We start from the raw sequence: 144,179 nt of genomic DNA, 5'->3' as shown, positions 1-144,179 counted from the left end.
TTATACACCAACAATGAACTTTCAGAAAGAGAAACTTAAAAAAAATACCATTTACTGTGGCAACTAAAAAAATAAGATACCTTGTAATAAACTTAACCAAGGACATAAAAGACCTGTACTTGGAAAACTACAGGACACTGAAAAAGGAAATAAAGGAAGATATAAACAAGTGGAAGAATATACCATGCTCATGGATTGGAAGGATTAAAATGTCCATACTACCCAAAGCAATCTATAGATTCAATGCAAATTCCTATTAAAATACCAACAGCATATTTTACAGAGATAGAACAAATATTCCAAAAATTTATATGGAACCAAAAAAGACCCTGAATAGCCTCAGCAGTCTTGAGAAAGAACAGAGTTGGAGGGATCACTTTACCAGATATCAAACTATGCTACAAAGCCATTGTAATCAAAAGAGCCAGGCCATGTAGAAATATGCTCAACTTGACAAAGAATAGCTACAACTTAACATCATACTTAATGGTGAGAAACTCAAAGTTTTCTCACTAAGATCAGGAACAAGGCAGAATATTTCCTTTCATTACACCTCTTCAACATTGTACTGGAAGTTATTAGCTAATGTGGTAAGACTAGAAAAAAGTAAAAGAAATACAGATATGGAAGGAAGAAAAAAAAACTGTCTTATTCACACATGACATGATCATCTTCATAGAAAATTCAAAAGAAAGACCAAAAAACCTCCTGTAACTAATAAGTGACTGATTATTGGGGGGGGGGGGATTGGAAGAGCTCAAAGGGTTTTTAAGGCAGTGAAAATATTCTGAATGATATTATAATGATGGATATATATCATTATGTATTTGTCCAAACACAAAGAATGTAAAAAACCAAGAGTGTGTCCTAAGGTAAGCAAAGGACTTTGTGTGATTGTGATGTGTCATTGTAGATTCATCAGTTGTAATATATGTACCTAACCAGTCTGGTGGGGAATGTTGATAATGGAAGAGGCACATGGGATGGAGGGCAGGGTGTGTGGAGATCTCTGTACTTTACTATTAATTTTCCCGTGAACCAAAAACTGCTCTAAAATAATAAAGTCTTCTAATAATATAGAAGTATAACTTCAGAGACTTAATTCAGACTGGATTGCAGCATCAATGAGACATGAGAAATTGGAGGGATTTGAAGGAGAAGGAGACATTAATCATGGAACAGAGTGGTAAATGACTGAGAAAATATTTGAAAAGGTAAGAGAAATGAGATTTATGTCCAGAATGGAAGGAAAACATTGGTAGAGAAATAAATATATTTGGTTTTGGAACAACAAAGGAATTCCTCTCTGATGTTTATATTACCTCAATAAATCATATAGTAAATTTCTATTTACTTATAAAATATTAATATTGCTAAGAATTCCCATTAATATCTTTAGGGATCTCATGTGGGTTGAAACCTAATAATCTTTCCTTATATTAACCACACACTAGGCAACTTTTAGGGATAATGCATATTGAGGAAGATTTTTTTTTTTTTTCCTGATTTGCATCCTGTGTCCTGAGCAATTTAAAATACTTTAAGTGCTTTACTATTTTACTTCTTGCATACATTAATATATTTGCTTAGGAGAAGAAATAAACCTAAAAGGCATATGTTCCTAGGCCTAAAACATTTATTTGATATTTGTTTCTGGAAGAACTGTTATTTAGGCAGTATATTTTGCTTAAAATGTACTTTGCTGAAATGTCACTGGTCACACACTTACATTTAGGAATAGAAGGTGACTACAGATACAATTTGATAAGGTCAGATTTTTCTGAGTCATGATATCACCTTCATTTCTCTTGACAGTCTGTTGAAATCTTACATTTCTCATTTCTTTATGTTAGCACTTTTAAAAGCATAACTAAATGGAAATATTCAGTGGATGAGCAACAACTTGTTTTATCAATTTTTAATTGGCTATTATTAATTGATTCATTTTAGTATATATCATTTTATCTAGTTAACTCTCCCTAAGAATTCAGAGGAGATGAAATAGGACAGGTCTGATTTGAGGTAGATTGAATGCAGAAACCAGGAGAGGCCTTGGCACATGAGAATTACAGGCTTTTAGGAAAAGGTACCCAGGAATCTTGAGCTTCCAGGGACAATATGAGGCAGGCACAGAGTGTTTAAATGAAAACAGGAAGAGAGAGGAGATTAATTCATGAGTTTACAAATATTTAACTTATTCTAGAAATTAAGTTATATTAAATATTCTATATCAGTGTATGGCATATAAAGTGTTGCCTGACCTCAGCCAACCTACTTCAACAGAATCTCTTCTCTCTCTCTCCTCTACTTTGTCTAGACAAGTATGACTTTGTTCTGTTCCTCTGATGCTCCAAGCTCTTTACATTCTGTCCCTTCATACATGTTGGCATCTCTACCACTCTTCATCTGCATCACTCTTACACATTTCAGCCTCAAAGTGTCTTCCAGAGATAAACTATCACTGACCCACATCTAAATTTGTTACCCCATGATTCTCTCTATTGGCACTTTATTTTTTCACTACTGTCTCAAAGTATTTTAATTTTTAATTATATACCTGTTTGTTTCGGAATATCTAGGACCTCTCTCCTTAACTAAAGTGCAAGTTGTTTTTGTTGAGTTTGCCATTGTATCCTCAGTGCCTAGCTGATTAAAACAGCACTGAATACAGATTGAATGAGTGAATGAATGAGTATATGTAGCATAACATCTTAGGTAAAAAAAAATTAATAAGAGAGACGCATAACCCCAATTATTCTACTCTACCTCTGAGATAAAGTTGAAGAAATTATGAGTTTAAGGAGATATGTGAAAAAGGTGGCCTCACCCTGGTAAGGCCAGATGTTTTCTCTTATTTAGCTGTACTTATGAAATTAATCAAATCTAACATAAAACTTGCAACGGCTTATGTGCATTTACATTCTTTCAGGGTAATTGCTTGACTTACATTTTCATTTCATCACCACAAATGGTGACATGTAATGTTAGATATGCAAAAATATATGCTCCCAAACATACAACTGTAACTTCTAAACAAATACTTGGGCATTCTGACTCCCTATAAATAGCCCACGGCATATACATCTGTGTCAAACGTGAAGAAAAGGACTCTTTACAGGTGACTTGCTCTCGACTTTCTCCAAAGGATCAATTCCTTTGAATTTGCTTCTTGGTTGGGGAACAGAAACCAGGTCAGAATAAAAGATTGGCAATGCAAAATATCTTTGAGCTAAAGACGGCAAGTTTCAAAAATTTTGAAATGATTTCTCTGCTAACCTTAAGTACTCTTCTCTCTCTGAAATTCTATGGCAGCTATTACATTTGATTTATACAATGAAAACGATATACTGTCAGGCTTTATAATTATGTGTATCATAGGCCATTAAACATAGTAAGGAGCAGAATTTTTAAAATGTATACTTTTGTTGTTTCTTTAAATAAAGATGATCCATCTTTGTCAGGTAAGGGGCATAGACAGAAAACGTGGGCATAAGGCAAAGTTCGCCATGGAATGCTTGCAGCTAGTGCACACTTTGTTCCCCCTCAACCCCACTCCCTAGTCCTCTGCTTTGCGTAGAGAGGTGTGCTGATGTCAGTACCACTAGGCCCTGGAAAGTGGTCCAGTAGAGGGATGTGGTCTCATAATTGAATATAAGAGAATTAGGAGGGCGCCATGTAACAGTGAGTTTTTTCTTCTCTGGAAAAATGGCCCCATTTAAAATAGGAAGTAATCAGATGTGGGGAAGAGAAATTTTCATAAAACCATCTATCAGCTCGAGATCAATGCTCTTTTGTTGGGTTTGCTAACTCATGCCAGAGAAAAAAAGCAGTTAAGAAAAAAAAGGCACATAGTGCCATCTAGGAGAGGAAAGTGTTTTATCTCTCCAATCTTCATACAGAAAATATTTTTAAAAACCACCATACACAATAGATTATATAGAAACTCTTGAATGACAAGAGAATGAGGTAGTATAACTAAAATCTGTCATTATTTAACCAAATGATTAAAAATATTAAAAGTAAGCAAAGAATTCACTAGTACTATCACACAACCATTTTTTGAAAAGTGTACAGCCTTAAAATAGAAATATCTAAGAGAGGTTATAACAGACGATTCTGTCATGCACTGAATGCAGGGTTGGGGGAGAAGGGAAAAGCCTGCCTGGCACATCAGCTGACAGAGAAGCCGACTGCAAGTTTGACCAGTGAGTTACTGAAACCTGTCTGATTAGCCACAGTGCCATGTGATCCTGGAAGGTCATGTTACGCTCAGCTCCCGAAGTATGGTCTAGGTGAAGATGACATAAAGGTTTTAGGTGGGAAAGCGACAAGGAGAGTTCCCCAGATTATATCAGAGCACATAGAACAACTAGACAGTCACCCCCATTAAGGGTATAAATAAGAGAGAGATGCAAAGCAAATTTGGAAACACACTGAATGGGAAATATGTGTGTGTATGTATGTGTGAGCACATGTTGTTGGGAAATACAATTAGAAAACGAAATCTCCTACCCAGAAAACTCCACAAAGAGAGCAGAGACAGAAAGCATTTGTGTCATTCAGTAAGCATTACACCAGGATGAAATTCACATCACAGGCCTTCAGTCACGTGGCTGCAAGCACAGGAGCCCCGCCCCCTCATGGAGCCGAGCAAGGCAACTCGTTGCATACATGTCTGCAGGAAAAATACCAGTGCTCAAGTGAGAGGACTTGACAGCACCATTGGTTATACTTAAATCACCTGACTTTACCTAGTTATTGGGGTGACCATCTGTGCTAGCTTCTTGGCTTTATCCAGAAGAGAAACAAACTTTTCATATCTTTATACTTCACAGCATTATAAATATGCCAGGATAACTGTTTGTGTAGTCATAGCCTTATTACCAAAAAGTCCTCTGTCCTTCCTCTGTGTAGAGAGAACTTCTTACATATAGCTAGAGAAATGGTTATCAACCAGCTTAAACATACATGTGCCTTACAGCTTATGGACTAAGAAGGTGGGCTTTTAAAAAATTTTTTTGGATCTCATTACCCTTCTCAACACTAACCTTCATTATGGGTTAGGAGCCAGGCAAGACACCATGCTAGACATGCTATCTGGAAGAGATGGGCCTGGGAAGGGTTGATTTCCAGAGTAAAAAAGTGTTTTATTAGATTAGGGCAAAAGCGTTGGTGGAATAGCCAAACAATTGATGCCTGTTTTAGCCACTCTGACATTTGGTGCTGTGTATAAAAGCCTGAATTTGGGTGACATCTTCATTGAATAGAACAATTTCTTAAAACCAAAAAGAAGTTACAGGAATATTTTTTTACTTAAAATTGGAATGACTAAAGAGTTGCCACTGTGCTAATGAAGCTGAAAGGAAAGCAATTAAAAATCCAAATGTCTGAAAAATGACATCCATTAAACCTGCATTATACTGCTATTAACTAAGGGACGCATGTCATAAAGTAAAAGTTTGAGATGATCAGTTTGGAAAAGATAAAATTGCCTTATTTACATCTATTTTTATCATATTCGTCATAACTATGTTTCTTTAATTTTATAAGACATCTTAGTCAAAAAATGTACTAAGTTGTGTTGTAGAGTGCTAAACACAGTTTGTATGAAGAAATGTAGATGTAAACACCCCAAAATTAGTAGCTTTACACTGATAGCAATATGTAGAGTTATAGCTGTTATATGTGCATTCTTTTCATGCTTAAATTTATTATGGTCACTGCTTCCACTTTCCTTAGCTTAGTTGAGCATGAATTAAAGAGAACGTGGATATTTTAAAAGATTATCAATAGATATCTTCTCAATAAAATAAGTTGCCCTGGCCATTGGCTCAGTTGAGCATTGTCCCATACACCAAAAGGTGGTGGGTTCGAAACCTGGTCAGGGCACTTACCCAAGTTGCAGGTTCGATCCTCGGTCAGGGTGCATAAGGGAGGCAACAGATAGATGCTTCTCTCTCACATTGGTGTTTCTTTCTCTCTCCCTATCCCTCCCACTTTCTCCAAAATAATAATAAATTAGTTAATTTTTATTGCCAAATAACAGCACCTTATGAAAGCTTCAATGAGACTACCTATGATGATACATGGCACCAGATTTCAAACTCTAGGAATGGAGGTATTAAAGGTGTAGTTAATTCTTTAGTATATTGAAAGATATAAACTATTTGGTTATAAAATTGGAAGTTGTAAGGTCATGTTGATATATACCATTGGGATATATCTCTGGTGCATTTACTTTACTTAAAGGAACAGCATGTTCATAGGTCAGCTATCCAGTTTAGTTTTCACTTTCTGGATCATCTTATCTCACCCACACTGTCCTTTCCTGGGTCATCGTATTTCCCTTCAGACTTTTACTAACCATTTTCTATGGTTGGTATCATGTTCCACAGTCAATTAAGGAAAAAAATTTTTTTGGAAAGGAAGATACCTGGCCACTCTTATTCGAGAATTTTTTTTAATCTTGATAATCCCACACTACTGGCCCTTAGAACTACAATACAATTGCTACTGTCTTCTTAGAGGCAGTCAAATGTAGAAATGAAGTCATTAATCTTGGAGTCACACAGTTTGGAGTACTTACCAGTGGTTTAATACTGAGTTAATACTTTATGTTTCTGATACTTTCTTCATGTGTAAATGAATGTAATGTTAGTGCAATTACAACCTCAGAGAGAGGTAATACTCAGTAATTAGTAGCTTCATATTAATAATAATAGCAGTATATCCCTTCTGCAGATCAGGAGTTCCCAAGATTCAGAGGCAGGGATAGGAGATAATAATAGTAGGATCTTCAGCCCCATTGCTTAATGTTCTCATAATTAAGATGCTTTGTTAACAAAACTAGTATCTAATGTGCCAAGGAATAAGTTAAAGGTATGCCCTATCCCAAGTTTTTTTGGTATGGTACCAAACATGTATAAGACATGAAATAAATACTCCTTCTATTTCCTCAATTTTCTATTATAATTTATTTTATAGTACTAAATTTTTGCATTACTCATTGTGTCCTGTTCTTTCAAGGAATCTAGTGTGATTTCAGCCTGACACCTAACATCATATCCCTGTTGAGTACTAACAATAGACATAAACATTAGAGCTATCTCATATTCTATATTACTGCTTTCCCACAAGAAAATCTGTAGGTTTTCCATGACCAGCTTTCTCTCCTACCCCGCCCATCCAGGCAAGCTCAAGCATAGGCCATATCTCTACACCGTATTAAGTCATCCATCATCTAGCTAGCCTTACAGAGCCTTGTCTCTGTGACCACATCAGATTCTGTGGGGTAGATCTCCTGGCTGGCTGTGGAATAAAGACATTTGCCTAGGTCACATTATCCCCACACCTGTTCTAAATTCACACCTTGCAACAGGGATAGAAAATGTACAGGGCCTACCTCTAACTGAGTGACTCGACGATAGAGAATGGTATATACCTCAACTTAGCTTTGAGGAAAGAAATGAGTACCTGAGACCAGCAAACTTAGAACCAATACCACAGAGGTGCTATGAGTCTAATGGAAGATGTGCAGAAGAATCTAAGTAACTTCAGCAAAGGTTTACTCCCAGAAGGACGAGGCACCGTCTAGAATGGGCACCGCTGTGTCTCTGAGACAGCGCAGTTCAGAGTCATCACAGTGGGCTAAGGGAAAGGAAACTGTGCGGTGCAGCAGGGTTCCCTTGGGGGAAGCAACTGATATTAAAGGAACAAAAGAAAACAGCTAAGGCTAAGGAACCTTTTAAAATAAAATGGAGAAATCTAACAAAAACCAAAAAAGAGGTTCAGTATATTACTCTGTAGAAATAGAAAAAGAAGTTCTTTAAGGAAACATAGAAAGCCATGTAAAGCTCACCCCAAACCCCCTCTTTCTAAAAGGCACAGAGGAAAAACATATTCAAATATCGAAGAGAAAAATGAAATTATAACACAATCGTACATATGTGTGTATATAAATTGGAGTGAGGTTGAAGGGAAGGTAATCTCACAGAAGTGAATTAGCTTTTTTACTAAGCTTTCACCTTAGGGTTTTTTGCTGAATTTTAAACAGTACAAAGCAACAGACAACCAAGAAATAGCTGCTAAGAAACTAAGAAAGTAATTAGAATTCTGCTTCCAGGAATTTGGGGATAATAAATTCAGAATTACCATTCTACCATAAATAACTTGAAAACTGCCGAAAATGCATAAAACAACTCTTTTCGGGTGTTGGGCATGAGGCTGCACAGGACTGTTATCCTTGAGAAAAGGGAGAAATTAGGTTGGTTCTATAATTTCTCTGGAGTTTTTCCTTTAGGCAACTTCTGGACCATGAAACAGGAGAGGGAACACAAACAGAACCCAATAGATCTGAGTTTGCTAAGCCTAGGGTGACTGGAATGTGTGGTCAGGTTGAAAAAGAAAAGAATCATGCAGAGAAAGACAGCCAAAAACTTGCATAGGAAACCCCTTTACGCTCTGTCTGAACAACAAATATATATATATATATTTCTATGGAGAACTTCAAGAGTCCAAGTAAAGAATAACTCAGAGAAAGAAAAGTTTCCGAGGAACTCTAAGCCAATTAATTACCAGAGGTCTCAGAAAGGTGGCAATTGCTTGAGTTTCCACTAGTCAGAGTAAAGAGAGACTTTGCTGAACATACAGAGTATTCAGTGGAGACTCCAGAAGGGTTACATCCTAGTAATGAGTTTAAGCTCACAAATAAATAAGATTACTCTGGGCTCTCCCTTTAGAGAGCCTGAAAACAAATCTCAAAAGAATCAAGCTAATTTGTAAGTAACTGCCTTCCAGAACAAAGATCATACATACTCTTTAAAGTAAGACAACAAAATCTAGGCCTTGAAAAAGTAACATTTCTGACTCTAGCATCCAACAAAAAATTACTAGACATATTAAGACATAGGAAAATTTAGCCCATAGGAGAAAATCAGTCAACAGAAACAGCAGTAATCACAGAGATGTTGGAATTTGAGGACATGATCTATTGATTAGTTATTATACATAACCTTTATGAGCTCAAATATCAAAATGAAATGTAGATAAGAAAAATTAAATGAAAACCCTAAACATGAAATATGTGATATTAAAAATGAATTATATATGTATATGCATAACCCATGGACACAGACAATAGTGCAGTAGGCCTGGGGAGTGTGGGGTTGAGGGGGTGGAAAAGGGGGACATCCCTAATACTTTCAGCAATAAAGATAATTTTTTAAAAAATTAATAAATCCAATGTATTTTGCTACAAACGTAAATAAATAATATATGAAATTTTGTCCTGGCCAGTGTGCTCAGCGGTTAGAGCATCGGTCCTCACACCAAAGGGTCACAGGTTCAATTCCCAGTCAAAGGCTCATATCTGGGTTGCAGGTTCAATCCCCAACCCCGGTCAGGGTGTGTGCAGGAAGCAATGGATCTATGTGTGTCTCTCACATGAATGTTTCTTCCCCCCCCACCCATCCTTCCCTTCCACTCTTTAAAAATCAATGGGATCAGCAGCTAACTTGGAATATTTGAATAGCTGAGTGTTGTTATATTTTGTATTTGTCATCAAATCTATAAAACCATTCTCATTCTTTTAAATAAGTGGTTGTTCAATATCTTACACATATTTTTCTTAAATATATTCAAACTATTTCATAGACTCATTTTACATTTGACAATACTATCATTTTTCCAAAGAATACTAACCTTCTTTTTCTCTTAATGCTTTTCTCCTTTCTCTTCAACCCCTTTTCTCATTCATTTGGGAAAAGAGAGGAACTTAATGAATAATATCAGTGTAAGCAATCTGATTATGTTCAGCATGGTTAACCTGATTTGAAAAAATACACTGAAGTGCCGGTAGTTTTCATTATATTGAATTAAATGAAAAGTCATGAAAAAAATCCAGAATCCAATTCAAATCTTTGAATTGCCATTTAGTTCACTCCTACAATTTCAAACAGAGTTAAACTCATGAGTTTGAAATTCATGAGATGAAATGAAGTATTCTTTCACAGAGAAGTATTAATAATACAATTAATAATTACTAATAATAGTAATAATAGAAAATGATTACTATTGTTATTAATACTATTATATAGCCCCACCCAGCTATTTAATCTTATAAGGTCTATATTTATATAGATGAAACAGATCATTGATGCAGGGTCAGAGCCCTTGGAATAGTGAATTGTATAAAAGAGAAAAAAAATGTACAATATAACCCACAGCTAAAATCAAAGATCATATGGACTTGAAACTGATTAAAAAGGAAAAATAAAATGATACAACAACCCTAAAAAGGAAAGGATAGAATGATTTATATTATTATAATTGCACTATTATTAGAAGGAAATTAAAAATTATAGCAAGCAACATTGGAACTTATTATTTAAGATAAGTATTAAGAAACTTAACCTTATTCAAGTAAACTGTAGAAACCACAAAGCTGCAGTATGTCATCAAAAGAAACATTATTCATTCAGAATTTCAAATTTTTATAGAAAAGAATACTGTATAAAGTAAAGATGATAATGATATTTTAACTTGAAATTAGCATGCAGCTAATAATATTGGGGTAACCGGGTAGCATTCAGGTATAATACATTTAGATTCAAAACTCTCATAGGAAAACAACTTCCAGATGGAGCAAATGTTTAAATGCCAAAAAAATAAAATAATTTATTACCTTGGAGTAGAGAAACCTTTTTAATTATATCTTGAACCTATACGAAATCTTAAGAATATGGGAAGGAAATGGTTAACAGCTGGCTTGGAATCTTGTCTCACATGTTACCCAAAAGGTTGACCCCAGGAATGAAAGAAAGAAGGTAACCCAGACAATTCTTAAAGATATGCTAATGGAAGACGTCCTGACGCATACACTAACGGCTTTTCTATGGTACAGTCCTAATCTATAACGTGCTGTAGCCATGTGTAATTGGTCTGTCTAGATTATTTATGGCAAACAAACATGGAATCCATATAATTATGGGTCATGAACAATGTCATGCAATTTATGCTATCAGAGTATAAAACAGTTACTTGCTGTGACTAGGACAGCTCCCTCTGTGTAAATGATGTGATCCCATATGTAACTTGGAGACCTCAGGTACTAATGATGACCAGACAGAAAGCACACTGAGGTGGTAAGAAAGGAGCTGGGGACTGTGTTGGTGGATCTCAACTACTCCCTGCTCTGCTTCTTGCCTGTGCCTTCCTATATCCTTGAAATTATTACTAAAAGTTGGTACTGGGTAAATTCTCTAATTTGTGCTGTTCCAGGCAGGCAGGGACACCAAGTGGTGTCTCCTGTCAGAGAGTCTATCCTAAGTGACAGTGAGCCCTCATCACCACCTCTTCTGAATCAGGTCATGCGGACTGTGCAAAAATGACACAAAATGCTTTATTCATTCACCACTCCAGATGTTTCTCTTCCCAGGGACCTCTCTCTCTCTCTCGTTAGCTACATGAAACTTTAAGGAGGATTTATTTTGTATGTAATCTAGCGTTTTTAGATTCTCTCAGCCAAAAAGCCTGTAGCAATTTTCCCATCCCCCACTTCCTGAATCAGAAGTTTAGGTCTGTCTAAGGCCGAAGTCCATGTTGTTTCTTCTCTCCATGTGTTGGAATTGACCCAACAGAAATGCCTATTTCCCCGCCATCCGGTTCAGCGTGCGTGGCGGAGAGCATAATGAACGTCCGTACGTTTGCTACCAGTCCCGCTGTAGGGGACGAGAGGCACATGGTGCTTTAACGCGCTTCCAGGAAGGCCTTTCTGGTCTACAGTCAGTACTCAGGACAAAGAGTAGCTGTCATCCCCATTATACAGTGCTGGCTACCAGCAGCGGCATGGATGCCTAGGGAGACTGAGCACTGGAAACTGAAATAAAATGCTGGAGAAGAAAGCAAGCCTCAGGACATGTCCAGGGATGGAGGAATGTGCTGGGCCAGTGGCAAGGTCACCGTGAAAATTTATAACAGAGTCCAAAGAAATAGGAACACTTTAGTATGGGATGTCCTAGACCTAGTTTTCCTTATGTAAGGGTCAATGTTTATAACACAGCAGCCTTCAATCAAGAGTGCTATTTAAAAAATAACATTCACTGCGCAAAAGTGATCCAGAAGGGCCTGGCTTACGTCTCTGGAGGCACAAATATGGCTGAAAGTGCTTCCTACAGCTCTAACAGGAAGCTTTGCATGTAAACAGCTGTATATTAAAAGACACTTACATCAGTCCACTATTAATAAATGTGTGCCTTGTCAGGTGGCTGTGTATTTCACAGCACTGTCTCCAGCTGAAACATCAGTGCCTGCTAATTTCACCTATATAAGGATCCTGGGTTTTTTGTTCTCTTTGAACTTTTTATAAAGGATATATGCCACAAAAGTCTACTTCAAAGCCTAAATTTAAGAATATAGGAACTATTCCACAAGAAAAGTAGATCCAGCCAGGTAGCAGACAGCGACAATAAGCTCTCATGAGACTCAGCAGGCATGAGCTGTGACTAAAACTATCACTGTTTCTGGAAGAGCAGAAAAGGGAACGGATAAAGTTATTTACTACCTCAAATACTGACCTTTAATAAAATTCCTGTGACATTGTGCTTTTTTTCATTTCCAAGTACTTCAACCTAACAAAACCAAAACCAAAACCAAGAAAACTGTCCTGATTCAAAAGTCCTTCAGCCCTGGCCGGGTGGCTCAGTTGGTTGGAGCGTCATCCCATACACCAGAAGGTGGTGGGCTCAATTCCTGGTCAGGGCACATACTGAGGCTGCGGGTTCGATCCCCAGCAGGGCGAGTATGGGAGGCAACTGATTAATATTTCTCTTTCACGTTGATGCTTTCTTCACACACTCTCTCTCCCTCCCTTTCTCCCTTTCTCTATAAAATCAATAAAAACATATCCTCAGGTGAGGATTAACAACAACAACAATAATAATAAAGTCCACTTCATGGTGAGCCAAATCTTGAAGTGCACAGGGATTCTTTATAATAAAAAATTAAAAATGAACTTGGCCTTATGCATAAAAATTAATGAAGTGGAAATACCCAGTGATCTCTGCTCAAGCCACAGCAGCCTCCTTCTATGCTTTCAGGCATCCATTCTTTGTTCCTACCTTATGGTCTCAGCGACTTCTCTACCACTACGTGGAGGAAGCAGGGTGGTTTAATGATTGACCACTGGGTTTGCCTAGCAACAAGTCACCTTGGAAAGAAGGTACTTCCTCTCTGGAGTGGCTTCATGTGAACCCAGTTTCCCACAGGACGGGGGCCCCCTGGCCCTGGGACAAGAGCATGTCCAGCACTCCCGCTTAGCACCTGTACTTACAGTGCTGGAGCACCACGCGGTGGAACTCTTCTCTTTTACTCAGAAGCCACTCTCATGCTAACGTCATAACAGGCAAGCACAGCAAAGGAGCAGGGTTTTTTGGGTTTTTTTGAAGCACAGCCCACAGCACTCTACACACTGCTGTGCTACTTTGTACGTTTCAGAGAGAATGGGTGACCATGCTTCACCGGCTCCTTCGGACTTGCTCCAGCACTACCAGGTGGTAACAGTGGCGTTTGCCCCAAGGCCTTTGTACAACACGATGCATTTAAAGCTTTTGTCCCACATCTTATTAAATCTACCTTCACTACGCAGATCAAATGCTTTTTTCAGGAAAGTTTTTCTTAATCCTCATAGTTCATAGCCTATGCTATTTACAGACTCTCATAGCTCCCTACACTTTTTGTTGGTATGTTTATATGGCAAGCATCATATTCTGGACATGAATAATCATGTAAATACTTGATTAACATTAGTTTTCCATATGGACTTTAATATCCTTGAGAGCCAGGACATAGTCTGTTTTGCTAACCATTGTATAACCAGTGTTTGGCAAATTTTGAGTGGCAAATTAGTTGTTAAATGAAGGGATGAAGGAAATAGCAATGAAATAAAGAAAGCATAGGTATTATATGAATGTTATTCCTTTACAAAATTTGAATATGAATTTGATAAGCCGTACATTAAGGAGTTCACTGACATTCATGTGTTCATCCTATCAGTACTTAGAAATTGCCTCTTCTATGCCTGACCAAGTCCTGGGTCCTCGGATGCAGGGTTGAGTAACACACATAGTTCTTGATGTAGCTTACAGCTCTGTGGACAAGACAGACAGCAGTTATGCCAACAAATACCTTATATAGTTGATCCTTGAACAACAAGGGTTTGAACTGTGCAGGTTCACTTATATGCTGATTTTTCCCCCCAATGAACACCTGTACTGTTTTCATCCTGTGGTTGGGAGCCTGCAAATGCAGAGGGCCGAGTGCATGCATTTATCTATGCCATGTTATATATGGGACTTCAGTATTCGTGGATTTTGGTGCCCATGGTGGGTCCCTAGAACCAACCCCCACAGGTACTGAGGGACAGAGGGACAACCAAGTTTTTGAGGAGTCAGAAGTTAAGCGTGTATCTTCAACTGCACAGAGGGGGGCGCTTCAACCCTCCTGTTGTTCAAGGGTGAACTGTACTTGGTATTTGCCAGAAATCCATGAAAAGAGGGATATGCAGCGGTCTTAAGTTGCAATATAAGGGAGTGATATCATAGTTTGGAACTGAGACTGGTGAATTTGTGTAAAACTGAGTTTTGAATAGTGAGACTGAGTTATTCTTGTAAAAATGGTAGTGTTAGGGGAAGGTGGAGAACTGTTTTAGGAATATGCATCAGGAACTTGTCAGAATCAGGGTTCCACCAGGGAAAATTCATCATGTGATAGTCTTTGGAATGCATTGTTTTAGTTTGATAATAACTGTATTACAGATAGCAACAAGCAACCTGCGAAAAACATTGGAATTGACTATGTTTAATTACTCATATATCACTAACATCCTCATATACAATACAGAAAACAAGAATTCAGTTGATGTTTTTATCTTTCAGATTCTTTTATTTTAAAAATTTCCACTTTAAAACTTTTTTGTTTACAATATCAGTGAATAAATCATATATAAAGTGACTAGTTGTATTACATTCTGGATATTATGTTTTCTCAGACAACCCAAGGCATGGCTTTGTGGGGGAAAAGCTCAGCTATCTGGTTTATTTTTGGGTAATGACAGCATGAATTTCTAAGACGGCAAAATGAAGTAAGCTCTCCCAGTTCTGCCATTAAGAGTAGCTACTTTAATAGTTCCGATTCAATTAATATATTATGGCAGAATTATCGCATACATTTCCGGAAGGGAAACAGAATAAGCTGTACAAAAGTAAACATGAAGGATGCAGTAACTCGTGCTATGCTAATATTTTGAACAAAAAAAACACCCACACACACATGATGTAGAAACCAGAAAAACGGAAAACATGTATCAGACATTATTTTCTTTTAAAGCATGAAATGATGGCATCTTCCCCATATATTTTTAAATGTTCTACTCCAATATTTGGCATCCGAGATAACACTGAATAAATACATTAAAGGTGTCAGAAGATGGACTTACTGAGAAGGAAAGGAATAGGAAATAGTAGGGCTTGTATAACTGTAGATTGTATCAAAAAGAGAATGTTAAACAGTGAAAATAAAAATTTCTATCAGAGGGTCATTAATGAGTAACTTGGCTACATGTGAAAAAAGTAGTACATCGTAGTTGTGCTAAGAATTTGAACAGAAGAATGTATCCCCCAGATTTGGAAAAGTTTTTGAGTTGCAGCTGTCAGCTTTCAACCCCTTCAGAAAGCTTGACTCAGCTGTAGAGAGCCTTGCCCAAGGGCAACCTGTATCCAATGACTGTGTGTGTGTGTGTGTGTGTGTGTGTGCGCGCGCGCGTGCGTTTATTTTTGTTTAAAATATTCCAGATGACTTTTTGATACAGGGTCCTAAAGGCCCAGGGTCCAAACCCAAATCCTGGCAACTCTGAAAGGTCATCACAGAATCAGAGGTCACTGCGGGGGCTGAGGTCTCGCTGGGACTGCATTGCTGCTGCTCAGCTTCCCTCTCTGAGCAGTCCTGGGTGTTTATTCTCCCTCCCATAGGTGTAGATTCTTAAAGCACCCTTAAGAAACTACCCTAGTTGCAATCTCTGTGTTGTCAGCTTCTCTGGAAACCCAAATCCTGAGGTTCCCCAGCCCCACACTCCTAACAGCCATTGTGAACACATCAGGTGACTCAATTACTGGCTTGTTCTCAGCCTTGCCCATTTTTCATTTGCCAACATATCTGTGCCCTTGGGTTAGCATATAGTATGTTTATTTGATGTAAAAATATTTGTTGGAGACAAAAGTGCTGGAGTTATCCATGACCGGGTAATTTTCGCATGACTGTATCTGTCCGAAAGCTCTAGATAAAATTTCAAATAAGTGAACTTGGTTACTGTCAATTATTTTTTCTGTCCCCTATTTTATTGATCCTCATGTCTAATTACTTTATGAGTATCATCACAGAAATCACATGAGGGTTTGTTAGTTATCTGTCCTGAGTAAAAACTGCAGTAAAAACTGTGAGGAAAATATTATAGGAAAGGAAAGGAACACTAACACTGGAATTTCATGCATCAGAGTGATCTAGTTGAGGAGCAAATTTATTTGTGTGGAAGGGACCTTCCTGCTGCCCTTTGTATTGCTTTAATTTGGGTGACATTTTATTCTATCTTAATGCAAAAGGTCAATCCTGTTAAAATGTATGCTTTTAACCTCTCATGACAGAATCATTTCCAAATATTCCTTGTTATCATTTTTCTTCTACTTATAATTACATAAATCTTATTATCGTAACAAAATACATTTCTCATTCCCATTTGCAGTACTAGAAGACAAGTACAGGAATTTCATAGGAGATAGGACCTGTTACATTCATATGAATAATTTTCTATTGTATTTCTCACACGATCAATTAGATACCTTTAAATAAGGTCCCTCCTTTACCTACTTGAACTCCCATTGTGTAATGTTACACTTTTATTTCAGCCTTGACATACTACAGAAAGAGTAATCATCTAGCTGCTCCTTTCTCACATTTACTAAGGAAGGTATATTTTGTGGCTGTAATAAAATTGGTGATAGCCATGGGCACTCCTGAATATCCAGCCAGCGCTTATCTCATGAGGAGGACCATAACTTTATGATCTTCTCCTGCATGCAAGGTGCATCCCTGATGTTAATATGCAGAGTGCATAATCTGAACTTACTTGCAATATCAGTTGAGTCCTTAGGGATCTTTTCACTTTTGGCATATGATTTCTTAATGTTCTGTGGTGGCCAAGTGACAGCATTAAAATGTGAGAACTGAATACAAAGCTACAATTTCTCATATATCTTTTTCAATTTGGAAGTTGGGTACAGGCCTGCCAAATTCCCACGAGGCAATTCCTGGATTAAGACCTTTGAGCATATTTTGTTTCAGCATGCACGTCTAATCTTTAGGTAATGCATGCATATTAGAGTAAGCGGGTAGTTTGCAAAGCAGTATAGTATAATACATCAGAAGCCAATACTAGGGAGACAAATTACTCAGTTGTGCATCTGTCTTGTACTCTATAGTTTTCAAGGATTTGAAACCTTAGCCAAAACAATTGTGTTTCAATCAATAATCTGGGCATTATTTGTTAGGTACTAGTAATTCTAAGATAAGAATTACAGTGTCCTCGAGGACTGAGTTTAAAAGAACTGAAAATCAGAGCTCAAGAATTAGAGCAGCCCTGACAGCTCTGGTACTAGAGGGAGTTGTTTCTCTTGTCACTGTGGCCTGCTCTTTCTCCAGGTTTGACCTGAGATGGGATGAGCTGAGCTGTAAGACAGAGGTAAATGGAAGAGTGAATGTAATTCTTTGTGAAGAGCATTTAAGTTTGACATTTCCCGCTTCCATTTGAAGGAAAAGGACCATTTGAGATTAATTGCTCTTAATCTCAGCACCCACAATCCATAGTGCTCCTTTTGAGAAATTGTTTTTGTAAGTCTTTCTTTTTGGTTATATGTTGAAGAAAAGATGCTTTGGAGACGCACAGAGAATGAGCATACAAGTTAGAGAATGAAATTGAGATAACCCAAGATGTTTGTCAACGTTTTTTTTCTAAGAAATGTACAGATCTGAGAACTTCCCTCAGCAAACACATACCTGCTTTTCTGGGGATACTGTGGTCATGATGTGATTTACTTTTCTTCTAAAAATAATATCTGAGCAGGTGGTAAAAACTGTCTCTCTTTTACAAAGATATTTTTTTCTATTTAAAAAAAAAAAATGAGATCAAACAAGCAAGGTAACTTCTGCATCAATCAAAACTCTATAGTCTGCCCTCTCCACTTTTTTCTCAGGCAGTGGGAAGAAAATGCTACAAGCTTGATAGATGCTCTCTAAGATTCTACATCTCTTTCAACATCCATTACTTCAGCTTAAAACACATTAACACTGTACATCTGAAATAAAATTATAAAATATAATTACTATAACATAGCTAAAGTAGTGGGCTCTATAAATTCTGTAATTATGTCCAGTTCTAAAATTTCCTTTGCCCCTAACCAATAATGCATAATTTTCACTTTTACATTCACTGTCTGGGGGTACACTGGGTTCTCAAGTTTTCCACTTTTTCATTCATTATCCTAGTGCCACAATATAATTGGATCTGTCATTCCTAACAGATCTCATCATAGGTTCTCCTGTCCTCAGAAACATAGAGGCTGAAAATCTGAGAAATACTTTAATCACACTTTCTTGATGGCTCCCTCATTCAAAGGAAACTTTTACATTGAGGTGCCAGAAGACTCTTTTATCAATATTGGTGCTATACTGATTTTATAAAATAAATTAGTTATGTATTAGGGAGAAGGAATAATAGCCCTGGGTAGTGAATACTATAGACAGATGGAGAAAGAGAACAGTAGGAAAACAGAAAGATTTATCTATGCCCCATAGTCCTGCAACTAAGGAATTGCACTTCACAGAGATAAGATGGAAATAATCCCCAGTAACATTTATGGACATCATTCTGTCACATTTATAACATACAAAAATAAAATCCTTTACATAATGTAAATTATGATGCTGGGAAATGCTTTAATTTTTTATAGCTTTGCAAAGAAAATAATTTCCTGAAATACTCTTTATCAACATGCAATTATTAATTTTCCTCCAAAAATTATCTTCCTCTAAATCTGGAAGTATATATTTTCTCTGCCTTTTCCCCATAGAACCCATATCATATTTGTTATCCTTATAAATATACAACTTTAAAGAATTGTAAGGTCCAGATGTGCGCTGATGATGGTCTGGCATCTGTTTAAGTGGTGCTGTCTCGCTCTCATTTGCAGATGTTAGCCAGTGGAGTGTACAGCCCTCACCCGGATTGCTCACATAATTGCCAAAATATGAAATCATCTCTGATTATTTTTCCAAATTATTACCCCAAATACGATCTCTGATAATGAGGAGCTCATTACTCCCAAAAAGTTCTGTTCCATGGTCAGATGTTTACAGTAATATTTAAATCTTACATTAAATCAAAATTCACTATCATTTAGTTCCTTATTTATTTATCTTAACCAGAACTACTGAATGCTATGCTCTAGTCTCAGGGTTTGTGTCTCCCCCTGAAAGCATATATTGAAACCTTCGGGAAGGGATTAGTTCATGAGGGCACAGTCCTTATGGAGGAGGCCCCGGAGAGAAGCTCCTCCCTTCTGCCATGTGAGAACACGCGGAGAAGTCTGCAGCCCAGACGAGGGCCCTCCCCCAACCATGCTGTCACTGTGAGAAATCAATTTCTGTCGTTAGTAAGTTCAAGGAATTTTGTTGTAGCAGCCTGAAGAGCTTCGACCCGGGGGGAGACTATTTTCATATCCCTAGTCCACAGTCCTTCGCTCCTGCTTTCCGCTAAGCTGCAATCTCCCGTGAGTCCTACCAGAAGCAGAGTTTCTTCCAACTCCATCTGCAGCACCGTGTGCAGTAGCTTACCTCCGGGGACACGGGGCTCACCTCTACACCATTTCATTTCATTGTTTTCCAGCGGTTGCATTGTCTGAATAGATACAGGAACTTCCTGCTCAATAGTTCCTGTGTTTCTGCAGGAAATACTCTCTTCTGCCATTCCATCTTCCAAACTTTCTACATCCTTACGTTTCACAGGTGTCTCTTAGAAGTAATATATTGTTTTATCTTTTATAGCTACAGTATTTAAAGTTCTAATGTAATGGTTATTGTCTTTTCCTCTAGAAATTAATCTACATGCATTCTCTGTGTCATATAATTTCTCTTTCTATATGTTCCATCTGTTCTATTTTCTTCCCCCTCTCATTTCTTATATTCTTTGGCTATACAGAGTTTATTATAATTGTTTTATTTTCCTTTCGTGCACTATTTTTAAAGTGTTTCTTATCTTCACTTCTTGCCTAAGAAATGACAATACAAATATTTAACTTGTCAAACTCAAATTTAATTAATGTTTATCTTTTTCTTCAATCCCTTTGTGACTTAATTTATTACTGCCATATCTTGTAATTCTGTTTCGTGTTTCTTTAAATTTTATTCCTGCGATACATTATTCTATTTTCAAATAGTCAGTGCTTACTTTGCCCCTCGATTTTTATTGCCCCTTAAATCTTTCAGTTGGGATGGAAATACAGTCTTTAAAAACCCTTGAGTACAGTTTATATTTTCTTTCTGAAAAGAATTTTATTTTGGCCATATTTTTGAAGTGTATCTTTGCCAGGAATTAATTTATCATTTGGCAGTTACTGATTTCAGCACTGAAGAACGGATCATTTCTGTCTTTTGGCTCCAACTGTTGCTGCTGGGGACTCAGCTCTAAATTCTGACTGTTGCTTTTTGAAGCTACTCTGTTTTGCTACTTTGGTTACCTCAAAGGTTATCATTTCATCTTTTACAATTTGAAGTTTTATTATAATGTATCTGGGTGAAAATTTCCTTCTATCTAGACTGCTTGAGATTTCCTTCTTGTCTTAGTCCTTTTGGGCTACTATAACAAAAATACCATAACCTGGATGGTTTATAAGCAACACTTATTTTTCAGTTCCTTTCACTGTGACTTCACATGACAAGGAAGGAGAGAACTCTCCCAGATCTTTTTACAAGGGCACTAATCCCATTCATGAACACTCTGCCCTCTTGACCTGATCACCTCCCAATGGCCTCACCTCCTAATATTATCACCTTAGGAGTTAGGTTTCAACGTATAAATTTGAGGGGACACAAACATTGGGACCATAGCATTATTTTTTATCCTGAAATGTGTAGGTTAAGATCTCTCATCAGTTCTGAAAAATTCTCAGCTAAGATATTTTCAAATATGACTTTCCCCATTCACTCTATTACCTCCTCTAGAACTTAGTTGAGATACACATTTGATGCATTTTATGTTCACATCACTTGCACTTCCTCATATTTTGTGTATTTTATCTTTCTGTGTTATATCCCCATTTGTTTCTGTCAATTCTCTGTTCAAATCTAGTATAAAAAGTGGGTAATTGAAGAAGGTTTAATGAAGGGTTGTTTACAAAAGCACAAACAGGATGAAGGAAGACCAATAAGGAATGGTAATACAGCCCTGGCTTAGCAGAAAGTACCTACCACCCCTAGGCTGAGGGAGCAAGTGGAATAAATTATAAAATCCAGCAAACCCCTAGCTATAGGAGGGGGCTGCCATGGACCAGCAGGAAAGCAGCCAGGGGATTAAATGCTCAAATTTGTTCTTCTTCCCAAATCTGATAACCCAGTGGTATTCTAATGATCTCCTGATAACCAAACCCAAGTGGGAGACATATGGGCAATGAAGCCAGGGACATAGGATAGGATGGAGAATACACTTAAGGGGGCAAAAGAAAAGTATCCCACTCAAGTGTATGCGTTCATAAAATAGTACCAATTATACCTAAATCAAACATAGCATCAGAAGGTGAATCATCTCTAACTTTCTACAAGCTACTTTGAGATACTTCTAGAGTTTGTGTAAACCACCACCATCACCATTTCTCATGAGCACTGACTCCTAGTGACTTGTTTTCTCCTGTGGGTCTATAAGTTTGAGTTCTCATAAACGTTTTGGCTATATCATGAGCAGAGAAATAATCTAGGTAGAATATGTAGCAATAAATGTTCACAGATAAAAAACTATAATAATGTATATATCTAACTTGTTTTATTTTTTATTAGAAAGTGTTATATTTCACATCATTAACAGAAATATCCAAATATATTAAATTATATAGTTTTGTTTCTAAGTATAACTAAAGATGATGAAATCAGCTCATTGACACACCTTGTTAAAAAGTGTATGTGAGACAACTGGCAGTTTTCTACCTCAGGGGGCTGAAATTCAGAGTGAGGAAGCCAAGTGAGAGATAACACAGAGATAATAAAATTTGGACTTCTCTTGAGTACAATAGAGTGTTCTGCTTTCTTTTTTCATCAATGAAATAGTGCTAGTTTCCAGGACTTGTCATTAAATTTTTAATTTCTGTGTTTCTCTTTAAAGAGAAAAAAATATTTCTTAAGCACTGCCATGTTAAGCTTGCTTGTATTTAATTCAACATGGTACAACTTGGAACCCCATCCTTCACTCTGAAACAATATACTCTCCCTCTGATTTAATGCGTACAGCTCTGAGCCCCATTCCTCAGATTTTCAGTGCCTTTTGTGATCTGTAGAAATGTTACTAAAATTACATATAATGGCTTAGCATCACACATTGTTTCAGTAAGATTGCAATGTGACTTAGTCACACTTGTGTTAGAAGCTCTCGATTTGTTTTCCATATTTTTCATAGATACACAGGGCTAATATGCTATTACAAATGACCTGGTCACCTGTGGATTGTAATTTAAAGGTACCCTAAGGTCACAGTTCCCTCAGGATTTCTTAGCCAGGTTTTACCACAATGCTTGAAATTCCTGTCACTAATATCATTATGAAGTTGGAAGATACCTCTTAAGATATTAAATAATGTTAATATTAGAGTGTTAGAATAATTAGTGCAATGTATTGTATTGAACTATAGTTTGGAAAGACCTCAAAATAATGGAATATAGTACACAGAAATGAAGATGGGGCTAACTTACAGAGGTATTTCTTGGTTGTGGTCTGCTATTTTGGATTATTGTTCCTAAACTGGACTCCAAAATGAGGGTCCTCAAGTTATTTTTTAATTGATTAAAAGAGATAATAACAAGTTAGATGATTGGTGATTTATATAACATGTTCATTCTCTTATGTAAAAAAAAGTCCCATTTCTTTGTACTAAAAAGTAGATATTAAAACTATGTAAGTTAAACTGTTTGTGTGGGTATCCATTATAATGTGCTATGCTTTAGAATTAGGTGTATCTAAGACACACCACACCTATCTTCATTTCTATAATGGGAATCTACTTTATAATCAATATTATTTCCTTCCTTTTAACTTCGACCTTCTTCATTTGTTTTTTAGTTAAATGAAGTGTAAAGTTAGGTTGTTTATATGCGATATCTCTTGTTTCTTATTGTAGGCATTTATCACTATGAACACCCCTCTTAGAACTGCTTTTGCTGCATTGCGTTAGTTTTGATAGGTTGTAATTTTTATTTTTTTTATTTGTCTCAAGGTATTTTTTTATTTCTCTTTTTATTTTTTATTTTACCCATTGGTTGTTTAGTAACATGTTTAATCTCCAAATATTTGTGCATTTTCCAGTTTTCTTTTTGTAATTGATTTCTATTTCATACCATTGTGGTAAAAGAGATGTTTGATATCATTTTAGTCTTCTTAAGTGTATTAAGACTTGATTTATGGACTAACATATCTATTCAGGAAAATGTTCTATGTGCACCTGAGATGAATGTGCATTCTGTTGCTTTTGTGTGGACTATTACACTCACATGCGTACATAAACACACACACATAAATTATGTTACATCCATGTGGTGTAATCTGTTGTTTAAGGCCAATGTTTTATTGATTATCTGTCTGGATGACCTATTCACTGATGAAAGTGGAATATTAAAGTCCCTAGTATGACTGTATTTCTGTCTATTTCTCCCACTAAGTCTGTTAATACTTGCTTTATATATTTGGATGTCCTTACGTTGGGTGCCTAAATATTTACAAATGTTCTATCCTCTTTTTGGATTGACTCCTTTATTATTATATAATGCCCTTCTTTATATCTGATGATAGTCTTTGTTTTAATCTCTTTTTTCTTATGTAAGTATAGGAACCCCTACTTTCTTTTGGTTTCCATGTGCATGGAATATGTATTTGCATTCCTTCACTTTCAGTCCGTGTCTGTTCCTACATTGAGTCTCCTATAGGCAGCATATAGATCGCTTTAGTTTTTTATTTTTAATCCACTCAGGCTTTTAATTGGATAATTTAACCATTTACATTTAAAATGATTATGATAAGTATGTACTTACTAGCTTTTTAATTGTTTGCTGGCTGTTTCATTGTTCCTCTGTTCCTTTCTTCTTGCTCTCTTCCTTCGTCGTTGGATGACTTCTAGTGGTTTGTCTACATTTCTTTAACTTTTTTGTAACCACTGAGCCAAACCAGCCAGGGCTCAAATCACTTTTTCCTCTCTCATTTCCTTCCTCCTGTCATTCAACAGACATTTATTAATTGCCTTCTATTTGGAAGTACCTAACATGGAATAAAAACCAAAAATGTCTAGATATCATGTCTAAATTTAAGACACAAATTACTTACAATATATGTGTAAGTTGGTTATCATTTACAAACTGAGGCAAATATAAAAAATATTTTTTGGAGTTTCCTAACTTAATACATATATTACTTATATTCTAAAAAATAAGAAAAGTAGAAATTCTAGAAACATTATCTTCAACTATAAAATCCTATCATCACATTTACATTTACATTTTGATTGCTTACTGTTTATCAGGAATTGAATTAAATGGTCAATGTGCACATCTTTGTTTTGTGTCCATGCCAACTCTGTGAGGAATATAATATAATTAATATAATATAATATAATTAATATAATATAATATAATTAATATAATATAATATAATACCCTTTATTTTATCAATGAAGAAATAAACATAAAGAAATTGAGTATCTTGCCTTGTTTTCTACAGCATGGAAACGGCATCGTGCTCTGAATCTAGGGCGTCTGACACCAGAGTCTGTGTTCTTGAGACTGTATAATACTCCTTCATGTTTGGATTAAATAGAAACTTCTACTTTCTCATCATTTATTCAAGTACCCTTCAGTCTGCCTGCATTATTTCTTTGATGCTCTGTTGCATATATTTTGATGGAAATATGTTTCACGTACCTTTAGTAGACACATTTATTTAGCATGATAAGCTGCTGCTTGGTCCTTTTATCATAAAGCTTCCTCAGAAGCCCCTGTCAGATTTATCATTAAAATGAAACATGGAGCGCTTACAAAAATTGGTTATTACAGTACAATTTTTAAAGGTGACATTTTAAAATTATTTTGGTAATCCCAATTTTCGTGATGTACAGAACAATACATCTTGGATATAGGACAGGTTTTTGGTTTTTTTCCAGCCAAGGAAAGCAGATTTCTATTTTTAAAAAATACTCTAAACCGTCAAACAGAGTTTTATTTTTCTAAAGTACGTGTGGTTTGTCTTTGCTTTTCCTTCCTTGATGGCTGATTCTCTTTAGGTTTTATATTTTCTATGGGAAACCCTCTTTCTTATTTACCTTTCTTTTCCCTTTGGTGTTCTCATATGTACACTGTTTTTCTTTACTTTTAGAAAATAGTTCTTGAAGTGAGAATTAGCTAAATGGTTTCCCAGTTTTTGCTGGGAAATAACTAACCGTGGACCGCAGTGAGCGCTGAGCTGGCATCTTGAACTCTTGGTGAAGTTACTCTGATTTATTTCTCTGTACACAGTGTTACATGAACTAGATTCTTTTTTGCAGATATGGCACATTCATAGTCAATGCGTTTTACTCTTCGGCCCTAAAAAATATGGTCTCTTTCACTTTGTGTATATTGTTGCCACTATTACAGATGTGCCCATTTCCCCCCCTCCTTTGCCCACCTCCACCCAGCCCCGGCCCCACCTCCCTCTGGCCGTCACCACACTGCTGTCTGTGTCCATGGGCTCTGTGTATATGTCCTTGGGCTAATCTCTTCACCTTTTCATCCAGCCCCCGCACTCCCCCTTCCCCGACAGCTGTCAGTCTGTTCCACGCACCCACGCCTCTCGTTCTATTTTGTTCGTCAGTTTCCACATAAAAGTGAGATCATACAGCATTTGTCTTTCTCTGCCTGGCTTCTCTTGCTTAGCATAATAATCTCCAGGTCTCAATTCTAACTGTGTTTTAAAGGAAGATTTACTTATTTTGTTTCTCTATAATTATCCTAGACTTTTTAATGTGTAGCAAACACACGTATGAGAAAGTGATGTTGCATTTTAGTCTAGTCTGGTAATTAAGTCTGTTTCTTTAGATTACCCAGGTCCTACTTTGCATGACCCACAGAAGTTCTCTCACAGTTTTCTGATGTCCCTCCCCATCTTCATTTCTCTTCTGGGTGTAGATATGTGAGATGTCTAATAGGGCCTCAACAGTGAAGAGGAGACGGGGTTTTCGTAGTCACTGGGAGGGGTCTGGTCATTTAGCAATTCTGGAGTGGAGGGACAAAGCTGACCTGACGATTGAACTTGTGACTACTGAGCTGTAACTGGTACCGCCTTTCAACAAAGGTTGCAAAACCTGAGATGGAAAGAAACTTTTTTCTTCTTCTTTCAGCTAAGGCCCATCCCAGCCACTTTGTCTTCACAGTATGAATGGCCTCAGGCAAGCCTGCCAGCCTGCAGGCTCCTCGGGGGAGGTGGGGTCTTGAAGCCACTCAGGACAGGGAACACTCGGAATGCTGGGAGCTGGGGGCTAGTTTTTTCCCAAAAGTAAAAGGTGAAGCAGGGCACTACTTAACCTTAATACATTTTTTCAAGTGTATATACAATTTAAAAAACTAATACATTTTTAATGAAAGGGAAAAAAAAAAAAAACACTATATCCTAGTGACCTTAAGATGTCTGAACGTTTCTGAAGAACCATTATTTAGGATAACTAAAGGTTTTAAGTTTTTACAATTAAGTGTAGCTACAAAGGTCGAGCACATTGGGGAGCAATAAAACCACATAGTTTGGACAATGAAGGTTAAAGACTCATTGAGAAAATTTGGGTGTTTTAAAAAAATTTAAGATTGCCTAGTTTTTGTGATTTTTTTTTTCCCCCTGCATTGGAAAGCACTAGAATGTAATGGTTTACAGCACTGCCTCTTCCTGAATTCAAATTCTGTCTCTTTCAGTAGCTGTGTGAGCTTGAGAATGTTACTTAATCTCTCTTATCTCAGCTTCTTTGTCAAATAGGGCATAATAAAATGCATGCTTCATAGAGTGATTTAGAATAAAAAAGATAATTTCTTAGCATAGTACTTAGCATTTAATGATATTCCATAATAATAAATGTGGTTACAGGTATTAGAAGTGATGTTTTGCACTCCCATATTACTGAGACATAGTCTTGAACCTTCTGTTTCTAATTTTCAGATCTCTCACAAAATTTCACCACCACAACCACCAGGTACTGCACTGTCATTTTCTAAGTTGCATTCCTTGTCCACTCCCAGCCTCTCTTCCAAATTGTCCTACACATTTTAGTCTGGCGACTTATTTAAAACGGCAAACTTAGTCTTATTTACTTTCTGCTTTAAACCCTTATAGTGCTTCCTGTTACCTTGAATGAAAACAAACAACCCAATTAAAAATGGTCAAAGGACCTTAATAGACACTTCTCCAAAGAGGTCATACAGATGGCCAAGAGACATATAAGAAAATGCTCAACCTCACTAATCATCAGAGAGATGCAAATTAAAACCACAATGAGATGTCACTTCATACCTGTCAGAATGGCTGCCATCTACAAATCAACAAACAACATGTGCTGGCGAGGGTGTGGAGAAAGGGGAGCCCTGGTACACTGCTGGTGGGAATGCAGACTGGGGCAGCCACTATGGAAAGCAGTATGGAGGTTCCTCAAAAAATTAAAAATAGAACTGCCTTTTGACCCAGTGATTCCACTTCTAGGAATGTATCCTAAGAATCCTGAAACACTAATCAGAAAGGATATATGCACCCCTATGTTCATAGCAGCGCAGTTTACAATAGCTAAGATCTGGAACAGCCCAAGTGCCCATCAGCAGATGAGTGGATAAAAAGCTGTGGGACATTTACACCATGGAATACTACGCAGCTGTAAAGAAGAAGAATCTCGTACCCTTTGGGGCAGTATAGCTGGACCTGGAGAAAATCATGCTAAGTGAAATAAGCCAGGCAGAGAGAGACAAACATCACATGATCTCGCTTATATGTGGAATCTAAAGAACTTAAACTGATGAACAGAATAGATTCAATGATACAGAAGCATAGATCAGACTGACGAATGTCAGAGGGAGGGTGGAGGGCAGTGGGTGGATGGGGAGAGAGTAACCAAAAAATTTATATGCACAACCCAAGGACACAGGCAATGGGGAGAGGAACTGGGGTGGGGGATGGGATGGGGTGGAATGGGTCATTGGGGAGAAAAAGGGACATCTGTAATATTTTAAACAAAAATAAACTAAAAAAAAGTAAAATGTTAAAAAAACAAACAAAAAAATTTCTTACTGTGACTGAATGTTTCCTACGTGGGTTAGGTCTCTCTCTCATCCTTGAGCTTCACATCACACACTCTTGTTTCTACAGCCACACTTCGGTCTGTCCAACCTTTAATATTTCAGTATCCTTTCCTGACACACACATTTTACAATAACTGTTGTTTTTCCCTGCACTCTGCACCTATTTAACTGCTGTTCATCCTTCAGCCAGTAGCCTAATTATCTTTTCAGAAAGGAGTTACCAGTTGACCTGCATACCTGGATCATATTTCCTTTTCTTAGCACTATAGACCCCTTATTTTGGGAAACTTCACACAAATGCAATTTTCTTTTTTTGGAAATCAGTTGATGAATGTCTTTCTATTCCCACTTGATGATCAATCCAATAAAGGCAAAAACTCTGTATCTTTCTGATTCCCCTTTTAAATCACATACCTGGCAAAGAGGCTGACACAGTCAGGTACCTGTCCTCACCTTACTCAATTTCTTAGTTGTATGTGACACCATCTTCTTGAGATCATATCCTTGTCATCCAAGATTCCACATTGTCCTGGATTTCTTCCTACTGACGCAAGAGTTCCTTCTGAAATCTCTAAAATTTAAAATTCAGTATTCATCCAATTTTCCTTCTCTTTACATTTACTGCCTAAGATTTTATTGTTTCTCAAGACTTTAAAAGAATATACAAGGGCGGGGGGGGGGGAAGTAGGTTTATAGTTGTGAGCATGAGAAAAACAAGTTTATTCTTGTATTGTTATTAATTATTGTATTTTCCATATGAACAACTGTGAACCTACTTTTGCCCCACCCCGTATATGGTCATCACACCCGGACAGATAGCCCTGCTCCAGCTTAATGCTGAGCGTGGGTGTCTCACCTTGTCTGGGCACCATCTCCTTTGAACACCTCACAGACAACTCAAACTTCAAAAACCAAACCTGAATCCATTATCTTCCCAAAAATCTGACCCACCCCCAGTTCCCCACAACTCCATGCTTATAATTTTTCAAAAACACACTTGGAAATTACCTTTGACTCTTCCCTTTCTGACAAGCCCACTTTCAGTTTATCCAGCAGCTCAGCGAGTACGCGTGAACTTGGAAGGACACGCCCGTTACAGCCACGTCGCCCACCTCTGGGCCTGCTGCCCTCTCGGCCTCCACATGACCTCCTGCTTAGTATATTGGGATAGCATCCTGAGAAGTCTCCTTGTTTCTTCTTTTGTCTATTTCCATCTATTATCAACAAAACAGCCAAAGAAATACTTTTGAAACAGTAAGCCATGTCATTTTCACCCTCAAATAACTTCTCACATGTTGAATAAAATCCCATGTCACTACTATGATCTGAAAGTCCCTGCATGCTCTGCATCCTAAATCTATCTGGGCTCACATCCTATAGTTATGACCCTTAATAATTTTGCTCCATCATACTGGATGTTTTGCTAATCTAAAGATAAACAAGCAGTCTCTTCGTTTTTTCGTACTTTCTCTTCTCTCTCTATATATATTATCTTTCCCCAACTAGGTTAGTGCCTCACTTCATTCACGGTGCTCCTGTTACCTCCACAAAGAGAAATCCCCTAAAAGGTACACTTATAACTCTCTATTTTCTTATCCTTTACTTTTTGTTACAGAATATTTATGTGACTATAATAAATAATATGTCTAGTATTTAGGGTTTTTGGTTCATGCCTCTATATAAAGAATAGACATTTTATAAGAATAAAGGCATTCTTTATTTCCTGCGGTATACCTACTTCTTTGAAAATACTAGGCATTTAGTATGTGCTCAATAAATATATACTGAATAAATAGCAAGAGCTGAATACATATTTGGTGAATAAATAAATACCTTAAAGAAGGAATGACTTCTACTTCCAACCATGTAGGAATAGTTTGTATCAGAGAAAGCCACATATAATGCATAACCAGAAAATCTAACACTTAATAACTATGACCTGAAAGGGAAGTACCATAGCATTGAAAACATGGGGGAGCCACGATCAAAGAGAGAATCAAAGTACAGAAGTGAGGACAATACTCTGGGTAGATTGTTACCTTGAGGTGAAACAGTTTCTAAGCTGATATATCCAGGTCTAGAAGCCAAGTAGCTGAAGCGAGGGATGAAGAAGCCCAGAGGAAAATACAAGAGACAGAGAACCAAGGGAAAGCTGTGATGGAGACATTGATAAACCGAGACGAGCTGGAGGCAGTTTTATAAATTAGAAATAAAGAGCGTCCAAAGAAGTGTGGGCCAGGAAAACATGGATACAACATATGGATACAAATGTAATCTTTAGGGTAGGCACTAAATGAATTAGCTAAGAAATGTACATCAAAAGAAGTCTACAAGGGCAACAGGTGTACGTGAAAAATATTTCACTAATCGGAAAGAAGGCAAAAAAAAAAAAAAGATTATAGAGAAAGTGGAAAAGTGAAATAATTAGCAGCAGTGGGAAGTGCTCTTAAATAAACAGTACGTATTAAATGAATATTGTCATAGTACTTTAATTCACTTTAGTCACAGCTGGACACATACAACATGCTCTCACTTATGTGAAGTATCTAAAATATTCAAACTCACAGAAGCAGAGAGGAGAATGCTGGTTGCCAGGGCCTGGGGAAGGGGGAGTCGCTCAAAGAGAAGCAAGTTCCTTTGTGAGAGATGAAGACGTCCTAGATCTGTGCTGTGCAACTTAATGCCTCTAGTTAGCAACACTGTATTTTACCATCAAAATTTAAGAGGGAAGATCTCAGGTTAAATGTTCCTATCACAATAAAAACAATTTCTCTAAGAAACTGCTATTCTTTTGAGATCAAAATGATTACTGTGAATTTTTTAAAAGGAGGTTAAGCAGACATTAATTCAGTACTATTTCCCAATGTATGGCTTTTATTTGACTATGCATTATTTTGATGATGTTTACTTTAATTTTATTATAGAGCAAACAGAACTCTAACAATTTTTTCTTGATGTAAACATTTCTTCTTGAGGTTGAGAAAAGGAACACAATAGCGTATTGTATGGGTATTTGCTTTATCAGAACTTAAGTATTTTAGAGAAAAATAATCATCTAAAAACATTCAATATAAAAGGTAGTTTTAGTAAACAATTTTTACTTATATCACTGTTCCAATGACAACAATCGTTGTGTTTATTTACAAAGAAAATGCTATTAAAATAGAGTGTTACAACAGTGTTATAACAGAGTATTATATATAACACTCTATTAAAATAAAATAGAGTGTTATATATAATCTCATTTGGCAAAATATTACTTTGATAGGTCACCAATCCTATAATTTGATTTCATAATAACCAATATTAGTATTTAGTTAGAAATTTGATACTATTTCTTGGATTGAAAGTGAATTTTTATGATGTGACACCAGTATCCATTCATATGCTAAGCTGTTGAGATAAGAGAAGAAAAAAAGAGGAAAAGTGGAAAAAACCTCTTATACTTTAGCTCCATTTATTCTACAAGCATTAAAGTATCAATTCTGCATTTTATTGACCTTTCAAGTTCATTTAGAGGTGCTTGATGTGTCTTTGCTTTTGAAATTATACTAATTACACCTCTGTCTAAATCTGTGAACCTCCTTTTTCAAAGCAAGGATCTATTATAAATCTCAAAAATGAATTAAAGCGCTATGACAATATTCATTTAACGTGTTTATTTAAGAGTACTTCCCTTGATCTGATGATACACAAGCAGACAATCTTCCTTTCTAATACTTCTCATGATCTGTTTTCATTATGTTATTTCAGAAAGCAAGTAGTCAATTATCTTACACTTATCTTTTGTCTAACTACTGGGAGGTAAACTGCAACAAACTGAATTGTAGCCAGAGACTTACTCAGAATTACATAATAAAGGATATGATGTGTCCTCTATTTATATGACAGCAAAAATTTTTTATAAAGAGTCAACCAGGAGAGTAGGGACTTACTCTGTTTCCTGAACTAAGTTTTGAAGTCCTTTGTCTTCTAGAACTATTACCTCTAAAATAATCTGTACCTTCTGGAGTTTTCTTTCTTGAAAGTTTGTACCCACAAATTCAAATTGTTTAGTACGTATAGGAATATCAGATATTTCTATATTAGATAACAACTACTTCTTGCATGTTTCAAGAAACTGAATTTCAGCCTTGCCAGGGGGCTCAGTTGGTTGGAGCATCCTCCTGTACCCCAGTAGTTTGCAGGTTCAATCCTCTGTCGGGCTGCAAACAGGAGGCAACTGATCAATATTTCTCTCTCACATAGATGCCCCCCCTTCCTCTCTCTCTCAAATCAATAAACATACCCTCGGGTGAGGATTAAAAAAAAAAAAAGAAATTGAATTTCATGTAATATATAAAGTTCTCTATAGTATTTCTTAATTATCCTATGATATTTGAAATGCCTGTAGTGATGTCACTCCTCTCATTTCTGTTTTTTGGTCAGAGAACCAGTTTTTGTTAAGTTGATATTCTGTATACATTTTTGTTTTTATTACTTTGGTTTCCAATCTGATGTCGCCCACCCCGCCTCCCGCCGTATATTCTACTTGATTAGGTTGTTTGTGTTATTTTCTGGTTTCTTAAGGTAGAAGCTGCAGTCATTGACTTGAGACTTTTCTAATCCGGGAACTTAGTGTTATACGTGACCTTTTCTAAGCATGTTTTTTAACTGCATTCCACAATTGTGATGTTCAGTTTTCTTTCTCCCTTGCCTAGGTATGTCTTCTACTTTCCCTTGGTACTTCTTGTTTCACCCCAGTCTTCAGCTAGTTTTCTTACAGGCTACTTTAAAAGGGGGATGCCCGGCCGGGCGTGGCTCAGCGGTTGAGCATCAACCTGGGATCCAGGCGATCGGGGTTCGATTCCCAGTCAGGGCAGATGCCCTGGTTGCAGGCTCGATCAATGACTCTCTCATCATTGATGTTTCTCTCTCTCTCCCTCTCCTTTCCTTTCTCTGAAATCAATAAAGATATGTTTTAAAAATAAATAAAAGGGGGGAAAATGAATTTTATTTTATCGACATGTATTCCATTTCCAGTGCTTTTGCTTTTTTTTTTTCAGATCTAAATGTCTGGTATCATATCCTTTCTAACTAAATAACTTCCTCTTATTTTTGAAGTCTGAGTCTGGTTGCGATGAATTTTCTCAGTTGTTGCGATCATGTCTGAGATAGTCTTTAATTCTCCACTTGGTATTTTTGGTATAGAACTGGAAATTGGAAATGTTTGAGCACTGGAGCGATGTCACTTTATTAGTTTGTCTGGAATCCGATAAGTCATCTGTACAAAATTCAACTCAAATGTAATACTTCAGATTCTAATTTAATATACATCTAAATAATGACTTAAAAACCTGTAAATCTAAATAAATGTTAACTAAAAATGTCTAATTCCGTTGATAAAACAATGACACTAAAGTGATGGAAAAATCTAACCAATAAGAATGGAAGGGATTAACATAATGAAGTTTTTAAAATTTATTTTATTGTTGGAAGGGGGAAGAAATAGTGATTTTTAAAGTATTAAGAGTATCGGTCAAAATAAAAAAGTTTTAAGATGTCAATTTTATCTACATTGATCTATAGTTTGAATAATTATTCAACCTCAGAAAATAGGTCCCCAAAATATTTTGAAAGACTCATAAAGCTGGCTTTCAAGACTTACTATAGTGTGGTATTGCCATAACATAAAGAAATTGATTAAAAAAATGGGCCCAGGCTTAATGGAAAATTTACTTTCAACAAAGACACCAAAGAAATTCAATGTAGAAATGAACGTGTTCCCAACAAGTGGTGTTGAAACAATTGTATGTTCATATGGAAAATCAGGAACCTCAACTCCTGCTCCATTCATTCATGTGAATTAATTTGAGATAGATCAAAGGGGAAAGAGAACCTGGAGGTAGGCAAAAATTCCTTCGACAGGGTTCAAAAAGCACTAATAATGAAATAAAAATGAATACATTGGATGGCATTAACCTGAAAAACTTCTAATCATAAGATCCATCTTAAAAAATCAATTAGGACCTGGAAAAAGACAGAGAACTTTCTGGAGTGAGGAATATATTTTGTAACTTAGTGTTGTGCATTACATGGTTGTAAACAGTTTACTAAAACTCATGCTACTGTGCGCATTAGTTCTACGCATTTCATTTTTTATAAATCCTATCCCAACAAAAGAAGTAATGTATACACAGTGCTGTGCATTTTGTGACACCTTCAATATATCTAATTGTTCATCAGAAGACACAAAGAAAATGAAAAACTTGTGGGGAGTAAAAAGACTGCATTCAGATTAAATAAATATGCTAAGAAAAAACAGTAATCATATGGTTTTGAAAAGAGGATAACCAAAAGGTAAAGAAATGTATAAAAGGATATTCAGTTTCATTATTAACTAGCGAAATGGACAATAAAATTAAATGAGATGCCATTACATGCCCAACAGATTGGCAGTGTTTTTTATTTGTGTAAAACTAACAGAGCCATGTGTTGCGAGGATAATAAAGTGACTGACGGTTTTCAGTCTGTTTGTATGAACATAATTTTGTTAAACCCCTTTGGAAAACATTTACACATTGGTGTAGTTAAAAATTCACATTTCCTAATCCCCAGCAGTTTACCGGGGCGGCAAGAATGAACCAGAGCTGCTTGGGGCAAACAGAGATGTATATCTTTCTACTTATATCCAAGTACCTTTTGATATTTTATTTTAATGTCTCACAGGCCCCCCAAATTCACATCATTTGCTGAATTTATCCTCTTGAATTAAAGCCAGCTTTCCCCCCCCCCAGTTCACAGTGATTTGTACTGCAGTTCACTGTCTCCCAAGCCGGAAAGCAGGACTCATTCTCAATTCCTTCTCCCTCTCTCTCCACATTATCTCAGTTGCTGAGCCATTGATATTCTGTTTTTAAAATACCTTTGGAATATTTATATTCCTCTCCAACCCTAGACCTCTATCTAATGTAACCAATTCCAATTTTGTTCCCCCTCACATGACAGCAGACCCATCAGAGTCTTCGCTCCTAATCTTGTCTGCCGAGCCGGCCTGCGCCCTCAGCAAGAGGCAGCCCCTTACCAGGAAAACCTGGCCCCACCATCCCCTTCCCTCGCTGCCCACTGACCTTGAGAGGAGTTTTGAGAAGTCTCCTCACCATCTCTGCCAGTCTCTCTAGGGCACCCTCCCTACCCTGCACTCGGCATTTTAATCAGACTGAATCCTTTCCCAGAAACTCCTTTGTCCTTTGATTTTCCTTCACAACCGCTGTCCCTTCTCCTGGCATTCTTAAGGGCGCCCCCTTCCTCTTTGCTTTCCTAATCCCTAGCCCTCCGTTATACCCAACACAGATGGCGCTTCCTCCCTAATTTCTCCTCTGACTCCCCAAGACATGCGGGTGCCCCTCCTCTGCGCTCTGTGACGTCTCATTAGTTCCCTACGCTGTAGGGGTTGCAAGAACAGGACTTAGCTTGTTCCATTTCACAGGCCCTGGCATATCCTAGGTGCTCAATAGCTATTTGTTGACTCCTTTGATTTCATTTGCTTTTTCCCATATACTTAGGCACCTTGGCGCTTGCTCTCTCATCCTGAATGGCGATTGCATTTCCGGCTGACGACTCATTTACCTTTGTGCTGAATGAACGAATGGTAAATTTTATTCCTAGATATACTAATACTGGCTCTTCTTTTATTCCTAGACTAAGTCCCAAGTGATTATGGACTGCAGTCATCTTGATTCTCTCGAATAAATGTTTTATTCCGTGATAACATATTTTTTAAATTTGATAAATCCTTTGTCAACTTTTAAAATCCTTGCAATGATAGATTGATTTTTTTTTCTTTTCTGAGCACCGTTTGCTTCTCTGGAGAGGGCCTTGGGGTTCTCACAGCACTTGTTGGGCACATAGGCTAATCTGCTTGCAGGAAAATGCCCTTTCCTTTGTGGCTATCAAGTCATGCCCCCTCCCCTTTATCTAGAACATTATGTATCTTTCAGAGTGAGTCTAAATTTTGATAAAACAGGAATAGACACTAATTAAGAAGTTACTATTTTTGAATCAAGGAATTATATGCAGAAAGATAAAGAAATATAGGACAAAGCAATGAATTAACTTGCTTCAATAACTTTAAACATGAAGCCCCTTATCTATGCCTGGTTTTTGAGCTATTATGTGTCCCACCTCAATATTTTCAAGCCTGCCATATTCCTTACTACTACTATAGGTTTGTTTCTATCCTCTCACTTCTCTGAGAAGTATTTATTCACCTTTTAACCACATAATTTCTAAACACTGTAGAAAACATAGCATTAGAGGTACTTCCTAACTGAAACTTTTCACTGAAAAAACAGTTCACATTGATCATTCCCCTTCCTTATAGCTTGGTGCTCCTCTTTATAAACTACCACTTTTGAAATATATAGATATATCTATATGTTTATTGATTTCAGAGAGAGGAAGGGAGAGGGAGAGAGAGAGAGAAACATCAAGGATAAGAGTCCTTGATTGGCTGCCACCTACAACCCTGGCATGTGCCCTGACTGGAAATCAGACCTCAGTCTCCTGGATCCTAGGTTGATGCTCAACAGCTGACCCAGGCTAGCCGGGCTTGAAATATATTTTTAAGCTATTTAAAAAAGTTTTGTTTATCCTGTATCAAGTACTTTAAGAGAACACAGAATGTTTTATACTTTTTGTTTTCCCTCAGCATATAGTATGGCTCACTTAATACAATTGCCTTATCTTTGTATTTTTTTATGATTTTGAAGATTACACATTAAATACCTTATACTTCGTAATGGTTTTATCTGTATAATTTCAGTATTGATGAACTTTATACGTATTTTAATTATACATTATGAGGAAATTTATGTACACGTACTTTTTCATTACACCCCTCTCATCTCATGTTCTGGGCGCTTTCTCCTGGGACATTTCTTCATTTCATTCCTTGTGCCATCCCCTCCATTGGGACATGAGGGTGATCTCTCTGTGGTTCCCTTTACATAACTGGTTTAAGTGTATACTGATTTAGCATTTATTCATACTTGTTCAATCTTCTGTGATTAGCAGCTGTAAAACTGCTCACCAGCTAACTTTGATTAGATCGGTGTGGTTCTTTCTCAGCCTCCTTACAACTTCCCTTCTGCCTACAGAATGTGCCACTAAAAGGTCCTCTTGGGCCAAAGGTCCTCGACCCCTCTCTCCAAGGACAGGAATTTTGGATAAGCTGTTCCATGTACTCAACCTACCATGTGCTCTGTGAATCCCCTACTGATCTATATCTGCTTTCATCCCTTCACTTCATCCCAGTTTCCTTATATTCATCAGTTTTCTAAGTATCTGTGGTTTAGCATGTGATTGTTTCCAAATTAATTCAAGATAAAATTTACATACTGTTTCCATCTGATTTATTATCGTCTCAGATTTCTTTTATGCCTTGAGTGTGAGCTCTTATCTTCAACTTGGATAACTTATGAATGGAAACGTTACTGCCAGATGATGTGAGCTCATTAATCTCTGACTCTAGCATATTGATTTATGTATTCAGTTTTTCATGTGTGACAGATACATTATGGATCACTCTCATTTAGATGTTTAATCTATTACTGTTTTTCATTGAATAATAAATGATGTATAATTACACATATTAATGACCTCCAATTGTTTAATTTCTTTCTTCTGAGCAAGTGAGAGAAAAGTATAAAATGGAAACTCATTACTCAGAATAATAGTGCATATCTGTGAAACTCATTATTTCCAATCTGTCCATCTTTTTTATTTCTTAATGGATACCATTTCAATGGAACAGCCTAAAAATCTGTTAACTTCTTGCAGGCTGTATAGATTTCAATTCTTCTACAGTTTTATCACATTCATATGACTTTTTATAATATCCCTCTCAAGAGATAAAATAGTATATTATTTGCTCTCTTTATGAACAGAATTTAATATGATCTCTAGGCTATAAAACCTTTTGTATGTTTTTATTGTTTTATCCCTGAATATGAGCATTTTTATGCTACTCTAGCCAAGGACCCCATCAACAGTGAGTTCTGGTCAGTTGCAGTAATAGCAACGAGCTCTCTGAAGCAATGGCCAGTGTGCATTGTAATAAGACTCTTAAAAATTATTTTTCATTGTGGTAGGAATCAGTAACAGATCCACATTTTTTAAACAAATTTTAAAGTTTACAATACAGTGTTTTGAACTATAATCACGCTGTTATACCAGAGATGGCTGGAATTCATTTGTCTTGCATAAATGAAATTTTATACCCGTTCAACAGCAGTTCCTCATTTCTCCCCCTCAAATCCTGGCAAACACTATTCTACTTTCTGCTTCTATGAGTATTACTATTATAGATACCTCAAGTAAGTGGAATCGTACAGTATTTGCTCTTCTGTGACTGCCTCATTTCACTTAGCATAATGTTCTCAGAATTCATTTGTGTTACTGCATATAGCAGGATTTTTCTTATTGTGTGGCTGAATAAATATTCCATTTTTTTTATTTTTTATTTTCTTTTATCCCTTTTACCTTCCCTCCCCTTCCTTTTGTTCTTTCCTCCCTCCCTTCCATCCATCCATCATATTTTATTTTCTTTCTTTCATCTCTTCTTTCTTCCTTGCTTCCCTTTTGTCAACACTTAAAAGCTGATTTCTAAGAAAACTTCAAGAACTGCAGTCACATTGCTGTATAGTAAATCTCCAGAATGTACTCATCTTGTGTACCTGAAACTTTGGAGCCTTCAATCAACATCGTTCCATTTCTACTCCCTCCTGGCCCCTGGAAACTAATCTTATACTCCCTGGTTCTGTTGACTGTTTTAGATTTCATATATATGTGAGGCAGGCAGTATTTGTTTCTCTGTGTTTGGCTTATTTTATTTATTAAGCACTGTGTCCTTCAGATTCATCCATTTTGTTGCAAATGGCAAGATTTCCTTTTTCTTGAGGATGAATAACATCTCATTTAGTCTGTGTATCAAATCATGTTTTCTTTATCTGTTCATCCGCTGACAGGCGCTTAGGTTGCTTTGGTACTTGGCTATTGTAAATAATGCTGCAGTGACCATGCAGTGCAGGTCTCTCCAGGATACTGATCTCATTTCCTTTTGATAAATACCCAGAAGTGGGACTGCTAGATCACAAGGTACTTCTATTTTTAATATTTTGAAGAACCTCCATGCCATTTTCCGTAGCGGGTATACCAATTTACATTTCCATCGGAAGTAAACAAGGGTTTCCTTTCGTTCACATCACCAATATTTACCTTGTGTCTTCTTGATAATAGCTTTCCATACAGGTGTGAGGTGATTATCTCATTGTGGTTTCGCATTTCCCTGATGATTTGTGATGTTGAGTACCTTTTCATATACTTGTTGGCCATTTATATGTCTTCTTTGTGTCTTTGTCCATTTTTTAATAGAGTTATTTGGCTTTTGCTATCAAGTCGTAGGAGATCAACCCCTTTATCAGATAGGTGGTAATATTTGCAAATATTTTCTCCCTTTCTGTAGGTTGCCTTTTCACTTGGTGGATTGTTTGCTTTGCTGTGCAGAAGCTCTTTAATTTGATGTAATTTCACTTGTCTATTTTTATTTCTTTTGTCATATATATATATATATATATATATATATCCACTTTTCCCAACTTATGAAATAAAAGGATACATCAAGGTGGTAAGAATAATATGAACAAGGACCCTAGAACATGTGAAATATTTATTAAATTACATATAATTAACTTTCTGTCCTTAATACACATTAAAGCTCCTATCTTTGTATTTCTGGTCTGATGAAACTGAAGATGAGATAGTCATTCAAGTTTGATCATCTTCGATACCACTGTTTCTCTTTTAGACTATTTTCAAGTCCTTTTGTAACTCACAGTCATCCCTCCAGTTCTTGCTCAACTACTATATTCTTTGGAAATTCCTTCCATAACTTAGTCAGTACCCCTTCTCTTTAATTTTTTGCCTCTAAGTTTGGTTTCATCAACCACAAATTAAACATTTGTATATTTTCTACCAGGTCCTTCAGAGACAGACTAGACTTAGTGGAAAGAATACCATTCTCGCCCTGAATTGGTTGTCCTCTACAGCTCTGCAGCCTCCACATGTCATACTCACCAAACTGTGTGTCATCTCCTCAGAGCTTCTTTCGGGGAAGTTAGACTTCATATAGAACAGAGAGTCTATGATTTAATTAAACTTTGCTGGCTGATGCTCCTCTGTGGGGAACTTCAGCACCTACTTTTCTCTTTCATGCTCTGACCCCTGTCCTTTGTGCTGGTAACTGAGGGGACTCTTTCATCTTCTGATACACATGTGGCAACAACATTCCCTAGTGAGAAATCTGTATAGACTTTTGCTCACAGGAGACCATAATGATCCTGTCTTCAGATCTGCACATATGTCTGAAGAATTTCTCTCCTTAGCTGACAGCACTGCCCATGTATGCAGAGGCAAATGTGAACCAGGCCTGGAGACCACAGGAAGGTAATCAGAGGTTAAACCGAGGCTAATACTCCTACGGGCCTGAGGTCAGGCCTATGGGAGCCAAGGCAGTGTGGATGCTGGGCGGATGTTGTAAATGGATGTGTAGAAGCTGCTGGATGGGTTTCATCTCGCTGAAGTTATCCTACCTCAGTCAGATGAACCCAATGAGAGGAAGCAATTAGAAAATTTCTCCGCTAATCAATCTGAATTATGGCTTATTGTACACAAATACTGTTTGCCTAGTATACAGTGCTGTTTTAAGTATGTGAAACAGAATTACTTTCTTCCTCTACTGAAATAGTACTGAGACCCAACTACTTCTGAGTGCTCAGATCAGGTTCAGAAGCATGACGTCAAAAACAGAAAATTACAAGAAAAATTCTATAGGAAACATCATTAATTTTGTTTTGACATCCTGTGAATATATATAAGGACTTGATTGTGAACTCATATATCTAATTATAAGCCAGAATTCTAAATTATCCATTTATTTGTATGTTTTTATAAAAGTCATGAGATTTGTATAAAATGGGTTAAATTATAAATAAATTAACAATTTGTTTGCTACCTATTTTATATTAGACACAGTCATAGTTACCAGAGATACAAAGAATAAAATATTCAAGAATTTCATAAGATAAAGAATAGGACAGCTATGTAAGTTACTGATAGGCAGAAAGAGAAATATGTTTTCCTCCTAGACCTTACTTGTATATTGTATTAACACACAGGAAAAATAAACTGTGAAGCGGAACAAAAAATGTGAAGCATTTTCACTGTAGATATTTTCTCCATATATTTTAATTAGAAAAAAAATCCATGTGGCAAATATTACTTTGAAGTTAAAGGTTTGTAGAATTGAATACTTAACTGTTCAGCTTTTTCTGTGTCGGCAGTGAAATCTGAGGTTGACTTTCCTTAATATTTTGCTGTCAAGTGTAATTATGAAAAGAATTTAGTGAAGTTAACTCTTCCAGTAGTTATTTACAATGTGATATTTTCTATTTTAAAACTTTTTACTTGCCTATCTAGTCAAGTCATATTGCCAGGTCCTAAGGCGCATTATTGTGCTAAAACCATTATTAATTGAACTTCTGAATTATATATAGGGTTAAATATTTCAATATTACAGCACCATTTTTAACTAGGGAAACACATTAGAAAATAATTGGGTTCGGTCCCAGAGCACTTCATAATTAAAATAACACCTATGGCAACTTCGATAATTAAAACTTAGTACCAAAGTTCCATGCAACTACTTATTTTCAGATGTTTTATCAGTTTTAAACATCTACTTTTCTCATGATTGGAAATCTTTCTGTAGTATTACATGGCCTACCTTGCCTACTCTGAAAGACAAAAACAGCACCTTTGGGAGATATAGTCACTTTAACTACATCACAATTGTTGATTGATTATTATGGTTACTGTGTAAAATTGTGGTCTGAGGTATTTCTGAGCAACATGTAATTGTTCCCAGGCATCCCCATTGTAGCGAGTACAAATTAAAGACGTGAAAGTAATCACAGAATAGCAACACTCCCATCTCCTGCCTCCTTGAGTGTTAATTAAATTTTTTTCTTTGTCCTTGTTATATAAAATTTCCCTTCATCCTCTGAGAGATGAATCACTGCCTGGTCGCTTGCCACGCTAGCAGTCAGCTGTAGGAATACAAGCACACTTTCTGTCTCTCCCTCTCCCTAGCCGCAGCCATTTGTTCTAAATTCAGCAGTTCTTAAATGCGTTAATCGTGGCCCTTATAGATTTTTTTAAAAATCTGAAAGAACAGTTAAAAGACCACGTATTTTTTTATTCTAAACATTAAAAAATCTTTGAAAGTAGTTTATTTTTATTTATTTACTTATTCATTTATTTTAGTCAATGCCAAATTTAAGCACATTTTAATAGTCTGGGGTTAAAATCCAGGCTCCAACGCCTGTGTAACCTTGGCCACGTCATTAACCTCTGTGTGTCAGTTTCTCATTTGAGAAACTTGGGCTAATAAAAGTTTCTACTTCACTGAGTTTCTGTAAGGGTTAAATTGACCAATATATGAACAGTTCTTAGAATAGTGCCTGATACAGATGAGTACTATGTGTGTTAACTATTATCAGCATTAAGATAATAAGTTATTGCTAAATACTCCCTTACTGTTGTGTACAGAAATGAGACTTTAAGGATGCATAAAATTTATCTGTAAGTATGAAAAAAAACTTTTATATTGGGCTGTGTACCAGTTTTTGAGAGAATACCTGATCTAGGTTCGTCACTCATGACTCATAGTCTTGAGGTGTTACAGGTAGAGTTCTGGTGCTTATAACACCAAAGATTTTCTGATGAACAGGGGAAGCTGGACTCCCACAGAGGCTGTGGGTATACCAGAGCCACCTGGTCAGGGACTGTATAGCAAAGACCCTGAAAGTCTGCAGGAACATAGCAACTTCTGAGATTCCTGTGTGCATTGTAGGTCTGGGATACATGTCCTCTGGTTCCCCTGGGAAGGTAACCCTGGCAAAATCAAGAAGCATGTCCTTGCGCCTCAGTCACCCACTCAGTGGAAGTGGCTTTGATCTGAAATGTTTCTACTTTTCCATTTTTTTCTCTATGTTGCCACCGTAGTGGCTAAATTGTGATAAGTTTGGAAGATTGTGCTCATATTTGGGGCCTGCATCTATCACTTTATTCCAGTTCTTAGACTTGGAAACTAAATCTAGCGTAGTGACCCATACTCCAGTCTCCCTGGTAGAAGATTTCTTCCTCTGAGATCTGAAGTCCCTTCCTCTACAAGGTATCAGATATATGGTTATATCTTTGAAAAATCAATAGTAATTCCTTACCTGTTTTTTATTTCTTTGGGACCAGTTAAATGCCAGTTCTACATTTTTATCATAAAAATAGTAAGTTGTACTCTGTCATTTTACTTGCTATACTTCAAACATTTGATGTTATTTCATATATAAGGTTTCATGAGTCTAGTATCCTGTTGAAGAAAGAATTAAACAATGTAATGTTCAATAGTAGGATGACTAGAAAAACTTTGGGTGTTCATAAAATGCAATACCATACAGTATAATGAATCTAATTTATTAACATGGAGATGCTATATCAGCTTAAAAGAAGACTGGCCTTGCAAGGCAGATACAGATAATCCCATTTATTGCAACTTAATATTTAAATAGAAACATAGAAACCTTTATTAGCAATAATAACATTTAATAAGCACCCATATGCCAGGCACTCCATGAAGCATTTTATAAGCCCTATGAAGTTACAAATGAAGAAAATAAATCCCAGTGTTTAATCTGAAAGGCTAAATGACATGCACAAAGCCTAGGACATGAAGAGGCCCTCAGATTCGGGCATGTACTCTCATCCTCACGTGGAGACTAAAGCAGTCAGAGATTATCACTGAAGAATGGGGTAATCTATGAATTTACTCTGAGTGTTCTTCCTTAATTGCTTTTCCCATATTTTTTTTCCCAAGGACGTGTCACAACATGACATGCTTTCTTCATGAATCCGAGTCCTAAGAATCTACTTTTTCATTGGTTGCAAGTTACCCAATTATTTTTTTCATTCTAGAATTTGAGCCAAGATTGAAATGAAGCTGATCAAGCTACATTTTCATGTTATCTTGTTTCAGTTCTTCGACATTGGGAAGTGCTTTCCATTTGCATGTACATGCATTCGGGCATACACTTTTACCAGAAAGCATTTATTGTGCACCTACTAGTATCGGGTCCTGGTCTAGGCAATGGGGATAAAGAAGTTTACAAAACAGATGTCTTCTTGTGAAGCTCATATTTTCGAAGCAGAAAACAGATAGTGAACAATCACGGAAATAATACGTAATTTTTTATCATTATATTAAGGAAAACAAGGCAGAATGCTGTGTGGTAATTGGGTGGTTGAGGGGTGCTTTGCTGAGGCGATGTTGAACAAAGAATTGAATGTTTAGAAAGAGCCAGCCGTGTTGAAGACGGGGTAGATGAACATTTCAGAGAGAAGACAGAGCGAGTACAAAACCCCTTAGGAAGACATGGACTTGGCAATTTGAGTGGCAGAATTAATCTGTAGCCTTTAGTTTTTCCTTATGGGGGCTTGGAAGAGATGAAATATTTAAATAAGAGCCTTAAACATGATTAGGAATGCCTCCTTATTAGAGAAGTTTGAGGTTAAAACAAATAAAGTGCTGTAATTATCTGCTTAAAAGAACCACAACTAAGTCGTTCTTTCCCCATTCAAAGGAGAAAGAAATCCAACATGCAGGGCACTTCACAGTAACATAAAAAAATTCTGGCAATGCATCAAGAATGAGATAAAAGTTAAAGCACGTAAAAGCTGCTCTCGTTGTGCATTCATTCTTTTGTTCAATTAAGACACTTTCAAAACCAAGCTGATTAATAATTCTAAAAGTTTAAGCTCCTTTATCTTTAAACTACAGAATCATTGTGTGTTCTGCCTCCATCTGGTCTTCCTCTTACTGCTTTTTATCTCTTTCTCATTATGTATTCAGCGTTCAGTTATTTCAGTGCAGAGCAATTTTCAGGGGGAAAAAATCACTGTTGCCAACAATATAAAGGGACTAACACACTGAAGTTCACTTGAGGCTTTGATGTGTATAAATGTGGGTTTGCAAGGGTGTCTCACCTGCTACTCATATGGTTTGGTTTTTGACCTTCCTCTCAATATGGTCCAGTTTAACCAGCAGAAAGTTTTCCGTTTCTAAGCTTTAGCTTAAGGAGTTCCACATTTATAAAGCTTCATTCACATCATCTCTGCCCATCACTGGCAGAGTATTTGAATTCCGTCATGGTCACTTTACCTCAATCACTGAATTTTGTTTTTCTTACTCCATGGTGTATATGTTTTTTATGTTTGTGTATGTTTGTGTTTTTTAAAAATTAGTGGACCATCTTTTGTGTTATTTTTTCTATTGAGATCACTTGCATCACTATATAATACATACATTATGCATACATAATGATGGTTTGATTTACATATAATGTGAAACGATTACAACAGGCTTAGTTAACACCCGTTACCTCATATACATACAATGAAGAGAAAAGTTTCTCCTTGCACTAAGTCTTAAGATCTGCTGTCTTAACACTGCTGTGTGATATACAGGAAAGCTGTTAACTGTAGTCATCATGTTGTGCATTATATCCTTAGTAATTATTTGTTATAACTGGAAGTTTGTACCTTTTGACCACTTTTCTTCAGTTCCCCTGCCACCAGCCCTGCCTCTGGTCATCTCAAGTCTGAACTCTTTTTATTTTTATGAGTATGTTTGTTTTTTATTCCACATATGAGCTCACAGTATTTGTCTTTCTCTGTGTGGCTTATCTCATTTAGCACAGCGCCTTCTGGGCCCATGCCTGTTGCTGCAAATAGTAGGATGCCCTCATTTTTTGTGGCTGAGTAATTTTCTGTCGCACCTTGCTGCTTTATCCATCGAAGGCCATGTAGGTTGTTTCCATGTCTTGGCTGTCATAACTGTGCCCCCCAGCTGCACTTTTTATCTCCTGAGCAAGTGGTTTTGTTTCCTTTGCTTATATTATATTCTCGGAAGTGGACCCCCCTACTGTTGGCCACAGTGACAGCGCCAGTAACACCAACAGCAGTGCGCAAATGTCTCCTGTCCTGTGTGTGTCACCTCTTCCTTCTGGTGATGGGCATTCTTACATGCCTCGGGTGATATATCTTTTTGGTTCTATTTGCATTTTTCTGATGGTTAGTGATGCTGAGCATCTTTTCGTGAACCCTCTGGCCATTTGTATATTTTCTTTGTAACATTGTCTATTCAGGCATTTTACCTATTTGTTGATTGGACTGTTTTTTTTTCTTTGGCAGAGTTGTATGAGTGCTTTACAAAGTTAATGTACAAAAACCTTATGTTTGTATATGCTCATAATACACTATCAAAAGAAAAATTAAGGATATCCCATTGCACATAAAGAATAAAATATTGAGGAGTGAATTTAACCAAGGAAGTGAAAGATGTGTGCAATGAAGATATAAGACACTGATGAAAGAAACAGATACTAGTACATTTTTAAAAATTATTTTGAGTTGATTTTTGTATATAGTGTAATGTTGTGGTCCAGTTTTCCCACCACTAATTATTTATTTATTTTAAATATGTCTTTATTGATTTCAGAGGGAGGGAGATAGAAATATCAATGACGAGAGTCATTGATCGGCTGCCTCCTGCATGTCCCTGACTGGGGATCGAACCACAATCTCCCGGATCCTAGGTTAATGCTCAACTGCTGAGCCACCCCGGGCTGGGCCCCACCACTAATTATTGAAGCAACTATCTTTTCCCAAGTTTATATTCTTGGCTGCTTTGTCATAGATTAATTGACCATATGTGTGTAGGTTTATTTCTGGGATTGCTACTCTGCTTCATTGTTCTGTTTTTATGCTGATACCAAGCTGTTTTAGTTACTATAGCTTTTTAACAGAGTTTGAAATCAGAGTGTGTGACATCTTTGGATTTTTATTTCTTTTTCTTTTGACAATTGTTTTGGTTTTTTGGGTTCTTTTGTGGTTCCATACAGATTTTAGAATTGTTTGTTCTATTTCTGTGAAAAACATCATGGGAATTTTACTAGGGGTGGCACTAAATATGTAGATTGCTTTGGGTAGTGTGGACATTTCACCATAACAATTCTTTCCAACCATAAGTGTAGATAATCTTTTCACACTTCTGCTTGATAGACTCAGTAGCCATGCATTTCAATAGAGCTTTGTTGGAAGTAGCAATGGGGAAACGTTCCTTATGTTAGTACACTTTTAAAGATCTTTTTAACTTGTTTCCTTCATTTTTGATTTGACATTTGAAGCCTTTCTTTCTTGTTTATGCCTCAGATTAGTGTTTGAAAGCAGTTGTCTTGTTCCCTATTTTATCCTTTGACAGGCTGTACATATTGAACACTTTTCATTTTGCCACATAAATCAATTTTCAAGGTTATTTAATCATCTCTCTCTAAATCTGTACTCAACTTCCTTCAGTTAACTCATGAAATTTTTATTATGCAGTGCTCAAATATAAATGCAGAATTGAAAACATGATCTTCTAGGAGTACTACAATTTCTTGGCATGACTACATGGTATCAGAATTTTTTCACAACTCGAACTTCTCTTTTTTCTGGTAAATGACATTTTCATATCTTGCCCAAATAATTATTGTTTTGACATTTCCCTTGGTACTTTGGATTGCAAAAACACACAAAAATTAATTTATCAGAAACTAGTTCTGATTTTTATCTTCTCTAACTAAATTGATTGTTCGAAAACATATGTCAGTATAATAACTTTTAAATTGCTGGGGTATGATTTTCCTGTTTTCTTTCTCCCTTGCAAGGCAGGCCTACAATGGGCAAACCTCCTGTGTCCTGTAAGTTCCAGCTGGTTTGACCAAATGAGAACTCTGGAAGGATATCAGATAGAGTAAGGACAGTGAGGCAAACGTTAGAATGCATTACAGAGCTTAGGAAATAACAAAATTTTTGGTTGACATTAATTTTTCTGTTGCATTCCCAAGTGATACACAATTAGGTGATTTATGAGGAGGAAAGAAGACAGGATTGTATCCAAAAGAGCAGGACCAATCAGTCAACATCTTTTTGAGAGCTAAGACAGGAAAGGATATTTTCCTAAAAGTCTATTTAAACTACATGAAGTAAATGGATTTCTGAATCAGTTTGTAGATTTAATTGTGCCATACTTCACTATGACTCTATTGTCTCACATCTATTATTTGGAAGAAGTTCTACTTATTTGTTATATAATCAGAACTTCAACCTAAACTTTATTGCTAGTGTAGCCAACTTAAAGAATGATATGAAGATAGGTTACACTCACTTAGCAGTAATGATATATGGTAGAAACAAGTAAATGCAGGTCAAGAGATTTGCGATTTCACAGTAACTGTGTCAACAGCAGCACCCAGAAACAATATGTCCACGAATCCTCTAAAGTTCAACATCACTTGTGCAGCTACTAGATTATTTTCCCTATATGGAAATAAGGGCTGAGATTAACGTTCACTAAGCTATTTATTATTCAAAGTATATAACCCTCAAAAACCTTCAACAGATTTTGTCTTTTTACAAATAGTGTGAAGGGCTAAAACCTTTCCTGGTGGATTAAATGATAGCTCCTGACACGTATTATTCCACAGCTCATAACCTCATGCATAGTAGTTAGGAAACTAACTGGGATAATAATAAAAAATTGTTCCTCATTCGTTAATAATAAATCCTATTTCCTCAAGGTATAGCAAACAAGTTTATATTTCTTTTTATTTTATTTTATTGTTGGGAGTATTACAGAAGTCCTGCCTTCACCTGTCTATTTCTATTTCTTAGCCATTAGAATAGTATTGGATTTCCTTTAGCCCCCCAGCAGCTAGCTATCTGTGCCTTTGCTAACACTTCATGATGTAGCTGGATTAACAACACAGGTATGGTAGAACAATTTATCTAAACTAGAAGAAAATCTAAACTGGCTCAATTCTTGCAGCTTGCATATCACTTAGATTAAGGAAACACCAGTTCAGATCATGGTTCTGGAAAGCCTTCAATATCTTTCTTATAATATTTTGTTATACTTGTTGTCCAGAGACCTAAGTGCTTCTTTGTATTCACTGTCCTGACAGGTAGTTCAACTTATGTTAACCAACATTCTTAAGTAAGACTTTATTGTTGAGGAATACATTGAGTGACAAAGTCTTCACCAATCTTGAAGGGCTCTCCTGCAGCTTTAGCTCTGAAAATAAAAATGAGTGCCCATACTCCCAGGAAATGGCTGATTGTTTTATAGCCATGAGAAAAAGCAGCCATCAGAACCAGTTGCAACCTGATTAAACAATAAATGAAGGCTTTCTATAGACTTGGGAACAAGTACTGCAAGAACTGAATTTTAACAGCTTACCTTATCACAGTTACTACACATGGCAAGTTCTTTACAATAATAGCTCATCAAGAAAGAACTTACCCCACTGCACAGCCAGCTTCGTGAGCAGGTGTCCAAAATAGGAACACAGGACTTTGCTTTAAGAAGAGGTCCAATGCTTAGGATTTAATGCTCTATGCTCATTGCCTTATAATTCTTAATAATTTTATCTCTGAATTTGTGTTTTGTAAATGAAGTCCAATGAGTCAATGAAGCAAGAGTTAATAGCTTGGATTCTTGGCTCATGCATAATCCCACTCAGTTACCATTGCCACCTCTGCCTCTCTAATAGGCCTGGGCACAGATAGGAGGATGGTCTAGGTGCCAAACCTCAGTCCTCTGAGCCCTTTACTGTCCCCAAAGGAATGTGACATTATATAGAAAAATTAAAATAACATGACAGGTTGAGAGAGAGACCATGGAAGACAAGGCAAAGTGTTTTTTTCTTCCCCTGCTTTTTGAAAAAAGGAGCCCACATTCTCCTGGGGCTTTCAAATTATAACAGCTGGCTTAATTCCAATGAACACACTTTTCAATATCAACCAATGAGCCACCTCATGGTTCTATAAATGACACCAACTCACTCATGCCAATCCCTCATTGCCACAGTCCTTAAAATCCCTGTGTAAAATCTGTGCCTAACCCAATATGGTGAATCTTACTTGTGTTCGCCATACATTCAGCTTAGTGAGTTTGGTATTTGTTTCAGATATTGTGTGCTGGTTTCATAATTTGACACCAATCCTTGGCTATATGAGGATGAGAGAAATATGCTAGTTTGTTTTCAGCTTTTTAATCAATGGAAAAAAAAATGGTTAAAGAGGATTGTACTTAGGATTGATAAGAAGTGCTAAGAAATAGCATTAAATTTCCTCCACATGTCTAGGAAAACTTCATCGGTGATTAAGAAGTTGGATTTCAGTAATTCCAGGGTCAGCAGGGAAAGTAAGAAAGTTAGCATTCCTTTATAATTTCTTGAAAACTTTTCCAACCCCATTGCATATTTGTAATTGCCAGAGAGTAAGTACTCAGAAAATGTTGAATTGAGTGAACTTATTTATGTATCCTTGAATTAATAATTGAATGCTCCTCTCAACTGTTTGTGGAAACCTTACTGGGAAAGGGAATGCAAAGTCTTGAGAGGCAACTCTAACACGGCGGTACAAAGAAAATGACATGTATTTGGGATTCTTAACTATGTGGACAGTGAAGACTTCAGACCAGACAGGAGGTATCATAAAAGTGCTTGTATACAAGATAGGTGAGCAACGGGGCTTATTAGAAATCTAAGACAAAGTCAAGAAGCGATATGACTATACCTCAAGTAAAACTTCTACCCTGTTTTATTTTCTGAGCTTGCTGACTTAGGTGATCAAAAAAATATTGGAAATGCTTTATACATACTGGCTTTGGGGGAAGGAAGGAATACGAGAAAGCCAACTGGTATTTACCTATTAATTGTTTATATGCTATGAAGACAAGTTAGTTGGTAATCTATGCTAAAATGTGTGTTTATTCAACCATTAATATTAAAAAGTTGAGATATTTATTATACCCAGAATATGACGAGAATTCACTACCCTTCATTTTCATTATGTTATTATGAACCAAACCCTCACTTTGATGTAAGAGTCTTTCTCTAATAAAGCCAGTCAGAATGGTATTAACAACCCTGTGCTGCTGTTTTATTGCTACTACTCATCCACTGTTTCCAGTAATGAATTTCCTTGACTATAAGACATTACTGCTGTTGTAAATGCGCAGTCTGTTGGTGTAACAGGTTTATAGTCTCTGGTATTTATTTTTCTTAGGACGGGGAGCATTTTAGCATCTCATAAAGAAAGTGCAAATAAATGAAACATTAGAAATAAATTATGGGTTCTTCTATTGCTTTGTACTTTTTTTTTCTCTCTGATTAGACTAGAATTCTTTTATTGTTTGGTGACATAAATAGAAGACAAGATGAAGGGACTTGCCAGACACCGAAAGTAGGAGAACATATGTCTTCCCCTAGTACCGGTGGTAGTCAAGGTGTAAATTGTATGGTTGGTCTATCACTTAGTACTCTGCTCATTGAGCTTGGATTTCTGGTGTGCAGGGCTGTATATCACTGTTTGCACATTAGGATCATTCTATCCTACAGATGCAAATAAGTAGATGTTCTATCTTTAGCATATTTTAATCTACTCTCTGAAAATTAATATAAAAAGAGAAGTTTACAGGCCACTAATAGATGTAAGGCTTTGAAAGGATGTTCATGAATGTTTTTTAGTGAGTTTTTTAAACAATAGAACCTATATATCCCCATAAAATATAAATCTAATAAGTATAAGGTAGAAATGAATGAAGGAAAATGGCTAATAGGTGATAGTGGAAAAGAAACTTATGCAAAAGTAAATATGAATGTAAATCTTTTTGTTAGATAAAATGGAAATATTTCTACTGTGAGTAACATATGTGTATTGCTTAAAACAACTTATAGCTACTACCTATGAAAAGGTATAGGATGAAGTTACAGTTATACTTAAAAGGAAAATACACATATTAGAAAAAGAAGAAAGGCTGAAAAATCAATGAAAATATAGAATGGAAAATATCAGAGTGGCCTAAAATTATGAAAATGATAAACACCAGTGAAACTGAGCCAGAAAGAAAATCAAAAATAGTAATTAAAAATGGGAGAAGACTATAAATTCTACAAGTATTGAAAGATCATACAAAGAAACTATAATTAAATTTTTAAAAGCATTGCCATAAATATAGATAACATGAAAAAAATCCTAGAAAACCACAAACTACCAGCACCCACAAAAGAAGAAATAGGAACTGTGTATAGCACTGTAATCATTAAGGAAATCAAATTCATAATTAAAATACTTTACACAAAACTCCACAAGTGAATGGAGTTCATTGTAAAATTATAGCACAGATTTCAAACCCAATTATCTTTATATTGCTGAACCCCGCTCTGTATCAGCGTACCATACATCTTACTGTTCATATGGGAACAGTAAGATATTTAAGCCAAGAAGAGAGATGTAGGAAGCACAACCTGTCTAATTCAACTCTCTTGGCACCAGATTAGCGGAGCTGATATTTTGTGCTTCTGTCCTAGAACGCTAGAAACCTATGTTGTCATTGTATCCACTCTTTCCAAGATTACTAATATTGTTGCTTTCCAACCCCTTTATCAGTAACCTTCTGACATCGCAAAACCTGTGGCAACAAATAGGAGCTGTGGATGAGATAACAGGTAATTGCTTTCATTGAGCTTTCAAAATTCTAGAGGAAAATGTATTTATGTAATTATTACACTTAAAAATAAATATTTTCTCTTATCAAAGGAAAAAATATGTGCTGTGATTTTTTAACATGTTACTGAAGGCAATACTTTCCATTGAAAATGACATTTTAGTAAAAACCACAAATATCATTGGAGTGCAGGCTGTCTGGACTGTTTTGTTAAAGAAAAAGAAGTTTCTCCTGATTCCATATCAGTGAGTAGCTTTAGGAAATCACCCAGCCACAAAAATCGTAGAGACAGATTCGAAAAATGCCTAGACCTCTCCCTGAGTTTTCCATCCATCCTTAACGCTTGAAAAAATGTTTTAGTTAGGCCATGAATCAACTCCCACAGGATAAATGGACCAGTGTTACAATCGCAGACCTAACAACACTTACTTCGGACCCGCTTGGATGAAATCCGAGAGAGGGTGCGCCAGTCCCCCTGAATGAGTTGCCTGGGCTGTGGATGGCATCCTGGGGAGAGCCTGACCTTTCACCTCTAAGGGTGTAAAGAGAGTAACTTTATGGTTTGCTCCTGTTTCACAGCCCTGTTGCATTTTCTTCTCACCTGTTTCTTGAAGTTATGAGAATCTGTTCAACTCCAGATCCTCCCTTTGTGGGTTCCCGAGCTTCATTTGGCTTCTGTCCAGAGGAAACTGGGAACTTGAACTACCCGAGGCCCCTCAGCAGGGTCCGGAAAGCTTGTATGTTCCTGCAACAGTGAGCCACAGAGGGAGGGTACTTCACCATCCACCGCTTGTGGGACTGGACTTTAGGGACCTCCTCCCCACCAATAACAAGACCTGACATGCCCAGTGACCCACCTCGGGGGACCTGAAAGCCAGACACAGGGAGATCTAAAACAAGGCAAAGCCAGTAAACACTGCGGTCAGTGAAACAGAGTGCTGGAGAAATAATGTAATAGAGCAAGTTATAAGGCTTTCTGGATCTAAAAACAGCTATTATTTTTCATATTCAGAATGTGGATTTACTGGGTGTCCCATTCTTTAGCATGTATAACTCATTCATTGCCTTAAGTTCATCTGAATGTTTCTCTCTGCATTTGTTCTACGTTAGATTGCCCTAGGAAGTGAAGCTATGGCAGTTTTACATACCTGTGACCACAGGGTGAAATGAGTTAAGAACACAGTGCAGTCTATCAAGTGCAACAAAGACCCAGGAAAGAAGGAAGCACACAGGCACGCTAGCTGGCTGGCTGCCCTCGTTGTGGGCATCTTCTGTAGAGTAATAATACGCTGATGAAATAAGTCACATGTAACTGATGATGATCATTACGAAGAGAGTAAGATACAGTAGAGGGAGGAGCTCTGACTGTGAGAGATGGGTGAAATCACAGTGCTTTGGCCTCAGGTGATAATTTTCCAGAAATGTGCTGACGTTTCAGTGTGGAGAATTTTGCATACACTGCAGATCTGTGCCTCACTGACATGAGCACAGTCAGGGCACCGGTGCTGGGTCTGAATATATCAACGTGGCTTCACTTGCTCTACCTAGAGCCATTGCTATGTGGGCAGAAGCCCGCGGCCTGGGTGACAGCATAGCACATTCTTCAGGTCTCTGTACAGGCCTGGGCTACTAACAACTCTAGCTGCTTGTTCCATTGGTTTTCATCCCCTGCCTGCCACCAAAGAAGACTGAACACTCAAAGTCGTTAGGATCCGTAAAGGCCTGATGATGACGATGGTAGTAGTAGTAATTACAACAAGAACTGCCTTTTTGGTAACTGTATTGACCACGTATGAAGTGTTACATGTAGCCCTCAAAACAAGCCTATAATATCCATACATTATCCCCTTTGGGAAATGAATAAACTAAGGCTCAGAAATATTAAGAAGCATGCACCAAGTGACAGAGCTAATAATTAGTGGAGGTTTAAAAGTAACCTTAATTGAAATGTGTAAAAAAATAGACATTTAATTCATAATAACAGAAAGGCTCTATGCTGTAAGAACTAGAGGGACACTTTTCTCTTATCCCTCAAAATACAACTATGTAGTAACTCTTTTCCATCTAAATAGCTTGCCAGGTTTTTCTAAACCTTGAAGCTACTGTAGCATGCAAAGGTAAGTCAGAAAAAACAGGGTTTTTTCTTTCTGTGTGTCTGTGTTTCTTGCAAAGAATCCACTACGTCTGGATGGAAAGCTTGTGATAGTCTCATATATGCTCACGCCAAGCTGTGTGGTGACAGCACAGATACGGCCTCCGGCTTTCAGGGGCTGCCCAGTGTTGAAAAGTCCCTGGTCTGTACCAGAGTGGATCTGTTAATGTTTTTCTGAGTGCACATAAACACTCGCTTGCCCATCTGTTTGGTTTATCATTTACCATCCCCAGTAAAAGAGCAGTTTGGGACTCTGACCAATATAAGCTTAGAATCGTGTTGAGTTACTATGGCCCAGGCTAAGCTCTATCCTCAGTACAAAATCAGTGGGGGGGGGGGGGAATGAGGATTTGGCTTACAAACATCATCATTGGGTGGGGGGGGCTTTTATCTGCATGCTAGAATAATGGATTATCACCACAGGAAAACCCAGCATTTTAAAAAGCATGCTTCTTAGAATTTGCTCAGATTTAATGAGACACATTTATAGTATTGGATAATTTCACAGGTAGAGTTTATCATCTCAGGAATACTTCTGGCAGCATTCTGGGACTTCTACCAAAGGAGCTCAATTATACAGGGATTAAACCAAACCACAGAGCAAAACACTCTGCTTGTTCTTATAATTTCTGGGTTTTGTTGTTGTTTTTCTTCTCTTTAGTTTCCAGCTATAGTGCCTAGAGGATATCCTCAGGTTGGTTCAGTTTAAAGATTGAAACATATAGGAAAAGAGCTAGACCTTATCTCAATATAGGCTTCCCCTAATATAGTACTGATTTCTTTCCTTCAGTACTGATTTCTTTCTTACTCCCTTAAAACAAGAAATGTGAATTCTTGGATGGCTCCACACTCTGGGAGACAGGGACAGTTTTGAGGAAATTACAGTAAAAATGACCATGTCAAGCACAGTAATGGATCCAAATAGGTCATCCACCCTATGCCTGTGAAATCATGATGAGGGGTCTCTTTTGCTCAGCAATATGACAGGGCTCAAGTGTGGAGGTAAGAGAAAAGGCGAACGGCAGCAGGATTTAGAACAGAAAGACAGAGGCAGGAGAATTCTCCATCTTTGTAAATGGAGAGACAGTTAAAAAGTCCTGCTGCTATTAAATGCCTCACACCGTAACCGCAGGATGACACAACCTAAGAAGACCAGGCCTGCGTCAGGAGGAAGGGCTGATTCAACAACGGGGATTGTGAGTGTGTTGGGTACGTTGCAGTCACTTTAGATGTGTTTTAACTCACCAGGGAAGACACACTAAGCCATTACTATAGTTCTTCTCGGATCCTTTGTTTCAAAATTAATTTCATACTAGTGTAAAAACACCAGTCTCAACCATCTCATCATGGTCATGTGATCCAAGTAGGAATACTCTAGTGGGCTATGAATATAAAACTTTCTCAGGAATTGTTTCTATTATAGTGGACATGTGTCCGACATATCATTTCCACATGGCGGTCACAGGATACTTAATAGCACTTTCAGTAGTAAGTGGAAAGGGGGCCGGAAACAGCTTAGCAATAAATTCTAGATTCTTCATTAAATCTTCATATTCAGAATGTCCCCAAAAATGTACACACACTTTGAATAATTATAAAGGCAGTGTTTATTAAAATACATTTCATTTTCAAAATGTAATAGAATCTATAGACATCGTGTGTATATATTTTTGGGGATACCCTGTATGTTTTTAAGAAGTTAAATGTGTTCTATGTTTTAGTTTGATATTGATTATAAATCCTCATTCTACAATGTACTTGAGGAATCTTCCCAAAATAAAATAAAAATAGAAATGTCAGAACTAGGGGCTGTTTAAATTTATTTTTTTTTTGCCACCAGCCAGATTCATCTTATTTACCCCCTCGTACCTGTCATTGAAATATTTATAGAAGATGCAAAATGAGTCCACTGGAAACAATGTGTATTACATTAGGTCTAACCAAAAAAAGCTAAGGACCAGATCCTTAAAATGTGGCCTAATAGGCAGGAAATATTACAAATATTGCACATTCCTAGGGATTTTGAGGTTATCTCAGGCTACTTAAAAAAAAAAAAATCTGTCCCCACTTTTCATGAGCAATGACTTTGTCCCTTCACACCCTCTAGCATGAGTCCTCTTTCTGTATATTTAGAAGCAGCACATTTTAGAAATCTAGCCTTGCCGAGGGGAAAAATTGATGAGCAAGGGTGGGCTTTGGTCTCGAGGTGTGAAGACTGTAAATCAGAATGGAACTAGAATGAACACTGGGAGCAAGGACTCGGGGGGGCTGCACACTTTGTGTGGAAAGTATGACAGGTGCTTGAAACATATACCAAAATTTACTTATGTTTTTAGTCACTATATTAGACAATGAACAGAACATTTCTCAGACCAGCAAGACTTACTAGAACTATCAGCTAGGTACGAGTATTTAGCTTGAGGCTGTGCAAATGAAATTGTCTTGTAAGATAAGAACTGAAAATGAAATCAAAGAATTATTTTTCCACCCTTGTCCCCCACTAAAAAGTTATGGAACTAGAAGCAATTTAAAAAAACAAAAACAAAAACCAAAAAAAAAACACAGAGAAAAAGATCAAACCTTTCCTATGCAATTAATAAGCCTTGAATCATCCCAACACCAATATAACAAAGGTAGCACGAATATGAAAATCACACCCGAGATAGCTCCTTTAAGCAGTGTGTAATTGAAAGGCAAATCTGAAAATACAATGTTTGCCCGAAAAGGAGAGCAGAATCACAGATATTGATAAGAATTAGCACTGTCTGTCACATCTTTTCTTCTAGTTCAGACTTTTCTCACATATAAAAGATTTCTAAATGACTTAAAATTTTAAGTAGCATAATGCTCCTTAATTTTTTTATTGATTGGTTGATTTGAGAGAGAGACATTGATTTGTTGTTCCACATACTTATGTATTCATCGGTTGATTCTTGCATGTGCCCTAACTGGGGCTTGAACCCACAACCTTGGTGTAATGGGATGATGCTCTGACCAACTGAGCTACCCAGCCGAGGCATCATGCTCTTAATTTTATTAAAATTATAGTAATAATTTTAACACAATAATAAATTTAACATAATGTCATTGGCTAAATTTTCCATACGGCTCTCATTTTCAGTGTCATTGTCCTGGAGTTTCTGCCCTGGTCTATTTCAATTCACAGAGAAATTGCTTTAACAAGTTGAGTGAGTGATTGCAAGATATGCGGTATTTCGGGTCTGAATGATGGTGAGTGCGATTCTGTCAACAATATCCAAGAAACAAGATAAGCTTGAGTGAGTGCTTGTAAGCTGACTAGAATCGCCTCGCTTATTGCAGAAATAAACTCAGCATTCAGGAGTTTGCAAGAAGTCATTAGCTCCAGACTCCTCCAGACAGAATTAGGCTTCCATTTTTTCATCTAGGTTTCTATAAAACTTTGTCATTGACCTTTTTAGATTGTTCACCTATTAAATGAGATGTCTCCCTCGCCACCTAGACTACGAGGTACTCAACAGGAACCCTGAATTCTGCAGAACAACCATACCTCTTCAAGGGCCAGTCACTTCCCTTGTGTTGTTAATTCTAAGTGGAATGCTTCCTGCTTTCTTTGACTAGCTTACTGTTAATCACTGTTCAATAATCATCTTTTAAGAATAATGCTTGATATATAGCAAGCATTCAGTATATTTGCTGAATCAATTATTTACATTAAAATATTGCTGGTAATTTCCTGTAGTGGTAGAGTTAGCGTTAAAAAGTCCAGGGAAAAAAGTCAGCATGAAGAATGTCTCTGCTACTGGGTGTTAGATCAGTTATTAAAAATAAAATACATGTAAGAGATTCTGTGGGATTCTTTAAAGCCTCTGTGTAGCATTTATTCTCACCTTGAGTTAAAATAAGGCCCCAGATGTGACCCTGTGACACCAAGTATGCAGAGTCTAAGAGAAAACAGGCAACAGATAAATGAATGCGAGAGAAAGAAATAGGCAGGGACGTTCACTGTCAAGTCCCGCTTAGAGACTAAATTTGAAAGTCCTGAATTCAGTTTCAGTTGTAAGAACTTCATTCACTAAAGGGCTTCCTTAGGCTACATTTGACACTATTTGTGCTTTGTGGACCAAGAGAAAATTCCATAAGTAGGCCAGAAAGAGAACCCACATCCAAAAATGCAAAAGCTAATATGCGTTGGAAAGTTTCAGTCAAACCAGAAAATGGGCCACGCAATCTGTGCAAAACTCACTCAGCTTACACCCATTCCTCTAAAGCCAGTAGTAGCTAAGACCAGAGACTGAACAATGACTTCAACAGCTCCTAATCCTCATATGCAAAAGAATCACCTAATAAGCTTTTTATTAAAAACAACAACAACATAGCCGTCCAGACATTGATTCAGCTGGTCTGGATGGGTCCTGTGCCACTTCTTTTAAAAAAAATTCCTAGGTGATTACATTATGTAGCCGATGCCAAGAGCCTATGCTATTAATTCTAGAGGAAATAGGTTATAGTCAAGATTAAGGTTGTGGTGCCAGCCCACATTTCATTCGATCTTTAATTACACCTGTCACTGTGGCATAATTCTAGAATATGAGACTTATTTTCATGCAATAATGTTTTACCTGCCTCTGTGGTTGAGCAGTGAGTGTTTCTGACCCAGTAGTGAGAAGTCAATTTTCCTGAAGATTGATTAGCGCCACCTAGTGGTAAATGGTGATTATTTCACTTAGTACCCAGGCACATCTTGAAAGGTAGAGATTTGGAACTGAGATAGAGAAACCTGTAAAAGCTTGGTTTCCTCCTGCCTAGAGGTAGAAGGATAAACAGATGACACTAAATGTTCTTCAATAACACAAGTGTTATCTCTACACAAAAAATATACTAAAAATACTATTTTAAAAATAGGTCCTTCCCTACATGTATTCCCTTATTTGTCTGCCAATATTTTCTTTCAGTTCCTAGAAGGCATTAAGATAAAAATAAGAAACTTTGTGTCACTGAAAAGACACAGAGGAAGCACCTGCAGAGAACAAGAGGCCTAATGCATGTCCTTGGAATATGGAAAAGTAACGTGATTCAAAAGAAAATTGCAGAATTTAGTTGCCACAGTGTTTTCTGTGCTCCTGTGCCATCTATCTGCCTTACAGTGAAACCTTGAAGTGTGGGTGACAGAAGCAAGCATATGATTTGAGGCTATAGCCTAATTCCCCGAGGACAACAAGGGAAAGGATTAGCTTTCTAAAAGAAGCTTGGCATTTACCTCAAAACTACTTCCTCTGGTGCACAGATGTATGCCTCTGCTTTATCAGAGGGAGGTGGCTAGATACATAAACTTGAGAAGAAAGTCTTTTTCCCCATGTCCTGAATATAGTGTGAAGATTATCTAAAATGTCTCCCTTTCTTTGGTTGGGGAGAATACATAGAGTTTTTGAATGACTGGGTAGGTAAGCCAGTGGAAGACTGAGATCACGACAAAGAGGTTGCAGTGTCCAAGGACTTACTGACTGGAAGCATACGGGTGGGTGCCTGTGGGCTTCAGCAATGAGTCCTGGTAAAATGTCCCCAAAGGTCAGGTGAGACCAGCCACCACTTAATGGAAACCAGTTAACATCAGCCACTTAAGTCTTAGGCAGCAAGGACCAAAGATCAGGATGTGGATTTAAGAGCCTCCTCCTGTTACCTTAAAACTGTGTCCATTATCTCCTACCAGACGCCCTCTCAGGGAGGAATAGATAAGGAAGGTGATGGGAGGACATCTGCAAACCAAGCTTTTTCCTCAAGGTCTTTGGGCACGAGACAGGTACCATTAATTGGTTATTGTAAATCTGTTTTATTTTCTGAAATATCCCAAACATTGAGACCTTATGAGGAAGACTACATAACAAAAAAATTAAAAGCTACAATTTCTTTATGCATCTGAAGGACATTGTTTTAGTAAATTTGTGATGAACCTACATAATTAAAAGTCTAATCTCAATGCTTAACAACTCGAAAGGCGCTCTGATGCCTGGCAGGCTTCTCTCCACCGTTAAACACAGCTGCTGCCCACTCGGAGATGGCATTGCCCAGCCCTACAGAACCGGTCAGCAGAAAGGCTTGTTATAAAACAGGCAGGGGATGGAATAATTACACCCTCAATTTGGGTATAATTTTGTACCATTAAGGAACGTTTCACAACCTTACATGCGCAGACATTTAATTATCAAATTTGGTCTAGTCGTTATTTTAAGTTATCTCTTTAGTAAATGATTCTTTCATTCAGTAACATCATGCTGAACCTCAGCAATGTTTATGGAATTACTGACTGGATCTTGCAGAGAGTTACAAAAATCCTGTAGTGCAGGGAATTCCAACCCAAGAGCAGAAAGCCAGGACCTGTTTTACTGACCCCCCCACTTCAGGAATGAGTACCTGAGCGTGTGTGCTGTTGCTTCAGTAATCCCAGAAATACATTCTTGTCAGCTATCACATCCGTCAGTCAGTTCCCCAAGTCTTAAAAGCAGCACTCACTCGACTAAGGAAAAGCTTATTATTTTTCCAGTATTCCGTCTCCCATTATAGAAACTCTGAAGAAAATCTTTATTTAGCACCTGAGAAGCCCTCCTGAAAACCCATATATTTCCTTTATACCTTTATAGGAAAAGTAGATAGATCTAGTAGTTCTATATAATCCTAATCCTTTCTTAATAAGTTGGATGATATAAAATTAACATACAAAAACTCATTGTGTTTCTATATATTAATAATAAACCATAGGGAAAAAAATTAACAAAGTAATCACATTTACAACTGCATCTAAAATAACAAAATACCTAGGTGTGAATTTAACTGAGGAGGTGAAAAACCTATACACTGAAACTCTAAGACATTAATGAAAGAAACTGAAGAAGGAAAAATATTCTGTGCTTATGGACTGAAAGATTTAATATAGTAACGTTTTTCATAGTACCCAAACCAATCTCTAGATTCAATGCCATTCCTACCCAAATTTAAATGTCATTTTTCACAAATAGAACAATCTAGAATATGTATGAAACCATAAAAAGGCCCTAATAGCCAAAATAATCTTAAGAAAAACAGAACTTGAGGCATGACACAACCTGCCTTCAAACCAATTACAATGTTATAATAATCAAAACATACTATATGTTATAAAAAGAGACACATAGATCAATAAAACAGAATAGATAGCCCAGAAATGGACCTACACATATATGGTCAATTTATGAAAACAGAGCAAAGAATATAAAATTGAGAATGGACAGTCCTTCAAGAAATAGTGTTAGGAAAACTGGATAGCCATATGTAAAAGAATAAAACTGGACCACTAGCTATACAATATGCAAAAATTAACTCAAAATGGATTAGACTTGGATGTAAGACCTGAAACCACAAAATGCCTAGAAGAAAACATAAGTGTTAAGCTCCTTGACAATCTGACACCAAAAGCAAAAGTAAACAAGTGGGACGACATCAGACTAAAAAGTTACTGCACTGCAAAGAAAACCATCATCAAAATGAAAAAGCAACTTAATGAGAGAAAATATTTGCATATCACATACTGGATATGGGGTTACTATGCAAAATAAAGAGTTCATACACCTCAATAGCAAAAAAAAACCCAATTTGATTAAAAAACAGGCAGAGGATTTGAATAGATATTTTTTCCAAAGACATACAGATGGCCAACGGGTACATGAAAAGATGTTCAACATCACTAGCTATCAGAGATGCAAAAATCAAAACCACAGTGAGATGTCACCTCTCAGCTGTCAGAATGACTGTTGTGAACAAGACCAGAATTAACAGGTGTTGATGAGGAGACAGGGAAAAGGAAACCCTTTAGCACTGTTGATGTGATTGCAAATTGGTGCAGCAACTATGGAAACAGATAAAGTTTCCTCAAAAAATTAAAAGTAGAACTAGCGTATGATCCGGCAATTCCACTTCTGGGTAATTATTAAAAGAAAATGAAAACAGAAGTTCAAAGAGGTATCTGCACCCCCATGTCCACTGCGGCTTTATTTACAATAACGAAGATATGGAAACAGCCTACGTGTCCACTGATAGATGAGTGGGAGATAAACTATGGTGTATATAAATATATAAAGAGATAGTGTTCAACCATGAAAAATAAAATGTTGCCATTTGCAATATCATGGGTGGACATGGAGGTATTATGCTAAGTGAAATAAGTCAGACGAGAAAGAAATACCATATGATCTCACTGATATCAGAAATAAAAAAAACAAAAAAACAAAAATGCCAAGCTCATAGATACAGAAAACCAAAGGTGGTTGCCAGAGTTGGGGGTGCAGGAACTGGAGGGGAATACTATATGCCTGAAGAGAGTCATTTTGTACAAACTTCTGGTTATAAGTCATGAGGCTGCAATGTAGAGCATGCTGACTAAAGTTGACGATTCTGTACTGCATATTTGAAAGTTGCAAAAAGAGTAGGTAGACCTTCGAAGTTCTCTCCACAAGAAAAACATTTTTTTAAATCATGTAAGGTGATGGATGTTAAGTAGCCTTATTGTGGTGATCATTTTGCAATGTATACAAATATTAAATCATAGTGTACATCTGAAACTAATATATTTCAGGTATATACACCTCAATAAAAAGATTGCATGTTTGCAATTTAATTCATACCAAGTATCCTCAGAATTTGTACACCCACAACTAGTGATATGTGAAATAGTTTTAGGTAGTATTAAATTTGTAATTTTGTTTTTTCTGCTACATATTACAATAAGCAGAAAAATGTTAATTAGCCCATCAAACCCATGATTTCTGTTATAATATGTTTAAGTTAAAGCTAACTAGCTTTTGGAGTGAAATTCAAAAAGGTTACTTAGAAAATCTGTTTTATGTGTATATTATATAAAATAAAAGGTTAGTATGGATTTCCAAAAATTATAAAATATGTATAATAAATAACAATAAAATACAAACATTGTCAACTTTTTATTTTACAACTTCAGCAGGTTTCCCTGCCATCTCACATACATGAAGAAATAGTTTTAGATACTGGACAAGAATAAAAGGAGGGGAATGGATAAACATTTCAACTTGGCATCTATGGGCTTATTTTCCCCAGAATAGAAGATAGGAATAGTAATAGATATTGGCAGTTACTTTATATGTATCTCCCACATTAAGTGGTGAATTCGGCAGTTATACCGATAACCTGGTTTAGGGTCGTATAAGAAAGAGTTTGACCTTTATCTCTAGTTCCTGGCAGGTAATTTCTAAACCCTTGGGATTTTCTTGATAATAGGGGTGTTTGTGTTGTTCAAGGTGGTCCCCTTGGACCACACTGATAGTTTATGCTAATGAAGTGACTTATGGTGGGGATAGTTTAACAAGATGACTCACAATGGGGACTCCGAGCCATGTGCTATCAGCCCAACCTCCATGGTTGGAGTGCAACCAGTTGGCTAATGGCCCCCATGGTTTCAGTGCATAAACTGAGTGCAATCACATGGCTAACGATTAACTCAATCATGCCTGCATAATGAAATCCCAATAAAAAGTGGATATTGATGCTCAGATGAGATTCCTGGTTGGCCATACTCTCTAATTATTGTCACCCTTTGATGCGGGGAGACTAGCATATCCCTGAGGATGAATTTGGAAGCACCCAGACCATGCTCTGTGCCTGTCTCCATTAGGCCGATTCTGATTTGTATGCTTTTGTCATTATAAAACTGTAATCATAAGTATGGTGCTTAAGTTCTGTGAGTCATTCTAGCGAACTATCAAACCTGAGAGTGGTTTTGGGAACTCTCAAATTTGTAACCAGCTGGTCAGAAATAAGAGTGGCACCAGGAATCCCTGAATTTGTGGCTAATGTGGGAACTGAGGCCGTTCTTGTAGAGGAATGTGCCTTTAACCTTGACTTGGCTCACTCGTTGTTAACTCACATCTCAAGTCTATTTTGTGGATGGTCCTCTGGTTTTGGACACCAAACTAACTTCTGATGAAACCTTCACTAGATATTCAGGGGTAGATATTCCACTTGATGATAAATGAACCTAAACATCTGTCTCAAACACTAATGAAAGTTAAATTATCAGCTGTGGGTTGGCTGAGGATCTACTCCATAATGTATGCATAATGTACTTTTTTGTAACTGATGATAAATACTGAACAATGATTTCTTTGTTCAACATGACAAATTAATTACACATAACCTGTCAAAAGATAGAAAGTCTTTTCACTATAGGAAAAAGTTAAATGACTCTTATAAGGGAAAATTCAGAGGACTCACCAAAAGTTACATACAGCATATTTGGCAAAAACACTAGTAGGAAAAAAAAGAAGTAAATAAGCCACTTTAATAACATAAATGAAGCCACACATGAAAAGCTATAAACCAGTATTTTCATTCCTTCTATTGTAAGATTATATACATTTGCCTGAAGTTGGAGATTAATATAATCTGTCACATTTTGAGATAGACATACTAGTGGTTTTCACTGTGCAGAATTATATTATATCCATCAATATACGAGTTTTTTGGCTCCTTGCTTATGCAGCTTTCGTACTTTAACCTATTACCATGCGTCTCAGCTGGCAGAGCTTGAAATTTAGTTTTCAGTAACTGTCAGCTGTTACACAATGGGCTTCTTGGCAAGAAAAGCTCAGATCTCTGAATGTTTTGGATACCACTAAACAGTCTCTATTCATAGAATTGCAAAAGACACAGGGAAATGTGTTAATACTCAGATTAATTCGTGCTATTTTTTTTCAAAATAACAAAACAAAAATATTTAGAAAAACACAGAAACATTTTCTATGTCCAAATGATATCCCAGCATTTTTAAAAAATCTACATTTCTGTTTGATTCCAGGAGAAAAAATATATAATTGCATTCTCTTCAAAAGGTCTCAACTTGTCTTCTCGACAGTTACTTTTAAATACATATATATATTTGCACATGAATACATAATAATCTTAAATTACCAACATTTTCCCAAATCCATTTTCATCATGTTGTTTTGTTCCCTTTGAAAAATGTTATTGTAAAATCAAAGGGCGAGAACCAACTTCTGGAATGGCTGAGTAAGGAACTTGGTAGACCACTCTCTAATGAAAGTAACAATGTCACAGGGCAAACCAAGATTTAAGGGGTGGGGAAATAGACTCTACACTTGGGAGGAATTACAAAGTCACATTACAAAGGAGTATGAACCTTTTTGACAAGTAGTGCTGGGAAACTGGACATCTACATGCAAAAGAATGCATTTGAACTCCTTCCTTACACAATTCACAAACATTAACTCAAAGCGGATCATAGGTTTAAATGTAGGAATTAAAACTGTAAAATTCCTAGGAGAGAATACAGGGAAATCTTCACGGCATTGGGTTAGACAATTGTTTCTTAGATATAACACCAAAAATACAGCATCAAAAGAAAAAAAAAACATAAAGAAGACTTCAAAATCAAAATTATTTGTATTTCAAAGGACACCACCAAGAGAGTGAAATGACAAGCCACAGACAACCCACCTAAATTAAAAACAAAGGATTTTAATAGACATTTCTCCAAAGATATATAGATGGTTGATAAGAAAAAGAAAATATGCTCAACATCATTAGTGACAATGAGATGTAATATTCACTAGGATGTCTAAAATCAAAGAGTACCAAGTGTGGGTAAGGATATGAAAAAAGTTGGGACTCTCATATTGCCAGTGGGAATGCAACATGGCACAGCCACTCTGCAAAATAGGGTGGCAGCTTCTCAAGTCTTACACAGAGTTACCAAATGACCCAGCAGTTTTACTCCTAGACATATACTCAAAAGAACAAAAAACATGTCTGTACAAAAACTTGTATGTGATTGCTTATATCAGCCTTATTTATAATAACTAAAAAGTGAAAACAGCCAAAATGTCTATCAACTGATAAATGGATAAACAGAATGCATCATATTCTTATAACGGAATATTTATTCTACAATAAAAATAACAACGTACCAATAAAAGCTGCTACATGAGTGCACTTTGAAAACATTTATGCTGAGTGACAGAAGTCAGACACCAAGACCACACAGTCTGTGGTTAGCTTTATGTGAAATTCCAGAAGAGGCGAATGTATAAAGAAATAAAGATTAGTAGCACCCTGGGCTGAGGCAGGTGGATGGTGGGAGCAGGAAGAACTCGGGAATGACTGCTAATAGATATGGGACTTTTAGGGACAGAATGATGAAAATGTTCTAAAATTATGCAGCCATTATCACAGTCTATTCTGTGACTATGTTAAATAGAACTGAACTGCATACTTTAAATGAGGGAATTATATGGTGTGTGAAGTATATCATATTTTTTTAAAAATGAAGGGCCAGAAGGTACTAAACATCTTAGTCTATTTCCTGACTTTAGAATGTAGCTTCTGCTTTCTTAAAACAAAAATAAAAAACAAAAAGCCTCTGGAAATTGTTTTGGTAGGATGTCACAGGGAATCAAAGTCTTTGTAAACACACCTTCTTAAATATCTAAGTTCTTCTACATATAACTAGTAGAATAATCATTGTAAAGCATCGATTTCTTTAGGTGTTTTCACTGTTTAGGAGAGTACCGTTGGTCTTTATGGCCAAGCCTCTCCTATTAAACTATCTCCTTAAGGACTTTAGTCATGTGGCTTTCTTTAATATTAGTTTTCATCATAAAAATAGACTTTGTCTTCCTCTCCAAAACATTTCATCCTGCCTATGGGGTCATAATTTTTAATATAATGCTGTGAAAATCTGTGATTACAAATAACAGACCAGCTCCGAAAGGCTTAACCAATATGAGAATTCATGACCTCAACATAATCAGAAACCTGAAGCAGGGCAGTGATGGGCTTGATTAATACAGTGCCTCAGTATTTCTATTAAATACTCACGTAGCTTCATCCTGTCATCCTCAGCATGTTCTTCTCAGCTTTGCTTCCCTCATGACCCTAGAGAATTGCTTAAATTTTATGTGCCACATGCCGACATGTCAAAGACAAGTGGCAAAAGAGAAACTATTTAAAAGTATCTTTATAAAACTTTATAAAACCCAAGTAAACCTTTATTAGAGTCTTCTGGTAGGCTTCTTGCCTTCACAATAATTACCTAAAACTGCATCACATGCCCACCCCAAGCCAAACAAAATTCACTCCCTAGGGCTGGGGAGGCGCTTGAGCTTCTGCAGATCATGAAGTTGTAGAAGATTCAGAATTCAGTTAAATCATGGAAGGTATAGAATGACTACTGGTTGTAATGAAAAAAATTATCAGCTGCACAGATAACTCCATTTTTATTTACTCTATCCATTAATTGAAATGTGCCATTTTAAAATTTCTTCTAATCTATATCCATCAATTTCTCCACTTCCAGTATATTAACCTTATGTAGAACAATATCTTTTTTGTTTTATTTTTGTGTTGATCCTCACCTGAGGATATTTTTTTTCCATTGCTTTTCAGAGAGAGTATTAGGAAGGGAGGAAGAGGAAGAGGGGAAGAGAGAAAGAGAGAGAAAAACATTGATGTGAGAGACACATCAACAAGTTGCCTCCTGTGCATGCCCCCATTGGGAGTGAACCCAAAACCCAGGTATGTGTCCTTGACCGGGCATCAAACCAGCGACACTTTGGTGTGCAGGCTGACACTCTAACCACTGAGCAGCACCATTCAGGGTGAAAAAATATCTTGATTAATTACCTCCAGCCACCCGCTCCCTACAGTACCTCTTTAACTCTTCACGAAAAATAGATTTTATGATAGTTTTCAATCTAAGAAAAAAAAATATCAAAAGGTACACATTTCCAGTTGAAAAATAAATGTCATGGGGATGTACTGTACAGTATGTTAACTATAGTCAATAATACTGAATTGTATATTTGAAAGTTGCTAAAGGAGTAAATCTTAAAAGCCCTCATCACAAAAAAAAACAACAAAAATTGTAGCTGTATATGGTGACAAATGGTACCTAGACTTACTGTGGTGATGTTGTATACCAGAAACTAATGTCATGTTATGTCAATTATGTCTCAAGTTAAACAAATTAAAAAAAAAAAAACAACCTTTGAAGAATGATGGTAGTAGGTAATTTAAAGACCATTTATTCAACTCCATTATTTTTCAGGTAAGAGACCACAAAGTCAAGGAAATAAAGGAGAGACATCTAAAAGACAAGAAGGGGAAGTAATAAGAAAGAAGGAGGCAGAGAAACCAGAGGGCAAGGGAGAGGAAGAGGAATGAGGGGACAGAGAGGAAGAGGGATGAGGGGACAGAGAGAGGACAGAGAGGGGACAGAAGGAAGAAGGAAGAGGCAAAGCCCAACACATAAGACAGGAGCATGAGCGGGGCATTCGTTCACGATTTGCTTAAAGAGCCCATGGGACATGCAACCATGCGGTTACCAATGCAGGCAGCAAAACCGCACAAATGTTAACAGGTGTGATATCTGGTAGAAGTGTGACTGTCACTCATGATTCTAACTTTGGGATCAGTCCTGGAAAGGGAGAGCCATAAACAATGAATGGATTCTTAGGAAATAGACTCAGCCGCTGCGAAAACTAGAGTCAAATACTGAGTGCTGAGAAAGGCAATGCTGTGGTCTTAATATGAAATTACATTTATTATGTGTGCTTCTTGGACTCAGACAACTTGCTGTATGATCTAGACCGCGACCTACACTTTCAGTTTCTTAGATGTCGTTATCTGAGCAGGTAATTATTATTATCTTAGAACTTTACCAAAGTTATTTTAAGAGCTCATTTAATTCTACCGGTTGCTGAAGGATTTATAGTAAGCATCATACATATTTAGTGTTACTGGTATAAACTACAGAGTAAAAGTTTTGCCACCCAACTATTCCAACAGGATTTCCCCTTAGGTGATCCTAATATTATACTGCACATAGAGCTATAATATTGTGGGAGCAAATTATAATACATGTAAAGATGGCAAATGTGGCCCTAAGGCACAGAGTCTCAGCATACTGCATCATTATTTGTACAAGAAAATAAAAGAATCACAGAAAGGAAGTTCTGCCTTCTTAAATTCTACACTGAAATTAAAATTAGTCACCATACCAGACAAGTACATGTGGAGGTATTAGTCTTTAAATTGCAAAATTAAGACATGTTTTTTACAACATTCAAGATGATTATAAATGTATCTAAAATACAGTTAATCTTCCCGTACCAGTCTAATGACACACATCAAATATTTCCCCTTTGCTTATGCAAATATATGTATGCATACACAAAGTTATTTGTTTTATTAGAAAATGTGCACACATTTCTGTAACTTGCTATTTAAAAATATTACCAACACACTGTGGAAATCCATCTAAACCTCTTTCTATCTATCTTGTTCTTTTCATATTTACATTTTATGCCATAGTGCAGATGTACCATAATTTATTTAACAGTTGCCTATTAAACAAGTAAACATTTCAGATGTATCAAGCCTTTGCTCTTGAAATATGTGTCTGTATATGTAAAAATATTTTTCAGTAGTATATGTATAAACTCATTTAATGTACCTTTTGTAGATACTGCTTTTATACTTCTTGTCCAAAATATACAAATAATCTGTTAAATGTCAAAAATCATAATTTCAATAATTGTCAACCCAATGACAACATCTCACTGAACTAAACAACCGCTTGAAGAGTTCTGCTACCCTTGTAAGATGTAGAAATCCATACAAGAGAGCCAGCAATCCCACTTCTGGGAATATATCTGAAGGAAACAAAAACACCATGTTGAAGACACACCTGCACCCCCCATGTTCATAGCAGCATTATTTACACTAGCCAAGACATGTGAGTGAAATAAGTTAAAGATATAAAAATATAGTATGATCTCATGTATATGTGATGTGGAATCTAAAAACAAACAAACTCAGAAAAATAGATCAGTTTTGTGGTTGCCAGAGGTAGAGGTCTAAGGCAGGGGGAATTAGAAGAAGGTGGTCAAAAGTACTAGGGACATAATGTACAACGTGATGACTAGAGTCAACAACTTTCATATATATCAGAAAGCAGTCTTAAGAGAATAGAGTCTAGCCCAGCTGGGCGTGGCTCAGCGGTTGAGCACTGACCTAGGATCCAGGCGATCGGGGTTCGATTCCAGGGCAGGGCACATGCCTGGGTTGCAGGCTAGGCAGCCGATCAATGACTCTCTCATCATTGATGTTTCTATCTCTCTCTCTCTCCCCCTCCTTTCCTCTCTCTGAAATCAATAAAGATATAGTTTAAAAAAAGAGAGAACAGAGTCTAAGAGTTCGCATGACAAGAAAAAACATTTTTTCTTTAATTTTGTATCCATATGATAGGATGGATGTTAACTAAACTTATGGTAATTATTTCACAATATATGTAAATCAAATCATTATTCTGTATACCTTAAACTTATATAGTGCTATATATCAATTATACCTTAATAAAATTGAAAACAAATATTTTTAAGAGACAAAATTTATAAAAGAATATTATTCTCACACTAACACAAGAAATCTAAAAATTACAACTATTTTGGTTTCCATCCAAAAATTGGTGTCAACAAGGTATATTGAATTCTAAATGGTAACAATATCCCTGGAGAAAGACAAGCCACATGAATTGTTTTGCCCGTGGACGAGCATAGGAAGGAGAGGCTGCATACATAAAAACATGTTAAAAAGAAAACAAATGAGTTTTTTAATAAATTTTTGAAGTGATGTTTAAATTAGTATGTAATCAGCTTAAATTACTAAGATACTTAGTAAAAAAAAAAGTGCAGTTCCATTTTTACTACTCACTAGCTATTTTGCAAGGGCCTCTACTGCTGTTAATAGAAAAAGTTATAGAAAACAGGGCAGAAACCTGAGGTGCAAGGGGTTATGGGATGCTGCTAATAGACAGACTTAAAACCTGGTCCCTTCTCTCATGTAAATGCAAAGTTGTCAGCCATTGGAGGAATCACAAAACACCCTCCTCTATCCTGATCCAAGCAAAGTTGCCCCTGTGGTTGGGTAGGAGTAAAAGCAGACTCACACTGAGGGAGTAGCAGGAAATCCACTTGTTCTTATGATCCTAAACTAATACAAGGCAAAAGACTGCTCTGAGGAAAAGGGCACGAAGCCTGCTGTACTCAAGACCTTCAGCTATTACAAGGATACCACAAATAGGGGAGGGGCAGATCTGTAGGAAAATGTGAGCACTAAGGTTCAAGAGAAGAGGCCATGACTAAGACTGAGATTTTAAGAAAAAACTGAGAACCTCTGACCCCACCATGAGCCTTGCACTGAGTACCCAACAAGAGTAGCCGGCAACTAGCGTAGGAACAGAGATACGGAGACAAACTGGTGCCATAGAATAGTCATGCTGGTTCTTCAGAAATATAAGAGCAAATCAAAACATTGAGGGAAAAAACCAAGCCACAGAATGGGACAAAATATTTGCAAACATTTATCTGATAAAGGAACTGAATCCAAAGTATACAATGAATTCTTAAAACTCAACAATTAGAAAAAACAACCCAATAAAAAAATGGGCAAAACTTCTGAATAGAAACCTCACAAAAGGTGATATACAGATGGCAATTAAGCATATGAAAAGATGCTTAGCATCATTTAGCATTTGGGAATTGCAAAATAAAACAATGAGATGTCACATTTATTAGAATTATTCAAATCCAAAACATGGACAACACTAAATGCTGGTAAGTATACAGAACAAGAGGGATCCTTGTTCATTATTAATGGAGATACAAAATGGCACAACAATGTTGAAGGAGTCTGGTGGGTTCTTATAAGATTAATTATAGTTTTATTACATGATCCAACAATTTTGCTTTAGATATTTAACCAGCTGATTTGAAAAGTTATATCCATACCAAAACCTTCATGCAAACATTTACAGTAGTTTTGTTCATAACTGCCAAAAATTGAAAGCAGGCAAAATGCCCTTCTATAGGTGAATAAAATAACATTGGTACAGCCATGTGATGGAATATAATTAATGACAAAAATAAATCTGCTGTCAAAACCATGAAAATACATAGATTAACTTTAAATACATATTGCTAAGTTAAAGAAGCCAGTTTGAAAAGGCAACTCACAGTAAGATTCCAATTATGTGACATTCTGGAAAAGGCAGACTAAAGAAAACGAAAAAAGATGTACGGTTGCTGAGGGTTTGGGAGAAGCGAGGCAGGGTTGAATGCATGAAGCACAAGGGAACTTGAAGGCTGGTGAAACTATTCTGTATGGTACTTCAACAGTGGATACATGGCATGAATTTATCATGACCCACAGAATTTCACAATGCAAAGAATGAACCTTGATGTAGATAAATTACAAAAAAAGTATTTAGAATTCACGGGACCCTAGGAGGAAATGCCAACTGTGAAAATGCATAAGACAAATTCACTGAAGAGGATGATAGGAGAAGATGCTAATTGACTTTGAAAATGAGTGGAATTCATAAATTTCATCTTAAAAAATCACATAAGCAATGTACGAAGGTGCAAGAGGCTAACAATTCTAAAACTCCTATGTATGGATATTGGAAATGAACAATGAAGTAAATGGATGGTGGATGGTAGAAACCTGATTTCTCATTTTTGGAGTGGAAATTTATGAATAAGCCAAAGGAAGAGGCTAGAGTGATCCATAAAGTGGTGGATCAGAGCTGGAAATACTAGTATGAACTCATGTTAACTTTTGTATAATTACAGGTGATTACATAGAGAAATATTTATAAGTATGTGTTCATACATGGGTTGGGAAACATACACATTTACTTGCTGTCAGATGAGACAGCTTACAGCAATGGCACTCATAGCAATGTGCTCACCCAGTTCCCAGTCCTTGTTTTCTTTTGCCATTCCCCAACAAAAGGGACCAAGATGCTTTGGAGAAATATCTAATTCTAGGACTTGGGCAGGAAATATAACAGATGAGCTGTGAAAATTCTGTAGTGCCAGAAAGTAAGAAAGTTCAACATACACACACACAAATACACACACACGAGTGAGGGTATGTCAAAGGAACACAAGAACCAATTGAAAGAGCTCCCATTGGCTCAAGGCAGAACACTTTCAGAAAAAATAGTATTGAGTTATAATCCAAAGAATAAAATAAGTATCAATAAGTGTATACTCATACAAATATAACTCACCATTCTTTAACTGTGGGCTGCATACAGTACTTCCTTTGAAAGAATATAGTGTGGAAAGGGGGCTGATCTTACAGTAGAAAACTTGAGAAACTCGTCTACATCAATCCAATGATTAAGGTAGATATCAACATTCTTATATCATGTTGATAGTATGTACCATTTATATATGATCAAAGTAGAATTTTATGTCTATGGTCTTCTTCTAAAAATATGCACCATTCATCTAATCATAAGAATAAATGAATTCCAATAAAGGGGCGTCCTCCAAAGTATCTGACCAGTACTTCTTAAAACTATAAGGAATATTAAAAGCAAATAGAGTCTGAGAAACTCTCCCATCCATGACAACTAAAAGTAAGGCGGCCCTGGATGGGATCCTGGAAAAACAATAACAAAAACAGAGAGTAGATAAAATCTAATAAAATCTGATTAAAGTGTGGCCTTTTATTACTACTAATAATATTGATACACTAACTATAGCAAATAAATCTAATAAAAAATGTTAATAACAAAGGGAAATAATGATACAGGGTATAAGGAATTGCACTGTACTTCTCATTCTTTCTGTAAATCTAAAACTTATTTAAAATGAAGTTTATTTTAAGCCAGACACAAAAGTATAAAATCAAATAAAAAACAAAGGCAAAAATAAATATTTTGTAAGAAAAAAAAGCTTAAAAGCATTCCATGTCAGTGGACCTACGATGCAATAAATATGAAAGGTAATTTTCCATGTGAAAATGACATGACACCACATGGAAATTTGTATTTACACAAAGAAATGGTAAAATAAAAAATGGTAAATGAGGGTACACAAAAATAGGTATTTTCTTATCTATTTTAAATGAAAATTGAATGTTCAAAACTTACATAACACTGCATTGTGGAATTTATAACATATAATATAGCAAAATGTAATACAATAGCCAAAAGAATGGGAAGAGAAAATAAAAGTATACATTTTAAGGTTCTTACACTATATATAAAGCAGTATAATATTATTTGATGGTAAACTCTGATAACTAAAGATGCATAGTGTAAACTTTAAAGCAACCTTTAAAATTTAAAACCAAGAGGTTCAGATAGTAAATCAAGAGTGAAGACATGATTGAATCATAAAAAATACTCAGTTAATCCAAAGAGAGGCATGAAAAGAGGAAACATGAAAAGATGAGAAATAGAAAATAAAAACCAAGATGATAAATTTAAGCCCAATTGTAATAAAAAATACATTAGGAATAAATAGCCTAAACTCTCCCATTAAAAGGCAGAGATTGGCAGATTGGATTAAGAAGGCACACCCAGAAAGGATATTGAAGAATTGAACAACACTATCAAACAACTTTATTAGTTGACATTTAAAGAACATTGCACCCAGCAAAATAAAATATACTTTCTTTCAAGTTCACAAGGTAGATTCATCAAGATAGACCATATTCTGGGCCATAAAACAACTCTTCATAAATTTATGCAAACAGAAGAGTATGTGCTCTGACAACAATGAAGCAAATTAGAAATCAATGGCAGAATAATATTTAGAAAATTCTGAAGTATTTAGAAATTAAAGAACACGCTATAAATAACTCATGCATCAAAGAAGGTATCATAGAAGACAGAAAATGTTTTGAAGAGAATGAAATGAAAACACAATAATCAAAATTTATGAGATGCAGTGCTTAGAGAAATATTTATATTAAAACAAAGGTCTCAAATCAGTAGTCCAAGCTTCTACAAGAAGCAATAAATATAAATAAAATAATTAAAGACCAAATCAGCAGAAATAAGTAACAATGGCAAGAGCAGACTCTGTGAAATTAGAATTAAATAGAAAAAAACAAATAAAACCAAAAGTTAGTTCTTCTAAAAGTATCAGTACAATTCATTAAACTTTTGTTTAACTGATCAAGAATAAAAGAAGAGCCTGGTCGGGCATAGCTCAGAGGTTTAGCATCGACCTCGGATCCAGGCGATCACAGTTTGATTCCCTGGTCAGGGCACATGCCAGGGTTGCGGGCTCGATCCCCAGTCGGCGGGGGCGGGGGGGAAGGGGGGGGACAGGAGGCAGCTGATCAATGACTCTCTTATCATTGATGTTTCTATTTCTCTCTCCCTCTCCCTCCCTCTCTCTGAAATCAATAAAGATGTATTTTAAAAAGAAAGAATAAAAGAAGAGCCCTGCCAGAGTGATTCAGTTGGTTGAGCATTGTCCTGTGCACAGAAAGTTGCTGGTTCCATGCTGGGTCAGGGCACATACCTGGGTTGCGGGTTTGATTCCCAGCTGTGGCAGGTATGGAAGGCAACAGATCAATGTTTCTCAGATCAGTGTTTCTCTCTCTCCCTTCCTCTCTCTAAGCATGTCCTTGGGCCCTTGGGCGAGGAGGTGGAGGAGGTACAGGTGGGAGGAGGGGGGGGAGGAATAGAAGAAACAAAGTACCAACATCAAGAAGAAAGAGAGGAGTTATGGCAGCATTTCTTTTTTCTCTCCCCTTTTATTTACAACTAATTGGACATCCACAGTCAAACCTGAGTGCCTTTGCTCATCACACCATAACACCCAAGAGTTTTTATCTATTTGTAATCCAAAAGTGGACAGATAGGTCCTCAGTGGGGCAGGGCAAGAGCGGGGGCGCTACAGAGCCATCTAGGAACTGGGTGGATCCCCAGGGAAGATGGAGAATTTGTGGAGATCCAGCCTGGCTGACAGGGGAACCTTACAAACCAGAAGAGCAGAATAGATGAGTTTGAGGCAGAAGAGATGCAGGAACTTACCAAACTGGGCCCCCTCCCCAGGGCAATACTACAAGCCACTGGGCTTTGGGGGTCATCAGAGGGGACCTCTCCAAGCAGAGGAGATGGAAAGCAAAAGTAGTGAATGATCACCAAACTTCCCTAGCTGTCCAGAATGCAGTAAGAGAGACCAGTTTCTCTCCAGCAGCACCCACACTTCTGAGGAGGTACCTCCATGACTGGGGGAGGGAAAGTAGAGGGAAGAAGGCAAATAAGAATGTCAAAGGGCACTGAGGGAAAGTTTCTTGTTTGCTTTGAGATTTCAGCAGGAAGTCCACCCATGGATCTCTGGGAGGGCCCACTCGAGGATCCCCCTATTGGGCCTTGGTCATCCCCTTGAGCCCCATGTGCTAAGCCCACACCTCTGCATACTCTGCTGCCAGTTCCTATGCAACTGCTCAAGTGCAGTCAGGAGAGCCAGCTGCAGTACAAGAAACCACAAATTTGAGCTATAGCACTATCTCCTAGAATATGAAAGAAAGGTTTATAATTACCAGCCTACCAAATTGTAAGAAACAAATACAATATAAATTATTAGCTAAGAAAGCTGTCTGCTACTTCAGATGGAGAAGCAGAAGCACGTACTGTTAAAATCTGAAAAATCAAGGAAATATTCTATCACAAAAAGAAAATGTTAATTCTCCAGTAACCAAACTCAAAGGCACAGAATATTGCTATCTAACTGATAAAGAATTCTGTTTCTAAAATAGCTGTTATGAAGAAAATCAGAGAGCCACAGGAAACTCAGAAAGGCAATTCAATAAACTCAGGAATAAAATTTATGAACAAAAGAAGTTCTTTACCAAAGAGATTGAAATTATAAAAATAACCAAATAGAAACTCTAGAGCTGAAGAATTCAATGAACTCTATGAAAAATGCAATAGAGAGCATAGGTTACGAGGACAGACCACATGGGAAAAAGAATAAGAGACTTGGAGGACATGAATATAGAAATAATTTCGTTAAAAAAAAAAAGGTTCGAGAACTTAAAAGTGAATAAACCCTACAAGAGCTATCAAAATGGATCAGAAAGGTAAATATAAGATTAACTGGTGTAACAGAAGAACTTAAATAAACAATAGCTGAGCACTTCCCCAACCTGGGCAAGGAATTGGACATAGAAGTCCATCAAGTCCACGAGTCTGTAAAACTAATAGAACACTCTATTATCTGAGTGCAAAACAACCTCTGCAAGACTCACAAAGAAACTGCCAAAAATCAATGGTAAAGAAAGAAACTTAAAGGCAGTGGAAGGGGCAGAGGGGGTGGGGGGTGCTAAGTAACCTACAAAGGAACCTCCAACCTCCGTTAGCCTATGTGTGGATTTCTCAGTGGAAACTCTATGCGCCAGGAGAGAGTGGAATGGCATATGTAAATTTTTGAAAAATAACAATTGCTAGCTAAGGATACTTTATATGGCAGTTATGTTATAGACATGAAAAAGAAATAGAGGCTTTCCCAGACAAACAAGAACTAAGGAAGATCACAGCCACTTGACCTGCCTTCTAAGAAGTGCTAGAAGGAGTTCAAGCGGGAAAAAAAGAGACAGTAATCAGGTTTTTTTATAGTACATATGAAAGTACAAACATTCTGGTAAAGTTAAAACATAAATAATCAGAATTAGAAAACTGTAACTATATTAGAATGGTGTGCTAACCAATTAACTATAATATAAAGGTCAAAGGAAGAAAGCATTAAAAATAACTAAGCTATTATGATTTGTAAACAAATTCACAGTATGGAGATAGATCGTGACAACAAAAATATAAAAGAAGAGGGGGAAAGGTGGAGGCTTTATAGGTGAACAAAGATAAGTTCCACCTGCATGAAATGGACTGTTTTACCTATGAGGTGTTTTATGTAAGCCTCATGGTAATCACAAGCAAATATGTAGAGTAGATTCAGGAAATACACACACACACAGGGAGACTGTGCATATCACCATGAAAAACCACTGACTTACAAAGGAAGCAGAAACAGGAGAAAAAACGCAATGGAGATAAAAAACAACCAGAAGGCAAATGATACAATGGCAGCAGGAGTTCTTACTTACCAATAGTCACTCTAACTGTAAATTGACTGAATTCACCAATCAAAACGTACAGAGTGGCTGCATGGATATAGAAACAAGACCCAACTATATGCTGACTCATTTCAGCCCTCAAGACACACTAGGCTCAAAGTAAAGCAATAGAGAAAAATATCCCATGGAAGTGGAAACCAAAAAAGAAAACAAGGCAGGGATCACTATACTATATCTGACAAAAAGACTTCAATATAAATATGGTAACAGGGAGACAAAGAAGACACAACAATTGTAAACCTATACACACCAAACATCAGATCACCTAAGTGTAGTAAGCAAATACCAGCAGATCTGAAGGGAGAAATAGACAATATTACAATAATAGTAGGTGACTTCAGTACTCCACTGTCAGCAATGGATAGATGATCCAGACAGAAAAATCAAGAAGGAAATGGAATTTAGCCATGCATTAAAGGAGGGGTTTTTAAGAAACATATCTGGCACATCTCATTCAATAGCAGAATCCACTTTTTGCTCAAATACACACAAACATTCTCCAAGATCAATCATATGATAGAACACAAAAATTCATAGCAAATTTAGGAAAATTGAAATCATACCAGCTGTCTTTTCTGACCACAATTATATGAAACTAGAAATCAACAATACAGGAAAGCTGGAAAATCTACAAATATGTGGAAACTAAACAATACACTTGTGAACAACCAATGGGTCAAAAAAGCAGTCAAAAGAGAAATTTAAAAATACCTTAAAACATGAAAACGGAAATACAATATATCATAACTTATGGGGTGCAGTAAATGTAATTCTGAGAGGAAAGTTTACAGTGATAAATGCATATATTAAGAAATGAGAATGATCACAAATAAACCTAAATCTACTTAAGGAACTAGAAAAAGAACAAATTAAGCCCCTGGTTAGCAGAAGGAAGGAAATAATAAATATCAGAAAAGAAGCAAGTAAAATAGAGAACAGAGAAACAATAGGCAGGATCAACAAAACTAAGAGCTGGTTTTCTGAAAAGATAAACAAAACTGCCAAACCTTTACCTGAACCAAGAAAGAAAAAGAGAGAGGATTCAAATAAAATTAAAAAGCAAAAGAGGAGACATTACAACTGATGCTACAGAAATACACAGGATTGCAAGAGACTACTATGAACAAAATATGAACAGTTATATGACAACAAATGAGATAATCCAGAAGAAATGGATAAATTTCTAGAAACACACTACCTAGCAAGACTGAATCAGAAACAGAAAATCTGAACAGATCAATAACAAGAGATTGAATTAGTAATCAAAAACCTCCCAACAGAGAAAACCCCAAGATTAGACGACTTCCCTGGCAAATGTACCAAACATTTAAAGAAGAATTAATGACAATGTTTCTAAGCTCCTCAAAAAAATGTCAGAGGGACAAACATTTCCAAACTCATTCTATGACGCCAATATTACCCTGATACCAAAGCCAGATAAAAACACTGCAATAGAAGAAAACTGTAGACCAACATCCCTGATGAATATAAATGCAAAAATTCAACAAAAAATTCCAACCTTTGCATTTAGTAAGTATCATGGGGAAATACTTAGAGTCAATGTAAAACTCTTGTTTCTAATTAAATGTGTACCCACTATTTTAACACACATTGATGATTATTACCTGATACTTTATTAATGTAGTGGTTACCAAATGGTGACTTTCAAAAATTTTCATCAGTCCTTCTTAAACTATTAATTCGCAATATGTGTAAACCTGGTTGGTTTTAACTGAGTAAAAATATTAGAACAATACATGGACACAAGCAATTTTTCTAAGATGTAAAAAAAGGAAAAAGTCTTTAAGAAAAGACTATGTTTAATAAAAGTAGCTTTATAGCAATGGGCAAATAAAAACACGTTGTAGATCTTTAGTATTTCTTTTGATGTTGACTAAAATAAACATTTTAAACCACCTTTCACTATTATCTAATCAAGATTCACTGTTCTGTCACAAAATAAAATTACCATGTGAATAGAATTCATTTTGCAATACAGCTGAAAGCAAATGATGATTCTCTCCGTAAGCAATGGAAAGAAACAAGATGAAAAGTAAATCAATATACTCAGACTTACCTCACTAATGTCCTACAGCATTTACCAGACAGTGTATTATATCATAAAGTAAATCTCTATACAACCTCCATAAGACAATATTACTCACATTTTTCTGGTAAACAGAAGTAATTATCTAACCTTGCTCACATAATGGAATGGACTTAAGCTATTTGTATTAGATTTTTTCTATAAACAGCTCAATGTTGAGGTAATTTTTTAAGGTAGAAGGAACCACAATGTGAAAATACGGCTAAATTTCAAGAAAAAACATAGGTAACTTTAAAGAAATTGTACTAATGATGTGTCTAAAATAGAAATATAACAGAAAGTACCAGTCTCTCAAAGAATATCTTTATACAATACTGACACCAACTAAAAACAATTATAGCCAAATATCTTTTGTTTTGGTATCAATAGTCAGCTTATTAAAGTTGGAGATTATTTGGCTAATCTCTAGAACAAGAAGACAAATCTGAATTATACTACCATATACTTTATTAAGAATTACACCATATGATTCTCTGCCAAATGCTCTAGGAAAATGCTTATGCTTTCTAGCATTTCTGTTTGGGTAAATATATTCTCTATCTGTTATATTATCTGGGCATTTTTGAAGGAAATAATCATCCCCTGGCTTTCTGAAGGTATTTTGTGGGGGGAAGCAATAGCCTTTCAATCAGAAACTGTTTCTTTGCAGTGACTTTTTTTTTTCCCCAATTTTATTTTTGTTTAAAATATTACAGATGTCCCTTTTTTACCCCAATGACCTGTTTCACCCCATCCCTTCCCCATCCCCAGTCCCTCTCCCCACCATTGTCTGTGACCTTGAGTTGTGCATATATGAATATAAATTCTTTGGTTACTCTCACCCCCTCCACCCACCTGCCCTCCTCCATCCCTCTGACATTCGTCAGTCTCATCTTTGCTTCCATGTCATTGAATCTATTCTGTTCATCAGTTTATTAAATTCTTTAGATTCCACATATTTTGACGCTACTGGTGGTGGAAACCACTCTCTTAGCACTTGAAATGGTATTTACGTGATTTTCCCCTTCCTTTCTTACCTATTTTTATCCATCTTTCACATTACTAACAAAGATCATTCCAGAATTTAAAAGATATTAAAATGAATTTTTTTGTTGTTAATTGTCTCCCCAGGATATTTTTTCCAATGATTGTTTAGAGAGAGTGTGTGTGGGGGGGGGGGGGGGAGGGAGGGAGAGAGAGAGAGAGAAACATTAATGTGAGACACATTGCCCTTGACCGGAATCCAATCAAACCCGAGACCTTTCTGTTCAAGGGCTAATGCCCTAACCACTGAGCCAAATCGGCTAGGGTTACAGTTTTAAACTTTCCTAGTACTACAGGTGAAGAATATAGATTTCTTTTGTACAATCTTCAAATCTTAATAAGGTAATTGTGAGTTTTTAGTGGGTCCATTTTTTAATCCATTCATTTGTTGGTGGGCATTTAGATTGTTTACATATCCTGGCTATTGTGAATAATGCTCTCATAAACGTGAGAGCCCCTATATCTTTGAAATCCTGTTTCACTTCCTCTGAGTATACACACAGATGAAGAATTGATGGATTGTATGGCAGATCTATTTTTAATTTTTTGATGAACCTCTGTATTCTTTTTCATAGTGATTTGATTAATTTACATTCCCACCAACAGTGACTAAGGGTTCCATTTTTTATAAATATAACATCATATTTACTTGAATATTTTCTAAGTACATCTAAAGCCATCATGGTTTCTTTTTTCCTGGCCTAAGCACCCTGAAAACCTCTAAGATGTATATATTCTTTAATGCATAACTTAACTGTTGCACATTTCTTAATGCTAATACATATTTTACATTGTCAATATTGCTGCTAAGTAATCATTAGCTAGAGAAGGGGACATAATTATATTTCTGTATATATTCTAGCACTTGGAATTCTGCTGAATAAACTAGAATAGAGGGAGGGTATGGGTGGTAAACACTGCCATTACATGAGTTCCCACTACTGCCTGTTTTTTTCATAGTTAATTTTCAAATCACTCCTATGAGGTAGGTACTAATATACCCAAATGATAGATGGAGAATCTGATACTGGAAGTGGCCACATGACTTTTCAAAGATGACTTCGTTAGTTACTAGTGGGAGAAATTAAAATCAAACTCACTTTATTTTGACCAAACCCTATGACTTTCCATTACACAAAACTGCATCTAGGCTTTTATTAAATAAGTACTGTTTGTATATGTTAAGTATTACTTGTTTCATGGGTTTATTTTCTATAATGAGTTTTTGCTTAATTTTACATTTATTAAAGAAAAGTAATATATATTATACCACTTTTAATATTCTGTTCCTTATGGCAAATCAGTATGGCTTCCGGCAGCAGTAAATGGAAGTTCTAGGTCATGAGACACTACAAAACATCACAGAGACGTGTGTGAAAGATGCCCAGGAGTGAAAGATGTCAGCACTCTCATGCACAATAGGGCATCAGACACAACGAACAATGGCATGAGCTATGTAACTGGAAAACATACATGACTGGCATTAGTTCTAAGTCAATGTAAAAATTAGAAATCTTCTTAAAGATAGAAACTAAAACTTATTCACTCTGAGAAAAATTTGCCACAAATCTTCTTAGCAGAATGTTTTCCTTGCCCTGCCACAATTTTTCATGGAAGAAATCACTTTGGAAGTCTATTTTGAAATCATTGTTTTATATAAATGGATTTTGTAAAGTTAAATTATATAAAGTGAAGCAAATTCCATTAAAATAGCAAAGCATATTTCAAAACACAGGCAGGAAACTAGTCTAATGACGATGTAGTGTTTTATAATTTTTTTAAATGTAAATTTGATCAATTACGTATGGAAATTTTTGGATCACCAAAATAATACAAAAAGTCATAGAAAGTCATAAAACTTCTTAAAAAGTAAAGAAATATTAAGACTTAAAAGGTGTGTGCAAAAGATATTCTTGGAGAAAACAACTCTCAAAATAATTACAAAATTTGGATGAAAGCTAGCATATTATATACTATGCTTTTCAATAAATGAAACAAAAAGTCTTTCTTCAAATTATAGGGGAAAGAACAAGAAAAATAAGAGACTAGGAAAGGTTAAAAACAAAAAGATGTCTTTCCCTTAAGAGATTTAAGAGGTTGGAAATGGGCAACTAACTATGGCTCCTTTATAAAAGAAATTAAAGCCTGTTACAAGATGCCTGAGAAGGATTTTAAATAATTTCTTTTCCCAAAGTGTTTCAGGGCCAAAACCAGGTTTTCCACATGTTAAAAGGTATGATTAGTTAGATACCGAGGTACATTGAGAAAGTTTCATTTGTCAGCTGTGTGCATATACACATGTGGTAAGGGTTTATTTTAAATTGTTTTAATTAGTTTATTTTTATTAAGAAGGTATTTAGTGTTCTTGTGCCTTCTAATCTCTTGTGATTAAGATAAAGTTGATAAAATAAAGATGGGGCAGACCTGTCCATTGCAAGCTACAAAACATTGCTTAGAGGAGCTGAACTAAAGAAACTGAGAGATATACCATGTCCCTGGATCAGATGACTTAACAGTATAAAGCTGTTTCTTCTTCCCAAACTATTCTTTAGAATCAATGATCTCTGAATCAAAAACCAAGCAGACATTTTAGTGGAAATTTACAAGTCTACTCTAAATTTTATGTAAAAACAAAAGAACCCAGAAATTTTAAAACCATTGATAAAGGAGAAAAAAGTTGGATTTACACTATCTGATTTTAAGAATTATTATTATTCTTTCCACCAACAACAGAAATTTATTCTCTCACAGTTCTGGATACAAGAAGTCCAAAATCAAGTTGCTGAGTGAAAAGGCAGACAAAAGAAGGTACATACTGTAGCATCACATTTATAAAAATTACAAAAAATACATACTAATCTATATTAGTAAAAAACTGATCCATGATTGTCTTGAGTGAGCTCAGTGGGATGATGGGATTACAAAGACTCAGCAGGGCCCTTTAGTAACAGATATATTCATTATCTTGGTAAGTGATAGCTTCACACATCTGTGTCAAAACTTACCAAACTATATATTTTAAATATGTGTAGTTTATCCTAAGTCAATTATATCTCTGTAATATTGAAAAAGTGGTCATGAAAGTAAAACGCTTTTGTTTATATGTACATATTTATTGTACATAAATAGGCCTGAATGTGTAAAATTGCCCACTCATCTGATTTTTCTCTCTACTGCATAAATAAAAATATATATCACTTTCTTATACCTTTCCATTTCCATTGTTTATCTGGTATCAAAGCTCATGTAAAAAGATAAATAATAAATTCCACATTATGTAGTAAATCCTCAGGTAAGAAGTCTTCTAATTATATTGTAATGACAAAAGCATATCCTGTAGGTAGAAACTATAACTATCTCAATATCTATGCTCCAGATTGTTCTCTTAGCTTTCTCCTCCTTCATAAGTAAGATGATTCAAGAGCTTGAAAAAAGGCCTCTCACCCCTACGAGACATAAATTCTAATCTGAAGTGGAAAAAGAGGAAAAGTTGGTCTCTTTGACTGATAAAAACCCCATCCGTAAACAGAGCACAGCTAGAACTGTGAAATGTAGCATGAAATGTCTATTCCACAAGACTCTTACATTTGCAAAACGTACATGACCTGGGTAATAAAATCCTTTCACTTTCTAAGTATCCTTGTTTAAGCTTTTTTGTTTACCAACATACAGGCTACATTCTATGAGCAGATCTGGAAAAGCTAGAAAACTGAACAGGTAAAAGGGTATCATAGTCATCTACTTAAATATTTCCAAATGCTGTCATATCTGTCATAAAATAAACTCTCTTGAAGAAAATTTTGAAAGATGAAACTCACATTTTAAAAAAATTAGTAGTAGTATTGCCTTATATCATTGATATTTTTTAACTTCACAACTATAGATATTAGTCAAAACACACACACATGGAATTTTCATTTTAACAATAAAATCTCCCTGAGGCAATAGAGTTCAGAAATAAAGATATTTGCAGAAAGCCCATCCTTCTCTTTTCCATTGGCTAAACCCTTCCCAAGCAAGGCAGTCACTCCCTGACGTAAGAAAAGCAAGACAAATTTACAAACTGAGCACAGCATTAAGAAAGGTAAAACCAACAGTAGGAAAATCTTTTAACTGCTGGAGTAGTGGGTCCTGAAATTTCCACGTAGGAAAGGGTAATATTTGTAAGGCATAATGTGGTAAGTTGAGGCTGATTATGGCTGGAGGGTAGTCTATAAATTTCAGCCTCCTCAGACTCTACAAGACTGTGCCAAGGGCTAAAGGAATCAAAACTCAAAAGACATATCCCATTTACATTAGTGGCAAACCCACTGTGTGTTGCAACGTTGGGAGGCTCTGTGCTACCGGATGCTCATGTTCATACTCCACAGGGGGAACTGGTATGAAATGAAATATTAAGTTTTCCATATCCTACATTTTAGGATAAGTATGATTTCTCTTCTCTAGGCTTCCCTAACACTTCTGATTCATATGACACCATTTTTTCCAACAGACCTCATATTTATAAAGTGATATATTCCTGGAAAGGCAAGATGTATTTTTAAATGTTCTAATTTGAATGTGTGTTTTTCCTAGTACATATATTTTATCAGAGACTTTTATGTTTTGTCACTAAGGTCAAGATCCTTAATAATTCAATGTAATTACCACAGCAACCATTTATGTATTTTGTATAAAAGTCCTACCATCACCATATATCTTTGTTAAAGTAGCCGTAAGTCAATTAAACAGAATATCACATAATACCATAAAATCATATATAATATTTGTGTGCCTCTATAATTACTCTTATTTTTAATATTAGAAATTCAATGGTCTTCTTTGGGAAGCAAATAATAAGAGATTATATTTACCTTTTGCCTGAAAAGCACAAAGGAAAAAACACATACTAAACAAGGGTTTTCAAGATGTAACATATCGTTGATCCCAGAGAAATGGTAAACAAAATAAATAATCCCTTGGATTGTCTCATTGTATTGCCTGGGGAGCATATCGTGGCGACAGAATAGGGAAGGCGACACCATGGCACAGGGGAAAGCCAGAGCTCTGCAGTCTCCCGCAGCTGAGCAGATAGATCTGGAAGCCTGGAGAGGCCGCGCAGCTAAAACTCATCGAGGAGAGGACCAGTACACAAGCATGTGAGGAAATGACTGAAGAGCCCAGGAAAGAACCACCTGAAAGTACTAAGGCAGCAAACCCGCCCGTCAGCGTGGAAAACCTCACAATTCAGGAGGGGTAAGGAAAGGACTAGGAAGAGTTCAGCCTCAGAACTGGAATAAAATTAGTCTTAAAGAAACCACTGCCCTAACCTGGCCTAAAAATTTTAAAAACAAGACCGAAAAGTATCAAAATGCTTCCAGGTCACTTCACCAAATCCCACAACACAGCCCAAATACATTGATAGGAATACAGAAATATCTAGCACCCAAGTAAGGAAAATTCACAGTCTGGCATCCAATACAAAATTCCCAGTCATTCAAAGCAGCAGCAAACCATGATCCGTAATGAGAAGAAAAATCGAGCTAGCAAATTCAGCCCAATTTCTAAACTGAACTTCAAAAATTAGGAACTCCTGCTCTTCAAGTAACACTGCTGCAAGAATGAAAAGCAAGATAGCAACCAAAAGACATTTACAAGTCAGATACCTAATAAAGGGCTTCTATCTAGAATATATAAAAACTATCAAAACATAGTAACAAAAATAGGCAAAATATTTAAACCATAATTCACCAAAGTAGATACCAACTCACAAAACACCCAAATAAGAAAATGCTCAGCATCGTTAGTAGTTAAGAACATAAATTAAACAACAATGAGATAACAGTATGCACATGTTAGAATGACTAATATTTTAAAAGCTTGAACTTACCGAGTGTTGGCGAGAATTTGAAGAAACTGGACTCTCATGTACTGTGGAATGAAAAATGGTAAAAACACTGTAAAATATTTTGGAAGTTTCTTAAAGTGAAACACACAGCTGACATACCATCTAGTAATTCCACTTCAAAGTATTTACTCAAGAGAAATAAAAGCATCTTTTCACACAAAGATTTGTTCATGAATATTTATAGCACCTCTATTTATAACCGCTGAAAGCTAAAATTATCCAAATGCCCATTAAAGGTAAATAAATGGATTCTGATATATCCCTACAATGAAATACTACTTCCCAATAAAAAGGTATTGATCATTATGCACAAAATAATGTGGATGAATCTCAAAATTATTATGAGATAAAGTAAAACAAACAAAAAAGTACATACTCTATAATCCCACTTACATAAAATTCTAGACATTCTAACTAATCTACAGTGACAGGAAACACGTTGGTAGTTGCCTGGGGGTGGGGAAGTAGAGAGATGGATTAGAGGGAGTGATTACAAAGGGCCCCAAGAAAACTTTTGGGGTGTGATATTTCATTAGCTTAATTGTGGTGATAATTTCACAGATGCATAAAACTGAAATAAAACTTAAATGACCATTACCTTTCTCATGTATTTCACCTAAAAAATGTTTAGAGTCCTTTTACTAAAAGCACCCCATTGTCTCTTCCCCAAACCTTGAATCACAGAGAAAAAAACCCACAAGAACATTTACTCTTATTATTATTTATTAAGCAAGAAAAGTACAATTATTCAAATCACTTTAGACATCATAAACACTCTTGGTAAAATGTATCTCCAGGCTTGCCTCTGGTCATGTATGCTTGAAGATAGAGCAGAAATTCTGCTTTCAATTTCCTAACGGTTTAAAGTCACAGATCAAAACTCTTCCCTCAGGTACACAGATGTGTGTATGTGTGTGTGTGTGTTGACTGCCTTCTAATAAATTGGTGAGTGAATGTGAATACACTCCTCAAGTGATACATAAGGGTATCTTTTATCATCATCATTGGGTAAGAGGCATTCTGCTTGTTATTGCTGAAGATACAACATTAGTGATACGTACTTACAACTCCTAGAAAGCTTAAAATTTAATACTGATATTGGAGTAAAGCTACTATATCAAAAACTATAATGCATAAGAAAGAATCTTATGTAGATGAGAGGAAAACAATGCCAGGAGCATGAGGAATGGCTTCATGAAGAATCCTCATTAGATGCTTATATCCACACAGTGATCTTAGACAATATACAGAAGTAAAGTGACTGTTTCCCCCACTTGTAATGCCCTGAGCATCCATTTGTTGCTGGTCCGTATCTAGCTAGGAGGTAAAAAAAAAAAAAGCATCTTTCTATCTCAAACTATCCAAGTTCAAACGTGGAGGAAACTGTGTATTCTACTTTAGAGCACTGCCCTCTGCTGCTAACCAGCTAGCTGACTTAAATGAAATCATTTACAAAATATCCTGTGGTCACTGCATCCTCTGGTGTAAACAGATATTTTTATATTTATGGTCCTAAGTGTGTTACTCTTATAACATTTTTCATACGCCAAAATAATTTTAGAAGTTTCGTTTCCATTGGTAAATTACACAGAAAGCATATAGGAAGTGCAGGTTTCCACAAAGAAAATATGAAACCTTATTTCCTAGGTAATGTATAACCCAGAAAAACATATTCAAATATATCATTTTGAAGACTGATGTTAGACAGACAGCAGCCAACGTGGGAAGAAATCTAATAATAGGCAAATGGCCAGATGACCGTTTCTTTTTCTTCTTATAGTTTTGCGCTCTATTTGGAGCTCCTCATTCCAGTTGGCAATAAGAAGACTCGATGCCGCTGCGTCATTCCTTACCATGTGTGGGCGATTATGCGGGAGGACAGCTGTCTGTCAAAAAGCAGATGATGCCCACAGAATGTCTGAAAATATAAAACTGCTCACTGCAAAGTGATTGCTTGGGTTTCTCTGCCATGCACAGACGGCCTGGTCGACAGACACTTAGATTGGAGTGAGACAGTTGTGTTGACAGGCAGTGTTTAAAACAACCCTTTAATTCTTAATTAGCTGCATTAAAGGAATTTTCTTAATTCTTTAAAGTAGGCACTTGGAAATTAATTACTGATTATATAATACTGCTTATTTCAACAGTATTTCATTATCAAATAAAGCACTTACTCATTTTGTTACTTTTAACTATCATGAAGAGGGGAAGATGGCGCCCTGTGAGAAGCAGCAGCGCCCCCGCCCCCAGCCACAGACTCGATTTCCTCCTAAAATCCTACGGAGCCAGCTTAGAAAAACCAGAGACACATACCTGAGTGGACGGAGTGCGAGTGGGGAGCACTGAAGGCACATCACGGAGTCCGGTAAGTGGGGGGGAGCGTAGGAACGGGGAGTCCCCCTGAAGCCTGTTCTGGGCACCGAGCCCCCAGGCTTGGAGGCTGCAAAGCTCCCTCCCCTCAGGAGTGCGGACGGCCTCCAAAAGCGGGGACCCCACACCCGGAGCAGAGAGGGGAAGGAGCGCCCCGCACAGGGCAGAGGGACCCAGGGGAGCGGTGAGTCCCGGAGGGATCGGCGCCTTCCTAGGAAACAAAGCCTCTAATGGCGACAGTGCCTTCTTAGGAAACAAAGCTTCTAGTGGCGGCTGAAACCGGCATCTAGTGCTCAGGGTGCCGACCATAGGGAAGGCTGTCCCAAAGTCTGTGGCACCCAAGTGGTGAGGGACCAGAGGACTGCACTGAGGGGCCGCACACGGGGACCCTCTGCCTCCCTGCGGGCATCGTGTTGAGCCCCAGAAAGCGCTGAATCTGTATGGCGAGGGGGAGGGGAGGAGCCCTCCCGCCCTGAGCTCCCAGTGCCCGGAGGCTGGGATCTGTGACCAGCCCCAAGGGGCACCGTGGTGGCTCGTGAAGCCGCCCCAGCTTTGCTGAGACCAGCGGTGCGGGGAGCTGTGTGGAGCTGACTTTGGGTCCCCTCCCGCTGGGGGCCTTGGCCCTCCGGGGGCGGGACCTTGCGGGGTGGACTCTGCCTGTGCGTTGCTTTGTGCCTTTGTGAGTTCTGATCTCCAACTGGCTCCCACCTTCCCAGCGAGCACTGCGCACACAGACCAGCGGAGGCTGGGATTGGCGTCTGCACAGGAGACCGTCTGAGGGGCAGGCCTGGTGCGACCAGCCAACCAGAGCTGAGCAGGGAGGGGTGGAGCCCGCCGGCCTCTCCTGCAGCCAGGAGCACCGTCCCCAACAAGAAAGGGGCGGGTCCCACTCACTGAAGCCCCAGACACCCTGCAGGGCATAGTCCTGAGGGGGAAGGGAGAGCAGCTCACAGGAAGACATTATAAGAATAAGACTCTCAGGGACTGTTGTTTGGGAACTGGAGGAAAAGCTGAAACCCCTGCTGGGGGCTGGGCAGGCAGATGGCTCATCAGAATGTTTTTTTAATTAAACCCACTGAGCCCAGGCTGCTGAAATGGCCCATACAGAAAAGGCAACAGGCTGAAATCAATCTGAAGCTGCAGCAGGCCAGAGCCTGGGGAACTAGAATCAGAGGACAGGGTAGGGACTGAGGGGCTGGCAGTGGAGCAGAGACTAACCCCTGCAGAGTGAGCGCCTGACAGCGAAACCTCTAAGGAGAGTGATACCCTGGGCTACACTAGCCACCCTGCACCCTAAAGACTCTACAGAAGATTCTGGGGTAAGATGAGGCAACTACAAGGTTGCAAACTAGCTGACAAGAGGAGGTGGTCCACAGAGAGCCTCAGATCAACCATCTACCTAAGGACACCAGAGCCAAACCTAGACGGCTCCTCACATTTACAGAACATTTCACCCCAAAGCAGCAGAATACACATTCTTCTCAAGTGCACATGGAACATTCTCAAAAATAGACCACATGTTAGGGCACAAGGCAAGTCTCTACAAATATAAGAAGATTGAAGTCATATCAAGCATCTTCTCAGATCACAGTGCCATGAAACTAGAAATCAACCATTATAAAAAAACTCAAACATATTCAAACACATGGAGGCTAAATAGCATGTTATTAAACAATGAATGGGTTACCAATGAGATCAAGGAAGAAATCAAACACTTCATGGAACGTAACGAAAATGAACAGACAACAACCCAATATCTATGGGACACAGCAAAAGCAGTCCTGAGAGGAAAATTCATAGCATTACAGGCCTATCTCAAGAAACAAGAAAAAGATCTAATGAACCATCTAATACAACAACTAAAAGAACTAGAACGAGAACAGCAAGAAAAGCCCCGAGGAAGTAGAAGGAAGGAAATAATAAAAATCAGAGCAGAAATTGATGACATAGAGACTAAAAAAACAATACAAAAAAGTCAATGAAACCAAGAGCTGATTCTTTGAAAAGATAAGTAAGATTGATGCACCTTTAACCCAACTCACTAAGAAACAGAGAGGACCCAAATAAATAAAATCAGAAATGAAAGAGGTGATATAACAACTGACCCAACAGAAATACAAAGGATTGTAAAAAAATATCATGAGCAACTACATGCCAACAAATTGGACAACATAGGGGAAATGGACAAATTGCTAGAAGCATACAACCTTCCAAAGCTGAATCAAGAAGAGGCAGAAAACCTGAATAGGCCAATAACAACTAATGAAATTGAAGCAGTAATCAAAAAACTCCCAGCAAACAAAAGTCCTGGACCAGATGTATTTACACGTGAATTTTACTAAACATTCAAAGAAGAATTAACACCTATTCTATTCAAACTATTCCAGAAAATTCAAGAGGAGGGAAAACTCCCAAACTCTTTTTATGAGGCCAGCATAATCCTAATTCCAAAACCAGATAAAGACACTACAAAGAAAGAAAATTACAGGCCAATATCCCTGATGAACATAGATGCTAAAATCCTCACTAAAATACTAGCAAACCGGATCCAGCAATACATTAAAAAGATCGTACACCATGACCAAGTGGGATTTATTCTGGGGATGCAGGGCTGGTACAACATCCGCAAATGAATAAATGTGATACATCACATAAACAAAATGAAGGACAAAAATCATATGATCATATCAATAGATGCAGAAAAAGCATTTGACAAAATCCAGCACTCATTTCTGATAAAGACTCAGCAAAGTGGGAATAGAGAGATCATACCTCAACATAATAAAGGCCATATATGACAGACCTACAGCCAACATCATACTCAATGGGCAAAAACTAAAATCATTTCCATTAAAAACAGGAACAAGACAGGGATGTCCACTTTCACCACTCTTATTCAACATAGTACTGGAAGTCCTCGCCATAGCCGACAGGAAGAAAACATAAAAGGTATCCAAATTGGAAAGGAGGAAGTAAAACTGTCATTATTTGCAGATGACAGGATATTGTACATAGAAAACCCTAAAGACTCCATCAAAGTACTACTAGATTTGATAAACGAATTTGGCAAGGTAGCTGGATACAAAATCAACATCCGGAAATCAATGGCATTCTTATACACCAACAATGAACTTTCAGAGAGAGAAACTAAAAAGGCAATACCATTTACCATTGCAACTAAAAAAATAAGATACCTAGGAATAAACTTAACCAAGGATGTAAAAGACCTGTACTCAGAAAACTACGTGACACTGAAAAAAGAAATAGAGGAAGATTTAAACAAGGGGAAGAATATGCCATGCTCATGGATTGGAAGAATTAATATCATTAAAATGTTCATACTACCCAAAGCAATTTATAAATTCAATGCAATTCCTATGAAAATACCAACAGCATATTTCACAGACCTAGAACAAACATTTCAAAAATTTATATGGAACCAAAAAAGACCCCAAATAGCTGCAGCCATCTTGAGAAAAAAGAACAGAGTGGGAGGGATCACATTACCGGACTTCAAAATGTATTACAAAGCCACTGTAATCAAAACGGCCTGGTATTGGTACAACAACTGGCATATAGATCAATGGAACAGAACGGAGACCCCAGAAATAGACCCACACCATTATGGTCATTTAATATTTGACAAAGGAGGCAAGAGTATCCAATGGAGTAAGGACAGTCTCTTCAATGAGTGGTACTGGGAAAATTGGACAGATACATGCAAAAAAATGAAACTAGACCACCAACTTTCACCATACACAAAAATAAACTCAAAATGGATAGAAGATTTAAATATAAGTCACAAAACCATAAAAATCCTGGAAGAAAACATAGGCAGTAAAGTCACAGACATCCCACATAGTGGTATTTTCACTGATAGATCTCCTAGGGCAAGAGAAACAAAAGAAAAAATACACATATGGGACTACATCAAACTATAAAGCTTCTGCACAGCAAAAGAAAACAGCCTCCAAATACAAAGGAACTCCATGGTTTGGGAAAACATATTTGCCAAGGATGTATCTGATAAGGGGCTAATTTCCAAAGTGTACAAAGAACTCATACTACTCAGTAAGAGGAAGACAAACAACCCAATTAATAAATGGGCAAAGGACCTGAATAGATACTTCTCCGAAGAGGACATACGGATGGCCAAGAGACACATGAGAAAATGCTCAACATTGCTAATTACCAGAGAGATGCAAATTAAAATCACAATGAGGTATCACCTCATACCTGTCAGAATGGCTGCCATCAACAAATCAACAAAGGACATGTGCTGTTGAGGGTGTGGAGAAAGGGGAACCCTAGTACACTGCTGGTGGGAATACAGACTGGTACAGCCACTATGGAAAACAGTATGGAGGTTCCTCAAAAGATTAAAAATGGAGCTGCCTTTTGACCCAGTGATTCCACTCCTAGGAATGTATTGTAAGAATCCTGAAACACTAATCAGAAAGAATATATGCACCCCTATGTTCATAGCAGCACAGTTTACAATAGCTAAGATCTGGAAACAGTCCAGGTGCCCATGAGTAGATGAGTGGATAAAAAAGCTGTGGGACATTTATACCATGGAATACTACGCAGCTGTAAAGAAGAAGAATCTCGTACCTTTTGGGGCAATATGGATGGATCTGGAGAGTATTATGCTAAGTGAAATAGGCCAGGCAGAGAAAGACAAACATCACATGATCTCGCTTATACGTGGAATCTAAAGAGCTTAATAAACTGATGACAGAATAGAATCAATGACATGGAAGCATGGATCAGACTGACGAATGTCAGAGGGATGGAGGAGGGCGGGTGGGTGGAGGGGGAGAGAGTAACCAAAGAATTTATATGCATATATGCACATACAAGGACATGGACAATGGTAGGGAGATGGACTGGGGAAGGGGATAGGACGGGGTGGAATGGGTCATTGGGGAGAAAAAGGGACATCTGTAATATTTTAAACAAAAATAAAATTAAATAAATAAATATCATGAAACTACATTTGTGCTTAATTGGTTGTTACATTTTAAAATTCTAAGATATTAATACTTCCTTTCATTAGTCACTTCTGAATTGAGATGTGTTTACATTTATTTTTTTAAAATCTACTCATCATAGAGTAGCATTATTATGGTAAAATTATATGTTCATAAAAATTCTGAAATAATAAATCAGATGTTAACTTTACACTTGTCAGGAAGATGAATAAATGTGATAAATACATTAGCTGACAAACTCTATGAAGAATTTATAGGACTAGCAAAATTTTCTTTGTGATTTAAATAGTATATGAAATAGACAGGCTTAAAGTAATTAGTAGTGACCACTCTCTCTGTGCCCCTCTTAAAAATAGTTTTTAGGAATATTAATAAGTACAATAACCAGCTGAACATAATTCTGAGTGTGCTGAGCTGCCATAGTCTACACTAAATTTTTTATTACCCGTTATTTTTATAAGTTTTGCATTTTTTGTTTAAAAAAGAACTCAATATTTTAGGGAAGTTCTCATAAGCATACTTATTTTTTTCACTTTTGGAAATACATGGGATGAAAGGCTAATTGATAGATAGCAACTATTTGTGCCAATATTTCCCTGACAGGATGGATCTTAAATACTAGAATTCTCTCTTCCCCTACTAGTCTGCTAAAATGACTAAGAGTATTAGTGAAAATTGATGGAAAAATCTTTATTAATTATGCATTAATCATTTTAAGTGTTCAACTGCTGAAAAGATTCACAGCACTAAAACAGCTTATACTCAGAAAAGACCTGTATTACAAGCACACAAAAAATGGTACAACAGCAAGAGAAGCATATACATTGAAAGTAATGCAAAGTTACAGATACAGGCCTACCTGTCCTCTCATACCTGGGCCCTATAGGACATACATTGTCTCCTCTGGTTTAGAAGCACCACTGGTAGGTACACAAAGCATCTTGATATCAGGATGTCCAAAATCTGCTCATCATGGGAGGAGGAGGGTCTCTTATAGTGAACTGATTGCATAGGCATATTCTAGGCACATTCTAGCTATGTGACCATTTTTGTAGTGTTTTCCAGCATCAACAACCTTTTCTCTAATTCTACAACGTCAACTAGTTGTCCAACAATCCAATCCAATTCTGGCACTATCCAGAGTTAGCACAGACTCCACAGGATAAGGGCATGGTCTCACAAGACTGTCCTGAGACACCAGCTGCAAATGGGGTACCCAAGCTACCAGCACTTCTGCCTGGTTCACTATAAATTTGTAGGTTTCCATGACGCTCTCCATTCAGATTTGATAATTTGCTAGAACAATTTGGATAAGTTCTATACTTACTATTACACGTTTATTCCAAAAGATACAACTGAGATACAGCCAAAGGGAAAAGATGCACAGTACAAGGTATGGGGCAGGTATGGTGCAGAGCTACCATGTCCTCTATAGCCGTGCAGGCCTCCCAGCATGTGGCTGTGTACACCACCTGGAAGCTCTTCTAATCTTACTGTTTACTTGTTTTTATAACCCCATCTCCAGCCCTCTTCCCTCCCCATAAGTCAGAGCATAGAGCTAAAAGTTACAACCCTCTAATTACATGGTTGTTTTCTTTGGTGACCAACTCCCTTTCTCTAGTTACCTAGGATCTCTTCAGCCAAAACAGTCATCTCATTAGTATACAAAAGATACTCTTATTTTTCAGGAAATTTCAAGGGTTGAGTTATATATATATATATATATATATATATATATATATATATATGTATTTATATTATATAACATTACATATATACATATTACATATATTCATATATATAATCTATAACCTCAGCATACTTAACCATCAAAGAAACCAATCGTACTCCATGGAAATTGGGTACGAATCATAAATCCAATAATTTTTATCAAACAGTGCTGATAGGTTTACATGTCCCACCATAAAACAACCCACAAATTATCCATTGTTATAAAACATTATCTCTAGTTAATTTTTTATAACATTGATCAAGTATGTCATCATCATGCTCCACGTAACTTAGGAAATAAGAATAGAATCAATCCAGATGGGCTGGGATGAACTTGTACTATGCAGAATCTGCAACGAGAAGGCTACCCACAAAGGTCCGTTAATTCAAAATACATAAATTTAATATCCTCAGAAAGTGTTATAAAAAACATTTCTCGCCCGGCCAGGCATGGCTCAGCGGTTGAGCATCGACCTAGGATCCAGGAGATCGGGGTTCAATTTCCGATCAGGGCACATGCCCAGGTTGCAGGCTCCATCCCCAGCAGAGGGAGTGCAGGAGGCAGCCGAACCATGACTCTCTCATCATTGATGTTTCTATCTCGCTGTCTCTCCCTCCTTTCCTCTCTCTGAAATCAATAAAGATATGTTTTAAAAAAAAAATTTCTTTCTATTAGATGGTAGAAACTTTGTTCAATAGATCAAAGCTAAAAATACAGTTCACAATCAATGTCTGTGACAAAGGGCAAAGGTACAATTACAAGACACATTTTTCACAACCTGTCAGCTGGTAGCGTGCATGAGAACTGGAGTATCCTCTGCGGTGAGAGCTAGCAGAGAATGCGGTGCTTGTTTCCCATTTAACTGAACAGAAATGCACCCACTAGACAAAAAACTCAGCATATGTTAATTGTGTTGAAAGTACAAATAAATGGAAGCACAAAAACCTGTTATTTATTTATGTATGTATTATTCAGTCATACTAACAGAACAACTACCAAGGGAAGAGTACCCAGCTAGGGGTTTAATATACTGAGACACCTCTAAAAATCACTTAAACCTTATCAGAACTAGCTGAGTTCATCACTGTCAAGCATTTATTTATTGTGGGCTAAGAAGAAATTTTGCTACATATAAAAGCCTTGGTTTAAAGAAAAATAAATTATTTGCAGATCAGGAGAAGTCCTCCACTCAAAAGATCTTCAGCATCAATTTGCTTTAGGGCTTCAAATTTCTACCACAATTCTCTTCCTTCTCTCCCTCCTCCCCCTCTTTGGCCCCCTCCACCACCACCACCACCACCACCACCACTTCTGTCCTGGTAACATTAAATACAACTCCTAAATGTCTAAAATTACCTGAGAATGGTCCTTTATTAAGTCAAATCAGCAATGGACACCTTAGAGCACCTCAGTACCTGCCTACTTAGAGAGTGAGAATACTGGCTCAGTAAATTCAGATACAGAAGACAAGACCGAATGTCAATGTTGGCAAAGCAAAAACACTTGACAGGAGAGCTAGAGGTAGCAGAACGGATAAGTGCGGGTGCTGAAGATGAACTTTATTCACTTCATTTTATCACTCGATGATATATTGGAGAGTTGAAATACATGACCCTGTTTCCTTCTGAGAATAATCAGATGTGATGAACATTCCAGGGCATGGTAGATCCGTATTCCTGCGTAGGAGACATTGTTGGTTGCCTCCCCGTTTACCCCTGCTCTCCTGCTCCGTCCTTACAGAACTATGGCCCTGACGTTTCTGAGAAGTCTGGAACAATCTCCAGCCCCAGGAAGTGGGGGGCTTAAATTTTATAAACTAGTTTTGGTGATTACATTTAGTAATTGCAAATCACCTAGGCAAATCTAGCAAAGTGTGGTGTAATTGTGATCAATGCAACCTGAGTGTTAAGACTGCTGAGGGATCCTGGGAAAGTTATTCTCGGAGAAACGGAGACTGTCTTTTTCCACTGGCACTATCGTGTCTGGGTATGGCACCTGCAAGTACTGGAGCCTGGAATGTACCTAAGACAAAGCCAACATGGTAAGAACTATAGAGAGGAAAAATGACTACAGACAGTCCCTGACTTACAGTGGTTCAACATACAATTTTTCCACTACACAATGGCGTGAAAGCAATCGGCTTTCAGTAGAAACCATATTTTGAATTTTAATATTTTCACAGGAGAGATATGTGGTAGGATACTCCCTTGTAATGCTGGGGAGAAGCAGCCAACTCCAGCTCCCAGTCAGCCACCCAATCACAAGGGTAAACAACTGGTACACTGCTGTGTACTGTATTGCCAGCATATTTCGGGTGTTGTGTTTTGTGTTTTTACATCTCATCATGTCTATAAAACACCCATCTGTGTCTCCTGCTTCTGGGGAGAGAAGAGGAAAGCAATTACTCTTGAGATAATATTCAAGATAACTGCCCAACTGTAAGCTAATGTAAGTGTTCTGAGCGCATTTAAGGTAGGTTAGTATAAGCCAAGTTATAATGTATTGAATGCATTTATTTGACTTACAAGTTTATTTGGATGTAATACCATCATAAGTCAAGGAGCACCTTTACTTCATTGTGCCATTGTCTTAATCTCAGAGCAGCTCTGTCTCCCCTTCTGGTTATGTGAGAAAATAAATTCCTTTACTATTTTAGTCACTTAGAGTTGATATTCTGTTGTTAGTAGCCAGCAAATTCTACATTGTCTAATCCCAGGTATACTTCCTCTTGATTAGAACTTACAGAAAGTAAGTGCAGTGTTATTAAATAATAATTTGCTGTAAATTACATAAAATGATTGATTCCTATAGACTCTTTGAATGGTGCTACTGGCAAAAAACAGTGTAGTGGAAATATCATGATGCTTATAGTCTACAGAGCTAAGTTTGAAACCCAGTTCTGACAATTACTAGTTACAGATTTGGGGGAAGTTTATCCATTTTTATGTACTTGTTTTCTCACTTATAAAAACAGGGCTGCATTTCTTCTGGCAGGGCTTTATATGGTGTTTATAAAAGAACATATGTACATGACCTGGCAGAACACCAGTCACTACAAAGCTGATGATCAAAAGCTAGTGATGTAATCTTATTATATTTTATAATCTAATTTGTTAATGAAGAAGCCAGTGTATGCAGTATTTTCAAGAGAATGAAGAACTAGATATATTGGCCAAAGAGTGATTTGTATGGACATGAAATGTAAGCTAAGAGGGTAGATAAGATATATGGAAAGGCCAAAAGAACAAAATAAAGAGTCCCAGTGGTTTATGACTAAGTTACTTTCAAATATGATTATATTGATCCATTTATTGAAAAAAATTATTTCCCCACACACTTATAAAATGCAGTGAATTTGTCAATATTTTCCCAAGATTACATTCGATTATATTGTTACTTTTTTTATACTGCAATATACATGAAATGTTTTACTTCCATTTCTACAGTCTAATGACCTATCTAGATGCTAAGTCATGCTCAAATTTATTAGCAAGTTGCTTTATTACCAAAGAAAAATGCTGCAGCTCTTTTATGGATAACCAAGGATTACAATGTCCTGAAAAGCTGAGTTTAAAAGATCAGAATTAGACAGCAAAGACTTTGTTTCATACTGAAGAGCCACATGAAAAGTGATCTGTTTGACTTGTCTAAATGCTTCTTCTATCTTTGTAATCAAGCAGTGATGATTTACCACTTGCCATTTTTATTATTTCTTTAAAAATGGCATAAAATTATCACTAGAAGGAATGCCATCTATAATATCTATGCAAAAAAAGAAGCATGAGCCTGGGTGTTGTGGCTCAAGAGTTGAGCATCGAACCATCGAACCCATCAACCTGGAGGTCACAGTTCGATTCCCAGTCAGGGCACATGCCCAGGCTGCGGGCCAAATCTCCAGTAGGGGGTGTTTAGGAGGCAGCCAATCAATGATTCTCTCTCATCATTGATGTTTATATCTCTCTCTACCTCTTCCTTCCTCTCTCTGAAGTCAAATTATAAAAAAATATATTAAAGAAAGAAGCATGAAAGTGTAAATGCACATATTCATTTCCCACCAATACTCAACTGTGTATGTCATTCATGGGCCATACTGTTTATCAAATGTGTTACGGACAATAAATAAACAAGCCAAATCTTTCCCTTCTGTACACCCCATGAAACCCTCAGCTCCAAACTCAAACTCAAATTATTCCAAATCTCCTTCATTTGCCAAGGCCTGTATCAACCATGCTTACAAGTTCGTGCCATCCCATTTCCATAATACTACCCCCAATAATACTCTATAGAAAAATATATTTTTTTAATTCTGACCTCTTTGTTTACCTATTTATTTGTTTGTTTTGCTTCTCTATAAATTCTTAGCCTTGGAAAACAAATCTTTGTTTTGATAACCATAGAAATCCTATTAACCATATATGGAAATTAACCTGCATTTCTTTTTCCTTGGCCTGCTGCAATACATTTTCTCATTGGGAATATTTCCTATAAAAGTCTATATATAAAGTTTTAATTTTTCCTTAGAAAGTGTAATTGAAAATTTTACTCCCTCAAAATGATCCGTGTGATGAATTTTAACATTTATGTAATAGAAAATGCAAACATATACACAAGAAGAAAAAATATGGTAAGTAAAATATGCTTAATAGAATTCAGGCTAAATATTTTTAGGCAAATCTTATCATGGCAAGTCCATATTCTAAGTATTCGATTAGGAATCAATGATTTTACACACAACCTTAACTGCTATGCCGCTTAAACTAGTTACTAAAAACTTCACATGTTTTTTGACTCAGCTAACCTATGTAATATACGCTTAATGTTTGCCCTTTCTTAAACTGATTGTTTTATTCCTAAACTGATACACACCTCTCTATCTCAGTCTCTGTCTCTGTGTCTCTCTCACTGCTTCCCTCTCTCCCTTTCCCTTTCTCATTCTCTTCAGATTATGCACGTTATTCAAATTGCAATTTTTTAGTGTGTGGGGGGGAGGTGAGGGTGGATAATAGTGTATTGGAGATACACAATAAGAGGGGAAAAGTCACAAGAAAGATAATAACTAAACAATTTCAGGTACAAAATTATGTAAGTATATGTTGCCTCTCTCATTTTCATAAAGCCACACAATCTTTCTTTACACAGATCACGTTCAAAACTCAATTGGGTATAAGTAGACGTTAGCCACAGCTCACTAAACACTCCGTCACATTATCTGATTGCATTTAAATTGTTTTTAGGCAATTTAAGGGACAGACTACTTGCAGGGACTCTGGGAATAACAACACTTTCCCGCAACAACAGTCAAGTTCCCCTTTGTCTGTATTTAAAGTTAAATCCTTTCATCCCCAGAGTGAAATTTTTAACAAAGTCTGATTTGCTGTTAAAAACGGTGCATAATGCTACATAATTCCACCCTACACCCAAGCCAGGAACGAGACTTGAATGCTAACCTCAGCTCTACCCACCAATAGCTCTGTTTCAGGCAGTATACTTGTAAATTTCAGGTGCCAAAAAATGTTTCATAGTCTCCCTCCTCTGGTTTTTAAAAATATTCTTTAAAAAGTATAAAACCATAATTATTTATCGTGTTTTCACTCTCAGTTGGCATTAGATGACTTCACTAAAGCAGAGCAGAAAATGTCTCAGGAGTATTCTCACTCCAGCTCTAACTGTTTAAGAGGTGCATAATAAATCATCAGCTCTTACAGAAAGGCCAGGCGAAATTTGCCTTTGCTGCTTCATTAAACACCCTTTGGTCAATTGTGACACCACCTGGCATGAGGCACCTTCTCTCGATGCATTCCATAAGATACGAAATTGGCACAAAGCGAATAGATTTTACAAGTAAAATAGGCATGACATGGTCAAGTAAATTTGGAACACACTGGTAAAGCTGAGTCGAGTAAAAGTAAATAGGTTTTCTTACAAGATTTCTTGAAGCTTTCAGTATTTGAATTACGCACCCCCAAGAATGGGAGGGTGTGTGCAGTTCCTGGAGGTAGGCAGTGGAGGAATGGCGCAGACGGGAGAATGAGAAAAACCTGAGCACAGATCAGGTTTATCCTGCTGTTGCTCATGTTAGGCAGTGAAAATGTTTCCGAGCCTTAGTTTCCTCATCTGCCGCACAATGCAGCACGTAAGACACAGTCTCTAGAGACAGACACTGACACTCAGATCCCACCATAACTTACTCACTGGAGTTCTTAGGTAAGTTACCATAGGCTGTTCCTGTCTCGGAGTTTTCTTTTGAAAAATAAAGATAATAACAGTAATATCTATTCCCAGATTTATTATAAGGATTAAATTCGCTTAAAGGTTTTAAAGTGCCTAAAGGAATAAGTGTTTACTAAATATGATTTTTCCCCCTTAAATCCCCTCCTGTCTAACTAACATCCAGGAACTCAGAACCTCTGTGCGGCCCTCCTGGTTACTTTGTTATTTCCCATTTTGCTTTTTTACTTGGGGCTAGATCACAGCTCACATTTTTTACCTCTTCATTCAATTTGCACATTATTTTCTGAATGGTTCACCTTATCTCGTTAGCAGACGGTATTTAAATAAACTGAACCTTATCAGTATGTTTCTAACTCTGCAGATTCATCCCCTAAAGTCACATGCCATTAATGAGACTTTGAAGAGCAGCGATGATGCAAGAAAACTCGAACCCCACACTAGCCAAGAGTAAATGGTGCCCTCTAGCAAACTACCAACTGTGTTTTGTGAGGCTGGCCTCGCCCTCGGTTGTTTGCCTGATACAATGCCTCCTTCTGAGAGCAGGCAGCTTGCATACAACAGCTGGTGTAAGAGGACAGAAGAATGGAGTGAGTACAGGGCGTGTGGGCTCTGCTTTTGCTGCACAAACTCAGGCTTTTAGCTCTCACCTTTGTAAGAAAGACAAGTTAAACCAAGGCCTTTCCCAGCCGTGAAATCTAATCCATACCTAGGTACAGTGTACGGAGTAAAAAGAAAGGCTTCTATTAATTATAAAAAGTATAAATTTTTTTTTAGAAATTATCTGAATAAACTGTATTGCAACCATTTCAAATCTGCAGTCTAGCATCCATATTACTTAACCTACGTTTGCCCTTATGATGAGTCTCCTCCTTCCTCAGACAGATGGACATGCTTTACCTCTTACTGTCCTTGGCCTCTGCACAACTTTTGACGGTTGTCGGTTGCTGCCCTGTGGCATTCTCTTCCCCCGTAGCATGCATGCCATGATACTGTCCTAACTGACTTTTATTCTTCAAGTTATTCCTTCTCAGACCTCCACACTACGCTCTCAGGCCCTCACTGCCTATTCTTTGACATTCTAACTTTGGTTATCTTTATGCATGCCACACACTCTCCCTAGGCCATCGATACATAAATTTATTCATTCATCGTGTATTGTTTCAGCGCTCTCTGCATTCAAAGCCCCATGATAGGCCCAGGAAGCAGTACTGAAATAAACATAGTCCCTGAACACACACATACCTGCAAAATGTGGTGTGTTAGATCGGAACGGAACGAGGAGCTACTTTAAAGTGATTAGAGAGGCTAATGGAGAAACAATGGAAGACAGAATTCATTTTGGGCTTGCCCTTTCATTCTTTTTGGGTCTTTTGATAAAATAAGTTATTAATAATAATGTAGTCTAATCTATATTTTTCTTTGTGTTAGAGCATTGTTTTCCTGTTTCAGAAGTCATCCCATGCTACAAAGTCATATTTATTTTTATTGTAGAATTTTTATTTTTTTACCTTTAACATATATAACATCCACAAGGAATTGATATTTGTGTACTTTGTAAAGTGGAAGTTACACTTTTTGTTACCCGTCTGCCTACCTGTATCTATCTATCTAACTATACACTTTCTTAGCATGTTTTACAGAAAAGACTGTTTCTTTCAGTGCCATCTTTGTCAAAACTAAAGGTCCTTTCCTCTGTGGTTCACTCTGAACTATCAAGTTTCATTGACCTACTTATCTTTCCTTGCACCAATACATACTGCCTTAATCACAGTATTTTTATAACAATTCTTAGTATGTTAAATGTTACTACTTTGTTCTTGGCTCTTTTGCCCCTTTTGTATATCTATGTTAATTTTAGAAAAAGCTTGCTAATTTCCACAGAAGTATTTGTTAGTATTTGTTGGGATAACATTGAATTAATTTGGAAAGTCTTGCAAATCATGGGTATGGTATATGCCTCCCTTTATTAAAATATTCTTTAATTGCAGTAGAGTTTTATATTTTGCTGGTGCAGGGGTTTTGCACATCTTTTGTCAGATCTATTCTTTAGTGTTTTATGTTTTTTGACACTATTATAAATGGTTTTATTTTTAAAGTTTTAAAATCTAAGATTTTTGTTGGTGATATAGAGGAATGTAATTATTATTTATGTTGATTTTATATCTAGAAAGCTTAATGAACTCCCTAACTCTACTAATATAAGTAAAATTTTGGACAAAACACCTTTGATTAGATGAGAAGTATGACTTAGTAAAAGCATAGCTTTTGTAGGCCCCCTTCAACCCAGTGAGTAAGCAGTGTCTCAGGTTACCTAAAAGGCAAAATAAAACGTCTAAACAAAAATGCCAGTAAATGCCTATTCTATTAAGTCAAGGACAAAAACTTTCCTAAAAAAACTCTACAAACTTAGCAATATTAATGTTGACATTCAACAAAGATTAATAACCTAAAAGAATCATTCATTATTTATAACCCTATATTTATTTGCCCTGAAAATGGCACATTCTTTGTCTTCTATCATATTAGAGATAATCTTTAGGTTGACACCAATTCAGAAAGATTGTATCTCAAACAATAGATTTGTCATTGTCCTAAAAAGGAATTAACTAGCAATTATAATTCAAAGCCTATATTTTGAAATCTGCGAAGTTTACCTTACCAATATCCTATCCAACTTAATTCAAAGAAATTATATTTTTTTCAGAATATTGACACTCAATTCCTGCAATATCCAGGAATTTCAAGAATTCAAGAGTCAGTTATTTATTTTTGTAAAGTATTTATCTAATTATAGAAAACTGCACTAAAATGTTTGCATTCTTTCAAGGATAGTGAGAAGAGAAGAGATTGAAAAAAGGAACAGAAGCAGGATTCCAAACAAATTTACAATCGCAACAGAAATAATAATAAAGCTTTAAAAGTAGATATTAAGCCCTGGCTGATGTGGGTCAGTGGTTTGATCCTCAGTCTGCTCATTGCAGGGTCACAGGTTCGATTCCCCATCAAGGCGTGTACCTGGGTTGCAGGTTCTATCCCTGGCCCTGGCTGAGGTACATTTGGGAGGAAACCAATCGATGTTCCTCTCTCACATCAATGTCTCTCTCCCTCTTTCTCTTTTTCTCTCTCCCCCTCCCTCTCTTCTACTCTCTCTAAAAAAAAAAAAAAAAAAAAAAATCAATGGAAAAAATATACTCAGGTGAGGATTTAAAGAAAAAGTACATATTAATCCCAATAATAAAATATTTAACAATTAATTGACCAAAACTATTAGACAGATTCATCCTATAATGTCTGCCTGCAAGTCTACAAGTCTCTCATTTAAATAGCTAATAAATTTCATATTATTTATTTATGTTAATAAAATCAAGCATTCACCTGTTTGTGCTCATGGGTGGGATAAACTAAATATAGTAATAGATTATTTTTAAAAAGGACATTTGGGATGCAACAGGAGAACTTGAAAAGGTCTCATGAGTAGAGTGGTATTTTAACAACATCTATTGATCTTAGTAATAGATATGGAGTGGGTAGGTTCCAGGTGAGTAAAAATATTGAATAAGACAGATTGTTTCCCTTTGGGAAATTAAAATTTTGAGTTTATATTACAGCCAACAAGTTTATATTACATTGAAAGAATCAAAGATCTAGCATAGGTAATAGATAGATGCTGGATAAATGGATGAATGGTCAGAGTTCTTGAATTGTTCAAAAGTAGTTTTGTCTTAGCTAAAATAAAATTAAAATAAAATAAAATAAAAACAGAGAGAGACATATTTTCCATTGCTAAAAATGTAATCAGAAATAAATGAATATAGAAGAAGTTATCTAAAATGAGATAACATATATTTGATACACAATCTCCCACACATTACATAGGGGTCATTAAGCAGTGTTCTTTGACATAGCTACTATCCTCGCCTCCTTAATTCTGGATTTTTAATGTTTTCTGCTTCTTTGATTTTTACTATGAGTAAGAAGATAAATTTCTTATTATATTTAATTTTAATTAACTTGAATCCAAACAGCCACATGTGGCTATTTAAATAATTACAGTATTGAACAGTTCAATTGAACTGTTCAATTGAACAGATATTTCCATTCTGCCCCCAAACAAGCCATCTGAGCATGATGCAATATTCTCTCTAAAAAAGTTATCTTATTATGTGCAGAAATGTGTCCAGGCTTCTTGCTTCCTCTCTAATGTTAGATTTCTTCTCTTATATGTTATTTTCTTTTCTTGGCATCCTTCATTAATGCAAAACAATGAATTATGTATATACATTGACAGCTGCTTAAATGAAAGGAGAAGTTATTTAAAACATGTGGCCATGCTTTCGGAAATAGTTTCTAACCTTTACATTTCAAGAACAAGCTAAGAGATGGCATTTGCAAAGATTTCCCAGGATGTTTTTAACATTAACTATTTAGGGGATGGTCTGTATATTATTTAATAAAAAGTGACTTTTCTCCTCTTTGCAACAGAGAAAAATTGGTCTTCCTTATAGCATAACTCAAAAATCATGCCTCAAGTCTACGTCCTGTGATCTCACCTCTCAAAAATAAATAATTGTCAAACAGGATTAAATAGCATTTCAAATAGAGTCTCTCTCCTGTCCTGCCCAATTGTGTGGTAGAACCAGCTACCACGGCTTCTCTGCTCATATGCTGCTTGGGTTAATACTAAAGTTTAGTTGTTGTAGCCATGAGGCTAAAGAGGAGAAAAATACCATTTAATTTTCTACTCCTAAATTTGCTTTTTTGCCATGGCACCTTCTTACTTCTCAAACTGCCCACTCTTGCCCAGCCCACAGAATCACAAGAAAACTTGTCTGGGTGTCAGGGAAGAATTGTAGTGTTCAAATGACATGTGGGCCTCGTGAATCTTGTGGGCAGTTGAGCTTTTTGCAGTTCACCCGGGAGTTGGCATTTGGAAGTCAGTGTATAAGACAACTGCTCATTGCACAGACTAAGGAGTCAGACAGGGGTGATATCAGTTGGCTTGGATATTTACTATGTTTACTATCACATTGGGCAAGTTATTTAACCATTGTGTGTGAAAGATACCCCATCTATAAAATGAGGGTATTAAATAGCTGCTTCAGAGGATGGTTATTAGGAAAAATTACATAATGCACGTGAATTTGTTATCCAGTTCCTGGCATAGAGTCTCCAAATGAAAGCTATTGAAATTTTTAAAAGGACAAAATTAGTAAGTGTAGGTGCAATTTAATAATAATGATCTTAGGAAGTGCCTATCATCTGGTTTCTTGCTTACCGCCTTATGTTTAAATCTGCTTTTTATTGAAATTATAAGTCATTTTTAAACACAAATTAACTTTTATTGCACTTTTGCTTTAATTGGCTGAATACTTACTGAAGGAGCACCCCGTCTTAATATTTCTACAACTACACTCATGCTTTTTCCCTTAAATGTCACAGCACTTCCGGGATTTCCCTTATTGATGAAGTATGGGCATTCATTTGTTATTAGACTCATCTTTCAATTATTCTTTTCTCAAAATCAGCATCCAAGTCATGTAAATTCTACAACATTGAAATGTCTTGAGTCAAATGTCTTCTATTCCCATAGCTACTGCCTTATTACAGATTCTTAATATCCCTTATTAATATCATTCTCATAGTCTCCTAAGAGACTGCCTCCATTTATGACCTTTCCAAAGCACCCATGTGACCTTTATATAATGCAGGTTAAACATGCCACTCCCCTGCCTGGAGGTCTGTAGTGATTCCATTGTTTCTACTATAAAGCCTAAACTCCTAATCACTTCACACAAAGCCATTCATGTTAATGGCCCTACTTTTCTTTCCAGACTCATCTCTTATTATACTCTATATTCTGGCCTTGCAAAACTACCTAGAGATCCCCCATGCTACTTTTGGATACCAAAAAACATCTAGAGCCAAAAAATGGAAGGAACTGCTTGTGATAGAAGTATGAAGAGCTCTCCCTGGCCTGTGTTTCTCAGTTGATTAGAGCATCATCCTGTACACCAAAAGATGGTGGGTTCAATTCCAGTCAGGGAACATACCAAGGTTCCCAATTCCATTCCCAGTTGCGGGGGGGAGGGGGGGGAATGTGAGGCAACCAATCAATGTCTCTCTCTCTCCCCCCCTTGCCTCTCTTCCTTCCACTTTCTCTGAAAAACAATGGAAAAAATATCCTCAGGTGAGGATTTAAAAAAAAAAAATGAGTAGCTCATATATTCTGATATGGGCTATATCTACAACTAAGGCCATGGGGAGTGAAATTCTGAATTAGAAAGTCTTATTAAGTTGTTGTATTAACACATGATCTCCAATTTCTGCCTCCCTAAGTCTGTTCCATTATTTTTAATTTTGTGACATGGTTTCTCTGCTCAGCGCATCTTTTACATGGAACAGCCTGCCCACAATCCATAGCTCTGTACAAAAATGCTCTCTGCTCCAAAGCCCATCACCAACTGATTCTTCTGCTATGTGTCATTGAATTTAAAATCTAGCTGAACTCCTCATTACTTGGGAAAAACCTAAGACCAATGGGCAGGCCATGTATTGGTTTCTTTAAGTCTTCCTGTCCTCTACTCACCAACCAGTGTCTTCCTCTATAGGAAAACAAAAACAAAGACAAAACTGAGCATGATTTCCCTGGAAATGGAGTAGGAGGAGCTCTAGCAGTTTAAGCTACAAGTAGTAGATGAGTGTGAAAGGCACATTAACTAATGTATCCAAACATAATCAAAGACTGCGTTTCCACCTGGAATGCATTTTTACCCTCATCTACTGGTGATAACTACTCATCTTTCAAAATTATAAGCTTCACCCAACAGGTGTGGCTCCGTGGTTGAGCATCGGCCCATGAACCAGGAGATTGACGTTCGATACCAGGTCAGGGCACCTGCCCAGGTTGTGGGCTCGATCCCCAGTGGGGGGCGTGCAGGAGGAAGCCAATCAATGACTCTCTCATCACTGATGTTTCTATCTTCCTCTCCCTCTCCCTTCCTCTCTCTGAAATCAATAAAAACATATAAAAAAATTATAAGCTTCTTGGGGGCAACTATTATGTCTTTCTGAAAAATATTAGGCAATCTATAAATAGTTGTTGAATTAATGAACACTCATACTCCTATCACCTCCCTATAAGGTCTTTCCTGTTTCTGACAAAATGGCCTATTTGTCTTTTATACCCAATTATATTCCCTATATATACCTTTACTAGAAACTAAAATACTGATGTATTCATTTGATTCTATCACACCCTGATTTATTAATTTCTAACAACATTCTCAACCCAATACCAGATGCTGAAAAATGTATTTTGAATGAATAATTGAATAAAAATGGACAACTTTAACAAGCACTTTATACTCCAAATGCCCGTTTTGATAGTTATTCCTGTTTATGACAGCAATATTTTATGCAAGGTTATGTGGTTCATTAGGAAGCTGAAAGAAGTAAAACTGCACAAACCTTGTCACCATGTAGAACATGCCTTACATCTACAAACAAAAGCATTTTCAGCCCATTTCTGTTCCTAATTTTGTTAGCTTTTCACTAAAAACACTGGTCTTCAGCACATTCATTCCTTGAAGCACACTCTGAGGAACTTGTTAAAGGTTCTGATGTAGAACTTTGACTGATTTGCCCCAAGGACACAATTATAAAACAAGTCTCTCTGGAATATACTAATTGGCTATGTTTTAGTAACAGCATACATAATCCTTTTGTTCGTATCCCATCCAGAGGGTATATCATATGCCAAAAATAGTGAAATGTATTAGCCTTTCATTTTCTTAATGAACTCTACCATACTTTTTCTTTTCCAGTAAATTGCAAGTGAGTCACAGTTTGGAGATTAATTCTAAAAGAAAGCAACTTTCCAAGCATGGAAATGCTAAGTATTAACTTCAGTGTATTACCATCTGTCAGTGTTAATGCCCATCAGGCATTTCTTCCTTAATGATTTATTTCTATAGCCAATGAAAAGTAGAGTTTTTGAACTTTTAATAATGTGAGATCCTTTGTATATGTACCAACTTATTTCCAAAGCTAATTAATTTTCTTCAAGTTATAAATATTTGTATATTAAAAATCTGTCTCTATAGAATCAAGTAGAAAGTGAAATTCTCTAAATTTCTCTTCCCTGGAAGTAATCCTAATGAACACTATGTTTTAAATAATTTGTTTTCAATATTATTTAAGATTGCCTAACATCTTTAGACTTGACTAATGTTAAGCCTGCCTCAAAGTTTTAAACAATTCGAGTTGAGTAAGCCAAAAGAAGTATTTTTTAAAGTATCTAAACAGTCATTTCTAATTTGCCTGTGCTGATGCAGGGTCATCTTAAATGTCGAATATAGACAAGGGTCCCCGTCAGTAACCTCAGCTAATTACAGGATAGCTCTCTAATTTGTATGTATTTTGTCTTTTCTACTCTCGTATGACAGTGAAGTGAGTAATTATTCTCCAAAGTAGCCAATTTCATCCACAGTTAATTAACTGTAGAAATTATCTACAGGACTTTTCTGTACAATAGAAAGTTTCAGGTATCACAAGTGAAATTTGCTTCGTCTTTTGAAGTGTGTGGGTGTATTATATTCAGTAAACATAGGCTATTATGGTAAGTGGACGCTATTATGGTTATCACCTGGAACCGTGGGAGAGAGGTAGAAATCATTTGGGAACAACTTGCTTTATTTTTTCTTTGCAGCAATAGTCATATTCATCACATAATTCTTTGGAAAATAATGTACACTTATAGCACCAGTATAAAACTCAGGGTGAAAACCAAGAATAGCCTGGAACCAGCAGTAAAAGCAGAATTCAGCTGCTCTTTTTTTCTTCTCAAGGGAATCCTAGAGGAAATGAGTGTGGTTGAAGCAGGCCCACCATTGCCTCCAGCAAGCCCCCCTCCACGTAAACAGCCATTCCCAAAGCTGGGATTCCCTCACTTTCCATCCGTGGTCCACTAAATTTGAGTCACATAGGTAACCTGAAAGAGTCAGATTTCCATTACTAACCACGTAGTCATAGGCAAAGCCCTATCTCAAGCTTGTTTATTTTGTTGAGGTTTGTATGAAAGAAATCTTCAGGAGAGATAATTAAGGTCATAGGAAAGAGAGTTAACAGCATAAAAAGAGAAGATTTATCTCATCTTTCTGGATAGAATATTAATCTCAACGAGTAGGCAAATCTGTTTCTACTAAAATGATAGAGATGTGAAAGATAGTAATAGAATAAGAGAGAAGGATGGGAGTGGAGGAATCTAAAGATGAAATTGTGTTAATGTTAAATGTCTTTAGAGAAGAGACTGCCCTTTCAGAGCACCCAGCACCCAACTACCCACTGGTTTACTGAATTTAGGCAAAAGTTTTTGAAAAAAAGATTGGGGAGAAAATGGCAAGACACTTGAACCTTATTTTAGTTAATGAATAGTTTTCAGGAAAATGTTTTATGAATTCTTATTTTATGTCATTTGAAGAAGAGAAATGAATAATAAGGGGTTCTTGGAAGGATACAGGTTGAATTAATTGATGCAATATATTAAAGGTGTTAGAATCATAGGGTAATTTAGAGTATCAGGAGCAGAAAGATATACAAATACCCAATGGCACTTGAGAAAATATTCTATGTCATTGGACATTTGGAAAATGCAAGTGAAAACCACAATGAGATATACTTTCCACACATTAGAATGGCTATAAAAAATTTTTTAAAAGAAAACAGAAAGTAAGTGTTGGCAAGGATGTGGTGAAATTAGAACTGTCATAAATGACTGGTGGAAATTAAAATAATTCAGCCTCTGTGGAAATAGTTTGATGGTTCCTTAATAAATTAAACATAGAATTACCATATTATAACCCAGCACACCCACATCTAGATATACATCCAAAATAATTGAAAGCAGATGTCCAATATTTGTTCATGAATGTTCATGCAGGACTATTCAGAACAGTCAAAAAGTGGAAACAACCAAAATATCCATCAATTGATGAATGGATAACCAATATATTATATAGCGAAACACTGAAATGTTATTCAGTTATAAAAGAATGAAGCAGTGATACATGCTACCACATGGGTGAACCTTAAAAACATTATATTAAGTAAAATAAGGTGAACACAAAAGGTCACTTATTGTATGATTCCATGTATATGAAATATCCAAAATTGATAAATCCATAGAGATATAAAGCAGATTAGTAGCTGCTAGGGCTTGGGTGGAGGGGAACATAGGAAGCGACTGCTTAATGGGTCTGGGATTAACTTTTGGGAAGATGAAATGTTCTGAAACTAGACAGAGGTGATGGTTGTACAATGCTGCAAATTTACTGTATGTCATTAAATTGCACACTTTAAAATGGCTAAAGAGGTAAATTTTATGTGCACTTTACTACTATAAAAAAATGTCAGAAAAAATGGAATTGAGGAAAACAGTTACCTTCAAAGGAAAATAAATATCTCTCCAAAACAAAATCTCATTTTTTCATTGCACACCATAGCACTTGCTAAAAACATTCCATCTTGTAAGGTTACTTATGCTTCTCTGCCTCATCAATGTCACACTTCTCATAGTGCCATGAATTCCCCCAAATCTAGTGCTGGAGTTAGCACAGTCAGTTTAGCCTTGTGGTAGTTGACAGACTGAATTCTTTTCTATACTTGTCATTGATACATGCTACACAAGAGGGAGTTTTTAAATACTTATTTTCATTATAATTTATTCATTTGGAAAAAAATAGGTGTTTTGGATTATTGAAAATGACCATTTCTTTAAACTACTTTTAACAGAGGATTGAAAAGGACAGTTTCCACAATTCTCTACTCATGGCTCCTGTGCACCCTATTTCAGAATCTAAAGGTTACAAGTAAGATTTTTAATCATTGCTTTGTGCCTTAGACAGTGATCTCATGTATAAGGTTTAACATCAATCTTAGCCCCTGAGATATTCAGTCATCACCTTAAAGAATGAGATGTGCACATCACATCCCTTGTAAAATTGCTACTCAACTTAAGAAAAACAAATCATCTCACTGATATTTATATATACATTGGCCATTTAAATAAATTAGAGTTTGGCTTTAAAGTATGGACAAGGACAGGTAGGAAAAGAGAAAAAGGGCCATCTTGTCAAGTGAGTCAGGTGCCATAGCAAAAGCCCAGGTGTCAGAATGAAAATAGTGCCTAAGAACATTGCTACAGATTCATGTTTCACTGAAATCAGGAGGCCATGTTGGGATGTAGTAAATGATAACAAAGTGAAAAATGCAAGATGAAGCCAGAGTAAAAAGTTCCTTAGATGCCCAGGAAGGGTTTGAATTTTTGCAAGGGAAAGTGGAGAGGCCATGATTTTCTTTGAGAGTGGATACTGAACGTGTCCGACTAGGGATATGGCTTGGTTTTAATATGCAGTATAAAGAGGGAAAATTCTGGAGTCAGGGGAGCCCTATGGAGATTGCTCGAATAAGTTAACTGTGCAAGGATGAGGAAGGATGTGGAAGCAGAGAATACGTAGATTCAAGAGCCACAACAAACGATTAACTATTTTCTGACAGCAGATGAGAGGAAGAGAAGAATCAGAGAGGCAACCAAGGTGTCTAGTCAGGATTCCTCTGATAGGAGTAAATGAGCGAGGAGACAAGCGGGGTGAATTTTGTCAATGTTAGGCTTGAGGCAGTATTAGATAATCTAAGTCAACGACAGGCCAGGAAAAACATTACCTTCCCCACCAACCTCAAAATATTTCAAAGGTGAAACCAGATAATATGTAGGGAACTTTTTTCCCAAGCTTATGTATAGCTTATGTATAAATATAAGAATAGGCTCTATATCAAAGATGTTTTTATTGTTATTTCCATTATTAATGATTACAATATTAAAAGACTGAGAACTGCAGAGGCTCAAGGCTAGGTAGACTACTGGGTGTCTCCTTGGAGGTTAAATTTAAAACCTTGAGCATAGATAAGTTTACTTGGTAACGCGGCCAAATAAAGAAGAGTATTGGGCTCATTTGTGTCCAGACAAGTTCAAGAAGGAACAAATGTGGAAATCTCAGCAGGAGGTTTAGATTTATTTAGCTGGGTAAAGGTTTTGTTTTCCTTGTAACAGAAGTTGAATTTGCTCTCAATCAAATTCAAAATTAAGACATAATGGACAACCCAATATATTTCAATTTTTTAACTATTGCTCATGCCATAAAAATAGAAACACACACATAAGTAAACAAAGAAACAAACAGGTGGCCAGTGGTGTCATGGTATGCAAAACAATGGTTTCACCATATTTTTCCATCACTCTTTGTGGAACTAAAATGATGATTTTACTGAGGGTTTCATCCATTTTTGAAGGGACCAGCCAGGTTTCTATGAGATGTGTTTCTGTGCAATACAATAGTACCTGATTGGAGAAAATTACTCTGTTGATTTGCCTAGTGAAAGAGTAAAGGGAGTTGATTATCCTTAGCTCTAGTGAGTAAATTAAAGCAGCTAAATGCTATAGAGACCAAGATAATGGCTTGGCTGAATTAGGGCTAAGAAAATCAATAGTCATAACTTTCTTGTCGGTAACAAGATTTAATTTAAACCTTCCAGCAGAACAAAGTTGTTTTGAATGGCATTCCTTTCAGAAATGGATTTCTTCCTTACAAACAATTAGTTTCAGATTTGTCCTTTCTCATTGTTTAACACTCATAAACCAGTACAGTGACGCCTATTCTAATTTACAGTTTTAAAGTACTATCAATTTACACAAATGAGTTCACTGGAGTGTTACCTAGAAATTGTGTGGCACACTTTCTAAAACATGCAAATTATTTTTCAGTTTGTAAGATAGTCAGTAATGAGCATGTGTTCCCTTTAGAATGGAAACGGAAATAAATACCATTATTGATTTAACAAAATCAATATATCACCATTCAAAAATACAGTAGCATTTAGAGGAATTAGTTATTCCGTAACAAGTCAAAGAAATACAATGCTTATGTAAACACAGTAAACATTTAAGAAAAATTTCTAGGGATGTTTTATATGCTAATTGGGATGTTATCAGGAAAATAACATAGATTATAAGATATTTGACTTTTTTGCAAACTCCTATTCTTCCTTAATTTAGCTTGTCCCATACAAAGTTTTTTCCTTTTTTTTTTTCCCCCCAAAGTCATGTGCAAGTGTATGTGTATTGAAATGTGAGATCATCTCTTTCACCAAGAGCTCAGCATTCTGCTCCACTTGGCAGCCCTAAGGATTTGTATAGGTCAAATCACGTCAACCCAGAGCTGAATTTCATAATTGGCAAAGTGTATGTCAGCAGTTAATGGCCTTTTTGTAGAAGAACATAAAGAAGGGAACAAAGAGAAAGAATACCAAACGGCAGGGTTCTATTTAAATGGAAAAGCCTCTCCTACTTGTATATCTGGATTTACCAACACATCTCAAATGCTCAAAGATACAATGTATTTCCTTTTCAGCTAAGGATCTTGTTATCTTTAAGCATTGTTCAGGAGGCCTTGTTTTGCTTGTGTTACTCATAACATCTGAATAAAACTTGAGCCCTCTGAGATCAGGGAATTTCTTCACTTATAAGGTGCCTGGTGCTTGAACAATTAATATTAGTTGAGTTCATGCTTATCTAAATACTTGGAGAATTTTTAAAAACTAAAGGATTATGTTTCTTCTGGTTGGGAAAATATCCTAATTTGCTGTGTTCCACTGACATTCAAATTTATCTCTCAGTCTCCATAGGCTGAATCTCATCAAAAGAAAAATTTCCAAATAGAACTAGATAAGATAACTAAAAATGAAAAAGGAAAACAATCTAGGTGGTCAACAATTTATATAAATCTTTCTTAGGAAGAGTGCACCTACAGAGCCTGTGTAGAGTTCACCTCCAAACCTCCGGAGGTATGCCGGCATCCCTTCATGTTGTGAAGGAAAAATTGTACTAGACATCTGTTTAAAACAGCAAGGAATATTTTATATAAAACAATTGCAATGAAGCTGGACAGAATTGCAATAGGAGAGAAAGACTGAACTCAACTCCACTGAAACAAAATACTTTTGTTTTTAAATACTAGGGTGAGTTGTGAGCTAGTGGAAAAGTACTAGAGGGCAGGACATTGGGAAGCAGGTTGGTCAAAGTGATTATTAAGCCACCTGTGGTTGGTAATTGGCTATCAGTTAACAAAGTTTTAAATGTATGTATTATAAATATTTGTGAATGGTGCTGGAAAAATTGGACAGCTTCGTGCAAAAAAAGAAACTATAACACCAATTTTCACCATACACAAAAATAAACTCAAAATGGATAGAAGACTTAAATGTAGGTCACAAAACCATAAAAATCTTGTAAGAAAACATAGTCAAGTCAGAGACATCCCACATAGTGGAATTTTCACTGATACATCTCCTACGGCAAGAGAAACAAAAGAAAAAATAAACTTATGGGACTACATCAAACTAAAAAGCTCCTGTACAACAAAAGAAAACAGCCTCAAAATACAAAGGAACCCCATATTTTGGGAAAACATATTTGCCAAGAATATATCTGATAAGGGACTAATTTCCAAAGTGTACAAAGAACTCATACTACTCAGCAAGAGGAAGACAAACAGTCCAATTAAGAAATGGGCAAAGGACTTGAATAGACACTTCTCCAAAGAGGACATACAGATGGCCAAGAGACACATGAGAAAATGCTCAATGTCGCTAATCATCAGAGAGATGCAAATTAAAACCACAATGAGGTATCACTTCACACCTGTCACAATGGCTCCATCAACAAATCAACAAACGACATGTGCTGGAGAAAGGGGAACCCTGGTACAGTGCTGGTGGGAATGCAGACTGGTGCAGCCACTGTGGAAAACAGTGCAGAGGTTCCTCAAAAAATTAAAAATGGAGCTGCCTTTTGACCCAGTGATCCCACTTCTAGGAATGTATCCTAAGAATCCTGAAACACTAATCAGAAAGAATATATGCACCCCTATGTTCATAGCAGCACAGTTTACAATAGCTAAGACCTGGAAACAGCCCAAGTGCCCATCAGCAGATGAGTGGATAAAAAGCTGTGGGGCATTTACACCATGGAATACTACGCAGCTGTAAAGAAGAAGAATCTTGTACCCTTTGGGGCAATATGGATGGGCCTGGAGAATATTATGCTAAGCAAAATAAGCCAGGCAGAGAAAGACAAACATCACATGATCTCATTTATATGTGGAATCTAAAGAGCACAATAAACTGATGAACTGAAATGATTCCGTGACACAGAAGCAGGGATCAGACTGACGAATCTCAGAGGGAAGGAGGGGGGCGGGTGGGTGGAGGGGAAGAGATTAACCACAGAATTTATATGCAGATATGCACGACCCAAGGACACAGACAATGGTGTGGAGATGGACTGGGGAGGGGGGTGGGACGGGGTGGAATGGATCAATGGGGAGAAAAAGGGGCATCTGTAATATTTTGAACAAAAATTTTAAAAAATAAAAAACAAAAAACAAAAAATATCTGTAACCAAACCATTTGAAGGTTTGATAAATTTTTAACAAAGTTTGTACATTTTTTTATGAAAGTTACTGGTAATGCTTTACTAAGTAGTGCAATGAATTTTTATTTTTAATCCCTGTTCCCAGTTTTGGAGTTGAGAGGGTTGTTGGTAATAATGTATGATGTACAAAAAAAAAAAAAAAAAGGTTCCTACCTTTCCACAAAGATAGGAAAACAGAGGCTCTATCTTTCTTTCTTTCTTTTTTTTAATATATCTTTATTGATTTCTGAGACAGGAAGGGAGAGGGAGAGAGAGAGAAACATCAATGATGAGAGAGAGTCATTGATTGGCTGCCTCCTGCACACCCACTACTGGGGATTGAGCCCGAAACTCAGGCATGTGCCCTGACCTGGAATCGAACCATGATCTCCTGGATCATAGGTCGATGCCCAAGGGCTGAGCCATGCCAGCCAGGATGATCATATTTCAAAGGGAGGGCTCATAGGTACTGTACTCCAGAAAGACACCCGGGGCTGTAAAACTGTCAAGAGCCTGGAAGAATATTTGCATCTCAAAGAGGCAGGGAAAGAATTTACAATTGAAAGTTTTCTTAGTAAATGTGCCCAGAAAAGGGTCAGGGGCCTATATTCAAAAAGGAGTCTGTCTAAAATTCAGTGATACTGAAGGGAATATGGAGCCTGTGCTGGTCAATGCATTTAGGGAGACATTAGAGTCAGAATTGTGACACTGAATAATAGCTGGAAAATTCAGAAACTACTTCTTGATAAGAACATGCTCCCCAGTTGTCCCCAAGTGCAAAAGTGTTTTCCTATAAGTTGCCTCAAATTCTTCATTTTGCCTTATTATGTTCACTGGAGTTACATCAATAAAAATTTATTTGAGCTATCAAGCATTCTTTTAAAATCTAAATGTATTTCAAAATCAATTATTCAAGAAAAGTGAAAAGTCATTATGAACAGAAAATTTTAAATTAATTTTTAAGACTTGGTTGGAGGCAATATTGTGGCTCCAAGCTGACCATGTTCAGGTTCTGACTTCATCCTCTATTAGCTAAACGACCTTGTGCAAGTTATTCACCCTATATTATTTGTTTTCTCATCTGTAAGAAACATACACAGGGCTACTGGGATGTTTAAGTATATTAACACTATTAAGTGCTTAGAAGTGTACCTGAAAGAGAACTGTTAGCTATTTCTATTAGTGTTTAAGAAATTGAAGAAATTTTAAAATATCTTCCTAAAACTAGATAAATAAAAACTCTTCCAATGTGTTTCAAGTTGAATCCTGATTCAGAATGATTTGTTGTTTTCAATTTGCTCTTTGGAAGCAGGTCCTGTTTTCTCCATTATAAATTCTCTAAGCTATCCAATTAGAAAAAAAATCTTACTCAACTAAATTGGTCATATTCCTTCTGACATTGGTATCAAATGCTTTGGTGCTTTACCAAACAATTAACCTAAAAATAAACATGAATTAAAACAACATTTTCCCACAGAAACTATAAATGTAATTGTATAATCATAAAATAAGACATATTTGTGACCAAATAAAGTTTAAACAATTTAAAATAGTTAAGAAAGAAGGCTGTCTTCATGTATTGCCCTTTCCAGAAGGTGAAGTAATAAATTTTTTTCCAGGCAAATAAATAATGTAGCACAGAAATACAATTCATTATTGTAAATAGTACAATATTTACAATACAATACCTCATATACACCAACCCACAGCACTGAGAGACTGGTATTAATAGGACACTAATTTAAAATTACAATTTAAAATTACATGTAAACCTGTTGCAGGACATAAGGAAAGGATAGATTATATGATAAAAGTATTGTTAAAGGTTTTATAAGTTGTGTAAATAAATTTGTGGAATTACATACCATAAAATGCAGATAATAATTGAATATGTTGTTTGTTAAACACTTTACAAGAGCTTAACTTGCTTGACAAATAACATTTTATATTGAGAAAGTGTACATTTGTGTTTTACTTTGACTTAGTAATAAGATAATTTTGAAGATTTTTCCCCTAAAACATTATCAAAGCTAGCAATAGTATGATAAAAGAACTATTGGTTTTATTTTATTTATAATTATTGTGCTAAGTGATAAACAAACATAAATAAGTTTTCATTCTAATTGTGGATGTGTGTTTTGTCTTATTTAGTTTTGAGCAACACTTTTCTTTTTTTTGTATCTGATACATTTTCAATTTACAGTTGTTTATCAGCAACAGTTCTATTTTTCGGTTTAGAGAACCTAACTGAGGCATACTCAACATGGTAATTATGATAATAATATAATAATAACACCTAATGTTTGTATAGTACATTATGGTTTTAAAAAGTACATTAATACCCACTACCTCATATACACCAACCCACAGCACTGAGAGACTGGTATTAATAGGACACTAATTTAGTTGGAAAAAAAACAAAACACCCTGAGATTCTAAATGTGAGTGCTTTCCTAAAATCAGGACACCACTGACAGATTCTAATAAAGAATTTGATCCCCTTAATCCTTAAGTAGTTTGTCTTCTCTGAAGGAAAATAAATTAAAACAACATGCCTAACACAAGATCTTTCTCTCTCTGGGAATATTCTACAACTTCTGAAGATGTTCATACTCCCAAACACTCAAATATGCTAGTGAAAATATTAAAGATGTCCAATTAAAGTATAGTCTGGGGAAGAAGGAATAAAGGAACCCTCAAGAGACCACAAACAGAAATCACTGAAAGCTGCCCACCTGAAGGCATTTACTGATGCTTAGTAACAAAGAGAGCTTTTATTACGAAAAGCTAGTAGAGAGTCTGAATAGACCCTTAAAGTGTGTACGTCTGAAGAGGTTTACTCTCAGTAAAAAGTACCCTAGAAAAATAAACAACTTCTGCCAAAGGAGGGAGCATCAAAATATGTTGATCCCTGCTTTGGTTATCAGTAGAGTGAAATAGATTGTTCTCCCCTGAGAATTTCTACCCAAAAGTTAGAACACATGCAGGAATGGCATTTAAACGTTTACTACCCACATGGCTTAAAAATTCTAAGTTAATAAATAAATTAATTTAAATCAACTTCCCCATATAGAGTAAGCATCCACGTACCTGGAAAATGGCAATCTTCTCATTCTAGGCCTCATAGGATTACCTCCTTCCTCCCACCAAAATCCTATTGATCATCAAATTTAAAAAAAAAAAAAAAAAAAAAAGATGTCATAAGACATAGTGAATAAAATAACCAACACAAATACACTTTAACCAAAAAAGTTATGTATTTTTTATTTTTTAAATTCATCTTTATTGTTGAAAGTATTACAGATGTCCCCCTTTTTTCCCTCATTGACCCCCTCAACCCCTCACCCCCCACCTCCAGACCCTCACCACACTATTGTCTATGTCCATGGGTTATGCATAGATGCACATAAATTCTTTGGTTCATCTCTCCCTACCCACCCACCCACCCCGGCTTCCCTCTGAGATTCATCAGTCTGTTCCCTGCTTCTATGTCTCTGGCAAATACACTTTTAAATGCTTCAGATATTTTAATTACCAAACACAATCTCTAAAATTCAGCATGTTTAATATTTTTAAAGGTATAAATGGGAAAATCAACAAAATGAACAGCTAATGAGAGACCATTGAAAATAATGAGTTAGAAAATAAAAATAAAAATATAGAACTTACAGAAACAAAGATTATAATGATTTTTAAAAATACATACAATGGATCAATTAAATAACCTAAGAGTGTATGAAAGAACTAGAAAATAGGGTAGAAAAATTACCAGAAAGCCAGAGAGGGAGGCAGGGGAGCAGGGAGAAAGTGAAATGGAGACAGAATGAAAGATGAAGTAAAAGACACAGAGGACCCTGAGAGATCTGAAGAATACCTAATTGGACTTTCCAATGACAGAAGAGTAGAATGAGGGACAGATAATTCACCCCTCGGACTGAAGGGCTCCAGATTCGAGTCCAGTCAAGGGCATGTACCCCAATTCCCTGGCCCCAGGGCCTGTGCAGGATGCAACCAATCGATGTGACTCTCTCACATTGATGTCTCTCTCTCTCTTTCTCTTTCTCCCTTCCACACTCTCTGAAAAGCAATGGAAAAAATATCCTTGTATGAGGATTAAAAAAAGAATGAACAATAAATCCCATTCAAGGTAAGTACAATTAAATCCATAATATCTTCAAAGGATTGAGGAAAATGCAAGGAAACACATAATTAAATGCACAGTGAAACAATCTTTTAAAAAGAATACAAATTACAAGTACTTGACCAACAATAGGCCCCTCACTGATAGAACAGCTAGAGGATATATCTGAAAGAGATAAAACGTTTATACCAGAAAGACCGTCTGAGAGAGAAGAAAAACATGGTAATAATAGAACATGACCAATGTGAACATCGTTCTAAATAAATACTTATAGATTGCATAAAATAAACATAAAACTTCTACTTTCAGTAGCACTGGATATCCTGACACTCCAGCTAAAAACTATTGAAAATGCCAGAAAAAAATAGATTTTGTAAACTTTAAAATACATCGCTGAACTGTATAGGATCTCAGAGACAGAAAAATACATGAAGAGGGAACCTACACCCTTGAGAAGGAGTCTATTAAACCATGGCCTGTGTTTGCATGTCTCCAGACGTAGGAATAGTTTTTACATTTTTAAAGAGTTAAAAGAAAAACCAATCAACAAACAAAGAGTATGTGACAGAAAGTGTGTGGCCTGAAAATCCTAAAATATTTACTATATTGTTATTTACAGAAAAGGTTTAACAACCCCAGAACGTAAGTGGAGCTTAAATTTGACTTTCACTTTAAAGGCAGTTGCCCAAATTAATACCCATGACTTTATTTTTCACGGGGTTTCAGGGCCTAGATATGAGGAGGAAAGTCCAGAACCTACCCACGTAGTAAAATCTGTTAGTAGAACCGCCACTACAAAATATTATGTCATCAGAATAAGGGAGTCCTAGAAATGTGCATACATACCCAGGATGGTACCAAAAACAAACAAACACAAAATCTGCCTAGAAAACTGTCACTGACTAAAGTTGGAAGAACCATCCTCCCACCACCAAGGATTTGTAATATTAAGTTGACTCTCATGTAAATTTGTAGCCTAAATACACAGAACCTGAGAGACTTGAAAAAATCTCAGTGAGAATTTAGTTTGAAGTGGCCCTGGTTAGGAAGCAGTATTTTCAAAATGCTTGGCAGCAGCAAACAAAAATCGGCTCTACTGGGACCCCTTTCAATTCAAGAGTCAGAGATTTCACACTGATGAATTTCCAAGAAATCAGAAGATCTGATCACACATTTCTAAAACAATCATAAAGACACTGGATTAATGAAGATGGCATCAGACTCGTAAAGACGTAAAATACTGGAATTATCAAACAGAATATAAAATAAGCATGCTTACTATGTTTCAGTAAGTAAAAATATGGAAAGTATTACAGAGAGCAAGGAGCTATAAAAGTTGGCCCATCACAGTGGTTCCTATCCCTGGAAAGCACCTCACATACAGCTACCGGCTAAGGAATTCCATGGCACCTGTCGCATCGGGAGCTTTTGGTGTCCTGCTGCCTCTCCTTCCCCTGAGGCACTAACCTGTCCCACAGTCAGGGCCTCAGCACCTCTCCCTCTGTGTGACCCCGCCCTCAGCACCCGTGATGGACAGGAGGTGCCGGCACACAGTGCTTTCCGATGTGTGTGAGGCTCTTGTTACCAGATGATATTACCTGCATATCTTCCACCTCTTTCTAGGAAAATCATTAAATGTTCTAGAAGGAAGTGATCTAGTCTTAAGATGGTTGGGTACCTAGTGAGTTTTCTGTATATTGCCCAGTAGTTACTGCAGAGGTGGTGGTGGTGGTGGGTGGAGAAAGCTCTACTCTCATCTGGCCAAATTCCTGGCCAGTCTTGAAACAAATGATATGTAGGTGGCTCTAGGGGGTCTGTGGACACAAAAACCATTCCCAATTCCCTGCAGGAGAAAGGAAAGACTCTAGATATAAACAAGCAGGAAGGGATTTATTTTAAGGAATTAAGGATAAAAGAGGAAAAATCTAGATTTTTTTTTTTTTTTTTTTTTACCCTAGAATACACAAAATTGAGTAAGAGATTTTAAAAATTCTGTTTTGAGATTTCTACAGATAGACTGAACTACACAGTTAAACCTGTTCCCGGCAGGACACTGCCCAAAGGTGCTACATCCCCAAGACACATGGTATCAACATTTTCCATGGGCCCTCCCCTGCATTTCCAGTAAGTGCTCCCATAAGCAGATCCCAACCATAGGTATATGTAAATGCCTATAGAAAGAGAACAGGCATGATTTCATTTTTCCCCATCTCTACATAAAATTCTTATTTCGTTTTTATCCAGCACTTTATATACTGAGTTATTTCTAAATTTGACATTCACTTCTATAAAAGAAAAATGTACAACTAATAGGTAAATAACATCGTAGATACCAACCATAAATTTATAGAATCAAGTAACCATATGTTCAAGAATATTGCCCTCTGCGAAAAGTAACCCAGAACTAAACCTTAAATGTTGTTTTCCTCTTCTAAATTTTTTTTTTAAATAATATAAGTGGTCCTGAATGCCAAGAAATGGATGTCTCTATAATTAATGAGAAAGGAATACCTTCCGCATTGTGTTGGCAGAGCTGCTTATGCTAATTTTCACTAATTGGGGAAGTGTGGTTAATAAATAATGTTCTAAATCTAAATGCCATCTTTGCTCATACTTCTTTTTCCTCAACATGTTTTGACAATGACACTTGTATTACCACAGAAATCATTCAGCCCTGCGATGCCTTAAATATCACAATACAATAAGCTTTTTCTTGCTGTTTTTCTTCTTTTATTCTTAACACAAATCCCCAACTGGATGTCTATAGCAGCAAACTCATTACCTGAGGAAAATTAAACCCAGCAAAGAGTGTATGTTAAGAAGTCAAATAATGAAACACTTTCTACTCCACTTCAACATGTCAGGAATATTGCCACGTGCCAGTCTTTGTTATAAGTGATGATAGTGTAGAGAAGGGCCAGGCTCCTTTCCTTTTCTTCAAGGAAATGGTAGTCTGGCAGAGTCACTAGAAGATAAATAGTTGAAATAGTAGTTCAAGCAGATAGTCTTTCATTGCAACACATAGAGGAATGGTATGAAACCCAGGCTTCTGATCTTGAAAAACTGGTAAAAATAATGGTATTTTGGTTCACGATGTTAGTGGTCTCAGTGGGTGATGAGTCCCTAAATGCCCCCTAGGGAAAATCTGAAAGGCTGCATTCAGTGCAGTGTCACTGTGAGCCGCACCCAGGATTGGTCTTAACTCTCTCTCCATGACACGAGCTTAAGTGTTTATAGAGCTGGCCATAATTACTTCATGTATAAGCTTAGACACAGTAGAAAATCCTATTCAACTATTAGCTCCCTGACACAAGTATCATCTCTGTCTCCCACAATGGGTGAAGGACAGAGAATACATTACCTCGCTTTCTTTTCTCTCTACCAAGGCTGCACTATTAAAACTCTACTCGGCTGTCCCCTCTCCTATACTTACAACAAATAAGAACTTTTCAGACATACAAGGTTGGGAAGGGCATTTGTGTTATTTTGGGTCTTCTAAGAAGCAGATGCCAAGACGAGGGAGAAATGCAAGAGATTAACTAGGGGTAATGCCTGTGAAAGATAAAGAGGAGGAGGGGGAGGCAGAGAGAACCTTCAGGCCGTGATGTTGGTCTGATACCTGTGAATCACCCTTTACAGTACAAGGTCTTATAAGGCCATAGTGCCTGGCAGAGAAAGTTTTCGAAAAATGTTAGCTTCATAATTCAATACATTAGTTTTTGGTGGGGAGAGAAAGGGTAAGACAGAGGTAAATACCCAAGCAAATTAATAAATGCAGTAAGGATTCATGCTGTCACAGTGGCTGTGGAACTGGCTGGACTAAATTTTATAGAACGAGCTTCTTCTGGAAATAAGGTCTTCCTGGGGGGGACTAAAGGGAGATTAAAGGTGTGTCTCTACCCTTACCAGGGGTTACTGGTAAGCAATGGTTTGTCATTTGATGTGTGCACAATATGAATAAAAAATTTGATCACAAGATAGAATCATTGTGGTAGGAAAGTGAGTAACAATCTAGGAAATCTAAGGGAGAAGAGTCACCCTAGTGTTCTAATTAGCTAGTGCTGTGCAGCAAACAACCCCACACTTAGTATATAAAATAGCATCCATTTTATTATGTTCATAGACTCTGTAAATCAGGGATTCAGACAGAACAAAAGGACCATGTCTTGTTTTTGCTTCATGACATCCAGCCCTTCAGTTGGGTGTGATTAGAGCAATGCAATGCAGAAAGCCCCATGTATTTGCCTCTGTATCTCATGATGTTCTTTTCAAGATAGTTATTTTAGTCCCTATAAGTATAGAGTCTATTGATCATTTCTTAACTTCTCACTTTGTTTTTGGATGATAATTTTATTCACTGTTCAGGGCTACTTTTAACAGCTGTTTGCCCTTGACATGAATAAAGCTGTTCTTTCTGAACACCCTGTAGTCAGAGCTGGGGAGAGTTTAACAGAGTACCAAGCAGAAGGGCCATCAATAATTGCCAAAGTGTATTAGCATTTCTGATGCAAAATGTCATTATAGTTTAAACCCCTAAAACCCCTACTATCTTCATTTTTGCCAGTAATCTCTGTTGATTATATGGTCTTTCTCATGAAGCTGTTATTTTAATTACCTCAAGTCATCTATTATGGCTATAAGTAAAAAAGGAAATAAATTTCTGGTTAGAATCCTCTCAAGCATGCTTTGGTATTCCTTCTAAAACAGAATGGCCAAAAGAAACTATTTCTGTAGTCAAATTCCATTCCTCTTCTGCTACTTACCTTTTCAGTATGGCTTGGGAATCTAGTTACTTTTTAAACTTGTCCTCGTTAATTTAATTTAAACATTGCATCTTCAGGAGTTGGAATTTTTAGGTTGGTTGTGAGTCTCTATTGCCAGACCATGATATATGTGAAGATGTCCATTTAGAGAACTAAGAAAAGTTGCTATTACTGTAGGTGATTTGTGAAAATATGCAAAACTAAAATATGATTCAATTTATACAAAGTTTGAAAGGCTGAGCAAAAATACAAGAGACTTGTTTTTCAGGAGGGCTGGAGCAGATGCCCTTACAGTCTCCTGTTTTTCTCTGTCTCATTGACCACGGGAGAATCAAGACATTCTTCTTTAGGCTCTAATAGATGTTCCTTCCTTAATTCATTTTTAATTAATGTCATTTCCCTGGCCCTGGCTTCAGTATAAACAAAATAAAAGTAACAAGGGTATCAGTTCCAGCCAGTTGGGTGTATAGGAATTGGTTGCTCATGATCTATTAAAATGTTAAAAAACATCCTTCAGTGCCAATTGCAATCAGATCCATTCATTGAGATTAGTGATTCATATTACCTGGCTGGATTGACAGCACTGTTTTAATCAAGAACTAAAGAATTTAAAAATATATAAAATATTGTGCATGTAGATTAGAATAGATACTATGTTAACTCTTGCTGGATAATCTACTCAGCTTTGAATATCTAAACTTTGCCATTTAGGGACAACCATCGGAGTGTATAGTGGGGACTTAGACTGTCATCCTGAAAGGGGGAGTCATGGAGCCAATGGTGCAGCTTCAGTCTGGGTTCAGGGATTGGACCTTCATGGCTCCCACCTCCACTCCGGTCCTTTATAGCAGAACTCACTTCTGACTGGTCCCTCCCCTGCCAAGCTATTCCACAATGAACAGGGCCTTATCTTTGCTCAGTTTATTTTTTCCTAAGACCCTCAGAAAAGGTGCAGTTACCATTTTATTGGCTAATTACTCTTTATCAATTATTTTTTCTTAAAAAGCTTAATAAATTAGAATTTTTGGTTTGGGTCCAGTTGATGATTATAAACATAACTATTATCATTTTTAAGCCTATAATTAAATGCTGTCTGAACAATTGCCAAGGATTCTATTATTTTCTAAATGAAGAAAAATCATCAGCAGAGATGTTTCTCACACTTTTCCTATAATTGCCCCCTAGTTTAGGTGACAAGGCACATCCATAAACCATAATTAGTCACTTCAAGGGTATCTGCTAAATTTGGATTTACACCCTGCATTATCTAATTCCCTAACCAATATTCTATCTAACAGCTTTATAATCTTTATTAGCCTTGGGAAAGTGTACCTTAGAACAGCACATATAGCAGCATACAGAGACCTAGTTCCATAAAAGGTCCTTAATCAACTGACAGTGACTAATAGCATTCACTAAATTAAAAAACAACAAACCTGACTTTAATTTTGTCGATTATCTCAGGACAGATTACACAATCAGATTTTTTTAAACCCCTGAGCCAAACAACATACCAACACAGTATCTCTTTCTTAATAATAACTATATATATCTAAGTATAAGAGCTATTTTTCAGTTTGAAAATTTTCTTGAGAACCAGAAAATCATAAAGTGACCTTAAAGGGTGAATTAAAAATTATCTAAGGTTATAACTTTAGCTGAGTGATCTAAAGCTTTACAAAACAAACTGTCACTGTGAATGAAGCTCAGTGACCTGAGCCATTCACAAGGTTAATTCTGATGCCACATTACAAAATCTGTAATCACATTGAAGTAACACAGATAATTTAAATAAAGCTAGAATGTGACTTTTTTTTGTGCGTATAAAACTTAAGTTTGGAGCACAAGTAGTAATCTCATCTTTTAGTTGAATATTATAAAACTTTGGAAGAGGAAGAAAGATTTGGCAAATAAGCCACTACAAATGTTAATGCTATGAATGGCTTTTCAGTTTGGGGAGCGCACTGTTTCTCATCTCGGTTTTCTTGCAATGCAACTCTAATTAATACCAACTCCAGCACTCATATTCCTTAGAGGCAAAAAGCATCTTTCCCATGATCTAGCTCCCACTTCCTTCATCTTTCTCTGGAAAATGCAAGAATCCTCTAGTTTATAAAGTCTGGGAAAGATGATTGTCAACCTCTGGGGAGTTCTGGTAATTATCCAGAACCATTGTCCTCGCAGCCATAACTCATGGCTGTCACAAGGTAGCGTTGTGGTTGCTGCTTCACCTTTGCTCCAGGGCTCCAGGTCCATACAGAAGGGAAATCTCACAGGAAAAAAAAAATAATAATAACATCAACTGAAACTAAATGAGGAAAATAAATATAACTTTATAATGATTGTTGGAATGACTTGGTGAGAAAATATCATAATGGACAATATACTTTCTTAGAAAGAAGCAATATTAGAAATGTTGATAGGATGGCTCTAGGTACCAAGACACCTTAGATTTATATGAAATGTTATTGACCTAAGATTGGAAGCCTTAGGAAGTGAACAAAAGGAGGAGAACCCCAAAGAGTAGGATTCACTTTACGGGAGCTTTCTCTTCTAGGTCAGCTCATAGCAAAAACTTTGAAATTAGGCAAAAATTACTCCCAACTCATTATAGTTACGTTAACTTCCCAAATTCATTATAGTTATGATAACTCTTCCTAGTGAGTCCTTTCCTACTCCCTTACAGTGAGAATAATACCTTCTTTCGTTTATCTTAGCTTTCTGATCACTTTAACTATGGTTGTTTTACATTTTTCTGTTTAGAACAACTATCCTTAATAAAACAGAGGCAAAATTAAAAGTGAACAGTTCTTTCTTTGTTGTTGCTGCAAGTTCAATTTTTTTTCACAAGCAGATAATCCAATATATATTGTTTGTTTTGTTCCATGTAGGTCTTTAAAACCCATTAGCCCTCTGTGTTTTTATGAAGACTTAGCTGAAATGGCTTTCCTCTTTCTGACAATTACTGCAGCAATATAACTGCCACTCTTTACTCCTTGGCTTTGGTACCTGTTTCTATTTCAGTTTGTCTACATCTCACTTCAATTGTAAATCACCAGAGAGGTTCCTGTAGAGAGTCCAGATTCTTTAGGAATCTCACAATATGTTAATCACCACAATATATTTTCCATGTGTAACTGAAATACAGAAATTCCTTCCTTGAGCTAACCTTTTCTTGGAATTTCTGGTCTGAAAATTAACTTGTTATTCTATGAAAACTTTAAAAAGTTTGTCTAAGATATATATATATAATATGTCTTAATCATTTAGTGTTGCTCTTGTTCCAAGGCTCTGATTCCCACTAATTTATTAACCATGAAGACTTTTGATTTAAATATGTATTGATTTAAAATATGTACAGAGTATGATTTGCCCCTATTTTTCCTTAAAGTGGTCTGTGCAGTCCCCTAAAATCATGATTATATGCTAAGCTCTACTCCATGATAGACTGTTCTGTGCTAAGCACCCCATGAGTCACTCACACATATGCCCTACATTGTAAGCAATGAAACAGGAAAAATATTAAAGTAATTATTCTCCTTTAGAGATTTGAATTCTTACCCACCCACATGAAAAGCCATTTCCTTGGCCACATTTTCCTGGGAATGAACACAAAGGGATGTATTACAGTAAATCATTGCACATAACTTGATTCACAGATGATAGATTTTTAGTGCTGTTACTCAAGTGTAGTTCTGGGTCAAATATCATCTTTGGCAGACTCTCCAAATTGAATTCCAAGAATGGCTCAGTTTTAACTTTTCCTTCATAGAGTGCTTTGAATTTTCCATTGATTTCCTTCCTTACTATACTTTGTCAGAAACTCCTCTAAGACAGTTAAATTTTGATTAAGAACTAGGTCCAATTATATTCTACTGCAACCCTGGTGGTATCTTTCTAGCAGTCATTCAACAGATATGTAACGAGTGTCTATTAAGACGGCCCCTATTTGTATTACAACAGGATTCAAAACAAAACAAAACAAAACCCCATTCTCAAAAATCTCATTTTCAGTGAGTAAAAAGATAACAAATAAGATAAATAATAAACATACTGTATATGTTAGAAGGTGATGGGTGCTCTGAAGGAAAATAAAGCAAGAGGGGGAATATGAAGTTCAGCATGCGTGCACTTTGTGATGGGATGGTTAGGTCTGGCTCCACTCAAACGGTGACATTTGGGTAAAGATCTGAAGAAAGCAAAGGAGAAATTCAAGTGAATGGGCAGGAAAAGAGCATTTTAGACAGAGGAAAGGACAAGTACAAAGACCTTGAGCTGGGATTCTGCTGCAAGTGACTGTGCAACGGTCAGGAGGCTGGTGTCAGTGGTGGGGAGTGAGCGACAGAAAGGGTAGAGTCAGGGAACAATGTGGGGCAGGGAGAGAAAAAATTATGTGGAGCCTGTGGGTGATTTGTAGGGATATTAGTGTTTAGTCTCATGATATGGGAAGCCATTGCTGGGTTTTACTGACATATCTTATGTGATATAATCTAATGTGCTCTTGAACAATATTACTCTTGTCACTCTGATAAAAATAGATCAAAGGGAGGCAAAAGAGAAAGCAATAAAACCTATTGGGGTCATTGCAATAAAATAGGTAAGAGGAGAGGTAGTAGTAGCTCAGGACAATGCATTAGCAGCAGAGGTTGGAAGACGTAGTGAGATTTGATATATATTTTGAAGGTGGAGAAAAAACTTGTCACATTTTACTGACAATATGGAATATGACAGACTAAGAAGAGTAAAGAATCCCTCCAAAGGTTTTAGCCAAAGCAAATGGAAGAGGGAGTTGCCTGTTATGGAGTAGTAGGATCTTGTGGGCAGTGGTAGAGGAGAAATTATGATCTTGATTTTTTAAATGTCAAGTTTGAGATATCCATTAGATACCCAGCAAGAGATATTTGGGAAATCAGTTGGATATATGAGTGTAGAGTTGGTAAGGGAGGTAGACTGTACATTAATTATCTGGTAGATGGATATTAAAAGCCTAAGACTTGATGAGATCTCCCAGACAGTGAATGTGTAAAGGGAAAAAAAGAATAAAAACAAAAAAATGAACAGACTGTGCTGAGGCACTCCAACATGAAGAGGGCAGGGAGTTGAGGAAGAACAGATAAAGGAGATAAAAAAAATATAGTGGCCAGAGAAGCAAGAAGAGAAACCAGGGAGTGTGGTATCCTCTAAGCCAAGTAAACAAAACTATTTTAAGGAGAAATAAGTGATCACAATGCTACAGATTGTTAGGTAAGATGAAGTCTGGGAAGTGGCCACTGAATTTAACAACATAATGGTTGAGTTCAAATGAGAATAATTATATAGGCAGGATTAACAGAATAAGGGAGACTAGAAATTAGAGAATTTTTTTTTTAAAAATACAGATAATTATTTTTCTCTTACTGTAAAGAGGTAAACTGACATGCGGCTGAAATGAGAAGTGATAAAGCAATTTTTTGGTATGTTTTGTTTTTATATTGAGACATAGAGCACAGCTGTTTGCTGATGGGAAAGTGGTTGTAAAGAGGGAAAATTGATGATGTAAGGGCCGAGGAGGGGGAATTGTCGGAACAATGTCCTTGAGTTAGAGAGAACATGTCACAGTGGTGCTTGAGCTAACACAAGAGTTCATTCATTGAACCAAGAGAAAAGGCTAAGTAAACATAAACTGGTGCAGATGTGATGTGTGGAAGTTTACTTCTGATTGTAAGGACGGAGGAACAGAAGGGGGGTGGTGGGGTGTGTGTGTGTGTGTGTGTGTGTGTGTGTGTGTGTATGTGTGGTAGGGGGGAAGGGAAGGGAGGTGGTCCATGTGATTAGGCCATCTGTGTTGGCTAACTGGTGCTGATCAAAGTTAGGCTCCTACCCTCATACAGAGGCTGGAAGACAGGGACCCTATCTTGGTTTTTTGTTTTATTATAAAAATCTAAGGAGAGAGAAACAAGATGGCAGCGCAGGTAACAGCTGCACCTGCCGCCTCCCACGACCACATCAAAATTACAACTAAAATACAGAACAGCCATCACTCGGAGCCTCCTGAGAGCTGGTGAACAGAAGCCCCACAACCAGGGAGCTGAGGAAGCACCGAGACCGGGAGGAGGGGCGGAGACGCGGGCGGATCGGGGCTGAATCTCAGAGACTCGGCCTCGGGCCCACACCCGGTGCCCTGGTTTAAACCCGGGAGGGAATCTCGGTGGTGGGGGTTTCCCGAAGGAGTGAGGGGTCCCAGCCCCACAGCAGGCCCCCAGCCCAGGGCTCCAGGGCCAGGAAGAGACGTCCCCACAACTGCGGGCTCTGAAACCAGCGGGGACTGTGGCTGAGGGTCTCGGAGGCCGCGGGAGCTCCAGCAGCTCCTCTAAAGGGCCCGGCACGGACTCACTCGGACGCTCCCTCTGAGCCCAGCGCCGGGCAGCAGCCTGAAAGGACCTGGGACACTCGGGGAGGAACTAACCTGCCTGAGATCCGGGCGAGAGGCAGAGGGGCGGCTTCCTCCCAGGCAGAAGGGCTGGCGGAGGCCGTGGCTCCTTTGGCGAGTCCTCCCCGCACACAGCCTCAGGCAGGCGCCATATTTGAGTCACCAGCACCTGACTCTCACCTTTGGCCCCGCCCTGTGATTCCCGGAGGCCCCGCCCCTCCCCACCTGCAGCTCATCCAGGCCGTTTCCAGGGGCTTTTCTGTGCAAGTGGCCTCTCAAGCCTCATGCTTAGGACTTTCCTAAAATCTCTCAAACAAGCAGCAGCGGGCCCCATACGGCTTGATAAGCGGCCCCAGGCCTGGCACTAGTGGCAGCTGCATTGGCTCATAGCTTGGCCTCTCCTGGGCACCTCCAAGCCCAGCACAAGTAGCAGCCAACTACGGTTTGCTGTGAAGCTCATGCTGGGTGGCCCTGGGCAAGGCACTGGCATAAGCTGACTTTGCACCTCCTGGAAAGCCCCAGAGACAGTGCACCTGGTGGTGAGGCTCAACCACGCTGGATTACAACCCTACCACATCCACGAGTGACAATCAAGGGGCGCACTTGGTGAACACCAAAGCTCCACTGAAGTAAATCCTGCTCCATAGGGGTGTCTCCAGCACAGCAGCTCTCTGGCTGTAGTTGCAGCTGGTCCTCACAGCTGATTGGCCTGGGGGTCAATTCCTCCCAGTGACTCCAACAGCAACCAAGGCTCAACTACAACAGGACAGTGCACACAGCACACACAGGGGGCACCTAGAAGGCCCAGCTCAGGTGACTGGGGAGGCTGAGCCACTGACCCTACAGGACACCTACTACACAAAGCCACTCTACAAATTCCAGGAGACATGCAGCTCTACCTAATACATAGAAACAAACACCTGGAAGCAGCCAAAATTGGAGGCAAAGAAACATGTTACAAAGGAAAGAACAGAAGAAGTCTCTAGAAGATGAACTAAATGAAATAGATCCAAGCAAGCTAACAGATACAGAGTTCAGAATTTTGTTTATAAGGATGTTTAAGCAGACTATTAGGGAAATAACTGAGAAAATCGATAACATAATAAAGTACCAATTTGAAATAAAGGCTACAGGAACTGAAATGAAGAATAATTTATATGGAATCAACAGTAGATTAGAGGATGCTGAGAATCAAATCAGCAATTTGGAACATGAGAAAACAAAAAACAGCCAACCAGAAGAGCAAAAAGAAAACAGAATCCAGAAATATGAACATAGTATAAGGAGCCTCTGGGATAACTTCAAGAGGCCCAACATTCATATTATTGGGGTGCCAGAAGGGAAAGAAAGAGACCAAGAAATTGAAAACCTATTTGAAAAAATAATTACAGAAAATTTCCCCTACCTGTGGAAAGAAATCGACTTACAAGCCCAGGAAGCACAGAGGGTCCCAAACAAGAGGAACCCAAAGAGGCCCACAGCAAGACACATCATAATTAAAATGCCAAAGGTTAAAGACAAAGAGAGAATCTTAAAAGCAGCAAGAGAAAAGCAATTAGCTACCTACAAGGGAGCACCCATACGACTGTCAGCTGATTTCTCAACAGAAACTTTGCAGGCCAGAAGGGAGTGGCAAGAAATATTCAAAGTGATAAAAAATATGGAACTACAACCAAGATCATATTTCACAGGAAAGAGGGAAGGAGGGTGGAGGGTAGCCAAAGAAGTTATATGCATATATGCATAACTCATGGACACAGTTAATAACGGGGTGAAGGCCTGGGGAGGGGGTGGGAGCAAAGTGGAGGGGGTCAGTTGGGGGGGGAATGGGATACCTGTAATACTCTCAACAATAAAGATTAAAAAAATAAATAAATAAAAATTAAATTAAATTTTAAAAATCTATGAAATAAGACATTTTATTAAATATAAGGAATTAAAGAAAATAAATGTAATATGTTACATATGATATACATGCTTGCTCATGGATAATAGTTTTTTTAAATACATGGTGATTATCAAGGGATATGCAATATTTAACTCAGTATTGACATCTTACACATTGAACCATTTTGGGGATATATATGTTGTTTAAATATTTTGTCATGTATACTTTATAACTAAATATAAGGTGGTATTCTGAATGGGATCCTAGAATAGAATAAAGATTTCAGAGAATAGAATAAAGATTTCAGGTAAAAACTAAGGAAATCTAAAAGAAATATTGACCTTAGTTGTTACTAAGACATGACTATTGGTATTAGTTGTAACAAATGTGTTGTAGTTACTGGGTTTAGGGTATATGGGAACTCTCTGTAACAATCTTCCAATTTTTCTGTAGTTCTTAAATTATTCTAAAATATGAAATTTATTAAATGTTTTAAAAAGAATAAAAAATATTTTGTCATATATAGTACATTTTCTATGAAATTATAAATAGCTGTTGTAAATATTATTATTTAGCATATACTCAGACTTTTTTGAACTGAGATTATTTGATAAACTTGCTACTTTAGCAGTTTGTCAAGACATAAATGAACTATTACATAAGAACAAAAGAACAAAATCTCTTGAAGAAACCACCTAGAATAAAGTTACTCTGTAAACTAACCCCCCAAACACATTGCTAACACTAACGTGTTCCGGTGGGATATGTGCAGAGAAAAAATGCATTATAGGAATTTCCTATTATCTTTGGAGATTTTCTCTCACACTAATGAATGGCATGATCTTGAATAAATCACTGAATTCTTCTGCACTTCATTCTGCTAATTTGTAAAATGAAGGCAATTACTTGACTAACCACCAGTTTCTATAACATAGAAATTTTCAGGCTCATATACTATAGTTGCTGAAAACATTTATCAAGTGAAGAATCATAAGCAATTGCTTGATGAAAGGATTTCCCTTTTAATGTACTGAAATATCATATAATTTACCTCTGATTTTGTCACAGTTTGATTATGGTTTTGAATTTTGTGATGAAAATATGTATTGTTTGGCTATTAATGTAGTTCTATAAAGGATAACAATTATAAATTTCACTTGATGTGTGAAGTAAAGCTCATATTTTCATTAACCCTGCCCTTTTTGATGATTACATTTCAAAGGGTGGGCACCTAGGTCCTTAAGATATTCCTGGAATGTAAAACTGGCATGGGGCTGGGAGAAGACTTACATTTCATAGTTGTGGAGAGAGAATGTGAAAACATTTATTCACAAGGATATATGCACCTCTATGTTCACTGTAGCATTATTCACTATGACCAAGGTACAGAGACAACCAAAGTGGCCTTTGATAGAGGACTGGATAAAGAAGATGTGGTACATATACACAGTGAAATACTGCCATTTGCGACAACATGGATGGACCTTGAGAATATCATGCTAAGCAAAATGAGTCAGTCAGAAAACGCTAAGAACCGTGTGTTTTCACTCTTATGTGGGATATAAAACTGAAACTCATAGACTCAGACAACAGTGTGGTCATACCAGAGGGAAGGAGGTAGAGGGTTTGTGGGGGCTAAAGGGAGCCAAGTGCTTGGTGATGGAAGATGACCTGACTTTGGGTGATGGACACACAATGCAATATACAGATCATGTATCATAGAAATGTACACTTGGAACCTACGTGATCCTATTAACCAGTGTCACCTTAATAAATTTAATATAAATAAATAAATAAATAAATAAATAAATAAATAAATATAGCGAAAATTTTCTAAGTTAAATGCTCTTTTCAAAAGAGAGGTTAGGGTCCTATAGTGAGGAAGAAACCTGTCAAAAGTTTAGTAAAGCTGACAGGAACATTAAAGCTGTCATTTTCTTTTAAAATCCTCACTGGAGGATGTTTTTACTGATTTGAGGGAGAGAGGGAGGGAAGGAGAAAGAGGGACAGAGAGAAAGAAAGAAAGAAAAATTGACCAGTTACCTCCTGTAAGCAACCCAACCAGGGACTGAACCCACAACCTGGGTATGTGCCCTGACCAGGAATTGAATCTGCACTCCTTGGGTGCACAGACGATATTTCAACCAACTGAGCCACACCAGCCAGGGCAAAGCTGTCCTGAGCACATTAAAGGCCAGCATGAAATGAATTACCATGAATTGAAAGTAAGATCTGTCAATCCAATTATGTATTTTTCTATTACTGAAATTCTATGGATTGTCAAAGAGTTTGATTTAACTAGAATTGTGGTTTTATTATGTGAATATGATGAAGCAATAAAAGGACAAAGGATTGAGAATGCAGGCAAAGAAGGGATTAAAATCAAGGACCATGAAATTGAAGGACATGTAATTTAAGGGGAAAGTGAGAAAGAACTTGGGGATAAAGGGACAGTGTGAAAGTAGTAAGCTCATTGCTTTGAAGGTCGTGATAGGGTTAAAGGATTATTTGGGGAAATGGAGGGTGGAGGCTGAAAAGATCGAAGGTGGTGGTCAGAGGTGTGGTGCTTGAAACTGACAAGATCTAGAGGGTGACCATGGGGGACAATGGCTTATGGTAAGTGCAGGACAAGATCAGTGGAAGCAAGGAGGTTTGCACTAATAAAACACAGGGTATTTAATCACCAAGAATAGAGACAGGAGTGGTACTGGGGAAAAGGAAAGTAAGCCAGAAGTTAAAATCTCTAAGGAATAAGAACCTGTGAGCTAGAGGCAAGGAAGATCATAAACTACATTTAAAATAGGGGTAATTCTTTTTTATTTTCTATTACCAGCCATTCCCCAGACAATGAAATGACTAGTGCTGGAATGCAAGCCTTTATTTCTTCAAATAAATTCATTGAACAAAAGACTTTTAGAAAATATATCAAAATATTTACTTTTAAAAAGATTACAAATGATTTGTGTGTTCTTCACCCCTTTCTGCATTTTCACAATCCAAAACAAAGGAGATGAAATAATTTTTGACTTAGGAACTAATAAGTTAGTATGGAAGGAAAGAAAATAATCTAAGTTCCTAATATGTCATTGTGCAAAATTAAGTTACCTTGTGATCGCAGATTTAGAAAGTTATTGTTCCTTCACTTTAAAAAAAGAAAAAAACAAATTGTTCAATACTAATTTTGATTTCATAAATACCCCCACTCATTATTTCTCATGATCTCAAGGGGAAGTGAAACTCAGCATACTTTGGGGCTGCGGCTAGAGCATGGTGTAATTTCCCTGAAAGTCTTATTCTAAATACTTCTGTTAGAGCCAAATGGCGAAAATTCCTCTTCGAGAGTCAATTGGCCAATATATTTTTTAAAACTTTGGGAACTATAAGCTATTTCAATTTCCAGGAATCTTTAATAACAATAAGCTTACTTTCCCTGGACCCAAGTCACAGAATCTCAGCTTTCCTGCCCGGCCTACATATCTGGCTTTTGTAATCAAACCTCAAGCCACCGGCTAAATGCTGCTTTTGAGAGGCTTCCTAAAACTGTTTGCCTTTAACTTTTTGTTCGGGAGCTTTCTTAAGGCAAGTTACTTGTCAATTTATCTTACAGTTGGAGCTCATAATCAAGAGTTAGAATAATAAACAGCTGGGGAACTTTTTCATATTTATTTTGAATCTGATAATATCATCAAAAGCCATTCTTTTCAAAAGCGATAAAACAACAGGCATTTTCATCCTTTGTCAGTTATGTCAGAGGCTCCCCACCAAAATTAATGAAATGCTTACATGAATTCTGAGTGACAGATTTTTCTTTAGAGCCCTTATTAGAAAGTGATTATATACATTCTTACAAACCCAACGCATTAAACTTTAACCTGGCTGTGTAATACTGACAAGCTTTTCTATAAAAGGCTTCCAGACTGGCAAGCAGCTCCGCCTGTCAGCGCGTGTTCCAAAATGAGTTAACTCTGACCCTGCCTCCCCTTCTCAGCAAAGCCATCATTTTAGAATGTTTTACATTTAAAACTCTTTAAATTTGGTAGAGGTTCTTTAAACATTTTTGCTAGAATTCATCCCATGCATGGCAAAGTATTTCTGGTCAAAGGTGAAAGTGAGACTTGAATATCAGAATTTTAAACCTGAAATATGCCTTGTTTTACATCCTGACATTAAATCAATGGAATGTAAAAAGTCAGCAAGATGTCCTCATTCCTTACACAGCCTGCTCAAAATGATGTCCTCTGACCATAATTTCTTACATCCTGATTGGGATTACTCTGCACAATATAACTGATATTACTCTGCAAATGCTTGCTTCTCCTTAGTAGCAACTTCTACACTATCAAGACTCCGAAGCTAACCTAAAAATCCAAATTTTGTAATAGGACTTTGCTAAAAATAACTGAATGTTGTATGTAAAATTTTATTCTTATATGGCAAAAATGCCTAGCAGGCATAATTTCTGTAGGTTGATTGAACCTTGAAACAACACGTTCATAGTGTCCCCTAGATTACCTTGGAGGTCACATCCATCATTCATGATTTGCTAATCAAGAATACAAGGCATCGCCCTGGCCAGGTGGCTCTGTGGTTGGAGCACTGTCCTGTCCCCCTGAAGGCCATGGGCTTGATTTCCAGTCAGGGCTCATATCTAGGTTGTGGGTTTGATTCCCGGTTGGGGCACTCCTCAGATGAGAATTAAAAAAAGAAAATGCAATGCATTTGGGAGAATATTACCTGAAATGATCTTATGTGTATTGAGAAAAGCTACAAGATTAGACTTTCATTGTCACCATGACTAAAATGAACATGGTATAGCTTTTTATTTATTTTCTTCATAAGCAATCTTATTTCTCTGCTACAACACTCAAAACAAGAGCTGGCTAGTTGAAAAGAGAAACTAAATTTGAGGCAAGTAGCTAGAAGTCTAAATTCTATTTAAAAATTAAAAAGAAAACACAAATAGTAAATGAATTTAATGCCATTTGTTTTGACTTAGTGTTTGGCCTGTACCATTAAAATCAACATCTAATTGCATCTTTTGTTGTTATTATAATTGGAGTAAAGATCTGAGTAAAAGATATTTCTAACAAAGATACATAAAATGAAACCATACATTTCTAGTAATACCTGCCAGCTATGTAAGTTCAGCATTTTAGTAGGCGAAGGGCAGGAGAATGGGTTCCTCTCTATGCATTCATGCCATGTATTGACCTGGAATTAGGTTTTATAGTTAATTCATGATCTTTGATTTTATTTCATTTTGGGTGTGAGTCACAAGTGAGCTTTTGATTTCTCACCACTTTTGACATAATTATAACCTAAATATATTAAAGTGAACTTTATTTTTTTAATGTATTAAGAAATCATTTGGGAGAAGTAACTGATGTTGATAGTCATTTTTCAAAAATTACATTAGTATGGAGGTAGGTGTAGGAAAGATAGAAACATTAGTTCTCAGGCCTCCATATCATATTTGTTCCTTTTAAAAAGTAGCTAATGTTTAAATTATTTGTTTCTGATTACTGTTTGTTGTTGTTTTTTTTACTTTAAAGAAAAACAATTTCACTTGGTTGTTGGCTAATTTTTCTAAGGTTGATAAACTACCTTTTTGAAATCATTACATCAACTAATGTTAGAACATGAAATGTTTTACAAGCTAATGATAATTTCATTAATGGAAGAAAATATCCCACATTGTATATAATATTTTAAAAAGTCTAACATAATTAATCATCACTAGCTCTTTTGCATTCTGAGCTGATTATTGTCATTTGCTAAATAATTAAAATTTAAAACTAAAGAAAGAGGTCAAAAGAAACCAGGGTAGTAATGAGAACTATAGTCTTTTCTAAACTAATTAAATCCATAATTATAGATGAAGAGCAGTAAAAGCAAGTCAAATAAATCTTGCCTGACTGATGCTGGTAAAATTTCTATTTTATAAGTTGTTCAGTTATCGTCACTTTAAAAAGTAGGTTTAATGTTCTGGTGGATTTTTAAAATTCTAAGAGTGCCAATTATATGTGGTGTTCATCACACACATCTCTGCAGCTGTAAAACTTGAAAATATATACCAATTCACTGAATATTTGCAAATATTTAATATCCACTCACACATCCCTCTGTGGCCTATTACTAGTAAGTAAGTTATCCCATATCTTACCAAGTCTTTTGTCAGGAATTCTCACATGGATAACTGAGTATTTGAAATATCAAACAATAAAATTGAAATAAAATGCAAAGTAATTACAAAGTCAACTTGCAAATCTTGTTAAACATTGCAAAAAATTAGTGTGGGAGATGACTGGAATTGTATAAAAATTCCTCACAGATGAGCCTCAGACCAAGTTATATGGGTCAACTGAAAACAGGCATCAGCAAGAATGATGAAAGGAAAGGTGTTTCCAAAGAGAATATTTTGAATACCAAAGCATTAATAGTGACCATTAAAAAATTTTATAAAATTCTTGGATTTTTTGGAGGGGAGGCAAAAGTTAAACTTTCTAAGGCCACATGGCAAAAGTTAAAGGTAAAATCCAGGAATTAGTAGTGCTTATCTTACAAATTTGTCAGCAAAATTACATACAAAGTTCATCATAAAATTTTGGTATCTATACAATACATTTGCTTTTTTCCTCAACATATAATTCAGTTTTCGTTATTAACAATAACAGTTTTATTTCTATTTTCAAGGGATTCTGTGGGCGACTGTACCAGGTCACAATTATTCTCAGGTTAACAGGGTTTCCTTTATGTCATTTTCCTTTACCAGATAAATTTAAAAAAAAAACTCTATTTGATTTTTTTTTTTTTTGAGGGCAGGTAAAGGCACAATCATGTTTAATCTTCCTATATGTTTTTCTTTAATGTAGTTCATGGTAAGTTTCTCTTAGTTGGCCAGGGTTTCTACTTATCAAACATTGTTTACATTCACTGTGGCTACAAAAAGACCAGAACTAATGCCAACTTAGCTTAAATGTATTTATATATTATGACTCAGATGTTACTTTGCTTTAAACATATGGCATTGGGGGGGCAAATGTGTGTGTGTATCAATAGTAAAGACATTTAGATATGTAGTATATTGCTAATGAATGAAAGGAAAACATTAAGCATGAGGATTTTTATAGGACTCAGAAATACATTTCTTTTTCTATTTGTCACTTAATTTTTGTGGTTGTTGTCATTTGTCCTAGAGCAAAATGGTTAGTTGATAAGTAATCAAAACTGGATAAGCATGACAAAACAGATTATTATTTTTCACAATTGTTATCAAATCTGAGATGTTGCTGGAAGTTGGAACATGCTGCTCTCCCCATTCATACCTGTCATATGGAGAAAGGCCTCCCTTCTATGCCTCACCTTGGTGAAGAGATCACAAACCACCAAGTGACAGACACAGCCGCAGCGCCGGTTCGGGGCGTGCAGTGAAGGCCTGCATGGGAGGCACCCTCTGAATGTCCCGCTGGTCCATTCATTCGGACATTTATTTCTCTACCATCCTGCATGTGAGATTACATTTGAGGCCACTTCATAAAAAACTCAATGGTGGGGCTAGTGAGGGGATGAGCAATGGGTGAGGAACAGAAGACCAATGGAAAGGG

Source organism: Miniopterus schreibersii (genome assembly GCF_964146895.1).
Source record: "Miniopterus schreibersii genome assembly, chromosome: 3".
Lineage (NCBI taxonomy): Eukaryota > Metazoa > Chordata > Mammalia > Chiroptera > Miniopteridae > Miniopterus > Miniopterus schreibersii.
This window is presented reverse-complemented; position numbering follows the sequence as displayed.